Raw genomic sequence first — 116,122 nt, forward strand, 5'->3', positions numbered from 1 at the left:
CAGCTGAAATTTTTATTCTAGTGGAAAGACGCTTAAATAGAAAACATGAGAGGGCGGGTAACAGGGCTGCTGCAGCGGTAACCGCCAATCAGTGTGGTCGTGTCACAAGATGGGAAAAAAAAACACAACAGGGAACAAAAGGAAGTTAAAGCGATAAAAAGACGGTGTAAAGTGCCGCGAAACGGTGGTCAGGCAGGTAATTAACAAAAAACACCAAACAATGAAAAGTATCCAAAAGGGCGGCGAATGCGTAAAAACCATGAAGGACACAGATCTCATCTGTGATGCGACCACACTGATTGCCGGTTAACGCTGCAGCAGCCCTGATAACCATCCTCTCATGTTTTCTATTTAAGCGCCTTTCCACCAGAATAAAAATTTCAGCTCTGAGTCAGCTCTTGTGTGGTTTTCCGGACGCAATAGGAGCATTGTGCATGCCCGTCTACAGAGGGCAATAGGCGGCATTGAATCATCCTTAAGCAAGCGCGGTCTCGCAATGTCGTCAGATTAAAAGCTCAGCAATTGCATTTTCAAGGCGTGATCTTTCGCGCTATGTGCTGAAAGTGGCTGGTACTCCAATACCGTACGTCATAAGCCATAAATTTCCGGGGGTAACGCTTGACAGGTCACTGTCATGGTCCCCACATGTGCAACAGCTGAAAATCAAGCTCTGCTCTTGCGCCTCTATTTTTCGTATGCTCTCCACCAGCAGAAGAGGCTATTCTACACCTTCATTACTACGACTGTATGGAGCGCTCTGTGAAGGCCTTAGTCTCCCAGCTCTTAAGGGTATTTCGCAAACAAACATTAAAATCCTTGAAGCTATGCAAGCTAAAGCCTTGCGAATCTGTCTCGGCCTTCCCAAAAACACCTCCACAATAGGTACTCTAGCTGAGAGCAGACGTTTATCGGCACCAGTGCTCTTAACCCAGGAGCTCCTTCGTGCCCAGGTGCGGTTTGTGGCTCGTGTACCAAACCATCCACTCGCTGAGTACTGCATGGAGGAAGTTTCTAACATTCTCCCGCCACAGTACCAGCGTCCTGTCACAACCTCCACCGCACCTTGGAGGTACGCAGCATGGCATATCAAGATCACAATCCCTGGCATTAAAAGAAAAACAAACACCCCCAACCCTGCACTTAAATACTTTGCGCTTGAGCACATCCACAGTTGCTACAATGCGTACCCCCACATCTACACTGATGACTCTGTCACGTCCTTATCATCAGCGACTGGCGTTTGGATTCCGTCAACGTGCACCACAATTTCAGCGACACTCAGTCACCGCACCTCGACTACTGCTACCGAGCTGGCTGCTTTGCGTGCAGCATTTACTCACATTCTACAACAACCGCCAACAGCGTGGGTTATCTTCAGTGACTCTCGCGCTGCTCTACAATTAATAAAGTAAACAGGAAGCCATCAGGAGCAGATCGTCGATGACTTGAACAGGTTACACACCGAGGCCTGTGAGCTACGTCACCGTGTTGTGCTTCAGTGGTTACCCGGTCACTGCGGCCTCGCAGGCAACGATCGTGCTGACGGTGCAGCAAGGTCGGCGCATGGCGACATCTCCTTGTTCCTACCCATACCCTTTTCTCGTAGGGATGGCGCGAGACTTCTCGCTACTAAATCCTGGCAGATGCAACGCTCTTTGTGGTGTGATCCGCGGCATCAATACAGACCCCTCCTTCGCATCTACCCCACTTGTCAATTCCGCATGCCACGCAGTTTACGTAGACGTGACTGTAATTGCCTGCACCGAATTCGTCTGGACGTTGCCTTCACTAAATTATATCTTTATAAAATTGGTGTATCAGGTAGCCTTCTGTGCCCGACATGGGGTGTGCGCGAGGATCTTCAACACTTGATCTGTCACTGCCAAATCTTTAATACCCATCGCAAAGCACTGTTAAGTGCTTTAGGACTTCGTCAGGACGGCCTCGTGCACCTAGAGCATGTCCTTGGACCCTGGAATAATGCGACTTCGGCTGATCGAGGGACAAAAGCATTCTTAGTTTTTCTAAGCGACACGGGTTTAGTGGACATACTTTGACAATCATGTGTGTTTTTGAGTGCGTGAGTGTTGAGTATGTTTGATGTCACCTTTTTTTCTCTCTCTCTTCTTCACCCTCTTCTTTCACCCTCATCTGGAGTAGCATGCCAGGCCCATACCTAGGCAGACCTCTCCATTATTCATTAAAGTCTCCTCTCCTCCTCCTCTTGTTTGTGTCGTTTCTTCGTGTGTTCGTGTTTTTTTGCGCTGTTTCTTCCTTTTAATTGAACGACTTGCTGAGAGCACTTTCCTTCCGCTTGGGAGGATACGGAGCCTCTGGCTTGAAGAGTCTGACCAGCTTCCAGAAGACAGTGCGGACTGGAGTGGATTTCCTATGGGCGAAAACTATCACCCCGAGTCTGCCTAAACGGGTGGAAAGAAAAGCAAGCCCGGTTCCTGTCACTTTCCTAGGGGAGGCTTCGGTCCCTCCGTCCATTCAGCGAATCTTGGAACGGGGATATCAAAGTTTGCTTTGGAGACATCGGTCGACAATAACGAGTGATTGGCTTCTGTTCGTGGGATTGCAGCAAAGACAAATGATGAAGACAGAGCTTGGTGCCAAGCTGAAGGCGTCGAGAAGGAGCGTCGGTCGACAGAAGGACGGCCAGTGGCTGCGGCGTGACGTCGCAAAACACTTCCGTGAGTCCGACCTTTCCCTTTTGCTCACGGATAAAGAAGGTGGGTTTGCTGTTCTGCCCCAAGACCTTTTTGACCAATAGGCCCAGTCTGCCATTCAGAAAAAAAACTTCAAAGCAACAGCGTTAAAACCAAGAAGGGTCAAGTCCAAGGCTGTTGCACTACTGATTGAGCCAAGTTTGGAAAGGTTCAGCCGGAGTGTTCAGAAGAGCGAAGGCCAAGTTTTGAATGCCTTCCTTAGTGCAAAGACACATAAGCTCCTGTGCCCTTTTAGAGCGATCGTTACAGAGCGAGACTCTTGGAAAGTAGAAGTCAGCAAATTCTTGTTAGATGGGCGGACCAAGTGGTTGAAGTGCTCCGGCAAGATTTGCATGGAGCCAACAGTGGCTTCTCCGCGGACATTGAGGAGCTGTTCAACTCACTGCCACATGATGAACTTCTTGTTGCTGTCCGAGAGGGCATTGACCTGTCCGGTAGTGTGGCCTTCCAAAACGGCTGCGGTCTTAAAGTGGAGGCTTTTTTCAGAATTACTTATGTTTTACCTTAATTCCACCATTATTAGTTTCCAGCACAAATGTTATGTTCAAAAACGAGAGATTTGCATCTGCTCCTGTGTAGCACCTGTTTTGTGCGAAATTTTTCTTGCAAAACTTGACCGCGAGCTAAATCTGAATGTGAGCAATGTACAACTAAGGGATGATAACATTGGTCTTTTTGTTGACGCGGTCCTGTAGCGGTTTTCTGCCGTCTCCAGTTCCATGAATTGTATCTTCTAAGTACCGAAAAATGGCTCGCTCCAGTTTTTAGATCTAAGCTTGTTTTTTTAGCACAAGCCACATATATATGCCACGCACAAAGAAAACCCCTTTGCCTTATCATTCCTCATATTCAAAACTTACGAAGTATGGAATCGTCTCTCTGTCATTCAGATCCGCGCTGTCCAAGTCGTGTGATCACCAAGTGGAATCGAGTTTCGGACATCAGGTCGAATGCCTCAAAGAATGCTGGCTATCCTGTTTCGGTCCTGACGACTGTAACGGAAGGCCTGTTTAAGCAGCTACGTAAGCAAGAAAAGAGAGGACCTGTTTCTAGCACTGCCATGGAACCCAGGCAGAAAAAGAGCTAAGTGATGGTGCCTTACGTTCACCGCGTGTCGCATAACCTAAAGAGCAAGCAAGCAAGTTTGGTGTTGCCGTCGTTTTCACGGCACCTCAAAAACTGTCAAGCCTTTGCGCACTGGCGAGTCGAAGTCACAATCTCTTAAAATATTTTTACTGAAACTGTAAGTTTCCACCGGTTGAGCTGTAAATTCTGTACCCAAATGACTGCAAAATTTGTTAATATTTAAGGTTACTGCGTACAAAGAATGTATGCATGATAACAAATGTATATATTAGCTATGTATGTTGTGATTTTAATATTTTGAAATTATTTATGTGAGAAGTGTTCTCTCCACCTGCCGCATTTTTGCAATTTATCATTGTGTTGGGCCCGACACTAGCCTTGGCTATGGGTCCAGTACCATTGTACATAGTTTGCTGTATTCCTTTCTGTTTTCAAATAAAAAAAAATATCTCCAGAATATCTCCAGAAGTCATAACAAACTGGCTTGCAACATCCAACATGCAACCAAGTTCGTTGCGTGCAATTTTGGTGTTGTTTACGAAGTCCCTCTGAGCTGTGGCCGCGTCTACGTAGGGCAGAACGCCCAAGGGAACACGCTGCCTCTTTTAAATCGTCTCAATCTAATAACCTGCCTAAGCATTGTTTGAGCTGCCAATGTCACCCACTTTTTGTAAAAACGAAAGTTCTAGGCCGTTGTAAAGGGCAACTTGCCAGGGAGCTTCTTGAGGCACCATTTATTCATAGGTTAGGAAGCGATAAGTGCGTGAGTGAAGCGTCTATTGTTCCGTTGCGAAAGTATTCTGTTTCTAAATGCTGCGTAATTTCTTGGGTTTTGCTGCTTGAAGGTGGAAGAGGCGCTTCTGTTACTTTCCGTGCAACTTTATCTCGTCGTTTAGCCCCACATCATCTTGGTTCAGATTGTCTTTATCCTGCCCCCTCGTCTTAATGAGTGGTTAGCTGGCCATTCAGTTCCTCGAGCTCGTAATTCTGCTTCCGTTTCTTTCGGTTGCAAGTCAGCGCTCGTCCTGTGTCCCTCTCTTGTCCTCGTCTGTCACGTGCTAAGCCAGCCTGCAAAGCAGGAACAAAAGCGCTTTTCAGGCGATTTTTTTCCCTAACACCTAAAGTTTTTCGTAACCCATTTTTTTTAGGCTTTTTCATCGCATGGTTATAGGTTCGCCATAGCGTGCAAATGTGGCTCAATTCATTATTCCACATTGGCGCGAAGCTTTGTAGCGTTTATTTGCGTATGATCAAAGCCGCCGGCATGCGGCTTTTATCACTTTACGACATGAGATGTGACCAGATTTATCTCGAACGATCGCAACCGCGCGGAAATGCTTCTAGGTTGCACGACATTATCGTTGACGTAAACGCGAATAGCGTCTACGATAATGAAAGTTCTTTGCCTACTCCAAATTGAGTAGGGCCGAGAGCGGCGGTGACTCTGTTCATCGACGATCGCCGAGCAGGGTTGTTTTTATCACTGCCGCCTATTTGTTCAATTCTTTGCGAGCGCATCAGCCCAATAGAAAGTCCTTTTTAGAAGACTTTCGATACCTTCCTGACTGTCGGACTGCCGTCACCATTACTTGATAATATCTCTGTTAGAAAATGAGTGATAGCCATTTTTTGCAAGCAAAAAATGGCTATCACTATTTATCAGCAAAAAATGACCCTAGACATCAGGACCCACAGTAGGCTACAGCTTATAAAGTTGCTTCGCATTACACGACATGACCAAAGAAACCGCTGGCGGCTTCCACGCCGCCAAAACCTGAGCAGATTTCTTTTTTAAAGTTCTTTCTTTCAAAACATTTTTGGTCAACTCAGACATTTTAATTTATAATATAAATTGGTCTAAGCCCTTTATAGTTTACTGGCGGGGGCTTCGTACAGCGTTTTATTGTTTTTATTTTGTTCGGCTCACCCACGCGCTTAATGCACGGTGTAAACACTGTCGCTTATCGTGTATATGGCGGCCTGAGCTGGGGGTATCACTGCAAAGTTAGCGTGAAATGAACCTGCTTCGGCTCAAGAGGTGGTGCGAATGTTACGGTACTCGACGCGTAACGCAGTTTGCCAGCAGACACTACCCTCAACCGTCTTCGATAGTCATGCAGCATGACGACTACGGGAGTACGTGAAACGACACCGATCATGATCATCATCGTCACCACCATCGTCAGCATGACAAAAGCATGTTTGTTATACCTCTATATAACCCTGTACTGTGTCAGCTGCGGTCACCCTATCCCCGCAAAGCACCCTAATCTCATCCGTCCAACTAACTCTCCGAGGCCCCATGCTGCGCTAGCCATCTCCTCGAGCACTCCATTACCTTAACTGATCATGAGTTATCTTCAATTCGCATCACATGTCCTGTTCATAACCATTCCATCTTCTTTATTTCAGTTATAGGAATATCAGTAACTCGCGTTTGTTCCCTGACCTGCAGTCTGCTCTCTTCCTGTCTCTTAAAGGTGCACCTATCATTTTCCTTTCCATAGCTGGCTGCACTTCTCAATTTACAAGTCCCACCCTTTTCGTCAGCCTCCACATCCCTGCCCACGATATATGTGAGTGCCGGTAAAATACAGGTAGTGTATACGACCCCGATATGTGTATGTAAATTCTGCTGTGTGGCAGAGCTAATGCATCAATTCATGTAGGAAATACGCTGCGATGGCTTCTCACATCGACGCTTGCGCACCTTTGCGTTTTCTTGCACATGCTTCCTTTCACCTTGCCACGTTCAACAGCTTGTCGTCGCTTGTGCTTCCCAGAGGGACTCTGAATGGCCCGTAATCACAGCACGACCAGCCTCATATAGCTCTGAGGAAGCAGCCTTAGCACAGGAGCTTTTTTTTACTCGCCGCGATGGCACACTGGCTATGGCGTTCGGCTTCTGACTTTAACTCTGCGGCGGCGTTTCCGACAGGAAGCGAAATGGAAAAACGCTTGTTTGCTGATATTTCAGTGCACTTTGAAGAAAGACAGATTCTAGAAATTAATCCGAAACTCTCCACTGCGGTGGTCTTCATAGTTCGTAGTGTGCTATCCGCTGAAATCCTTCAAGCAGTCAGTATTGGTGTTTTTATCGACCTAGAGGGGGCGCCTCAAGTAATCCAGTATTACACTCTAAACACTAATGCGCCTATATGGGAGTAAAAATGGAGCAAGTTGTCCTTTAGCGCACTCTCTTTTGGGAGTGCGCTAGAGGTCAGCTTACTCCTTTTTTTAGCCCTTTCTGTTTAGAGTGTAGGGTACCTCGATGCCCGCCGCTGGCCCATCAAAGCACCCTATCCAGTATGGCGGCGTAGGAGGATTCCATATGTAGGCAACCTGCGTGTCACGCTCGTTTTAAAATTTTACAAAAACTCGCTCATGTTTGTCGATGGTGGCAACCTTGTGTGAATTACCCTTTCCTTTCTAGGTGGTGCAAAGAAATAAATGAGAGGCAAGGAAAAAATAGCTTTGTGACGTTTGAAAACTGCCGTCGTGAAATCGGGGTGGTAGACGGTCGACGCGCGCTTTAAAAAATTGCAGATAATTTAAAATCGATGGCGTCGACGATGAACACACTTGCACAAGACGTGAATGACAATAGAAGCACAATATTCTGCATTTAACTCTACTGGTAAGTACGGAATAGCGATTGTCATTCTGATTGAGCAGGGACAAAAAGAATGCTAGCAAAGCTTGCCGGTCAATATCGCTTGAGCTCTAACTGACAACTGCTAATGTTTAACGGATAAATTTTAGCCCTTTTGGGCTCCTTCGTGCTTATAAATTGTTTCAACCACGTTAAACTTCAAATATGAATAGAGACTCCTAATCATGTGTGTATGCAAAAGTTTGCCAGAGCAATGAGGTCGCCTTTTCCACGCTCTGGCATGTAAGGAACGTAAGGACACTGTGATACAATTATTTTCGTTCGATTCCACCCCATTCTTATCATCTGCCCGTCTGACTGACTGACACCAGTGACAGTGAGGGCAGGGGCAACAACGAATGCACGAAATAATCAGAATGAAATGGAACTCGAATAAAGTTATATCATTACTCCCCCATTTCCGACTATAAAAAAGCACCATATAGCCATACACGCATGCCAGTATGAAGCGCATCGTTACAGACACAGGCACAAAATTCTCCGCGCTTGATGTGTACCCTTTAGACATATGTGCTCGGCCATGTTTTTAATACACACGCAAATCATCTTTTTATGCATATACTCTCTGCACCCGAGAAACTGGTCTGTCATTTATTTATTTTGTGTGAGGTGCCCACAAACAGCAATAGGCCTTTTACAGTGGTGCAATCAGAGCAGTGAAAGAGAAAAGAACAATGAAACGAATAACAAAAGAGCAACGAAAGCGATGCATACGATGACAGTGAGTGATAGAAACAACAGTCAAAAGGTGTTCGTACCTAGAAATTCTGGAAAAGCGCATTTTTCAACGGGAAATTGTTTATGAACGCAATTTTTTTTCATATATCGCAAGATTGCACAATAACAATTAGTATATCTGCAGATCTCCCCTCGGCAGGCTTTTTTGCTAGTAACGTTTTCGCTATCGTCAAGAAATTTCCACCTTGGAAGGTTTTCTAGGGCAGTCTTAACTACACGATGCGAGTAATGGAGAAACTTTAAAAGATTTTGCGACACATCTGAAGAATTGAACATTACCTTCAGTATTTCCATAACAGTACCTTACAATATTCCGCAACTGTCTTACAATTCAAATTGACGTCGAATAATTCAGATCCCAATAAGCAGATTTCGCCTGAAAGAGTTAATATCCTGGTGAAATATATCAGGACCAGATCATGCCGTGGTACGCATCCTGTAAGCGTTCTACTACAGAGGAAAATCTTCCTGTCCCTATGCTCTCTCTCCCTCTGTATTGCTGGCACCAAAAAAACTCTCAGCGGTTTTTCTATCTCTTTAGCTGGCAGCTGCTTCCTAAGATTTATTTTTTGTGGCAAAACTGACAAGAACGTCTATATCATGGAATCACAGCGCTTGCATACGAGGACACAGAGAGGGCGCGCGCGCGCCCACACACACACACACACACACACACACACACACACACACACACACACACACACACACACACACACACACACACACACACACACACACACACACACACACACACACACACACACACACACATACACACACACACGCGCGCGCGCGCGCGCGCACGCACGCACGCACGCACAACACACACACACACAACTGCTGTGTGTGATTCCATGATGACTGACAAAAACCAACTAGATCAGCAACATAACCTGCTCAAGACCTTCTAGGAGGGGACGTCCGCACATCAGCTTTCGTGGCTGATGAGTTTACACCGTGCGTCAGTTTCTCAACGTTTGTCGAGGTACGACTGAAGCCTTCTCTCTCGGTACATGCAAAAAAAGAAGAAACGACGCGGCCAGAGGTCCCGTTGGGAGCCACGGTGTAAGTAAACGGGGGTGTGAGAAGGGTGCCTCTTCAAGCGTGTCTAATTCCCGGCCGTCAGCGTCGCGACGAAAGCTGCGGCGCGCAATCGACCGAACATCAGGTGAAGGCTGCCCCCGCCGCCGTCCCGTGTTCTTGCCCGGAAGAGCTGCGGTGCATGACCCCCCATCTGGCGCACGCCAGGCCGCACCAGGACCCACAGGTGACGCGGTCCGGCCGCACCGCCAGACAGCACGCGTCGTTTCCATTATCCTGCTCGTTTCGTCCCTCTTTATTCCAACCCCTCCCCCGTCCCTCCTCCTCCTTCCACCCTCCGTGTAACTGTTGAATGCTCGAAAAGTACGAGACAGGGGGAAAGAGGGAGAGATGGACTGCGTGAGGGTGAAGGGCGGCCGACGCGTTCGGTTGCCCCAGGTAACCATCGGAGACCACGCTGGCTTCGATCGGAAGACTATGCAGCGGCACGAGCTCGAGTTGGGAGCGTAACGAGATGCTTGCCAGACGCCGGCGGACCAACAGGCAGCAGCAGTGCCGTCGTCGATGACCGCTCACGAAGACGTCGGGTGCCGCCGAAGCTGTCTTTCCTGAACGCCGCCCTTGGATTTCGTCGCACCTCCTTCCCCGGTGCCGCGGAAGGAGCATTGCGGGGCATTGCTCGCCGCATCGAAGGCAGGCATTCTGGTCGGGCGGTTATTTATAGAACCTCTCCGGCAGGCAAGCAGTGTGGTGTGCGTGGTGTAAGGGTTGCGCGGTATTACCTCAATCTGGAGCAACTTGACCCCTCGGGCACACGAACGCGCCAGAGGAGGAAGTGTCAACAGTCTGGTGGGCGCTGAAGTGCGTCTAGAGCCGAAGGCGGAGGTTATTGCGCTCGTGAATTCGTGCACTGCCCCCCGCCTCCCAGACAACCTGTGTGATTCGGGCGGCCGAAACGACTTCTTTGTGTCCACGAGCAGAGCCGAGTGAACTGGGAAGGCGGAGTGGATGCGGCCGTTCCTCCCTCGGGACACACGCAGGACATCTTAAGTGAACGCGCCGCTGCATGGGGAAGCCCAAGATGAGTAAGTCGTCGAATGCGCCGCAGAACTTGACAGGCTTTTCTCGGCGGTCCGACAATCCAGGCAGAACGGCGAGCGAGCCTGCGAAGCTGTCGGGGCTTCTGTAACGACTCTCTCTCTGCCCGGCTAGACGCCACCGGCGCGTGGCACTGTACGGGCGGGAATATAAGCGAAGGTGGCACGACGATTGCGTAGCGCGTGAGCAAGGATTTCTTCGTCGGCAAACGCTCCTTTCGCTGTTATTTTGATTTCCCTTTCAAATGACGTATACGCGAGGTAACCGTCACCTCTCCCGTCTGGCGCCGGCGAAGTTGTCGGTCCGCGAGCGCAGATGCCCGCCGCAATCGACTCCGGGCAGCGGCTGCAGACATCCCGCGTGAAAGCCGGCAGAGGAAGCAGTTTGAGTCGGTCCTTCCTGACATGAGCCGCGTCTGCGTCGCCCGGACGCTACCATCCGTGTCCGCACCTCGCGAGTGCCGGCGTTGTGTACGCGGTGGGCACGTGGCCGCCGTTCGACTCGTGGGTCTCGACGCTGCTGCCGGCTCGGACGACGACAGAAGCAGAGGCGCTTCCGCTGGACGATAAGCGAAGATATACCGGCCGCCGCGTCAAACGGCACGCTCGCTCGCGACGCCGGTGAGCTGCTCTCGCTGGAGCGAGGGGCGCCGCGAAACAGGAAAAACCGACGGCCGCTCGCTTTCTCGGCCACAACTCATTCTTTCCTCCCCGCCCGCCGCACTTTCGAGAGGAGTCGTCCGACGCACGTGCGTCTGTACAGGGACGGTGCGCCCCGAGAACGAGTTGAAAAAAACCGCCGCGGGCGCGCGTGCCGCCGCCGAGCCATGCTTGCATGCCGTCTCTCGAACGCTACCGATTAGCCGCCCAGGGCGATCTCGACGGAGCAGCGCGTCCACCGACCGGCACGGAACGGCACCACCGACGGCAACGACTACGGCAAAACAGCTGCGCGGGGTCTCATCCCCCGCGGCGGCGGTGGCGACGAAGACTTGGCCAACCTCGACCCGCGGACGTCAGCAGCCTTGGCGGCGACGACGAAGCTCTCGCTGCATGGACGACGACGCTACCTTAGCACAACCTCCTCCCCCTGCTGCGCCGTGCGGTGGGCGCCGTCAAAGCGCGATGAGGACCGCTGCGTTCACTCTGCTCCTGCACCTCCTGTGCTCTTGTAGCCCGCTGTGGTGGCCGCTCGCCGGCGGCGCGGTGCGCAACCGGACCGAGGACCTGCCCATCGTGTTCCCCGACGACAACGTTGCGACCACCTCGTCGCGGACGGCTCGCAGGCTGCCCGATCCCCGTCCGGTTCGCAATGGGGTGAGTGTAGGCTCTGTACTGTGTCCACTGTTCGCGCAACGGGAGTAAGTTCACGAAAGGGGGCGGTATTGGCGATTGGCGAAGCTGTGCGCGCCCGCGTCTTGAGTGGAAGGAACAAGCGATTACTGCTGCCTCCGGAGAACGCAGAGACAGGGCACCGCGCGGGACTAGTTTCGCACTTCTTTATTATTGTGCAGCCGTTGTCGGCGCCGCGGTCTTGGAAGGAGGCGCTGTCAGGTATACGCGGCGTCGTCAGCGCCCGGCGACGTCCCGCTTGCGTCACTGGGTATATTTGCGCAGGACGGGTTTCCTCGCGATCGCCGGGCGGCGGTGGCGAGGGCGCCAAAAGGAAAACAAGCGGCTGACCAGTCTTGTAACTCGCCGCTTGACACGTGCGCGCCAGCAACGCTCTGTACGAACGGCGCGCTCTTCCTCGTCCGGTGATTGCAATTAGATTAATGAGTAGCGCTGCAAGAAGGCGGTAGTATACACGAACTGTGGAATTCATTTTGTAAACTACGTGCGATTTTGTGAGAAAGATCGACAAACTGTAAAGCCGTGGCTTCGCTATGCACCACATTTTCTTCACTAATACGTTGTTGCAAGCATGGTCGAAGCTCCACCACAGTGGCAATACGCAACACTACAGCGAAAGGGCTGCGTTAGCGCGAGCCTTAGCACAAGCTTTTTTTTTTCTTGAGTTGTGCATTATAAGCTGCCCATGAATTCAAAACTTATTGAAGCCCACACTAGCGACTTTAGCAAGCACAAGTTAAACTCGTAAAATGTCATCGCTAATTCGAAAAACAAGTTCAGTTCACACCTGGTTCGAAAAAATCACGTGCAGTGGCTGCGGTAGTACTAAACGCCTATAGTAATTTAACAAAACTTCTGTTTGGGCTAGATGGTGCATAGCTATAAATGGTGCATAGCGCCTGTCCTGTGTGTATCTCCTCTTGTGTACGTTTTTCGTGTGCGCTTAAATTTCATTTCATTTATGTCTATAGTAAGGCTCTTGTCAAATGAAGCGGGTTCAGTTTGTGCCTTACATGGCCACGTTTATTTGAAACTATAATGCATGCCGACTGCGCTTTTGGTTAACTGGTGAAACTTTCGCTTGCGCGCCGATGCCTTGTTTATCTTCTTACATGTTAGGGTCGCGTAGAAAGCGAAAATTAAAACCGCAGCAGGCATTACAAACGCAGCACTTCACAGGCGTGTGCGGCTCAAGCGGCCTCAGATACAGATGCTAAAATCTTCCCTGTGGAGCGTTCCCGTGAAGAGAAATATCTCTCACCCGCAATTCTGCCCGCTACAATAACTGATGTGCTTAGGCACTCTTTCTAATTCAAGGTCGAAAGTTCGGCATCGGTTTCTGCACATTGACGTGGACAAAGTGTCAAAGCGCGTTTTGTTTACATTATGCATTTATAAGAACAATAATAATCACTTAGAGATTGCAGGTAAAAGCAGCTTGGGAAACAATCGGCTTGATCATTGCAGCCCTGCTACCGAACGCAGGAAGGTAAATGTTCAAAAGATAAAACTTTAACGCAGAAATGGGTTTGAGAGGAAGAACACTTTCCTTTTAGTTAATTTTTCAAACAATAGAGAATGTAAAATGCTTTTTCCACGTCGACCTCCTACCCTGTCCTTAGCCTCCTGCGGCCCTGCGGAACCCCCTCCGTTACCCCAAGTCAACATCGGCTATCTATAGTCTTCGCGTTACATTCCCTCTCCAATTCCATTTAAAACTCTTGATTTCAGCTAGGATATGATTCGCTCGCGTTTGACCTCTTAACGTACGTACGCCAACCATTTTCCCTTCCGTAACTCGCTGCGCTGTCCTCAGTTCGAGCTCAAGCCGCTTTTAGTTGAATAGAAACAGAGTGAACTGAGACTGGGACGATGGAAGACACAATGGAGTACTCAAGGGTTTACCAACTCCCTCAAGCTTTTTTTTTTTAGCTTTTTGTTGGCCTCCGCGTTTATCTCCTATATGTGGGTACTGGAAAAAATGCAACAATTATATAATTTTCTCTTGAGGAGTTCTGGTAAGCTGCTATTCAAACAAGAGTGTACTTGCCAAATGTGCTCCACCCGATTCACATTCTCCGAGTTATTCCACTTTCGAGGTCCGGATCTGCGGTCATTACCTGCCCGAAGTTGATGCATTCTCTTACCACTTGCACTATTTCGCTGCCTATTGTGAACGGTTGCCATCTTCCCGGATTGTTGAAAATTCTTGGTAATAATCTTTAGCAAACAAATACGAAACACCACAGGGGCGAGACGGAATAAGAAAAGACACAAACTAAGCGCTGATTACAACCGTAAGTTTATTGACCGTCCAGGGAGTAGATATAAGCGCAGGGCCGCCAACGGGAAAAAGCATGAAAATACAATCAGCGCCATCATTATATTTTCCTTTGTTTCTTATTTCCATACGTTTCTTCTGTTAACCCTGCGTATACCTGGCATTTCACCTAAGATGTTCTGCAATGTTTTAAAGTAGGCATTTTGAACTAGAAGTGCACTTTTTTTTCGGCATAGCATTGTCGTCGGAGCAGTGCACCATATTGCAGCTAAGACGTGCTATCTAAGCTGGTTAACTAATATGGAGTAGTAAACTTTCTACCAATTACTGTTAGTATCCTTATTTATTCGGAGGCGTGTAGCCCACCGTAACAGGTATTCACATCAGTTTTTAGAAATCGGAAAACGCAGTTACCTTCGGTGCTGTGGCGCAACAAATTTTGGCTACATAAAGCCAAAATACATGCGCTTTCGAAAAGCTTGAAGGCAAAGCAACCCCTCCAGTGTACTCAACTCGTAGAAATAACCAAGGCTTGTTGGGCCATTGCGCCGAGGGTAACTGCGTTTTCGAAATTCGAAAAGCTGATGTGGATATTGCTTACGGTGAGCTACAAGTTGGTAAATAAGGAGGTAGCAGCATTAATTAGTAAATTTAACTAATATTAGTTAACCAGCATACTAGTTAGCACGTCTTTGCTGCGTTTTCGAAGTTCGAAAAGCTGATGTGGATATTACTTACGGTGAGCTACACGTCGGTAAATATGGAAGTAGCAGCGTTAATTAGTTAACCAGCATACTAGTTAGCACGTCTTTGCTGTATTCTGATGCACTACACTGCTGACAATGCTCTGCCTCAAAAAGCCTACTTGAAAAAAGTTATGTAAAGTATTAGGTGAAACACCCTGTATATGCTCGCTTCGGACAGTCAGTAAACATTCGGTTGCTAGTCAACGCATCGTTTAAGTCGGTTCTTCCTTCGGGCCGTCCTGGTACTGTTTCGTACTTGCTTGTTTGCAATGCATCATGTCGCGACGCCGGACGGGGGGCCCGAGTCGAGGGTAGCGAAGACAAGCGAGGCGTCGAGGAACCTCGGAGGCGAGGAGCTCTCGTAGGCGAATTAGAATTTATTTACATCTTTACAGATGGAGATTTCAGAGAAGTCTGCCTTACGAGGCGGAAACACCGGGTTTTAAGCCTTGTAATGTCCCTAGGTCCCTAGGCAGGGAATTTGTTGTCCTTGGGCACGCACCAATCGAAGAGCACAAATTGCCATTCTTTTCACACGGCACCATAAAGGCCCGCCCCCGAATTCCTGCACGTAAGCCACAGCACGTGAGCACACACACCACCAGCCTTCCGCAGGCAACCGCTGTTTCTCAAGCTGCGAACTTGGAAGATCGTGTTCTCGGCGGGTCCGCTCGTCCTCCTGTAGGCTTGCTTCTCGGCGATGTGTACGTTTCTCCAAACGGCGGGTTTCGGTAAACCGACCCCGGCGCGAAGCCAGCGTTGCTTGTGTTATGCCCACGCCGTTGCACCTGGGCGAGGTCGCCGTTCTCGGGTAGCCTTGTATATCTTCTGCCTCATCCGGACACTCGAAACGATGCGAACTTGAGCTCCGTTTACGGCCACGCTCTACGGCAACCCTCGTCGACGAGTGCTTGTTTCCAGGCCATGGTTGCTATCCGCCTTTATGCGCTCCACGGTATACTTGTCATCGATGAGACGCGCCGGCGCCTTCGTAGGCAGTTGAGACATTACAGCTCCTCCGCCGACGGGATGATCTCGGACGGCGAGGAGTGTCGGCTGCTCGACGTAAGAGATCTGCATCATCGTCCGGTTGATGGACACTCCTGAAGGGTAAAGACTAGCGCCACAGAGAAAGCAAGCACCAGCAAAAGCTTCCTGGCAACCAGGCTGTTGCATGATAAGAAAGGTCCTGCCCAATATCGTATTTCGCGGTCATTGTCACACTGTACTGTGGTCTTTTTCTTTAGCAGAACAAGGAAGAAAAAATCACTAGGTTACATGAGCTACCAAAAGAAAGAATCACTGCAACAATACTTAGCATAAACACTTTAAAGAGCGATGAATATTCCCCGTGTTCCTGTAGGCGGTTAAAAGGCACGGCTCAAGCCATCGACATTCGCGTTCGCCTTTCCTCTTTTATACCGCACATGAAAACTCAAATCTTGAAGCGCAAGGCTCCATCTCAGCAATCGGGGGTTTTTGCCTGACATTTGCGATAGCCATGTCAGCGGGCAGTGATCGGTCACAAAGACGAACGGGGTTCCGTAGAGGTAGCATGCCAGTTTTTGGGATGCCCAAACGAGGCATGCACACTCTTTCTCACATGCACTATAGGCCTCCTCTCTCGCTGTTAGCTTCCTGCTTGCGAAGAGCACTGGATGTTCATTCCCGTTTTCGTCTTCTTGACAGAGAATAACGCCTAACCCACGGTTACTTGCGTCGCATTGAACGACAAAGGGTCTGTCATATCTCGGTGCACGCAGTACAGGAGAACTGGACAGGGCTGTTTTCAGCGCCTGAAAAGCACTGTCCATTTCTTTGCTCCACCGTACTCTCTCTGGCGCGTTTTTTCTCAGTGCGTCTGTCAATGGAGCGGCAAGTTCGGAGTAACGGGGTATGTATCTTTGATAATAACCCGTAAGCCCTAGAAACGCTCTTATTCCGGACTTGTTTTGTGGCTGCGGAAATTCAACCACTGCCTCGACTTTCAAATCATCTGGTCTCCTTCTGCCTTGCCCCACGACGTGCCCCAAATACCTCACTTCTGCTCGCGCCATTTGGCACTTTGCGGGCTTCACAGTTAGACCTGCGTTCATCAGACGGTTGAATATGTCTCGCAGGTGACAAAGGTGCTCTTCCCATGTAGCCGAAAATATAGCTATGTCATCCAAATAGGGCAGAGCGTAAGTCTCCGCGCCTTTCAACACTCGGTCCATGAGCCTGGAAAAGCAAAATGGCGCATTCTTTAGACCGAAACTCAAGGCAAGGGGTCTAAAGGTGCCCGTAGGTGTTACAAAAGCGGCGTACTGGCTAGCTCGTTCGGTCATAGGTACCTGCCAGTAGCCCCTGACTAAATCCAAGGTAGATACGTAGTTTGACGAACTCACTTTCTCTACGCGCTCTTCTACGTTCGGAATAGGGTAGATCTGGTCTTTGGTTATTGCATTTAACTTCCGATAATCTACGCAAGGTCGAGGGTCTTTGCCCGGAACTTCCACAAGTATCATAGGAGACGCGTAGGCACTCTCGCACGGTTCAATAACTCCAAGCTCGAGCATGCGTTCTACCTCCTCCTTCAGTATTTCCTGCTGACGTGGAGCCATTCTGTAAGGCCGTAACTTGATCGGTACATCAGACGTCAGCTCGATATCGTGAGCAACAAGCGCTGTTCGCCCTGGTCTCTCGGAGAAGAGACCGTCGTACTCGGAGATTAAACTGCGCAAGTCAGCCCACTGCGTTTCGGTCAGGCCTTCAGCAGGCGCTGCTACTCTCATAACCTCCTCAGCACCAATGCTTTGTTTAGAGCCTTTCAGCTGAGGAATCTCCGTGTTTAGTTCCTCACTGACGTTAAGAGCCATGTTGACTGTCTCTACCTCTGCGACATATCGTTTCATGAGGTTGTGATGATAAATCATGATCTCTCGGCGCCTTCCTTTCCGTTCGATGGCGTAGTTCGTATCGGAAAGCTTTTTCACAACTCTGAACGGTCCTTCCCATTGAACCTCGAGCTTATTCATTCGCGAGGGTCGCAGAACCAGGACTCTGTCTCCTTCTTGATACGACCGAAGTTTCGCGTTTCGGTCATAATAACTTTTCGCCCTAGTCTGCGCCTCTTTCATGTTTGCCTCTGCGATTTCTCGGCATCGGTGAAGCCTACCTAGCAAGTCCAATATATATTCGACCACAGTAGGGTCTGTGCCTTTTTCCTCCCAAGATTCCCTTAGTAGGCGTAATGGTGAACGTAAGGTCCGCCCGTACACTAGCTCTGCTGGACTGAATCCAGTCGCCTCATGAGTGACTGTCCGCAAAGCAAATAGCATAGCGGGGACACATGCATCCCACTGGCGTTTCTTTTCAAAGATAAGTGCCCTCAGTATGCGCTTCATTACTGAGTGGCACCGTTCAACGCTGTTTGACTGCGGGTGATAAACAGAGCTATGAATTAGTTTGACCCCGCACCTCTCCAGAAAACCGGATGTGAGGACACTTGTGAACATCGTACCCTGGTCGCACTGAATCTCTTGAGGAAATCCTATTCTTGAGAATATGGACAGTAGTGCGTTGACTACTTCCACGGAACTCTGTTCTTTAATGGGGATGGCCTCTGGAAACTTTGTGGCTGGACAAACAGCAGTCAGCAAGTATCGATGCCCTGATTTTGTCACTGGGAGCGGTCCCACGATATCTATTACCAACCGATGAAATGGCTCCGAAATCAGGGGTACGAGTTTGAGTGGAGCCTTCGTCTTATCGTGCGGTTTCCCCACTCTTTGGCAAGTGTCGCATGCCCTGACATAGTTTTCGACGTCCTTGAAGCAGCCTGGCCAATAAAATTCCGACAGTAAACGGTTTTTCGTCTTACGGACCCCTAAATGTCCCGACCAACCTGCTCCGTGACAAAGGGACAAAATGTCGGCCCGATACCTGGCCGGCACCACCAGCTGGTCGAACATACGGCCTTTGGCGCAGCTGTAGTGTCGATACAATATTCCATCTTTCACTAGGAAGCGCACATTCTTACGAGCTATTCCTTCCTTAGCCGTTTCCCTCATATCTTTGAGCGTCGGATCTTCTGCCTGCTCCTTAATAAGAGTGTCCCTGGTCACCCTTCCAAGAATTCGGTCTAGTGAATCTGACGATGGAAGCACAAACAATCCCTCACAATCCAGTACTGCGCTTTCTGATTGCCCTGGCCGGTTTGGATTGTCTCCTTCCGCCTCCATCACCGATTCATCCGAAGGTAGTGCGGACGGTTGCTCTTCAGTGTCATTCTGTGTGTCTGACTTCTCACCTTCGCTCTCTTTGTTGCCGCCCATCTGCAATGTTGGAGGCTGTGCACACGTGTCCTGGGTTTTTGTCACATCCTCATCCGAGTTACGCACCGTCGTCTCCAACTTAGCAGCGAGTGCACGCGCTTTAGCTCTTGTCAGAGCCTGAACAGTTCCTTCTGTCAAGGTTATTCCTTCATCTTTCAGAAGTCGGTCAGTTCGGTTAGAAAACAAGTACGGGTACTGTGGGGGTAGCTTGTTTGAAACCGCCGCCTCAGTATGAACTTCACCGAACGGCCCGCTTATGACCACGTCTGCTACTGGAAGACAAACGCTCGATTCTTCTAGTATAGGTTTTATCCAGGCGCATTTGCCGTTGTATTGCGTTTGTTCAACGTAGTCCGGATGTACAAGGTCAATTGTCGCTCCACTGTCTCTGAGCACCCGGCATGTCTTTCCATTCACAGTAAGATTAAACAAGTATGGGCTCAGCAGCTCCTCATTTGAGGCTGAATCGCAAGCGTAAGCAAACGTTACTTTTGGTTTGCGACATCCTGCAGCGATGTGCCCTGTTTCATGACAGTTATAGCACGTGAGCGGCCTGCGCGCCTCAAAAAGTTTTTTCTTTGAGCGGTCATCATCTCCCTTTTTCATTCGCTCACTTTGCGTGTTCTCAACTTTAGTAGGCTTTATCGTAGCCTCTGGTGTCTCAAGCTTCGGCTTTGGTGCCCCTCTCCACTGGCGCTCTGTCCAGCTCTTCCCCCTGTCAGCCGGCCTGGCGGAAGAAAACTCCTCTCGTACCCCTCGGCGGGAGACATACTCGTCCGCCAGTTCGGCCGCTGCCTGCACCGAGCTGACAGTCGCCCTGTCTTGAATCCAAAGTTTCATCGACTCTGGAACTTTCGAAAGAAACTGCTCGATGGCGATAATTTCTAGAGCCTTACTAAACTCATCATTAGCTTTGGCGCCTTTCATCCATTCCACTAGGTTTGCCTTCAACTCATAGGCAAACTCTGCGTAGCTAGCGCCCTGCTTCTTTGTTAGGCTCCGAAACCTATGCCTGAATGCCTCTGGCGATAAGCGAAATCGCTTAAGAAGGCTTTCTTTCACTTTGTCATAATTGTCCGAGTCCTCAGCAGAGAGTCTAGCGATCACATCCGCTGCTTCGCAAGGTAGCAAGCTCAACAACCGTCGCGGCCAAGAGCTGCGACTAAACTGCGCTTTTTCGCAAGCTCTCTGGAAATTAACGAGATAGAGGCCTATGTCTTGCCCAGTCTTGAAGGGCTGCAGCAGTTTCGATAGATCATATAGATCTGGCCGGGCCACTGCCTCTACGCCTTGAACACTGCTCGTCTTTCTGAGATCAACTTCTAGGCGAAGTTTCTCTACTTCCAGCTCTAACTGCTTTTGTTCTGCCGCTTGGCATCTCTGCATCTCTTTCCATGCTTCTTCTACTTGCCCGCTCTCGGCATCCAAACTTTCTATTGCCACGATGATATCAGACTTTGTCATCTCCGGACCGACCTTAATGCCTAGCTCCTCACTCAGACTCACGAGCTGAGTCTTGAGTAGCCGCTTCAAATCCATGACTGACAGCAGTGCGACAATGCCGTGGCCTCCACCCAGAAGTACTTTAATTCACGCTTCTGCGGCTGGCCTCACCAGGGAGAAGATTACACCTCTATCTTATCAGCCTGGCAACCAAAAGCAATGCCGGCACTCACCACTCTGCAACTGCCAGTCTCTGCGATCTCTGCGTGCTGTCCTCCGTCGGTCAGCCAGGCTCGATCCCACCACGCTGCCACCAGTTGTCGCGACGCCGGACGGGGGGCCCGAGTCGAGGGTAGCGAAGACAAGCGAGGCGTCGAGGAACCTCGGAGGCGAGGAGCTCTCGTAGGCGAATTAGAATTTATTTACATCTTTACAGATGGAGATTTCAGAGAAGTCTGCCTTACGAGGCGGAAACACCGGGTTTTAAGCCTTGTAATGTCCCTAGGTCCCTAGGCAGGGAATTTGTTGTCCTTGGGCACGCACCAATCGAAGAGCACAAATTGCCATTCTTTTCACACGGCACCATAAAGGCCCGCCCCCGAATTCCTGCACGTAAGCCACAGCACGTGAGCACACACACCACCAGCCTTCCGCAGGCAACCGCTGTTTCTCAAGCTGCGAACTTGGAAGATCGTGTTCTCGGCGGGTCCGCTCGTCCTCCTGTAGGCTTGCTTCTCGGCGATGTGTACGTTTCTCCAAACGGCGGGTTTCGGTAAACCGACCCCGGCGCGAAGCCAGCGTTGCTTGTGTTATGCCCACGCCGTTGCACCTGGGCGAGGTCGCCGTTCTCGGGTAGCCTTGTATATCTTCTGCCTCATCCGGACACTCGAAACGATGCGAACTTGAGCTCCGTTTACGGCCACGCTCTACGGCAACCCTCGTCGACGAGTGCTTGTTTCCAGGCCATGGTTGCTATCCGCCTTTATGCGCTCCACGGTATACTTGTCATCGATGAGACGCACCGGCGCCTTCGTAGGCAGTTGAGACATTACAATCAGCTGGACAAAATTTCCGCTTAGCTAATCTTTACCCGTCCATTTCTGCTTTGCCTGCTTATATGACCTCAGTCATCGGTGGCAGTTCGACCCCAGAGTTACTTAGCAGGGCGATGTCAACAGTAATCGGAGATTACTAAGGTATTCTTTTTTATCTCTTGTCCTCGAGTCTTCCCAATCCAGTTCTATGAATTCCTCCTGTAATCAGGCAAACAGAAGTGGAGAGATCGTGATTGCCTGCCCGACACCGATCCAAGTTGGGATTTTATCACTTTCCCTGAGAGAAGCATGACCGTTGAGCAGCCGCTGTATTTTCCAGTATACCTTTACATAGGTGCCTATATATGTACAGAGGGCAAAACGCTTGCCTAGAACACCTTCTGAGCGTGTTTAGGGCTGAACACGGGATATCTAGCGATAACATTTGGTTAGAAATGATATGGGTGTAAGCAGGGGCAGTTAAACTCATAGGATTTATTCATAATTTTTTGCCTTCCTGGTCGCGACGGCTTTAATTGGGAGCTGTGGGATACACAGTTCGGTCGTTCTAGACATGTGCTTTGCCCTCTGTACGTACACTCTCAGAAAAAAACCGGCCCAGGGGGGAGTAAAGACAACTTTAGTCCTAAAAAGGGCTCTTTAGTCCCTAAATTTGCACACGACACACTCCTTGCCAAAAATGCGCGCCGTGCGCAAACTCAACGGACTAACTGCCGAGAAAGAGACTAACGGGAGGCGAATCGCAGCACAGCAGCACGCGAAAATTGCGCGAGAAGACCCTGACTGCAATAGTACTCGATTTTTGAAGCGCATGGATGTCGTCTAAGGCCAGTGAGGGCACTGCCGCTGCCTGTGACGAGGCGGATACCCTTTTCCGTGAGAAATAGGCTTCGTGCCACCGAAACGGCTGGCAGCTGTGCAAGTGCATAAACAATTACTACGAACTTCAATACGTGTCAAATGTGAGTTGTAAAAGTTACGGTTGAGCAAGTACACGTAGTTTCATACCGTTGCCGTTGTTTACGAGCTTATGTGATGCTGTGTAAGTATCGGCGACACTTAGCAGTCAATTCCCTGTCACCGCTCTCCGCCGGTAACAAAAAACGAAGTGAACCATCGCCTTCTACCTTTGTTTTCAACAGGCTGTAATGTGCAGCTGCCAATTGCAAGGAAGAAGACCACCTTATACGCAAAAAAAGAAACAAAAAGAAAACCACTGTTGTGGTTGTGAAGTACCGGCCGTAATGTATACACAGTTCAGCACTTCTTTTTTGGCCAAAACGTGATTTAGACCGTTGTGCGTGCGCATTAAAGCTTACCGCAGGTTTTTTCAAAAGCATATGACACCAAAACCACCACACTGTGATAACAATTTGAGCGGTACAGACAGACCGTGTGTGTGTTTCGCATACAAGGCTTTTATTTTCTACTGTGGACTGTCCTCTGTGGTGGCGTAGTCATATCCGCGCTCGGCTCATAATCCAAAGGTTGTCGGTTCGAATCCTGGTGTTTTCATGTATGTTTCTTTCTGTTTCCTTTATCGTTGTTATATGTGTGAAGTTCTGTCGGAAACTATCCCGCTATAAATTAGGCTGGAAATCACGCGTCGTTTGCATTTTTTCATTAAATGTCTGCTCCCGGGGACTAACGGTTGCACCCTTTCGAAGGGGACCAACAGTTACACCCTTTGCAGTTAGTCCCGAAAAGGACGATTGCCAGTGGCAGGTCAGTTAGTCCCCAAAAAGACTAACCTCTCGCCCCCTATTCGCCCCTTTTTTCTAAGAGTGTATATAGCCTATATATGCATATACATGTACGTGTGCTTCACAGTGCCTCATGACGCATAGTTTCCTTGTACCTTTACCAATCTTTGTGAACTGTGATATGTTATTATCTGAACTCACTTGTTTTTGTCTGTTTTGCTTCACTTTTACTATGCTTTTTTATTTCTGACCTATTTTGCACAAACTTATGTATTTGACCGCCCAGTGGCAAAATGCGAATATATTGGCTACTTCCATGAGTTACGTGCACTGGAAGGGTTGCCTTGCCTGCAAGCTTCTCGAAAGCGCATATATTTTACCGCGATGTCTCCAACATTTGTTGGACCACAGCGCCGAGGATAACCACGTTTTCGAAATTCTAGAAACTGATATGGATATTACTCACGGTTGGCTACACTCCTCTCAATAATTCAGGCGCCTAACTGCAATAGTTAAAAAGTTTACTCTTCAATATTAGTTAAGCAGCCTGCTTTTTAGCAGTCTTAGCTCTGTTCTAATGTACTAAACCACTGGCAATGCTATGCTGAAGAAAGCGCTCTTCTAACTCGCAAAGCCTATTTTTAAACATTGTGTAACGTCTTAGGTGAAACATCCTGTATACTATAGTAGGAAACCCAGCAGCGGTCAAAATTACTCCGTAGCCGCGTTTGGCTGTTTCTTGGGAAGGTAAAACATACCTCGTATTCTTGTTATCAGGCTTTCAGATTATTCAGATTTTCCAACACGAAGCGCATGTCGACAGGATACGGGGTGTTCGTCGCGTGGAGTGCGGGGAAACAGACACCCTCTTGCGCGGACTTTTGTATCGCGGGCTGCTACGTCCGAACTTGTGAGAATGAAGCCACATCCTGCGGCGATAGATAAAAACAAGGCGACAGTTCGTTTTTGTCGATGTATCGCGCGCAGATACCAACCGACAAAAAAAGAAAACGCTAGGCTGGCGTATGTGCCTTCCCGGTTGGTTCTATCTCGAGCCAGTGAAATCGGGCATATGCGCTGGCTTGTTTTAAACCTCCAACGCCCCTTGAAAAATTGCACGGGGAAAAGCACTATACAAACGTTTTTTTTATCATTTTATTTCTACCGCACACTCAAGCTGTGCATCCTCGCACTACTGAATAGTAGTAGTAGTAGTAAAAGACCTTTATTCGGCCATAATTTACAGGCCGAGCATGTCGACCGCCTAGGCAACCAGAAGTCGCTGTTCGTCCTCCCCTTCTCAGGGGGGGGGGGGGGTAGGAACCCGACTTCTGAGGCAATAGAAGAGGCAATGGGCCAGGTCCGCATAGATACAGGGGCAGTTGGGACAGGAAGGGTCTGATCGATAGCAATACAGAAAGAGGCGAGACGGGGTGATAACTGCATTGAAGTGAAGTGAAGTGAAGTTTATTTTGACATCGATGCATTCATTCATTCATTCATTCATTCATTCATTCATTCGATGCATTCATTTGGATTTGCCGAAGAAGGCCAGCCTCCGGCACCGTGAGTGATGGATGAGGGGGAGGGTAAAGGCGTTTGTCTAGACGGAGCTCGAGGTAGACCTCTTTTATGGTGCGGCGAAGGGTGAGTCTCCCACCGTCCTCCGAGGGCTTGGGCCAGGGGATCAACGGTGCCCGGAAAAGTGTGTCGCGGGCGAGCTGGTGGGCCAGCTCATTGCCGTGAATCTCTGAGTGCCCAGGGACCCAGCGGAGGAAAACGATGGAAGGCTGCAATGCGGAGACCGCTCGTTCGACCTCCTGTTGGAGAGAAGGGGTTAGGGTGCGTTTCTGTATGTGGTGTATAGCGGCTTGTGAGTCTGAATAGAAATCAGTAGTCAAGAGTAAAAAGAAGGCTACTGAATATGTATCGCATTCAAACATAATTATCAAAGCATCGTCGTCTACTCGGCTACTATGGGCACCGAAGGTGTAGCGCAAGATGTCTTGCTGCGCTACACTCAACACAGCTAAGAGAGCGGTACTCTCTAAACATAAAAGAGTCAAAAGGCAGTAAGCTGTCCTTTAGCAGTGTACCTACAGAAGTGTACCGCGCATGCGCATCTAGTTCCGGTGGGTGCACTAACTCTTTCTTGCTGCGGGAAAACAGGCAGTTTCAGGGTGGTATGCGTAAAGAACTTATTCGCCCATTTGCAGCCATCGTAGTGTAGCTAAAAGCGATTTTTTTTTTTATGCCCGAAAAACGCTCGCCCGACCTGACGCGTTCTACATGCACCTGGCCGAACGAGTTGGTGTTAGACTCCATGGATGAATCCGATCCGTTAACCTTTCCGTGAACCACATCGATTTCAGCCAGACAAGTAGACTCGCTCATGAAAAGGAAATCCTGCAAGTCTCTAGGCTGTATAGGTCTCCTCTGACAGGGGTTGTATACCATGCTGCCCGTGAGTGACGCCGCCAAGTGACTGTAACAGGCCGTGACAACTTTTCCAAACATTTTAGCCCCGGGAGGTTCGAGCACTTGGCCGGGGAACACGCGTGTGCTCATTGGAAAAACCGGCACGCTTTCACCGATGCGAGGATTTGAATCGAGTGCATCGTAGAGATTTTAGAGGCGGCCCAGACCGAGCAAAGTGATCCAGATATTTGCATTACTACGTCGTCTGTACATCTCGTAACAAAATAAATCATGTCTAAGTAGCCTGGAACCGAACGAACTGGGCACTGCTAATACAGCCGGCCAAATCTTTAGCTGGCGTGCGCCACGGCCGCTTTTTCTGCGTTCGTGCGCTTTGTGAAGAAGCAAACTTGGGGAAAGGTCAATATTAAGCAGGGGTTTAGTGAGCCTCTGCTTAAATTTGATATCTTAGCAAGTTTGCGCCGTCGTAAGTTGCAGGAGCACGAGAAACGCCGGCTATACTTCTTTTTTCGTATAGCCAGCTTCACTTCGCACTCTCGTGAGCACATTGCATATTTATCTCTCCGTATCCACTTGAACTACTTCACTGAAGAAGTTCACGCCGAGCCACACAGCTTGTTATCTTTTGATAAGTGTACGTACGTTTTGTGTACATTCTCTGACTTGGTTTGAATGGTACAGAGCAAGCGCATTTCGTCGAGTTAGCGCTCGTGGCATGTTGTCACGGCTCCGAAAGGAGCGCGAGGCACCTTCCCGAACCGAGGCAAAGGGTTGGAGCTTTGACGCCCAGCGGTAGCCGGTTTATGTTCAGCGTCGCGAATGAGGACAGAACCACGAAGTCAGTCTCCGAAAATAAGATGTATTATCAGTATCAACCGCAGGAGACTCAGACGCAAGCATTTACAACAACGTGAAAGTAACAAAGCACAATAAGTAACGGACAGGAAAACTAGCAATTACTAATACAACAGTCAAATTTGAACTAACAGTTTACATGCAGGTTGTACACAGACATCTAAAAGTACAGAATAGGAGTGGAGGGAAAGTTCACAGTCAATTAGGAAACGGTCCAGCGAGCGCGGCGGCAGTCCACTCACAAAGGCGACGCAGAAGGGGAGCTCTCGAAGGTGACGGTCCTTCCGGAGTCCTGTGGCGTTCTTCGGAGTGCGATGCGGCGGCGGCTCGGGGAGTCCGGAGTGCTCGGAGGCGAGAGGCGCACTAATGTTGTGTCCGACTCGGGTTCTTGTCCAGCCGTCGGTTGTCAACGCACAAGACACTCCCTCTCCAATAATTCACTCTAAGGGACAGCCCCCATAAAACAAATACCCATAAGCGCACCAAGCAGTCGATACACAAAGGACGGAGCACGTAGGCTCCGCTCCTTCCACTATGCATGGCCGCCATTTTGAGGGTGAAAAAAAAAGTAGGACAACCAAAAGAATGGTCACGTACGCCAACATCTTCTGTCCTGCAAGGGGGCACCTTGCAGGCGAGGAAAGTTAAAAAGTTGAAAAGGAAGCCCAAAGCTTTGGGCCTGTTAGGGGTGACTTTGAGCTCGAAAACCTAACACATATACACAACAAGCCGGGTGTGCTTCCCCGCTCGCGCACTGCGGGGGGGTCTGCCTAACTGGACGGAAACTAACACGCGAAGACGACGCGCACGTACTCGCGCTCTTGCGACGATCGACCAAGGCACAGACATACAGGATACATTGACATGTGATATCAACAAACTCTAGAACTTACATATGCTTAATTACCCGAAATTGAGAATATACAAATGCGTACCACTTTTGTGACACGGCCCCCCACTTTCAGAATATTATGAAATAATATTCTAAACTAACAAAACGTGGCACGCAGGCCAACACAATGCATGTAGATGCAATATACCATAAGTAGCACATAAAACAAAGTTCACAACACAAAACAAAACGAAGTTCAGACAACACATAGGAGTATAACACGATATTCCACGATGCAAGCAAAATCTCATGAAATCTACAACCGGCTAAGGTAGTCCGCCCCAACGTTCTGACTACCCTTAATATGTTGTACGCGGAAATTATACTCCTGGAGGAGCAAACTCCAGCGAAGAACTCGACTGTTCAATTGTCTACTGTTCTGGATATAGGCCAGCGGCCTTTTGACCAGGAGTACGGGGGAGTTATATGGGGACACGGACTTCTCCACAATTCCCAACCTCTCCATTTCTTGCACTTCGCTCTCGATACCTTGCCGGGTTGCGAACGGCAGAGGGTATACCGCTTGACGTGAACTGGTGTGGTTGTCGTATGTGGGAGATTGCACTTCATCCATTCAGTTTTGCCGGGAACATTAGAGAAAATAGCCGCGTGCTTCTCCATTGTGGACAAAAGGAGCTGTTTCTTCGCGGCATCGAGATGTGGGGATAGTTTCACTTCTGCCACTCCCTCTGTTTTCTCAAACTCTGGAACCGGCAGCTTACTGTCTTCATCCGTTTCAATCATGCCGCTGATCACCAGGCATAGTCTGTTGGCGGGTGCGTCTCCCCTCTCTTCGTACTTTTTTAGCATATTTGCGTGAAAAATCTTTGACCCGCTAGCCGTCTCAATGGCGTAATCTGCGTCTCCTTTCTTGGCGGTGACCTCGAATGGGCCCTTCCACTGCAGCAACAGCTTGTTGCTATCAGTTGGGAGCAGCACTAACACCTTATGGCCAGGTTCGAAGTTCCGGTCCTTCGCCTTACGGTCGTAGAACTTCCTATAACGAGTACCTGCTCTTTCAAGTTCCTCATGCGCCAAACGACACGTCTCTTCCAGTCTGTTTCGAAGGTCGAGTACGTGCTCGTAAGTGGTCTTTGCCTCTTCATCTAGGCTCTCGTTCGTCCACACCTCCTTTAGGATAGCCAGTGGCCCACGCACGTGTCGGCCGTAGAGGAGCTCAAACGGCGAGAAACCCAGGCTGGATTGGGGCACCTCCCGGTAGGCAAAAAGAAGAGGGGATAGGTACCGATCCCAGTCCTTTGGCTTCTCAGCGCACATTCGCTTTAGCATCATCTTCAATGTGCCATTGAACTTCTCCACTAACCCGTTAGCCATGGGGTGGTATGGAGTGGTGTGAAGTTGACGGATGGAAAGCAGCCGTGCCACTTCCTTCATCAATTCTGAGGTGAAGTTTGTGCCACGGTCGCTGAGTACCTCTTTGGGGACACCGAATCGCGAAAACATCGCCACCAGAGCTTCGGCAACACGCTCGGATTCTATGCTTGGCAAAGCCACTGCATCCGGGTAACGGGTGGCATAGTCGACCAGCGTTAAGATGTATTTATTGCCCTATTTGGACGGAGGGTAGATTGGCCCGACGATGTCAATGGCCACCCGTTTGAAGGGGGTGTCAATGATTGGTGCCTTCCCAAGGGGAACGCGTGGCACTTTCCCCTTCGGCGTGGTTCGCTGACAAATGTCGCATGATGCCACGAATCTCTTGACATCCGCCGTGATGCCAGGCCAGAAAAACTCTTCTGAAATACGCTCTTTTGTTTTCTGGGCACCCAGATGTCCTGCCATTACGCTGTCATGAGCCATCTTGAGCACCGTTTCCCGGTGCCGTTCGGGAACGACCAGCTGTCGCACCTGTCGTCCGTCCTTCTCCGTGTAGCATCTGTACAACAGGCCGCCTTCCTTCTTGAACAGAATGCTGCTCTCACCATCCCGACACTTTAATTGCTTGTCGATTTGTGAGAAGCACGATTGCAGCGTTCGATCTTTTTCTTGATCGGCTGCATAGCTTTCGCCATCCTCGAATTGTCCTTCCGCGTCCGGAGTGCCGAGTTTCTTAAATTTCGGGGGCCCCTTTTTTGCCTGAGCGCGAGTTACTACGACGGCGGTGGTTTCGGCGTCTAAATCCATTTCCAAAGTAGCCCCTTCGACTGGTTCAACGGGATCATCGGGAGCCCTGGCACCCTCTATATTACCCAGTATCAGGTCATATATAGGGTCCTGCATGCACAGTGCTACGAGATTTCCGCTGTAGTAGGGGGTCTGGACCTGCACCTGCGCTTCTGGGAGCATCTTCACTGTGCCGTCGACCAAGTACACGGGTTTACTCGTACCCGTTAGCTGGTCATCGGTTACCAAATCCTTCCGGATAATCACGGTGTTACAACCGGTGTCACGCAACACAGTGACTGCCCTCCCGTTCAAACTTCCCGCAACTACGGGTAATCCTTCCACCAAAAACCTCTTCCGCGCTGTTCGCACCGCACTGACAACGGGAATACGGCTACCATCCTTCAACTCTAGATAGCCGTCGCAAATGTTTTTTTCGACCTCCCTCGAGGGGGAGTACACACAGGCTGCCTGGTTCTGCTCAGGCGCGCCTTGTCGACGCGCATTCGCTTTGTGCCCTTTTCGGCCACACTTGAAGCAGTGGGGGAGGTGGTTGGCAGGGACGCGGCTCCGACACTGCGCGGCAGTGTGCCCCGTCCGGCCGCAGAGATAACATCTCGACGCTCCCCTCTCGCCGGGTTTTCTTTCGTCGCCTCCCGCTTTGTTTGCTTCCTCCCGGCTTTCTTTCCTTCCCTTCGCTAGGTTGGCACCTCCTTGTGCGTCCAAAAATTGATCAGCGAGGTTTAGCATGTCTTGCAGTGTTCCTGCCTTCCGTTCCTTTAAGTACAATGACAGGCTCGCGTGACAGCTGCTCAGAAATTGCTCCTTAATGAACAACTCGCGAAGCGTCTTGTATTCGAGGGAGATTTCAGACAGCTCCACCCAGCGGTCTAAGTAATGGCTTAGACGCGCTGCATATTGTGCGGCTGTCTCGCCGTCGGCTGGTTTCCCGCTCCGGAACTTTTCTCGGAACCCGTCGACGGTAAATCGAAATCGCTTCAAGAGCGCCGCCTTGACCTTCTTGTAATCGGAGGCGTCTTCTGGTGTAAGTCGCCCGAAAACATTCAACGCCTCCCCGCTTAGGCATGTGCTCAGTGCCGTCGCCCATTGGTCTTCAGGCCACTTCTGGCTACAGGCTATACCCTCGAACCGCCTGATGTAGGCATCCAGGTCGTCCTTCCTCTCGTCAAAGGAAACAAGCAGCCGGCTGGGGTTCACTCGGAAACTGGGTTCTGCTACCACGTCGCGGCCGTCAGCCCTTACCACGGACTCGTCTCCCGCCGGTCGAAGCGATAATCTTAGCTGAAGAAGCTTGGCTTCGAGCTCACCTGCCTCTTTTGCTGCCGCGCGTTCTTGTTCTGCGGTTTGCCGTGCGAGTGACCTTTCCTCCCTCTGCCGAGCTTGCTCGTCCTCTATCCATTTTCTCAATTCCACTCCTGAGAGACCTAACTGACCACCTATGGATACTAATCTCTCTAGCTCCATGTTCACAAGGGCGTAGGAACTATCAAAAACTGAAAAACCAAGCTACCAAATCTCAAAAACCATCTATCAGCAATGCACACTTCTCAACTAACTCACACTTCGAGATCACTTGTAATTCGAGGCTCGGTCACCATCCACAACGCTTACTCATTACGTCAAGTCCTGTCGCGGACGCCAGAATTTGTCACGGCTCCGAAAGGAGCGCGAGGCACCTTCCCGAACCGAGGCAAAGGGTTGGAGCTTTGACGCCCAGCGGTAGCCGGTTTATGTTCAGCGTCGCGAATGAGGACGGAACCACGAAGTCAGTCTCCGAAAATAAGATGTATTATCAGTATCAACCGCAGGAGACTCAGACGCAAGCATTTACAACAACGTGAAAGTAACAAAGCACAATAAGTAACGGACAGGAAAACTAGCAATTACTAATACAACAGTCAAATTTGAACTAACAGTTTACATGCAGGTTGTACACAGACATCTAAAAGTACAGAATAGGAGTGGAGGGAAAGTTCACAGTCAATTAGGAAACGGTCCAGCGAGCGCGGCGGCAGTCCACTCACAAAGGCGACGCAGAAGGGGAGCTCTCGAAGGTGACGGTCCTTCCGGAGTCCTGTGGCGTTCTTCGGAGTGCGATGCGGCGGCGGCTCGGGGAGTCCGGAGTGCTCGGAGGCGAGAGGCGCACTAATGTTGTGTCCGACTCGGGTTCTTGTCCAGCCGTCGGTTGTCAACGCACAAGACACTCCCTCTCCAATAATTCACTCTAAGGGACAGCCCCCATAAAACAAATACCCATAAGCGCACCAAGCAGTCGATACACAAAGGACGGAGCACGTAGGCTCCGCTCCTTCCACTATGCATGGCCGCCATTTTGAGGGTGAAAAAAAAAGTAGGACAACCAAAAGAATGGTCACGTACGCCAACATCTTCTGTCCTGCAAGGGGGCACCTTGCAGGCGAGGAAAGTTAAAAAGTTGAAAAGGAAGCCCAAAGCTTTGGGCCTGTTAGGGGTGACTTTGAGCTCGAAAACCTAACACATATACACAACAAGCCGGGTGTGCTTCCCCGCTCGCGCACTGCGGGGGGTCTGCCTAACTGGACGGAAACTAACACGCGAAGACGACGCGCACGTACTCGCGCTCTTGCGACGATCGACCAAGGCACAGACATACAGGATACATTGACATGTGATATCAACAAACTCTAGAACTTACATATGCTTAATTACCCGAAATTGAGAATATACAAATGCGTACCACTTTTGTGACACATGTGTATCTGTCTGTGTCCTCCGTATCTGCGTCAAGCTGTTTTCCAAACGGATGCAGTACTTTCACCTTGCGCTTCCCATTGCACCCACCTTTGCAAGAACCGTGTGAAGTTGCAGCATCACGTGACTTCGAGTGGGGTTACCATTCATAGCATTTTACTTGTCTCTTTGTTTTTGCTAGGGCAGCTGGAAAGCTAGCTATGCCCTGATACTTGATACTGATATCATTGTCAAGAAACTGCGTCGCCGCATAGTTGGTCTACGTTGTCTGGGCGGAGCTGAGTCCGGCCCCGATTCCTCCAGTGAACCAACGGTGTGCCTAGCGGAAATAGACAGCCACAGAGACGAAGGACAAGGGAAGAAAAGGTGTTTCGGGGTACAGACTCTAATACCAAGCACTAGCAACATTGGTGCACCGAACTGCATTGTAAGAGCCTTACTGCTGCCCGCGGCAATACAGCATCCCTGATTATCTCGACAGCGGGCGACAAGCAGGTATGTTTCGCGGAACTGCGCGTGGCTTGAGAAAGAGAGAGAGTGTCAAGAGGGGGGTGGAGGCCTTGCGGTTCGCATTTCGATGGGGGCGAAGTGCGAGCAGCTTGCACGAGTGCGCACATTCCGTACTGCTGGTCGAGAGTCTGGAGATGGGAATCTATTATGCGCTAATCCGAAACACTCGACCGAGGCTTTCGAGCGGCACCTTGGAACGCGTGGAAGAGCGCATTCCTGTCATGCTTCTTTATCAATCAGTTTGTTTAGGTGGCTGTAGCTTTTGTTATGGACTTGCGCCTTCTCTTAGTCCGACAGAAAAGGAGAGATGATTCTTCTTTTTTTTTTTTAAACACTCTTTCGAATTTCCAATATATCGATCAGACCAAAGTGCCGACCCTGTCCACAAAAACAGCCTCATTACTTGACGAATGAGTAATTAGAATTAGCATCCACGTCAGAGCAACCGTGTGGTTGCAAAGTGATCTTGATGTGTTGCTGCGGTCAGGTCACTGTTCACACTTGTTTCACCTGGGGCAGTTAGTGGGTTTCCCCTGAGTGCATGTGACGAAGTCGCGCTATAAATTTGGCGCTCAGGTATAGCTACCTGTACTTACCAGACATATTCTCCACGTTTGGAAAGTACAAGCGATATGTGATGGGTAACAGGAGGCCATGGAATAATTTAGGCCCCGCTGGGGCAGAAAGAAACACGATGGTTCGAAGTGCACTTGTGATGAGCATAAAACCCCCGTGAAGTCTACAGCTGCCTAAGGAAGAGTATGCGGCGATGGATATGGCATTCGAACCGCCTGGGAAGGTCGCGCTTTCTGAAATGTGTGCGTGTCTGTGGAGTGGGGGGCGGAGTGAGCTGAAGGGGAGGGTCTCACCCTTACGAATAATCATTCTCGGCAAGGTGAACGCGACTGGTCACGTATACTGTATAGACACTCGCGTGTCTCCGAGCGACAGCCTGCTGTTATTACTGCAGCTATAGAAGGAAGCGCAGCAAGGCACTTGATGCTCGTCTGACATTGAGAGTGGTTCGCTCATTGCAGCGTTGGCACGTGTACTGTGTACCAGGTTCACCTTGACTTCTCTGCACCCTTGGAAGCAACGTGCATGGATTTTCACCTGCGAACGAGGAAGAGCGCGAGGCACGCCGTTCGTCGTGATTCCTACACGTTCTGGGCGCGTTCGCCGGCAGCGTCCGCTTGCGTAATCTTTCTGCGAGCGCGGAATATTTCTGCTTTATTTTTGTTCATATTTTATTCTTTTTTTTTGTTAGCGCATACAATGACATCTCAATCGTAGTGAAACACCAGCTGAAAAGAGCCGAACGTCGCCTTGTTTTAGCCTTTATTGGCGATTTTCACGGATCTGACGCCACGCTGCGGTGGCGCCGCGAACTAGTCTAAGAAGATCGGCGTGCGGAACCGTTTGCTCCATTGCCTGAGTGGTTCGCCGGCGCATTCAGACGTTGTTGTCAGAGTTTTGCTGTGAAAATATTTCTAGGGAGGGCTTTCACACGAATGTCTGCAATCTGGGGAGATCGAAGAGCATCTGAGTGTCACAGCGTGATTTTTCCGGTGCCAGCAATATGGAGAGAGCATGCGAGCAGGAGGCGTCCATGCTGCACTCAAACTTTCGCATGACCATGAAAGCGAAGTTCTTATCAGGCACACCGCCTATGTTTTTATAAAAACATGATTTGCCCGGACTATAAATGTCTATGTAACTGAAAAGGCGGTGTTTGTGCTGAAACATAGCTGAGCAAGCATGACTAACGGGCTCGTTTCAAGCGCGAATAGTACTATGCGTAAGCCTCGGTAACTGCAGGCCTTATTACGCTCTGAACAGGAATGCGCCAGTATGGGAGTTAAAAGAGAGTAAGCTATTTCACTAGAACACTCTTTTATAAAAGAAAGTGCGCTAGAGGGCAGCTTTACTGTCTTTTTACTCCTCCCATACTGGCGCATTCCTGTTTAGAGTGTGTGGCGACATGGTGCTTTCATCCACGGGGTAATTTATTGATATCATTCTAATTGCATACAATTCTGATTAGTTTTTCATATCGAATGCACAGTGCACCGGCTGTCGCTGGAATCAATCAGACAGACGAGCGAATGAAAACAATCGAATAAAACGAAAATAATTGTATCCCAGCGGGCCTTACATCCATTATATGCCACCCATATAACTGCATACGAACAAAGTGAGGGCACCAGGAGCGAGATGACAGTGCGCAGAAAAAGGCGACCTCTTTGGTGCCGCTTTCCACCTGTGTACATACGATTATAAATATATGCACAATTAATGCAGCATGTGCTAAATAAAATTTATGATCGAAAAAAATGTAAAAGGGCGCAGCTTTATCAATTAAAACCCAAGCGAAATTGACTGCCAAATTTTTCTAGCTTGGTTTGTGCCAGGCAGCATGGAAAATCGACAGCCTCTGGCTCTTGCTTACCTGATCTGGTTTTGTCCTTCGCCCGCTCATCGGTGTCATTAATTTTAAGTTTTATCCAAAGTGCGCGTCGAACGTTTACCGCCCCACCTTAGCGCTGGCCGTTTTCAAACGCCACACAGCGATTTCTTGGTCGTTTCAATTTTATTCTTTCACAACCTTGAAAACAGGGGCTGTTTTACTCACACGATCATTGCTTTCATCGGTAAATGAGTTTTTTCGTGAAATTTCAACACAAACGCAATTTCACATAGGTTGCCCACGGAAGCACCTGGAGCAGTCATCCGTGTAGCGCCGATATACTGGATCAGTTCAGGCGCACCGTCCATATCCCTGAAAATCGCCGAAGCGCTCCACTCCACGTGACTGAATCGACGACAATTGTCTTTGTCCTTATGTTGAGACAGACTTGGAAAGTTCCCATCGTAGGCGAAATTATCAGTAGAATGATATTCCTTTCTGTGCCCTTTCGATCAATGATAACAACATTAGAGGGTGTGCGGTGATTGAGCCACCGCTTCAAGCGTGTTCTGAGTGTTGAGCAACCGATAACAGAGCCATTACGGCACTATTAAAGACCTAATGCCCTTTGTATGCTAGCAGAGTGGTTCTTCTTGCGGTAGAGAAGCTTCCCGCTTGACTTGTGCTTTGAATGATCCGCTGCACGGAGCATTCTAGGAACATTCATTTCGCTGCAGCTGAACGCTGCGGCCGTAAGACTTTTTACCAAGACTGTACGTACACCAGTCAGCTGCCGCGAACTTGTCTCCAGCTTTGCAAGACTTGTATCAAGCAGCGCGCCTATAGGGACTCTTGTACAAGAGTGGGGCTGGTTGCAGGCGCACCAGTACATCTAAAGAAAAGGGGGGGGATGCAGCAAGAACCGTTTAGTCAGCGTTGCCATTAAGCTGGCTTTCCATGGCCCCATGACACTTGGCCACGGATGGGAACAATGGCTGGTTGGGAGCCATGTGATAATCATTGGCTTCCTATTTACGAACTACCCGTGATGAGCTTGTAGACTTAGGCTACCATGGCTATCGCCGTCTTGCGGAGATCGCAATTTTGAAATGCGTTTCTGGCCGCGTGGGTTCTCTGCACTGGCATGAATCAAAAGTTATATTCGTCTCCACGCAATTTAACCCTCTTGTAACGTATAAATTGCTTATAAATAGCTTTATGAGGTAAGCGGTGTTACTGCTGTATTATGGCATAACAGGAATCACCTCATTCGCCCACTGACCGGAGAAAGGGCTATCCAGGGGGCTTAAGCCGTAAGCGAGAGGACGCTCTCTGATCACGTGACCTGGGTAGACCAATAGAAGGGGGAAGACGCATCGGGGGAGAAAATGGGGGGGGGGGGGGGGATGCAGTTCAGGTTTCAGTGTTACTGTTTCACGTCGCAGAAGAGCGTTAAGGATGTGAGGTCCTCCTTGATAAGTCTTCTCACGCTGCCCGCTTCTGAGCTCTTAAAGAGAGCTTCCAGAGGGCACCACTTCCTAACTTATGTATGCACCGTGAACAAAGTTTCGGATTCGCGTTGAGATACGGCTACACCTGACAGCTCTGTACGGCGCAGCTTATAAAGAATCTTTTCCCTTTGAAGGAACGCCAGAATTTAGCGAAAGTGGTTAGTTTACTCGGAAAAGGCAAGATCGCCCTACAGAAATGACGTGCGAGCTTGATGCGCGAACGCTTGGGGCGTTAGGCGGCACGTGTACCAGAAAGATGGTTGCTAAGCGTTTGCAATTTACTCACATTATACAAACGATCCAGGGCATTGCACTGTACGAGAATTTGCGTGGGGCACTGCAGAAAATGGATTATCGTCGTTTTGTGGCGACTCCAAAGCATTTTTCCTTTCTTTTTTCAGCTGTCCATCTCACTAGATGCTCTGCGCGCCCATCACCAAATATTTGCTGATAACTATTTTCCTTTGTAACGAACGAGTTCCGCCATGTCAAGTAAATAATATTCATTCTCCTTATACGACACGTAAAGGTGGAGAGAAGACACGAAGATGAGAATCTTGGCACTACAAAACAAAAAAGCAAGGGTTGAGAGGGGGTCTGAGTCTGCTAGCCAACGTTTCGACATCTTCGTCAGGACAAATGTGGTCATTAGAGGGGTTAAAAAGGGCATTCACACCGATGTGGAAGGACGCCTGAGGGGGTGAGGGTGTGGAGCGGAGAGGATGCCAATGTGGCGCAGCTACCATCACGAGGAAGGTAGCATCAAAGACGGTCGGTAGGTAGTACCACGAGAAAGAAGTGCCAGATGAAGCATAATCGTCCTTTTAACTAAGTGCGTTGTATCTTTGTTTATTACCTCCTTTCTGTCTCCATTGAAACATTTGCGACGCGAACGAACCCCGCACGTTTTGCGCACGTGTTAGCTTCCTCGGTGGACGCGTTTCCGGAGTCGCTTCCCAAACCAGGAACAACGTTGTTTTTTGTATTTTTTTTTGCGCATACCTGCCTATCCCCGGAAGCGCATCGCGACAGCGCACTGTTTTTGTCTTTCTGTGATGCGCGCCGGCGAAGAGTACGACAAACTGCGCACGTCACTACCTGCAAGCGGCGAACGCGACATCTCGGCGCCCCCGTTATGCGCTCGCGCTATATCCATATGTCACCATCCACAAATCGACTACCTTGTTTTTGCCGGAAATGCGTAATCGCTTGGCGGATATGCGTCACAAGAGGCGTGAATTCACGGTGTTGCGGAAAGAGCGTCATCGAGTTGCGCGATGCTTTTCTTTTTCTAGTTTGTTTGCGCGCGGTGTTGAATTCCGAGTAGACGATGACTATACAACAACAGGAGCCCATGTCCTTCCTACTGGACACAAACATCCCTCCCCCACTGTTGTCACTAAAGAACTTCAAACCGCGTCGTTTAGAGTGTTTATTTCACCTCGAGGTAAAGATGCCTTTTTGGTTGTTTTTATTTCTTAATGTAGATGAGCACTCAAGGAGAGGCTTTTGCCTGAAAGTGAGCGGCTACTTTTCGAAGAGAGAAAAAACCACACAAGAACTGACAACTTCACGCAACAGCACAGCTACGGAACGGAATACACAATGCAATGGCCAACACAGTAGGGAGGATAGTGCTTCAGAAGAATAAAAAGAGAAAGAAACGATCATAATCACAGTAATATAAACAACATGTGCAAGAAAATAAGGGCGCTCAGAGGCCATCGCGCTCTGTGAACATCAACAGCTATTGACACGTAAAGCAAGTACTGTCTTCGCTGCGATGTTAACCTGCAGCGCGCGTGAATGGAGTGACTCCTTTTTTTTTCTTTGCCTGTTTTTTGGAGAACTAGAAAGTGGAACAGTGATTACCACTCTCCGATACAGAGAGCATATTCCTGTGTGAAAAAGGAACGATAAACTGATACATGTTGCATATAGTATGCTATATATAAAGCAGATGTCGGTGCAGTGCACACAATGATATACCTTTCGGTGCTCTTTCACCGTTTTGATTGCATCCAGTAAGAAATACTTTTTTAATTCCTTTAGCAGGCGTCTTTTCCAGATGCTTTCTTCAGTTCTGTTCACTCTGCATCTCCTATTTGTCTCCGGGTCTCGTAAGTCTACACCTGTGCCTCGGATCGCCTCACACCGCGTACGCGCGTAGAAGCAGCGCTACCGAAGCCTCGTCTGCGACATCGCTGCTCCCCGTAGAGGATTGCGGAAGCGAAGCACTTAATGGATCGCTGCCTTTTTCCTCGTAATTTGGATGCGCAATCAACTGCAATGCGTGACATGCTTCCTTTCTCGTTTATCACCGATGGTTATCCTGGGGATTTTTATTTTTACCGGCTTAAGCACGACGTGCTTACAATGGCCCGGACGGGGGAACTTTTTCGAATGTTTTTTCTTTCATTATTGTTCACTAACAAACAGTGTTTCCAACGTTGAATGCGTACGTAGGCTGCCGCGCCGTGGTGCAGCGAGACAAAAAAAAAAAAAGAGGAAAAACTACAACAACTGCGGCACTGCTTGATACGAACAATTCAACGAATCGCTGTCCCCACGGCGGTGGTCCCGCTGCTGTTAACAGACGAACAGCGAGGTCTTAGCAACTGGTCGACACAGACAGCCTCGGCTGTCCAGGAGAATACGCAACCGGAACTTTGGAAATATAGCCACACAAGCTACAAAGAACGATGCCCATAAGCATCTGTAGTTACCATATGCGCTCTCTCTGATGCCTTTGCAAGAATATCTTGGCTTCTTTAGGCTGCCGAAAGCAGCTTGTATGCGCAACATAAAGAGAACAGCTGCGTGGAGACACCCGCCTGTTCTTTTTTTTTTTTTCGACTGTATTGTAGTGCCCTGTTCTCGACTTTGTGGTTACTTGCTCCTTTGGGAGTGTTGATCGCATCTGTTTGCTCTATTTATATGCGCGTCTTGTACTGGAATGTTACTCGTGCATTTCAGCGGAAGACGCACATTGTATTGTTTCGTGGATGTTCGGAGTATAGTTCAAAGAAAATTATTTTTGTGATTTCTCTGCGGTGTCTTAAAAACGTTTAAAAGAAATGATGTTGAATTCATTTCATTACTATTGACCAAAACACATCGTAAACTTAAGCGTCATAAATCAATGCAGAAATGCATCTCGGGCATAACATGTATACATCTGACAAACTAATAGGATTTTCAGCAATGTAGGACTCATTGCGCCTTAATCATAAACTCGGTGGACACTTTTAAATTGGAATGTGTCACTAACTCAACTCGGACGTCACAAGAAATACCTGATGACTGGGATGTCGAAAATGATTGTACAATAATTCAAAAACTCATCACACGTTTTTGTAACGGAAATAACTAGTTTCATTCGAGGGGGAACTTATTGAACGCCCCTACAATAGTGATAGTAAGCAACTTCATTTCCTACTCTATAGTATTTAGTCGTTAGCATGCTCTCGATGGAACAAAGCGGAGATCTGCTGTGCTCTTTTTGCAGGAAGACCTTGATGGGGAACACACTCACCGCCACTGCCGCCATACATTCTGTCGCAGCAGATGCTTTGGGCTGACTCTTGTTTTCGTTTCCACGGATCTCGCGAGCTATCTCGCATTTTTGCGCGCAAGGCTGCGCCCGATCTGTTCTTTCCGCTTTATTTCTTTTTTTTTTTCTCTGCCCGATCTCAGCCGTGTTCTCTAGAAGCCACGGCGCCCCCGAGCCAAGTTGCTCAACTGTCACGGACAGAGCCGCTCGCTATCAGCAGTGCTTGCGTCTGATCGGGTCCTCAAGGTTGCTTGTAAGTGGTGGCCGGTCTCTTTCACGTATTGAAGCAACCGGTAGAAACCTCCATATATAAACTCGAAGCTGCAGAAATGTATATCCTCCGAATTTTTTTTTCTTGTTTCGCCTCACAACTCGCGAAACGCGCGAGGATATGACCCGCCGCTCGGCGTATCACTGTGCGTTTTACTGCGACAATAACAACGCGAGTTGAGAAAGGGAAGGCTAGAAGAAGCTGCCTGAGCCACAGAAACCATATGGAGAGGAGGGAAGTGGTGAGAGGGATAGAAGGAGACGGGGTTAGCTCCCTGTTTGCAGTCGAACCTCGGTATAACGAAATAATGGATGTAACGAATGACTATTCCCCTTGGACGCTCGGTAAACACGGGCTATAACGAAGTAATCGCCGGGCCTCTCCAACTTCGTTATAAGGAGGTAAAAATAACGCACAGTGAAATCTTAGTTGAGCGGAATCTTCTTGCGCAGCGCTCGTCACGTAGTACGTGTTTTGTTGACACATTCAGAAACCAAAATTCTGGCTTTCGCGTCATTCCAGTGCAGGGACTCTAAGCTGTCTTCTTTTCCCCGGAGTTTCATTGAATCTAGACCCTCTTTTGCCGGGGGGTAAATTTTCCTGGAGTTATTTTTCTTTTTCACTCTTTTTGTTATTCTAAATGCTGCATTTCAACTCTAATGCTTTGAAAATGCTTGCTCAAAAAAATCAAGAAGAAAAAATAATGTTTTCCTGCATTTGGCGTCGGCGCAGCTGACGTCAATACAGCACTAACTCTGGCATACGAACATCGTGCCACGGTGCAGAGTACGTAGGCGCATATAAAGCGGTCGTCCTAATGTTTTCAATCATTTTCGTTTATATACAGGTGTGTTATTGCAAAGTTCGTCCTTCGGCTGAGAACAAAATATTGCCGAGCGAGACGCAAATATGCAGCAGCCGACTCACTTACCCATAGCGTGTCCCGCACGCCAAGCAAGGAAACAAAAGGCGTTGCTTCAATCGGCGGCAAGCCGGCATAATTAAAACGGTCCGGCCGTTCCGCATCGGCTGGGCGCAAGAAAGCAAGGCAGCGAAAGGTCTTCCGCTCTTGATGAAAGCGTTCGCTCGAATTGGCGACGCGGGAACAGCGGCAGGTCGATACCGGGAAGCGTATGCGATAAGCGCGTGTCGCATTGCAATGCTGGTCAATACGGCGTATAGAGTGATGCATCTACTGCCTCGGAAAAACCAGGCAGCGCCGTGAAAGCTATATACAGTTACCTACAAACTGGAGTAAAGTATGCAGCTCGCCCCACAACTAACCTAAACGTATTCGCAATATTTCCAGTGCTCATATCTTTCGGGCGAAGCATTTCCAACATTCTTGAAAAAAAAAAATATTGAATACTAAAATACTGTAAGCGATTGTTATGGAAATATTGAAGGTGATAGTCCATTCTTCCGATGTGTAGCAAAATCTTTTCACTCGCGTCGAGCAGTTAAGACTGCCATAGAGGTCGTGGGTTCGGATCCCACCGGCGGCATGTGGTTGTTTTTTCTTCTGCTTTTCTAATCAATTAACTTTAAGCGATAACATATTCAGTAATATTATAAATTGATCAACACCACAAAAAAAAATTAATTAAAAATCCCCTGTGCCCCTTGGTTTCTGTGGCTGTTGGCTTCTCTCATAGAAAACCAAAGGGGAACGCTTCTGACGATAACAAGAAGGCTAATAGCAAAAAAATTCAAGCCTATAGACGGGAGATCTACTGATATATTGGTTGCTGAAAGCTTACAATATATGTAAAAAATTGCGTTCATAAACTGGTTCCTATTCAAAAATGCTTTTGTGCAGAATTGTTTGGCATGTTTCTGTCTCTGTATCTCTCTCTCTGTGTGTGTGTGTGTGTGTGTGTGTGTGTGTGTGTGTGTGTGTGTGTGTGTGTGTGTGTGTGTGTGTGTGTGTGTGTGTGTGTGTGTGCGCGCGATGTAATTAGTTAACCTGATGTTTAAGTGACCGAACAACCTTTAGTTCTTCCATTTCACTCTTCCAGGGCACAGGAAGTTGCATTTTATTCGATATAGATTTTATAGTAATAATGAAGAAATAGTTTTGAGCTTTTAAGTTGTGGTTATCTGAACAGTCGTATATGCTGTCCAAGCATATTTGGAAATATTACTGGAACAATTAACTTCTGATTCAGTTTCGTTAAATTTAATTGTGTTGAATAAAAAAATACCCCGCGTGTACAGTATAATGCAGTCATCGCGCCGCCCGTGCGTCTTGTCTCTTAGTGCTGCACAATCGTAGGCCAGCCTAACCTAATCTAACCTATACACTCCGCGAAGTCCAACATGCAGATGCCTCATTCATCACGCCGGTGAAAACGCACGTCGACCGGCAATTCGCGTAGATCACCGTGCCTGTGTCCGTAAGGCCTGCCTAATCCGTGACGATCTAACCGCATGCTGTCTAAACACACGGCACGGTTCGATCCGTCGGATCGTCCTGTTCCAGACGGCGACGGGCAGTCGAGACGCGTAATTTGGACCCCACCTGCGCGGGTCCGGCGCAGTCAATACAGCGGCAGTGGAGAAACAGGGCTCGGGCAGTGCACTGTCGATATATAAGTACAACGTGCAAAAGATAAAAAAAGAAAAGAAATATCCCCACGCACAGAGCGCTTACTTCGTGGGCACACTCTTTCTTTTGCGCTAGCTTTCCAGGAAGGGTGGCTGTGTCTCGCTTCGCAGCCGCTATGCATACACACGTATGCGCGTACACTACAACAAGACGCGCGCGTTTTGCCACGAAGCGATCGAAGGAGCCGGAGTCAACAAGCATGCTATAGTATAGCCAACCGCGACGCGCGCTCCGGGAATAGCAGCAGCAGCATGTGACACGCACAGCAGTGCAACTGAGTCACTGCAGCCGTGCCCCGGTTTACGTGTTCACCTCCGCTGCCATGCTTAGACGAAATGCCGCTGCTTGCCGCCGGGGGGCGTGCGACTGCAAAGAACTAGTCCCCTGGTTTGTTCGGACGGCAAAACAAGCGACCGATTGCCCAAGCACCATGCTCGCACGCAAAACGTGTACCATGAGGCTACATCGCCGGCTCGGGCTTTTCGGTTGTTGTTTTGTTTGTTCAGTCTGAATTGTAGCAGAAGTGGAAAAAAAGGGACGCGGTTAGTGCAGTACACCGTTCTATTCAGGTCATGCATGCCTGGGTATGTTCAATCCATTCATGGAGCCTCTTGTTTCGCCGGCGAGCAGAATTTTATTATTTTTTTTTATTGACTGGAACTACTGAACTTAGCGCTATCGGAAATCGACCGACGACAGATCACAGATGTCAAATGGACAGGCTGGTGAAGCTAAGGGAGTTTTTTCGTTTATACACTGTTTATTACTTAATTATCGAGTTTTCGCGAATCGCACGTAGACCATGTGAAAAATTTATCACGCGAATAATTTGGACAAGGAGCGCTAAGTGGCCTATCAGCTCCGTTCGGGAATTTCGGCATTCGCGAAATATTTCGATATTGCGACTTTGCCCGAACTCGTGAAATACTGAGCTCGCGAAAAATAGCTCAAGTAATTTATCGCATTCTCCAATTTTGTCTCCGACTTGCCCCTACTACTACTACTGCTGCTACTACTACTACTACTACTACTACTACTACTACTACTACTACTACTACTACTACTACTACTACTACTACTACTACTACCACTGTTGCTACTACTACTACTACTACTACTACTACTACTACTACTACTACTACTACTACTACTACTACTACTACTACTACTACTACTACCACTGTTGCTACTACTACTACTGCTACTACTGCTACTACTGCTGCTACTACTGCTACTACTACTACTACAACTAATACTGCTGCCCCGCCGAGGTGGCTCAGTGGTTACGGCGCTCGGCGACTGGCCCGAAAGACGCGGGTTCGATCCCGGCCGCGGCGGCCGAGTTTCGATGGAGGCGAAATTCTAGAGTCCCGTGTACTGTGCGATGTCAGTGCACGTTAAAGAACCCCTGGTGGTCGAAATTTCCGGAGCCCTTCAGTACGGAGTCCCTCATAGCCTGAGTTGCTTTGACGACGTTAAGCCCCAATAAACTAAACCAAACTACTACAACTGTACGCGGACATTGTTTGGTGAGAGTTTGAGAAAGCGCGACATGGCAGTAGTGCCTGTAAATTACTTTGAGATAGAGAAAGTACTTTTCTACGTTACACGGATTTCTGTTGGTATAAATTTGTCTTCGATGCATTCTTGTACTTGAGCGTGAAACGAGTGTGCGTGTATACTGTTCAGTACAGAAGTCAGCCGCGTTCTAGTCGCCGGCCTTGGCTATCTATAGTAAAGGAGGCCCTTTATAGAATGAATAGGGGAATACAGCATGCGGAATTGAAAAGAAACAAATGCTTTCCAAGATGACTACCTCGATAAATACCGCCACCAAGGACTGTAAGTGTGAAATACCAAAGGCGGAGCGAACGGCGATTTTGCAAGCACTCTTGATCTCTTGTAAGAACGCGGCCGCATCTAGAATCGATTGCACAAACACGGTGACGCTCGTTTCGAGACGGAGGAAAACATAAACCGCTCGTGTATATAATGATGGTCCGCTCTATACAGCCATGCGCAAACATGGGACTAATTCATGCAAACCAGAAACCTGACGCGTGTTCTTGAAGTTTGTTTGTTTGTTTGTTTTTCTTTGTTTATCTTAAATATTGCTAGGCACGTTTCTCGTACTTTTCCTTTGTGCTCATACGTAAGGATGACAATAACCGGCGCGCGCATGGCTGCCGATAAAATGGAGTGTCGACAGGTGGCGGCAAGCATTCACACAACCAATGGGTGTAGCTGTTCGCGCAGTTTTGCGTTAGCCATTTATTATAGAGATAAAGTTATGGTCACGTCGCAGGCAAACGCTGCCACTCTCAGCTAGCAGCCAATTGACGACAGTGCACTGTACCGTGAGTCAGATTTTTTTTTTGTGATGGTGCTCATAGAAACAACGATGACATCTAATGCATTTATGTGAGAGAGCGCTCTTTTCGGGAAAAGTAGACATTGACCGCAGCTTGTTGGAAATTGATCGCAAATGCACCTAGCATTTTCGCGTTCCCCCTCGGCGCATTGCGCTTGCTGCTGTCCAGCAACCAGCGGGCTTGCGCGATAGGCCGCGACCGTATACACAGCGTTCTTACTTCCTTACTTCGCACTATCCATTTTTAGCTCCGCTTTCCTTTCTCTTCCTCTTTTATATCCCGCATTTCCTTGCCCCAAGTGCTGGGTAGCAAACCGGTACCTTCTCCTGGTTTTAACATGCTCCTCCTCTCTCTCTTTCTGTCTCCCCCACAGCAACTTTGGTCTCCTAAAACCTTGAAACCAATGCTTCGTATGTTGCGAACGTGACGCATGCCTAGGCTTAATTAGACTTAAATGCGCGCGTACGAAGCTAAAACAGGTGCGATGCAAGGTTAGATGGGGGAGGTCAAGGAAGTTTGCCCCTTGACCCGGTTCCGAGGCTTCAACAAGCGGACTCGTGATCGTCGGAACGAACATCGTTTCAGTTAGCGAGATCTCTTGCAATAGAGCTTGCGTAGATTTTTAAAGTTAATTTCGTTATGTTTGCTGCAAGGGCATGGACTGCTTTCTCTCCGTCTTCTTCTTTTTTTTTTTTTTTGCTCGTGTAGCTGTGTAGGAGGTTTCTTTGGCTTAAACGGCGAGGTTGGCTTGTGTGTACATCCTACCAAGAATGCTCCCAGACGTACACCCGTTAAGTAAATGGATATGCAGGCGTTGAGTTTTGATCGTTTCTTCTTTTTAACGCGACAGCGTTAAGGAACTCCTGTCGCAGAAAATCCGACATCGTCGTCGGCGTCTTTGACCGCGAGCGAAATATCCCCGAAAAATCCCCAGAGAAACAACCTAGGAGGCAGGTAGGCCACCTAGGTCACGTGACCTTGCGGTGCATGGGGACCTTGCGGTACAGAACACGGGCCTCTAGAATTTCGCCTCCAAAGAAATTAGACCGCCGCGGCCGGGATCGAACCCGCGTCTTTCGGGTCAGCAGCCGAGTGCCATAACCACTGAGCCACCGCGGCGGCCTCCAGTTCGTAAACTCGACAAGATGTCGATAGAAACTCGCCTCCTGTGGAACGACTTCTGTTTAAAACCTACAGTCTTTTAGTCGACTTTACTACGGAAATTCAGTCCGCGCTGATTCTTTAAACACCGCGCGCCAGCCTAGTCACTGCAGGCGCGCGATGAAAAAACAATGTGTGTGCGGACATTCTCGAACACATTCCCGCGCGTGACAACTTCGCTTTGTGGAATTGCAACCGTGGGCTCACAGCGAAAGTGCACGCCCGCAGTCGGTGTTATCCATTCTGAATAGACTATCACGGCAGGCGTGGCACTATTTTTGTGTACAGTGTTTTTTTTTTTACATATTCCTGCATCCCGTGTCCTTTCTTACTGTCGCTCCCCTCTTTCTTTCCGCCTTATTGCCCTCTCCCTGTTTCTTTTCTTCGCGCTAGCCGCAGCTCAGTTCCTTCCGGTTTCGATGGCAGATACGAAAGCTCCACTCCTGTACAGAGCTGAAGGTCATGTGGCTATGAAATTTACCCCTCTGCTTGGCGAGTCACGTGGTTCGCCGGCGCTCCGGGGCCTCAAGGTCAACCGCGCATCAAGATTGACCTTGGGAGACATTTAGTAATAGAGCTTTCGCTATAAAAATTAATGGCGATTACGCCCGTGGTATTGTGAATGATGAGAGCTAGCTGGTCCGCGTTGTGTTTTTGTAACGATTGTATTTGTTTTGAATGCTAATGTCACGCGTGAGTGTGTGTCAATCGTGTTTCTACCCTACCAGGGTTCATATGCTTTGTGGTATGTGAAATATGTGTTGGCGTCGCGACTTCAACATCTTGTCTTGCGGCGCGTTTGCGGGCAGCGTCTCGATAGCGTACGTCCTCTGTACGGCCCGCCGCCCGTTTGTGGACCTTGCCTTTTGCGTACGTGTAGCGTTCCGAACACATTTGCAAGAAACTTTGCATCCAGGACCATCTCACAATGCGACTGATGTGCCGCGTTGCGGACGCTTAGGGGTCACGACAACGCAAGGCGCTCAGGCCGGGAACCTTCGCTTTGACAGCTAGCGCTGTGGATGGGCCCGAATGAGGAATCTCGCATTGAATGCCGCTTTGCAAAGGCTGACACATGGTGGACTTCCGTTTGCTCGTTTACTTCTTTTTTTTTTTGTGCAACGGCAATTAGCGCACGATGGCTGGCGAAGAACCATGCTTGCATGAGACTCTGCGTGATTCGGCAACAGTGTGTGTTGAAGCCAGGGCTTGCTTCGGCTGCAGGTATTTCACGCCTGGCAGTATATCATGTTTTCACTTTTGCGTCTTCCAGTGTCCGCCATTATTACTACTTTGAAGCGCAACTCTTTTTGCGGGGCCGAAGCTCTTCACCGAACAAAAAGACCAGATAAGCCAGAGAAACCACTCATTGTGAGGGCGTGCGGCTTCCGAGGTGGCACTGATACCGTTGCAGTCCTCACCGCTTCACCGTTGGGCTTCCTTGAGCGGAGTGCCGAGGTCATAACGTATTGTGGGTTTTACCGACGTGTGTGTTTCGCCGATGTGCTTTCTAGCGCGCGCTCGGTGGCAAGGTTCTTTATAGGCTGGCTTGTTTTTAATCCTTGTTGGAATTGTATATATGTAAAAAGGGGAAGTGATAAGCCTTCCAGCCGGCAAAACAAGCACCTCAAACAGTAGTTGTCCCACACGGTGTCGCCTAATAAAGAATAAACTATACTTACTGAAAGCCCCTGCAGCGGCGGTGGCATAGTGAAACCTGCGGTAATTTTTGGCACGTTCGGAATCTTGACAAAAACAAAAGTCTGGAGTGGACTGTCTCAAAGCAGCTTGCCGGGCAGGTTGCTAAGTATACATTCCGGAAATTCAGCGTAAAAGAGGAGACGCTGGTGTAGTTTTAATGGAGCGCTAGACGCTGGTGGTTGTATTCCTGCATATGTTCAACTTCCGAATCGACATACCAGCTCTGTGTTTCCCTGAGTTCTGCGTGCATGCCGGAAGCGTAAATGTACATGTGATAATTTAAGAAGACCTGAGTTAGCGGAATACATGCACACGGACACAGCGCAACTAATAACTGTTTGTTGAAAACATAACAAACGTTTAGAGAAGGGCGCAGGAGAACAAAACAATAACGAAAATGAGAAAGTGCACGGAATATTTCAACATATTCTGGAAAATAAGCGATAAAGTTGCGACATGGCGTAGTCGATGGTCAAGACGTGGTTAGCCTCTCGTAAAGCGTAGGGACAGTTCGCCTGAGGGCTGATCTGGATCGTGAAGAACGCCTACCTTGCCTACCTTTCTGCATTTTTTATTTAAAAAAAATTGACAGCGGTTTAGCTCGTCTATGCCAGGATATACGTAGTGAAAGCGAGCGCAACGACGAGGCGCGCGGTGTGACGTCATGCGAGATGGCGCGGCGAGCGCGCGGCGTCCGCCAGCTGCGGCGGTTGCTAGGCAACGGCTCAAGGTAGGTCTCTGTGCCTCCTCGGAAATCTCAAGTTCGTGGCCAATGTGGTTTTCGTTACAAAACTGCAAATTCTTAGCCACAAAGCGTAGCATCCCCCTTTCTTCGGTTGTGCGGACAGATTTAAAAGCTCTTGGAGGACTTCGACAGTGTACCTGTGTCTTCTTAATCTCTTATCCTAACATCGGCCAGTTCATATACGGTGTAACCTTTATACCACAATGAATTTGCTTTTTGTATACCACCCCTTGTTCGCACTGTCCAACCCAATGCACGCGCCGCGCATTCACACCGTTCACAATCGTGAACACACACACGTACTATATATGATCCCTTAGGCGAAGGTAAGTCTCTTGCCGAAACGTCGGCAAGCACCCTGAGGCTTTCACCTCCCTTTTTCACTTTCTCATTACCTTGAGGAGAAGGCGGCTTGACGTAAGACGCTACCCCTATACCCGCAGGAAAACCTGAACGCATCGTCCATCGATGAATCATTCACTCTACGGCGATCATAAATCCATGTCAAGGATTTATTATGCAATACAAGGCGTTTCTTTTTACATCTTTGCAGATTTTCATTTGAAAAATTGCGAGAAGTACGTCGGTGAGGTCTGTTGAGCTGGACTGTACAGTAAGGGCGGACAGTACGTGCCTCATATGAATCAATAATTAAACGATTATCTAACTAAAATTAACTAATAAGCCTTTTATTTTTTTAGGGGCTTGCGAAATTGATGGCCGTCAACATCGAAGGTTAGCTGCGTTTTTAAATTTTCCTAATTGGCAGTGTGGTTCGAAATATCGAACATCAAAATTACGCATTTGAAAGGTCATTGAGTTGGCTTTCCCCCATTGCATGTTTATAAAATGGCGTATCTCACACTTCTTATGCAGCAAATACAGGCACAGTTGGTGTATTTGATTATGTCGATGAAGTTAACTTGATTTCGGCGTCGATATCGCGCGCAGCAACGCAATCGTATATTCAGGTAGTGAGAGAAAGCCAACTCAACAAGCTTTCCAATAGTTATTTTTGACGTTCGATGTTTTGAACCACATTGCCGAATAAGAAAATTTGAAAACGGGGCTCGCCTTCGATGTTGACGGCCATCAATTTCGCCGTGCCCCGTAAAATAAAAGGTAGGACAGTCTACTTTATTCTGCCATGAAGTCTGTGCTCCAAATTTAAGTCAGGTATTTATGCTGGGTCATGTGTTGTGAGAGTATTGTCTGACTTATTCCTTGCCAATAGAGACAGACATTTCCACTACAGCTTGATAATATTGCCGTAATTAAGTGCTTTATGATTTGTGTAAGATTATCTGCCTGTTTTCCCATGAGGAAAGCAAAGGGAATTGATAGGTATATATCGTAACGCTTATGACGTAGAAGTTTTACTTCTGCGACTGATGTCATTATAACCCAGTAAGGTGCAGATTTGGGCTAATTGGCCGGTAACTCACCTAAGGAAGTTACTAAATAATGATGAATCAGTAATGACAAGAGCACGGATAAATACCTTTAGGTTGCAAGCGCTTATGGTAAAGTATTTCAGCATGAAGGCCTTCAGGTCGAAGACCTTTAGGTCAAATGTCTTTATGTTAAAGGTCTTTAGGTCACAGGATGCTTTCGCGTTAACAGTACGTAAGGACCTTAAGTGCCCACCGTAACTTTTAAACGCATCCATGTGCCGGCATCATACACATGCTGCTGCGCGACAATTTATCATAAGCCCTTCACTATGGCGTCCCTCATAGCCTGAGTTACTTCAGGACGTTAAACCCCAATAAACCAAACCAAATTAGCAGACAGGAACGCGTCATCGCTGTGCCGCCGTCAGCGTAGTCAGCGCAGCCCTCTCTTCGCATTTCGCTGCAAACTGTGACGCGAGGAACCAGCTTTCCGTCGCCGCCGGCACCGAGCAAGCGCAGCTTGAAAACAGGCTGCACGCATCTCTTTTGCGCTGCGAGGCAGAGGACACTAACTCGAGAATAACAAGAAAAAACAAAGAAGTAGAAGAGGTCGGGCTGTTACCCACAAGTGTCAGCGTGTTTTCAGCGGGTGCACCGCAACGATACGAGGAGGAACTCAAACAGTGTTTGTCCTCGCCATGCCCGTGGTTTCTTGCTTTGTGTCGGGGAGCGCAAACAAGGAGCTCGAGAGGGGAGACAACTCGTGGTCAGGAAAACAGGGCAAGGTGTGTCGGGAAAACAACTAAAACGAAGAACGGGGTCGCGCGCAGCGCGGTAGCGCGGGATCAGCCTTTATGGTTCGATCGGATCTCGCATATCGACTGCGGGGCGCGCGAGCGGGGATTATCCCGGCCAGGTACGGGCTAGACGGTGGGGCAAACAGCACGCGAGCGCCTCTCGCCCTCCTCCGGGAAGGAAAGAAAGGGCGATAGCATCTCGCGTGAAAGTCTGACGGCGGCGGCGAAGCGTGTCGACCCAGTGTTGTGAGGAGTGCCACGTGTCGCGTTCCCGGCGGATGACTGCCTCCTGAATACCCCCCCCGCCTTCCGTTAGGAGGAGCATGTCGAGCGTGACGGCGGGTCTACTTCGGTGGCGGGAACGTGGGGTCAAGTTCAGCACCCCCGTGCCGATGACGCCACTGGCGGTCTGGGTCAGGCTGGTCAGGCTCGCCCATCGTCTTTTGGGATCATGTCCAAGTTTCTCGGTCAAAAATTTTGAAAATTGAAAAATTGTAAGATACTGCTATGGAAATATTGAAGGTAGTGTTTCATTCTTCTGATATGTAGCAAAATCTTTTAAAGTGTTTTCATCGATCGCATCGGACAGTTAATGAACCCAATAGAAAACCAAATTGCCATAGAACTGCCATAGAAAACCAAATTGGGGACGCTTTTGCGACAGCAAAAACTTTAATAAAGAAAAAAAATGCAAGACTGCCGCCGGGTGATCTGCAGATATATTGACTTTTATATTGAAATCTTCCATTATATGAAAAAATTGGGTTCATAAACGGTTTCCCGCTGAAAAATGCTTTTGTCCACAATTGCTGTTTATGAGTTGGGCGAAAGTTTCTGTCGACTAAAGATGCGGTTTTAGTGCCGTTGGACAAATCAATAAACGAGAGAGAGCAAATGAATGAATGGAATACTTCACTCGAAATTCCGGCATGAGGCGATGGCGTGCTGACCAATCTAAAAAGGAAGAAAGAAGAAAAAGAAAGTTTTTGGTCGTAATTTCGTCTTCCGTCCCATCTCAGGCCCTTGTGAATCTGTAGCGATCGTGTGTTTAGGGCTCGTAATTGGTTCCAAGAAAACGCTTCCTCTGTGCGCAAGTAGAGTGGAATCCTGATCGAACCAATATTGTATCGCGGACTTTTCCCTTGCAAATGTTATCGAATTATGGGTATAAAAGTATTTTTTTTCTTTCCTTGCTGCCACTCAGAACTGTTCATGGTTCACACAACAGTCAGCTTCACAACGAGGAGCATATATCAAGACCCCAAATAGTGGGAAACTCTCTGGCATCCCATCGGTCTGTTCGTCGTGAATAAAAACTTATTCCTTGAGGCGTAATTTTTTGCTAAAAATTACGCTTCCTTGTTCGCTTTTCAAACTCGCCGCTCAGCTTGGCGCCAGCACATGTGCAAGCAGCTTTGCGCCGCGAATTGTGGAATTAGTTATTCCACGCGGCGAGCAACCGCAAAGTAAAAAGAAAAAAAAGTTCCAAAAACTTCACCTCTGCTAAACAATTCACCGTAGATTTTCTTTACCACAGCTGTTTCATTGGTAGTGTGCCGGAGCCTTTCTTTTTCATTTTTATTCCCATCCATTTTTTGTTTCCGTTTTGCTGCTTCTTACCCTGAGCGCTTATTCAAAACCGAAATGGCCCGTCGCCAGCAGCGGCAGCAGCTCTGGGGTTGAGCTGAAAAGCGCTAGCGGACCCAACGGGATCTCCAGGAGCACCGGTGCGAATCGTAGAGCGTACGTCGTTGCTGGCACACGCGACGCGCACGCTGCCGCGCGCAGCTGCCTGCCTTCAGGATGTTGACTGCAACACCCCCTCCCCCCCCCCCCCCCCTCCCCAAACTCTAGTCCTGACCCCCAACACAGTCGCGGCCAAGAGGCCCTGGCCTCCACCTGCTCAGGCCACGGCTCAAGCAGCCCCGCGTATACATACGGAATCGCGCGGTTCGAAAAATGAGATTCTTCTATTTTTCTATTTTTAGAGAGGGAGGGAACGCGGTCTCCGGTTTCCCATCTGTGTGGCTCGGGCGGGCGCCCTGTGTTTGGGAACTTGCATCCGGTGGAGAATATTTTTCTTCTCTCCGCATTGTTGCGAAGGCGCCCATCATCAGCTCGGGTCCGGCGGCGCGTTGACGTGCTACCCACTGCCCGCGGAGTCGCTCGAGCACGCGTGGGTCGTTTTGGCGGGAACGTATATAGCGCCATGTGCGCTGTGGCGCCCCACGCGCCGCCCTTTATACGCTTCGGGTCCCGCAAACGTCGTCCATATGGCCGGGAGTGGTTTTGAGGGAACCACGGCTTGGCTTTTTATACGATGAGGCGCGTGGTGCCAAACTGAAGAAGGACGGCACTGCCTGCCCCAGAAACCCCAGCAGGGTACGTGAGCAGGTCGGTGGCTTCCGTCAGTTCAGTGTCCTTCTGTACTCCCGCCCTCTCCCTTCCTTTCCTGACCTGTGAAAGGGAGCGACACGAAATAATCGGCACCCTGAAACGACGGCTTCAATGTTCTTTGTCTCGGATCGACACTTAGAACTCGTATGGACGGGTGGTCAAAGACCAATTACGCGAGGTTCCCGGGCCTTATGAGCCCTGCAGTCAGCCCAATCTTTAATGATTTCGCTCGCTGGAGGCATATCGGGGTAGGGGTTTGTCGGAGTTTAATACGATTAGCGGCTGCACCATGATACCGTCGTAAAGATTGCAGATGCCTCGCTCCTGCTTTCTAAGGTGTTTAGCACACTGAGAAGAGTGGAGATGAGTTGTGTCGGATTGTCCGGCAGCTGTGTGCCATTGCGGTTGAAGGCGTTGGGTTCGCGTCAACATCGGCTGTGTATCGTTGGTCGTGCCAATGCACCGTGGGCGCATGGGGCGACAGATGTGCCGAGGTTGCAGGATATGCGGTGCAAGGGCGAACCCTGCAGACCTATAGGCTTGAAATGTGCTTGTCCCGCTAATATTCCGTTCTGGAAGTAGGTCGGATCGGATGGAATGCTGACGCAATGTGCGCGCCTTCTTTGATTGGCGGTGGTTGATGAAATTTGGTTCAGCAGTGCCGCGGTGCGAGTCGTATTGGTCACACGCATCCGACATAGAGAAGAAGGAATAAAAGGTGGTCGTCGCTCAGGTGGGCGCAGCTTCGCGAGATGCCACATGGAATTGGATTGGATTAACGATTAGATTCGATACATACCTCGTGAGCATCGCGCGGATAAATTAAGAAGGGAATTTTTAGGGTTGCATCTGTCTTCATGCTTCGGCTGGTTCGTGGAAATATGTAAAGAAAAAAATTCTTTTTCCCAAGCACTGGTATTCGATTCAAAAACAGGACGATTCGCAAACTCCTGGCTAACTTAACACGTTTTGGCGGGCTAGTTGGTTAAGCATCTTGAATAAACAGCGCGAACGAAGACGAGCACAAAAGACAAGAAAATGGACGACACAGCGCTGCGTCGTCCATTTTCTTGTCTTTTGTGCTCGTCTTCGTTCGCGCTGGCTAACTTACTGTCAACCGCAGAAACATTCGTCGTGTTGCGCAATTCGGAACTGAGAACGGCTGCGTATATGCGTGTTCCAAGCCTGCTTTATACCCAGAACTAAAAGCACCCTACAGTGGTGGGAATATGGATGGAAAGTTTGGTTTTAATAAGAAAAAAATAGGCTCCCGGCACTGAGCTCTGCGGTTGACTTGGCTCGCTTTCCACATGCTGACAGTCTGCGTGCGTCATGCGCCGCTTGCTTATAACGGTCTCAGGCGCAGTTTCACACCAAAGTGCAGCTTTTTCTTTTTCTGTCTCTGTGGCTGTCAGTATAGAATTGCCTAATTGCTCTCTTGCGTGACCCCCTACCCTGAGGACACACCGGCACGCTATAGTGCATAATCGTCAGCGGCAAAATGCCTCCTTCTCTGCATGCCGGTGCGCGCAGCAGGCGGGCGCTTGCGAACGTGTTTGTGTGCGTGCGTGCGTGCGTGCGTGCGTGCGTGCGTCCCATGTTTGGAGCTTACATACTCCCTCGTGTCTCAGACGACCAGCCTGCATGGTAATGACAAATCACACTAATCCTTCTGTGAAGGAAGTTAGCCGTAACCCGAGTGTTCGGCGAAACTGCGAGTGATTTGTTTACACGTTCGCAAATACGAAGTCCCCAGATACGGAGTGCGAAGTCTGTAAGTCTGTCAAAGGTGTCGGCATTTTGCTTCCTTGTCCGCGGCTTGCGAGAGGCTTCGGCCCATGTCTTATCTGTCTAATAGGACACTATTTTCGCAATTAATTTTCTGACCCTTCTTTGCCTCGCTAAATAGGTCACAACGGGGCTTAGGCATGGAACATTTCTTGCTTAAAGGGACTCCGAAGCGGAATACAAAGTACGGCTAGATTGAGTTGTCAGTGTTTGTGCAAGTCGGGTGCTTTTTTGATATGGGTATTGATTTACCATAAAGCAGAAACCTTATTTGGTTCCCATCGGACGCGTTGCAAGCTATATTGAGCGCAGTAGTTCGTGCCACCGCCTATTTTTATGGCTGTAATAGGCACTGTGGCTTTGTGCCAAGCGAATATGTCCTGTCACATCTTGTGCATTGCGGTTCATATTGAGCACTATGCAGTGCGTGTTCTGCAGTGAAGACACAGTTCGGCAGTATCTACCGAGGAGGCTGCTTGAAGACAACGAAAATGTTTTTTTCTCGCTTGAAATAAAATTTCCTTGTATTAGAATTTCTAGATTACAAGCAGCAAAGTTGGTCTGTATTATGAGCGATTTCATATTATTTTTTTTTCTGAAGGGCCTTAATCCTTAATTTAGATTTGAATCTCAGGAAAAAGTAATTTTTTGTAAACTTTGGAAGAATTTTTTTTAAATAACTGCTTTTAACAGCTTTAATTTATTTTTAGTAAAACCTGCAGCAACAGCTGAAAGCAGGAAAAAATTACTGACTGAAACATTAACGAGATTCACGTAAAAAATTTCGTAGAACGTCACAATTTTTGTTTTTTACTGAACCAAGAAAACGCGGAAGGTTATTTATTGCATGGCTTCATTATTGAAGTCAGATAAAAGACCAACGCAAGTTAAATATTCTAAAATAATATTTGTCATTGTACCCTGTTTCACATTTGATTAAAAAAATTTGAACTCCAAAGAACTTTTGCTTCTTTTCGGAAACTTCAAAGATCGCTCAAGAGAGGAAAAAATAAATTCGTGAAAAATTCTTCGTTAAAACTCCATTCACATAATCGCCAACTGGCCCTGTCTTTTTTTTCTTTTTCAAAAGAATAGGCTTTGGTCGCTTTTGCGGTCTGGTACGTTTCGTGAAGAATGACCCATGAGAAAAAAAAGGGGGGGGGGGGGGGGGGGGGGCGTTCCCAGGAGCCTGCCCTACAGTACACCGAAAGGGTCGAAAAGTAACAGCCGTTAATCTCCACAAACTGTGTTCACTCTTTTGGGTATGAACGGATCCGGTTAACCAGTGCCAAATGAACGCCTAATAATTAGAGATTTAAAAGGAACTTATTGTGGGGAGCCTTATCAAACGCTTTAGCAATATCTAGGAGCAGCACGTCTATTTGTCCGGACCTATTTAAAATCTTACTAAGTATGTGAACTGTCCAAACAAGTTGCGCAAGTGTGCAGAATCCTTTTCGCAAACCATGTCAGTGAGGGCTTAGAGAGCTACTCGTGTTTAGAATTTGATGTATACAGTTGTTTACAGCACGTTCAAAAAATTTCCAACAGGAACTAGTTATGTAGATTGAGCGGTAATTGCTGATGCTCGAACGGTCACCCTTTTAATGAACAGAACAACTGTAATAAGGGAGCAATTACTCATTGACATCGACCCAAGCGCAGCCATACGGCTACAAAGGAAAGCTATGCAGCCTTCTCAGAAACTTCGCAGTTAAAGAAAAATTCGTCTTGGTCCGGGGTTCGAACCTGGGACCACCGCTTCACCGGAGCAGTCGCTCTACCAATTGAGCTAACCGGGACGGCAAGCTTGTGGTAGGGCGAGAGCGAATTGATCGATAACTCGATGCGGGAACTGAGTTGGTCAAACTCACTTCGAGTTATTGGTCAATTCGCTCTCGCCCTACCACAAGCTTGCCGTCCCGGTTAGCTCAATTGGTAGAGCGACTGCTCCGGTGAAGCGGTGGTCCCGGGTTCGAACCCCGGACGAAGACGAATTTTTCTTTAACTGCGAAGTTTCTGAGAAGGCTGTATAGCTTTCCTTTGCAACCGTACGGCTGCGCTTGGGTGGGTGTCAATGAGTAATTGCTCCCTTATTACAAATCTACTCCACCTTGGGGGATTCCCCTAAACATTCGACGAATAGAACAACTGTGGCTGTGAGCCAGTAAGGAGGTAAATTTGCAGACACCAAAGATTCTTTTAAAAAATTTCTGACAGAACGAACAAGACAATGCGCGTAATGACGCAAAAATGTATTTTTTATGCCGTCAGGACCTTCAGTGCACTTTGCATCCAGTCTGAGGGACATTTTAAATACTCTCCTGTAAGATACCCTGGCAACGCAGTCGCATGCCTGATGTGAAGTCTGTCGTAAACACAGAGCGAAAATATAAAATTGCATAGCAATAGCTTTCGGACCGGTAACAAAGTCAGTTATGGACGACAATCAGATTAATACTTTCATGCGCACTTCGAATGTGGTTCAATAATTAGCTCGGACTATTTTGTGTGAATGAGCCGGGCTTTCACTAAAGTAGTGTTTTCTGGCTGACCTTACAGGTGGGGACGATTCGGCTGTCAATACTGCAAAAGTACCGTTACTGACAATCTTCTCCAGACGCTTTATTCATCCCTAAGTTTATTATGCGGCGGTTTTACCAAGCGTCAATTTTATTTCAACCGCTTTCTCGTCAGGAATACAAGTTCAGTGAGGCAAAATTGGCATTGATCTCTGAATCAACTGCACAGGTCTGAGATGCTGCCATTCCGGAATTAATCAAAAACCATCTCTAAGTAATCAAGCACTAATTCATCAAAAGCCCTGGAGTAAGTGTGTTTTAGGAAGAAAGGCCGTCCCGCTGTGACCAGAACGTTGAGTTGAATTTCGCGAAGTCTATAAATGACAAAGTGGTTAGAGAAGGTTGCGCAGTGGGAATAGCTTGCCTGTTCTCGCGGAGGTTGTCATGATGGGAGATGTGTTTCCTGTATTGGATGGCCTCCATCCTGGCCTCGCGGTTAATGCTGTTGGAACATGAGACTGCGAAGCCTAGCTCATTTTACATGGCGCTCAGTTGGCCTACATGAAGCCATTGTGAGCTCCAATTTCAGGAGTGCAAACCATACACACCCCTTCAGGGTATTTCGCTTTTGTTCTTGACCATGGAGGCCGGCATAAACTTGGGCTTCATGGACGTATGGATGGCAGGAGCGTCCCCTTTGAAATCGGGTGGTGTCAGAAGCAACCATGCTCGATATTTATTTTTCTTTATCTTTCTCTAGCCCCTCTTTCAAATTTAGCGGTATTATTTACAAAATAACCATTTTCTTTACATATAAATTGTATTGATTACGTTTGATCAGTTTTTAACCCGGAACTTATTCCTTGCGTCACCTTCCTGCTTTCGAGCCACCAATATTCTAGTCGCTTTTTCCTTACGTCTACCGCAGATTCATTCACATCACCTTTGTTATTTCGAAACCCTAGCCCAGCCCATGTCCCTCTGTACCACATCACATGTGGTTTTTTTCGCGGACACCTAGAGCTAACCTACCAACCGCTCTCTCATTAATTTTTAGTCCCGATTCGTGGGTAGAAAACTGCATTTCCAAAAGTAAGCTCTGTCACCATTATTCCTTCCCGAATGCCTCTCAGGGCTTCATACCTGTCGTACCCCCATAATTCCCTATGCTTCATTATCATTAACAGCTAGTCCGGCTGCGCCATCTTCTGATGAAGATTGTAACAAAGGCCCATGTTACCGGCGCGAACAGCGGACAAAACAGCATGTGCGCTGTTTTGTCCGATTCGCCATAGAGATGACGTCTGAAAAATGCGGAGATGTAAGGGAAGAGGAATCGAGGACTCCATTTGCGATTTTCTCTGCATTTGTGCAGAAAACAAAAAAAAGCAGCGGTAGTTTTCCCTGACTGATTTATCCGTCGATTGTGACTTCTTGCTTCTGTTGATTTTCTCTTTAGTGTCTCTGAAATTTAATCGAATTTAAATGAGCACGGATCCACTCTTGATGAACCTAAATAAATATCGAGCATTTAAATGCTTTCTGAGAGCATTTATTTCACATTACTCAAAAGGCCTTGCATGTACAGTGTGCTTAGCACTTAATTCTGATAAAATGATGATTTTTTATTGTTCATAATTACTAGTTAGCTTCGTAAAACGCATGAATTCTTCAACGTTTTATGCACCTTTTTCGGCACAAAACTGCCGAGGCAACAAAGGCTTTCCACTTCTGTATATAAATTATACTCTGCTGCTGAAATTCTCGCATTATTTTCTTCTATGACAAGCTCTTCCTCGTTTTTTTTTTTTTTTTTTTGATGAGACAGAGGGGCACAAGTGCGCTAGCCTGTTTGTCCGGGCACTACCCAGGCTATACTCGTATGTACATGTGCCGAAGTAAGGCAGGTGTGGAAACCCGAAGTTATGCTAGGAAATGTATTATGTTGTAAACCTTCGCAAGAGTGTGCAACTTCATAATTGCAATTTCGGAAGCTTCACGGATGAAAATTTCCGTACATATGCCGAAATTATGCATTCTGACCCGGAAAGAGTAGCTACAAAATGCTTCCCAAATTTTCGGCTGAACCTACGGGGTGTTGAGAGTCGTTCAACGAGTACAATGCAGAGATTTCGTAAATAATTTGTTTAACCAGTCGGTTTGTTCTAGCAGCTTTCACGAAGTGATCGTTCACTATAATGGATCATTTCTGATAAAAATGTTAAGCCAGATTCACAGCAAAGCTGCGGGCTCAAGTAATCGCACAACAGCGAATTTTTCGCGCAGCAAATAGAGACGCAGCTGATGTGCTTTATGGCCTAGATATGTTGACGTAGCTCCTGCGACGATATTGAGCAAAACTGCCACGTCGCTGGCAAGCACCGTCAGAGCTTTCGTCTTCATCCTACTGTCCGCCAGCGACATTTTTTTTTTTTTTTTTCTATGAATGTGCAGCGTGGGAAAGCCAGCTTTAAAGAATCGTCATAAGCGTCTTATGGTAGCCAGGAACACGTGTGGGATAGCGCATATCAATGGCATAAAAAAGACGGTGCGGAAAAGACAAAATAATCTTTCGGCTTCAATCTGCTTGGAACGTGTACGTTTGCAAGCACTTGCCGGAAAGCGCCAACGACGGCAAACCTTCGTAAAGTCCCCCAGTGTGCTCGTCCCGGCCGCAGGGAGACCCCCCCCCCCCCCCCCCTTTCCCCTCCCCCGAAAGCAAAAAATCCCCTCCGCCGCCGCCGCCTTCGAGCGGAAAACACGGGCGTGCGGTCGGCTGGTTTTCCATCCATGCCCTACGCGTTCGGAGATCCCAGATCGATTTCTCCCCTTTTCTGCCGTTCGATGGCCCCTGTTTAAGTGCGGGGCATCAACCAGCGGCGGACGATTGGCTCGCGTGTACCCTCTGCTGTCCCGTGTGTGCACAGCCTAGTCGCTGCTGCTTCCGAGCTTGTTGGCGTGACTTGGCACCGCCAGCCATTCTGCTTTTTTTCTTCTTTTCTTGTTTTTTGAGCGTTTCTGTATTCCTCGAAATACAGCAGCTTTGTGGTCGTAGCTCCTTTGTTTCGTTTTCGTTTTGAAAGAATTACTCTTGTTAGGAGGGTACGAGGCAAATAAAATGGCCAATTTCGTCTAAAGTTTCGATTTCTTAATTTGTTTTTATTTCGGTATCCTGGGGTCCTCATCTGCCACGTGGCGAAAAATTATAGCGAAATGTGCAGTAGAAATTTAGAAAAATAAAATGCTTCCTTTATTCGTGGTTGCCGAAAATTGGGAGCAAAGCGCACTTTTCACGGCGCATCGAGCATTCCGCGTCTTTCCGACAACGGAGCACCGCGCTATACGTATCACCGTGCAGGGGGAAGATCAGGGCTTCCGCTGGTCGAAATGCCGTAGATCTTCGGCCAAAATCAAAAGTAAACGAGGCGATAAACGATGCAGCCAAGGTAATAAATTTTAAGGTTTATTTTCTAAGCTTTCACTTTTTCTGCGACTGCCATTACTCATCCATTTGGCATACACATAACAGCAGAACACCATGCGGTAGAATTCTTGTTTTTTGCCCATGAATTCTTGTTTTTTTTTTTGTACCAAAATTAAGGATTTTTGTTTAACGTGCGCTAGCAACACCGCACAGCACACGGACATCTTTGGCTGAACAGTAGAGCGCCCTAGCCACTGTTCCAAATGTGCACTGCTTTCGCATTTGTGCGAGTCATATGTGATTGGCGCTGGATAAATGCTGGTAGCCTGTCCGTCAACCTGCGTCTGTGCCCTCATTTCCTTGCCACGCGTGAGTTGACTGCTGAAAAGTTTCCGCTGTATATGGCGCCTACAAAATAAGAACGAAAGGGGGAGCTGAGTTGAGCTGAGTTGCTGTAAGCTACAGGTAGGGTGCATACGGAGTGTATATCTAGAGAGCTTATTCTGCGTATGCTGCTTGTATGCGCGCGCTGTGCAACATTCTTAGACACAAATTTTAAATATTGGAATATTGTAAGGTACTGTTATGGAAATATTGAAGGTATTGGTCCATTTTTCTGATGCAGCAAAATCTTTTAAAGTTTTTCCATCGCTCGCATCGAGCAGTTAAGGCTGCCATAGAAAACCAATGGAGAAAATTTTTGACAATAGACACCTTTAGCATACCTTCTACAGTGTTGCCGTTACCGGTACCGGAGTGCCGGAAGCCCGCGCGCAGCCAATGCGCATGCGCAATCGCCTTGAGGACGCCAGTAGGCGCCATGCACGTGGCAGCTGTAGGCAGCTGCGGTGCGCGCCTGCAGCATCCGGACCAATCAGCGCGTGCTCAGCGTCCGTGGGCGGGCTGTCTGCTCTTCGGTAAGGGTAACGGTAACACTAAACACTCAATGCTAAAGGTGTCTTATAGCAAGAACGTCAATATAAAAAAAAACAAGTCTGGCAACGAGAAATATACGAATACATTGATTATTATAGTGAAATCTTACAATATGGGAAAAAATCGCGTATATAAACTCTTTCCCGTTAAAAAAGTATTTGTCCAGAATTGCTGGCTATGAATCCTTTCTGAAACACTAGCTGGCACCTATTGGTGCAGTTTTGTTTGTTTGTTTCAATTTTAGCATTCCCTAAACCGCGCGTTCGCACATACGCGGAGCTCTCGTGGAGGAGCAAGAGGCGAGTACAAGTTTAAAATATTCCCATTAAGCTACGCGGCATTCCGTTTTGACGGCCAATAGATGGCGCTAGTTGTTTGTGTACCATAGAGTTCCTGTATATGCTACCAGAGGCGGGAGCATATACAGGAACTCTAGTGTACCAAGGAAATCTGGGCATTGGCGAGTTCGCGGTCGCAGAGCAGCCGCGCATATGGCTTTACTGCGACCGCCGGCACTCACATGCGCGATGAAGCGAAACGAGGGGCTGGATGCGGTAGACTGCACCGTGCTTCACATTACGCGGTTGTGCTAAGCCTTTCCTGCCCAGCTTATCTCGGAGTAAGCACGGCGTGAGGTCTCTTAACACATGCTTCGGCAGAAAGATAGGTATATTCTGCGGTGGACACTGAGTTCAGACAGGGAGGATGCACTTGGACACTATCGCGTGGCATCAAGTGACTTTGCGGTGTCAAGAAGGCGCATGGTATTTACCATGCACTAGAAGAACGCTTCGCGACCGCTATTGTTGCCGAATGTCTAGATATACCAGCCACTGATAAGAACCAATACAAAGGATGTTTCGCCACATCTCTGTCTCTGTTGGCTCCTTTCAGCAAGCTTTCGCCTACGTAATACCAGCTTATCCTTTGAGCGTGACTGATTGCTTAATGAGGATCGAAACTTTGCGCATCGATCGTTAAAGTATAGGCACATGGATTTGTTTTCCGTGTTCACGTCTTCGTCTTTTTTCCTGTCAGCAGAGTGTTAAAGGACCGATTGCCTTGCGGGCTTCCCCTATGCCCGCCTTTCATGCTTTTGAGAGAAGAAACGCCGAGCTTAATTAACGCTTAGCGCAGTTTTGATCTCTGCTAAAGTGGGGCGTTTCTTTCACCCACGTTTCCACGTGGACGGCATAAGATTTCAAAACCGCGGAAGCGAGAACAGAGGCGTACTTGTCGACAGCGCCGTCGTGACAGCTTTGGACTTCATACAATGGCTACGAAGGCGCATTTCTTGCGTATTTGTTGGCCAAGAAACAGTTTGCGGGCAGAGCTTTTAGTTCTCCGCCTGCAATTTTTTTTCGTTCGCTTTTTTCATCCTGCATAAGCAAAGCTTAGCCAAGAGTCAGACTCCAGTCCACCTCTTCCTGAAACAAATTCGAGGATATGCTCGAAGTGGCGGCCATCATATTGGCGAATCAGCTAGCGAAGATGTAGGCGCTGGAAGAAATGTGGAAGAAGCGCAGTTGCAGACGTCTGTAAACGTGAGGGTTGTAGGAAGGGAATATACAAGCTGGAGAAAACTTTGAAAGGTAGACATAGGCATATAGCCCATAGGATACTGAGGGCCGATACGGGGAAGTCAGCGTCCTTTCCTGGCACCATGACGCAACAAAGGCTGCTCGCCTTCTATGGACGCGTGCGTGCTTGATCCGTTAAAGCTTTTTGGACGGCGAACACATGCAGTAGAAATTTTCCCAGGCAGGAAAACGCAGGAACATAAAGGGCAACGCCAATTCAATCTCTTCAAAGCATCTGTGATTTTATTGCTTCTCCTCGGCGCGGTTACAATGGGCTCTATAGATGACGTTGGAGAAAAAGAAATAAAGAGAACATAATTGTAGACCTCAAGCTTCATTTGTCGCACGCGGGGGGGGGGGGGGGGGGGAGCCGTTTAATTTCGCTACACAAAGACACAAAAGGTACACCGAAAGTCTTCTGTGCTACCGCAGCCTCTTGGATCCGCAACCTAAAATCAGTGTCGACGCACGCATTTTACTTGCGGAATCAGCCGGTGAGGGCGCCACCAGTACCTCTTCTTTTTTTCTTATCTAGCTTTAAAAAGCTCCGCTTTCGATGAGAGTGGTATCTATTTGACTGCGCACTACCGATGCAAACCAGCTTCTATTCGTCCTCAGTGTCCCTTTAATAATATTTTTTTTTTAATTTTCTGTTCTTGCTTTGTTTTGTTTTTGCGAGAATTAATCCTCCTGCCGGTCATTTGCCCAGAGCGCCTCTAGCACAAAATTTCTGCCTGCGCCGCTGTTCACGAGGGAGACGACTCACCTGAGAGCTGTAAAGTTCGTGTCCCTGATGGATTGCGCTGGCCTCCACAGTTATTTGACAAATGAGAATTCGTCTCGCGAGGTGGTCCGCACGGAAGAGAGGAAGCAGCAGGGCATTGATTTCTTCGTGCGTAGCTGTGACGAATGCAGTCGCACGCGTCGTGGGTGTATTTAGTTGTCGTATCGACGTGGTGCCGTTCCGTTTTACGACCGTTTCCGTTTACGGCAAGCCCTGCGTGCCCTGCACGACGACTCACTCTGTTGCGTGACTCGCCGAAGCCGCCGATGCGCTCCGATTCGCACCTCTCAGTCTTGCGCTAATGACATCACGCACAGCAGCGCGCGCGCTATCGCACGCTGATCCAGTTATATATCTCTAAGCAACGGAAAACGAAAACCTAGGACCTCGACTGGAAATCAGCAGTGCCTCCGTAACGCCATGAACCGCTCAAATGAGCGGTTGGTTACGTGCGCTTGGTTTAGTTAAAAAAAAAAAAAACGAACAAGAACTTTCTAACGAGAGGTGGGCAGTCGAGATTTCTACCTGGCTGTGTGGACTTTTTTTTTTGATGATCCGCTGCGCTTCGAAATATCGCGTGAAAAAAAAGCTGAACGCCTCCGTCGCTCGAACTTTCCTATCCTGTGACCTAGATATATAACTGTCTTGCACAGGATATTTGTAGCTTTGAAATTTCACGCTTAGTGTGGCCTGTGGTCTCCTTTCCAAGAGCTAGGACATCTCGGCGCTCAATCTGATCCAGTGATATCTTAATGCAATTTCTGCGGTCGTCCGTAAGCATACCCAAGATATTTCAGTGGATATGGACAAATGAAACTCGTATTCTAGCTTTTCTTTGTGGCAATTTCATTGCTTCCGTATACCGTGCCGTGATGGTTGGCATTCGGCTGAAGGTTTAGTTTGGTTTGGTTTTATGGGGTTTAACGTCCCAAAGCCACTGAGGCTATGAGAGACGCCGTAGTGAAGGGCTCCGGAAATTTCGACCGCCTGGGGTTCTTTAACGTGCACTGACATCACACAATACACGGGCCTCTAGAATTTCGCCTCCATATAAATTCCACCGCCGCGGCCGGGATCGAACCCGCGTCTTTATGGTCAGCAGTCGAGCACCATAACCACTGAGCCAGAAAACTGATTAGAGAGAGTCATAGTCAAGCTTACACCCGGGGCCCCTGACTGTATGTGACGCTGATGGTTTTAAATTATACCTTACAGTAAGTACGGCTGGATTGTCACAAATTGTCGATCGCGGTAAAGAAGAAATAAAACAGCCTGCGCAGCGTTTCTGTTCAAATTACTATAACCACGAACACAAGAAGCCCGATTCAACCCCTGTAACAAGAAATTAAGTGTAAAAAAAATGTCAACTGGCAGCGGTTAATTTAAGGCCTTCAAGTTTTACCGTCATCCCTTTGTCACCTTCTCTCCCCCCCCCCCCCCTTTTTTTTTTTTCATTGAGAGAGATTGAAATGAGTTCGAGCGTGCGTCCACTACACTCTATCTACGCGCCTCGCGTGAGCAATGAGGCGCATTAACTCACACCTCGCAGCGCGTTCCGCTTCTCGTTCTTATCCGGGATCGTTTTTTACGCGCCTCTTTTTCCGGGTAACTCATTGTTGTCGTTAGGGGGGGGGGGGGGGGGGGGCTTTTTTCTTCCGCAACCACGCGAGCACGAAGCACGTGATCCGAACGACCAACATCGCTCCCGTCGAGAAAGCGGACTCCACAAAACCCAAAACAAGCTCACGTTGCAAAGACGGTGAGAGCGGAGAAGGCTATCTCAAAGGCCATCTACTGACACTCGAACTGCCCGGCATGAACACCACTCAAGGCGACAGAGTACCGCTGCAGCCAATTCGTGGCAGCACGCGAAGGCATGCACATCGCGAGAGCAGCTTCATTATGTATACTCTGTCCTGCTAGAAAAAAAAAAAAAGCGTGCATGGGGGTACAAAGTAGAGTTGATCCTCCACAGGCATACGGTGTGACGCACAAAGTGCTCTGCCGTTAATTTGTTTTTTTTTTCTTTTTTTAAGCAACAGATGCGAAGTGTAAGTGATGCTGAAACGAGATCCTGCAGCTTCCGCAATGGTGCACGGCTTTGGGTTGTTCAGTGTGCCTTATCTGCTGCTGCCTTGTGGCTGCCTTCTTTGACGCTCCCATGCACGTCTTGTTGCAGATTCCGGATTCGCTGCTCTTCCGAATGCGGAACGTGCAGAACCTGACCGACTTCGTGAGCCAGTTCCTCGAGGGCTACCGTACGTATCAGGAAACGCTCCAAGACCCGCCGCCCGTCGCTCCGCTGCATATCGCTTATCTCTACGAGGGTCACGGTAACCTAACCTCTTCTCTTCTTCTTCCTCCTTCTCCTCCTCCTCCTCACTACTTCCTCCACTCCTCTCTCCTCCCTTCCTTTCCCTGTCCGCATCTTGAACTCTTCCCTCCTGCGCACCGCCGGTCCGAACCGTGGCTCCCGGCTGCCGCCGCCGCCGCTGCCTGAAACGACACCGCAGCCAGCGACATCTTCTCTGTTGCTGCGATCCATCCCATGAGGGCACTGCGAAGCACGTATTACACGCACGCTGTCGTGCACAATACTCTCTCTCTCTCCTGTCATCCTCTCTCTCACGTCTAACCGCATGCCGCAAGCACTCACGAGCACCCAAGCACCTCCAACCAGTGTGCTGCGTCTCTGTAATTCAGTGCAGAGCTGGCGAAGCTTACAAGGTCTGCGTGCAAGGGCGGGGATAAACGTCTTTCATGATGGAAATAAAAGCTGTTCAATCAACCAATAAATCAATCAATAAATAAATAATTAAATCGATCAATCTTGTGAAAGGTGTTCGATATGCATAAATAAACACCCTTCACAAAGGGTGTTTGACCACAATCGGATGCACTGAAACTACGCCGTTTGGCAGCATGGTATTAGAAGAACTGTTCCGCTCTTTTTCTAAAGTAAAAATTCGGCACCGTGCAAGAGGAGGGACACGTGTTTGCAAACGTGCTCGCTCTCCTCAACGGATTATGCCGCATGCTCCTCGAGCTTTGCGGGGCAATGCACCGAATTATACCGAGATGCAGCACGCGTTCACAACTTCTGGTGGCCAAAAACGGGGGCAGTCGAGAGCGTCAGCCAAGAGGGAAATCGTCACGCTAGGCAAATGTGTTCGCATTGTGCCTCCTGAGTTTATCTTTATCACTGACTTTCGGAACACATCGATCGGCTTCGCACCAGAAAGCGTGGCGCGATTGTTAGGTCGGCATTCGTTGTCCGCTTGTTCTACGTTAGACAGAGGTTCAGTGGATATAGCTACGTTCGTCGACCCGACGACAGATCTTGAGGGCAGGAATGAGAGGCCGTGATAGTTCATTTCGAAACGGCCGAGTTGTCGCACTTCCGCACGCTATCCATGAACGGGCCCCGGCCTGGCTAAGTATTTATTTGTAGACCCCGCGATCATGTCCAAATTGCTGGCACGGTATAGTTAGGTTTACGGGCATTGTTCGTGATTACCACTTCTAATTATTTGCTTGTATAATGCTCGATCTTGTCTCATTTATTTCTGAAAGATAGGAGGGGGATTTTACTCGGGTAGAAATGCAAACATAAACCATACATCGAATTGGCGGAAGAAAATAATTAAAAGCATTCGGAGTTGTAGCAATACCGAGCGCTCGAGTATGAACGACAGAAGTACCAATGCCCGTCGCTCTATAGTGATGATGCACCTTTGCAACCCACTTAACAATATTGTTTCAATACATAGTCGCGCTAGGACCTCCATGGTTTGCGGTGTCCTCCTTGCCAGGCTGGAACTCAAGCAGCGGCAGTAACTTGTCAGTCAGAATCATTTTATTTTTCTGTACTAAGTCGTGACTACAGCCCAAAGCAGGATCTACGTGATGAGCGAAGACTGTGCAGACTCGATGTATACCGGTGTCGTCACATCGTGGAAGATACCACTGAAGCAACCTTGCGCGCATTCCCCGGCTGGGCTATTCCATAGGCTACCGTCATGAACATATGCATTAAAGAAATCGCGCCTCTTTGCGACGTTGCTTTCGTAAGTTCGAGTGCGTTCATGCGCGAGACGTAGGTCACGGACAATTAGGCGCCATACGTGTGGTTGTGCCCGAGAGAAGTATGGGAAAACCCAAAGTGATTAATGGGGAAGACGCAAGCGTATAGTTCAAATGTTTTCTACGCCTGCACGTACCTTACGCGTTACAGCTGTTATGAGTGCGACAAATGAGCGGTGGTTTACCTGAGGTTATATCATCGAGGCAATGCGGCGTACACAGGAAAAATTAAGAACAAGAAAAACTAAAATCCTCAGCCGAATTCGTTCTTAGGACTGACGTCTTCTCACGTCTGTCTTGAAACTTGGAAAAAAACACCTTGGCGCAAATAAATTCACATACACAAAAGAGACGAGGAGACAGGGACAGGCGCCAACTTTCAACTGTTTATTGCACGAGATCTGTTCGTTTTGATTTCTACAAAAAAAGGCAAAAATTGGTAGCTCACATCACGCAGGATTCCATGCCCGAAGTTGAAAGAAAAGTAAGATCAAATTTTGCTTTGACTATCACAGGCAGCTGCGATTCCACACGACAGAATTCTCGCGTTTACGGATGCGCGCGGAGATCTCACATAGAAGAGAAAAAAAAAATTTATTCGTGCTATTTGTTTATAGCTCGCCAGGGGGGTCAATGACACGAATGTGTGGCATAGCAACAGCAGCGTTGGCCCGAGCGCCATTGAAGAGAACATCTCTTTGCTATTACCTGTTGCGAACTTTTTCACTCATTTTGTTGCCAGGCGGCTGTGCGTTTATCAACGATCTCGAAGTTCGCAACATGAACGCAGTTTGCGTTAATGACCATGAGGACCGCCGTTTTTTTTTTTTTCTATACATGGACCCTGCGATAAGTTTGCTGAGGCGACAGGCTTACCATTAGGTCCGTATCGAAAAATCACAAGAGCCGGAGAAATAAATTTGGAAGTAAAAGAAGGAAAAAAATATCTTGTGGTGGCATATGCCTATAGCTTTTATCAGCGCCTTCCAGACCGTGTGGCTATCCGTAAGCACTCGGAAAGTGGCCCCTTGGGCTAGTCACTTTTTGAAGCGGAGTTTCCCAACTGATAGAGCCTAATAAATGTTTTCACGAGTGGCATGTGCTCGGAATTGTGTCTGCATGCTCTCTTCGACCTCGCGATATCGGTTTTCAGCGCCCGGAGTGTCAGAGTTCCTTACTCTGTACTGCTACATTCCGCAACGTGGCTGCTCTACTAAAAAGCTGTTGTGTATATATGAGATTTATTTCGATCCTGGCGACATGCTCTCGACTACCTCCCTAGTCCACTGGGAGTGACCTCTGTATTTTGCATCGCATTGTTGTGTTTTACGGTACACAGCAGTCGGGAGGTAACATAGGCGCTGCACATCACCTTTTCAAAGCGCCTTTTTTTTTTTTTTTGCAGCGTAGAAGCATGCTTCTTGTATTATGCATTGACCATCTAGTGCTTACAAACATGAACGCTGAAAAGCAAACGATTTGCACGTCACTCACAAGCTTTTCCATTTCAGCTGACGCCACAGTCGTGGACGGTTTTGAAGGCTCGCCAAGCATTTTGGGTAAGGCATGCATTTCGTTTATGTATTGGCGCTGCGCTCAAGAGTTAGCCATATTCGCTGTACGATGACGTGAAATCAATGTCAAAAAACAGGAGGGAAATAATTTATTCGCAACCACTGGACGCAGCACGTTAGAGAAGCCTTTAGTGTTTTGTTCAGCAACAATAATCATGAAACACGTGGTGTTTAACGTCCTGGAGCGACCGATGGGCTGTGAGGAGCGCCGTAGTGGAAGGCTCGGGTTTAATTTACACCACCTCGTATTCTTTAACGTGTGCTGACATCGCACAGCTCACGGGAATTTTCGGAATTCGGTCCCGCGCACTTGGGGTCAGCAGCCGAACTCCGAAGTCAGTGAGCCACTGGGGAGGATTTTGTACACCTGATGTAGCACATGTTATTTCTAGAGACAGATGCCTTCCAAAATTTGGCTAAAATACCTTCGTACGCACGAAGCTAATCGTGTGGCCATGCAACAAAGTGACGCAAAAGTTAAAAGGGGTGCCAAGCGTACCTCGCCAGAGTACAGCAGTAAAATGACGCTTTCTGAACATTCTGGAACGAGTGAATGCCTTCCAAACGTTCCATAGAGCAAGGTGGCGCCACGAAGGAAAATGCCCACAGCCTTTTAAATTATTCACTTACACACTCGCCGCCGTCAACCGCCATCAGATGGCGCTATATGTTCGCGCAAGCTGGCGCAAGCAGAAAGTTGAAAGGAGAGAAAGAAATTACCACAAAAGTTTTGTTGATGGTTCACTTTATCATGCCGATTTCACCGTCTAGGTGTAAAGGTGAAGCAAGTTTTAAGTCGATCAGTGGAATCCATTTAAATGTGTTTATACACCCACTCTTAAACTGAGGGAAGCGCAGCGCGAAATTGTCTCAAAGTACGGTTCAGCAATACGAAGAGAAAAAAAAGGATATGTGTGCAGCTGACCTGTTGCTATTCGTATACAAACCACATTAATTCACAGCAGAGAAAAGGAACCAGCTGTTGCGAGGTAAACGGGGAAGGGGAAAGGGGAGCAGGTTATGGAGCTGTGTTGAAGCCAGGAAGAAATAAGCGGAAATTCACAAGGACACCGAAAGACACTATGCCCTGGCAATGCAGTAGCATTAGAAGCTGTTCATGCCTTTTCCGGAAGTGACATCACTTCAGGACTGGTGACGTCACTTGCCTCCGGCCATTGGGTGAATTTTATGAGCAACGAAACATTTTTTTCCCCCGATTAGGCTTTTAATGCTCTCGCATTAAAAGAAAGACTTTCTCTACTTTGACGCAAATTAGGAATGAAGGCGGAGTTTTTAAATGTAAACTTTTTTCGCGTGGATTTCTCGTGCATAACTTGTGGACGTTGCGAAGAACACAATGAACCTGCATTCTTGGACTGCTACGGGAGTAGATGCGGCGCTGTGTTTTGAGATTGTTCAGAAAACACGAGCTTGTAAGCGGTCAAAACTAATCAACAGAGACTGGGGCATTCGTGGAATCGTACGCAGCAAAGGATAATTAATTAAGGACAAAATAATTTATTTTAAGTTAGTGTAATTCAAGAGCTGTAGGTGCTTTCCCGGCACCAAATTTTTTTTAATGAGTACAAGAGCTAGAGTGATAAAAAAAATCCAAACACTACCTTAGAAGGGCACTACATTTCAAGTTGATGTTATTTATTTATTTATTTATTTATTTATTTATTTTTTTTTATTTATTTATTTATTTATTTATTTATTTATTTATTTATTTATTTATTTATTTATTTATTTATTTATTTCATACTGCAGATCATATTACATATTCAGGGGCAACAAGCAAAATGTACAACTAAATAAGAAAGCATGCAGAATCACTCTGCGCTGTCAGTCACTGTGTCGGTGAATTCCGCTGTCTTTTTGTGCGCGGGAAAAAGAAAAATTTTAATGTGTCAGTTCGAGCAAAGTACGGCGTAAGTGAACCGGGATGATGGTTACATATATCTTCAGCAGGAAACAAAGTCATACCCGCCATTTCTGCTTAATTTGGAGCTCTAAAATCGATTTCTGCGCGCGCGCATCAGCCGGTTTTGCTTTCACATGCGAAACACGTATTGAAGTCCATTAAAAGTATGTTATTCCGCACGGATTGTTACCCGGATAATGTTCCGCACGAATAGAAGGGACGCATAATGATCACCGCTGAGAGTTTTTTCTGTTTTTTTTTTTATTGTTATTGGTGGTGAAGCAAATGCCTAACAAAGCAAGCATCAAACAAAATGCGTCGCAGTCCGATCTACGCATGCGGTTGCGTTATCGGCTGCTATTGGTTGGAGCTATCCGAAATTTGGCAAGGCGCCTGACCGCACTACGCCATGACCGATAGCAAACATGTCTCGCGACCGGATGTCGCTGCAGCCTTTCGCTTGTACAGCGCCTTGGGGAGCTAAGAATTGGCTGCCTTATGAGGTTATAGCCATAAAGCGAATCGGCGTGGTAGTTGACGAGCTGGTTTCATGTGCAGCTGGCTAGGTGCGCTCACATTCAAGTCGAGAGTTCGTCGAATGTTGTGTTATTGCTGACCAGGTTCCTTTAAAAGCTTCTGGCTGGTTGCATTGAATTTTTCTTGGAAGCCTTCGTCTCACGTGGAATTTGTTGCTATGGGGGAGCTTTTTAGCATGCTGTTCACCCAATGTGACATCAATGAGTTTGGATAAGAATTTCTCAAAAATACACTGCTAGTGTTATCCATCTATTAATAGAAAGTGGACTTCAGAATTCTGAGGATTATTGAAAGAAACTGGAATCAACGTGAACAAACTGCAAAAAAAAACTGTAGAGAAAAAAGGGAGCCGTTCTCGTTTGCCTCTACCTGCTCTAGTGTTCATCTTGTCCGTTTGTTAGAGTGTAAATGGCGTCAACGTTAAATTCAGCTTTTCTACCGGGCTCTCTTCAAGATAGTTGTAGGAAGCACTGTGTGACGAACGCAGACAAGTAATAACAATACAGAGCACTTCGATCGCGATCAAGTAGGGAGAGAATTGACTAGAGGAAGAACGAGGGTTACAGTGCAATCTGTATGTTATCGCCATTTGGCATTAGAACACGACACCTACGTTTGTTTTTTTTTTTTTTTTGTACTTATCTACTACGAAACTTGACATTGGAACTCTAAAAGACATGCTTGCCTATACCTGTACACTATGTCTGGTCATTGATTAAATGAACAATCGCGCTGTTTTTCCTATTGCTTACGTATTCTGCGGCTGTGCTGATTTGTTGCCGCTTTCTTGCATCATTTGGCCGGATGATCATCATTGTGCGAGTCTAACCGGCTCGTACTTTTCTTTTTTTCTCTCTTTTAGGAAAGAAAGGACCTGTGGGAGGTACGTTGAACCTTTTCCGCCTGTTCATCTTTGGCGTTGAAGTGAATTTGCTCAGCAATTTGCTCAGCTCATTTCGACCACCTGAGGATCTTAAACATGCACTGACATCGCTCACGGAGTACCCGGGTACGAACCCGGCCGCGGCGGCCGCATTCCGATAGAGGCGAAGAGCAAAAGGCGCCCGTGTGCTGTGCGATGTCAGGGCACGTTGAAGATCCCAAGGTGGTGGAAATTATTCCGGAGCCCTCCACTACGGCACCTCTCCCTCTCTTTTTTCTCTCACTCCCTCCGCTATCTCTTCCCTTACGGCGCGGTTCGGGTGTCCACCGAGGTGTGTGAGACAGTTACTGCTTTATTTCCTTTCCTCAAAACCAATGTTCATTTTTTTTTTTTTTCATGGTAAGCTGAAAATAACAGACATGGGCTCTTCACTGAACGGGAACACGAAACAGGACCCGCAGGCATATCCCTAGGCCCGCAACATCTTGCAACCCCCCCCCCCTCAAAAAAAAATTAAAAAATGCAGGCCCTCGTTACTCAGATAAGGAGGAGGACATTGTAAAGGAAGAAAAGGCGCGGTATAACTCCCTCTCTCTTGCTGGTACTGTCTCGCCTCTCCGCTAGTACCTTTGCTGCGACGTGAGTGATGGAATGGGGGAGTGAAACAAGAAAGGAAGAAAGAGGGGCCGAAATGGAGGGCTTCGAATAAATTGTGACCACTTGGGGATCTTTAACGTGCAATGACATCGAGCAGTACACAGGCATTTTGCACTCTGCCCCCATTGAAACGCAGCTGTCGCGTCAGGGTTCGAGCCAGGGCTCACCATCCGAGCGCTGAGAGAATCAAGGGAATAAGGGGAGAAGGGAGAGAAAGATGAAAGTGTAAGTGCCTACTTACCACGCGCGTATAGGCGTCTCTGGGTCTGTCCGTCCCACTTGCAAAGGGTGTGACTATACTGTGTACTCTCTAAGGATTGCTGACAAAGGAATGTGTGATCTTATATTAACAGTCACTGACGCGTTAGTGAGACACGTGCATGCTTGTGCGCGCGATCTCTCTCTCGGACGTTTCTGCCCTTAGCTCAGGACGAAGCATAGTATTCGCACGCAGCTTGACACTGGGACAGAGACCGAAGGTTTCTTCGGGCAGGCTGTCTGCCCAAAAACACTTTGAGAAAGTTCCAATGGGATGTATCAAAATCGGACACTCTGATTGTCTCAAAACTAGGAGGACAGTGTAGTGCAATGCCATTGTGACATTCTTAATTGACTCTTCAGTGACGTTCAAAGCAGGGACGTCGTGAAGAAATGTAAGTTGCCGGATGCCGCTAATAGAGCCCGCCGAGCTCTTAAGCGGCGTAACCACCGCTTAGTTTCCACATACTGGTCGCAGGATATGTGACAGAATGACCAAGCTTACGAGGCGCGTACAGTAGCGCTATTCTTTTGCATACGGTTTCGAAGACAATGTTTTGACGATTTGATATAGTCAGTAATTCGATGTATCCTGGCTTGATAGATCCGTGATGATTGTCTGTATACCTTTAGCTTGACGCGCATGACACTCTGCGAGCATAGTTCGGGCGAGAAAATTAAAATATAGTGGTAAATATAGGAAGATACAGCTCGAAATTTCTCCCCGGTTAGAGGTATCAGGTAGATGGCCGTTTTGTACAAATCGTAGTATTGCGTAAGAAGGTGGCTCGTTAGGAACGCTTCGTCGAGACACCCCTATTGTTTTCCGGCCTTTAAAAACGAGTGAGTGCTAGCATTACAGTCATAGCAGATTTCTAGCCAAAAGAAAGAGGTGCGTTGGTTAAGCGAGGGAAAAAAAACGGTCATGTATGACAGCCAAAGTAGCGGCTACCTACCATATGCGAGCGCATTCTCTACGCGACTAAATGTTGCAGTCTTCTTTTGGGACGCCTGTTCAATCTTTGACCTCGACATATTGTAGCAGTGAGGCAACCGCGTAATGATTTGCTAGGACAGGAAAAATTACATGCTGCGAACCTACGTGATACTGAAAGCACGTGATGTGCTAGGCCATCCCGTTCAACCTAACCAAGAGTGCGCCTTTAAAGTTAGCACGGAAGGAGCTTGCGCGCGCCTCGTGAGAGCGCTGCCTGCATGGGCGCGCAGTTCAGCGCGTGGCATTCAGCGTAGTACCGTGGCGGCCCCTGGCGGCGTCCGTGGTGGTCACTGCAGGTTCGGCGGCCTCACTACCCAACCCGGAGCCTGGCACATGCCTGCCCAGCAAGCAGCTGGTCGAGTTCCCCAAACCGACCGACCCGAGCATCATCCTGTGGCCACTCTGCACGCGGATACCCCGCTGCGGCGGCTGTTGCCCCAGCACCATACTCAAGTGCGTGCCCATCAAGAGCAGCAATGTCACCTTCAAGGTAATCACACGAGTTGGCAAGCCCGTGGCACAGCAGTGATGCGCGAACGGGCCTGTATCGATAGAATACCGTGTGCTATAGTCACGGAGGCCATTCTCACCGAAAGAACTTTTTATAAGCTAGAACAAAACAAGGAACGAAATGCAGGGGTCGCCATCTACGGCCAATTTCGCAACTGATCACAGAGGCTATGCTGCACCGCCATTCACTTCAAAACGGCGCCAACCAGTCCTTCTCGGTGTGGAGGTCACAGTTTTGAATCGAGTGGCGAAAAAGAAAATGAACTGAATTTTCTCAACGGTAAATTGCTTTTTTTTCTCTGCCGAACTAACGTTAACATGCCCAGTTAGAGCCAGATAATTAATTCGTACTGAGAACAATAACTAGATGACGTTGTCCTCAGTGTCCGCTTAAGGTTCCCATACTAACTTTCGCTGTGAAAAGAATAAAAACAAAAGCCTTGGTTTCCGCTTTGTAGAATCCATATTAGTGGAATGTAAAACAAACCCGCCGTGATGGCTGCTGGGCCCAAGGTTGCGGGATCCTCCTCACTGCACACAGCCCACTGCGAGCAAGCGCTACTTCTCTCGTTCCAAGTGCAGTTTAGCTTCCGCTTTCGCAGCGTGTTCAGGTTTATGGTGTTGAATAGCATGGTCGCATGACTATTATTTATTTATTTATTTATTTATTTATTTATTTATTTATTTATTTATTTATTTATTTATTTATTATGTTGCGCCCACTAACAGCCATAGGCCTTTTACAGTGGTGCAGTGAAAGAGAAAAGAGCAATGAAAATAATAAAAAAGAGCAACAAAAAAGAAATTAAAACGGTGGAGACGATGAGAGTGAAAACGAATGAGAGAAACAGTTAGCAGTCAATATGTGAGTCACAGCGAACGCAGCAGATTTCGCCTGAAAGGTTTAAAATCCTGATGAAATGTATCAGGACCACATGGTACCATGACTTTGTATGTACACACCACTCGTACAATGGGGCTTATTTTGAACGACGACAGTGCGCTTGGCGGGCTTGACGGCATCGAGGTCCTGCTGACTTCGCAGGGCCAAGCGGCGGAAAACTCTAAGTAGTAGTAATAAACTTTATTACCGAAATGAGCAGGCGAGATAAACGTGAAACAATTTCTCTTTAGCACTTGGTGGACATCATAAAAGCCTTCTATCTGGGGTACGCATTCTCCGCAAGGCGTTCCTGTGATGCAAAAAAGGCTGAGGCCCGCATGCTCGTGAGACGTGCGGCGAAGCCGACCTAGGCAGCTACTCGCGATGAAATCGCCGCTGCGCGCCCTCTTTTCAGTTCCTGGAAAACGCTTTAGAATTCTCTGAATAGGTCCCTCCTTGTCTTCTACGACACCATTGCCCACCAAGACCCATTTTCTAGGCTCGAAAGCCCATGCGAGCTGCGGAAGAAATAGGCGCGCTTTGGCAGAGCTAGCATATCCAGTTGGTGTACGTATATTCGGCCACGTGGTGGGCGCTCAGTGAGGGTTTGAAAGCTGCTGCGGCACGCGTTAGTAGCACGCTAAACGTTGGCTTTGTTGTCCTCATTGCGCAAAGTGGCAGGTAAGCGCGCTGGCATGCGACAGTTGGAACCAAGGTCACGAGGGGTCCTTTCGACTACATTATATCTAGGGGATGGACTTTTCGGTCTAAACAAAGATTACGGGACGACCAGACATCCGATGCAATTTTACGAAAGTAGTTGGACTTACCCTCTATTGTGCAAAGGTGGAGCCAGCGAGACAGACGGCACACACACAACACCGCTGTTGTTGTGTGATCGAGTGCCTCCTTGTTCTTGTCTTGAGTCTGTTTCGCTGGTTCCACCTTTGCACATTATGAACCAACTAGCCCAGCAATTTACTCTATTACCCTCGATTAATATCAGGTTGATGTTTTTACTGTAATGAATGATTTTACTCTAGGTCGAGGCTTCATGCAGACATGGCTGAATTTTTCTGGAAGGTGAATGAATGAGGGCAGAGATGCGTCGAGAATTGCGGTGGGTGGATGGGCAGCCCCTAACTAGGTAGGGGCGGGGAGGAGAGGGGGGGGGGGGGGAAGTTGCTGCTTCTGTGAGTTGGAGGCTTGACTCTAGGAGGCCACGAGCGGACCGACGCCAGCATTTTCGCACTTTTACACTGGTACTGGTTTCGCGATTTTAAAAAAAGCGATTATATTTAGGTGAACGCAGTTTTAGAAATGCGATTTCAACCAAAAAAGCTCGGCATATTTGGCATGCACACCGCACTTAGCTGGCTATTGACTAGGAGTTATACAGTCAGTAAAATGACAAAATTAATAAAGTGCTGACAGCAGGGGGTACCCTTGGATTATGCAGCGCAGTTATGCGTTTTGAGGTATTGCTGCGCAACATTACACGGGTCTCTAGACTCAGCAGATCCTCCAGCGATAGCTCACTGGATTGCCTCTATAGCACGGCAATTACAAATGTCGTGCGCGACTGTGTGGAGCGTACGTGCATCGCACTTTACGAAACGCTTCGTTCAGCTTCGGTTGTATACCCTCGGCAGGTGATCAAGGCCCAGTACACGGGGCCGAGCGCCGACAGGTTGAACTTCGTCGGCCACGAGGTGGTGACCCTGGAGAAGCACGACAAGTGTAGCTGCGAGTGCAAGGAGCGGCCGAGCGACTGCAACGCGCTGCAGGAGTACCACGAGTGCCGCTGCGTGTGCCGCAACAACCACGAGATGGCGGCGTGCAGCGGAGCCGCCATGGTGTGGGACCACCGGGACTGCCGGTGCAAGTGCCGGGACTACGCCGAGTGCTCCACGGGCTTCTACTTCAACACGCGCTCCTGCAGGTGAAGCTCGCCCTCTCTATGCCTGCCCCGAGCTGCGCGTAAAGGAATGCGTAGGACAAAACAGATGGGGCAACTGGTATGGGGTTATAGTATTTCCGAAGAGTACCAAGACAGAGCACGGGTAGAAGGAAAGGAACGCTAGAGTGTTACAGCAGCGAAATCAAAATGAACTCGCGGAAAAGCTCTCATTTATTAGGAAATTAATTAATGAATACATAGAGCTCTGGTAACCGGTTTGTTCTCATGTAGCACTGTGTCTGCCTCTAGCAAAAAGGTTGTGTAAAACTGCTAGTATATAACCGTCTTGGTCTCTAGCCTTCTATTTGGGTGCCATCTCGGAGCGCTAGAGAAATGGCATGCATGGTTGTAGTCCTGAGAGGCTTTGAAGACACTAGCCGTTATCTGACGTCCAGCCGTTGTGGGCACAGCTCGAATACAGTCTCCGTGACAGCCTTGTGAACGGTATCCACTCAACTGCCCGTTCGTTTTTTTGTGTTTTTTTTGTCTAGATTACACAGATAAAACATTACAAAACATTGGGGACGAGCAGTATAGTGAGTGCAACCGTCCTCGAACTTTCATCGAAAGGTAGACGTCATGTCTGCATCGACTTCACTTTTAGCTCGCTGCTGCTGGCAGTAATAAGGCACCAGACACTATGGCGTTTGCCCTAGGATGAAAGCTTGGCTTAAAAACCCTCACATGCATCCTGCACTAATACTGGTTTCCAGTGGGCGAACAGGAGCACTTCTAACTGCTCTCGAAGTGCTTTCTCGCAAGCTGCGGCGTTCCAGTGGGCGAACAGGAACAGGGGCACTGTGTTCCAGTGGCAGAACAGGAGCAGTTTGGCGACGCCGAGAGCAATCGAAAGCAGTTCGAGCTAGTGCCGCGCGAGAAGCGGAGTGCGGAAGAAATCACGTGACGCAAGCGCGTCATATCCTATTATTGTGGTTGTGTTGTTTTCGTTTCGGCAGCAAAGGCGGCGGCAAAGCGTCGTCAAATCGCGCATTTACTTGCTGAATTGGACGACGACAGCAGTGACAGTTGCTTTTGCTCGTATTCGAGCAGCTCATCGAGCAGCTCTAGCAGTGATGAAAACACCGAAGCGTACGGTGAAATGTTTGAACTGTTATTGCCGCAGGAAAGCCCAGGGCCTCGCCTGCGACAGCAGGAGAAGCGGGCCCATTTATTCTTACCTGCTTAGTATATGGAACCACAGGCAATGAAACTTTGGGCGACACGTATGAAGAAGTAAAGGGAAAGGGAGAAGGGCCTACATGCGCATTAGCCCAGGGCTCCCATTTTTTTAATCCGGCCCTGGGCTGAACACTTTCAATTCTGCTATGTCCTCAACTTTGGTCTCGCATCCACGTTGCTCTATTGTTGCCTTTGAAGTTTACCGCCGCCATTTTAATTTCCTCACTACACTGCAAAATCATTTTCGATCTTTTTCTTAAGCATCGATGTTCCGGCCCCATTGGCAGGTTCTCGCTAGATGGCATATCGGTAAGCTGCGGTCCATAACTTGACAGTGCTTACCAAATGCACTCCAACCTGTTCTTGCTTTCCTCGTAACTTCCGTTTCTCATGGCCCCGATCTACATTCGCTCCTTTGCCTAGTTGCATGCACTTCTTTTAAATTTTCGACAACTCGCTGCCTACCTTATCCTGTTGCTCAACCACACAGCACTCAGCAAAGACAGAGAAAGGAGGCATTTTTTTTTTAATTAAAGTGCCTGCCGTTTTTTGTAGTCCGTAGTTTCTAGTCAGGAATATCGAGCACTTTCTTTGAAGTCAAGCGAAAGGTAGTGATGTACTCGGGGGATCGGGACCAGGGTCTTCACCGCATTAGGGCGAAGCAGGCAGACTACGGAGAGAAGCCTTCAGGAGGAATAGCAAGCTTGAAGGTTTATTTTACATTATGTACAGTAGCAAGGAGACCAAAGTCAGAAAATGGGGGAGGATGATCTGGCACCCCACAGATTGCTGCTTAAATGCAGTTCACATTCCCCAGACCCCCAGCTAGGGAATCTGATCTCTGGTTGAGCGTCCAATGGGCTGCTAGCGTCTTCTTAGGCTCCGCCCTCCCCACGTGACGGCGCACACTGCACAGACAAACACACACGGGCAAGGAGGAACTTGGCGTCTCTGAGTCGCGAACTGTTTGACCAGGCCCAAAGGTCGTTCGCTGCTGAGTGACGATCCTGATCGATGGGGACGCGAGCGCTGACCGCTCACACCGGTGACCTCTTCAGTTCGGTGGAAGGGACAAATCAGCCGTGTCGCCCATCCGCGGCGCCGTCGCCCCGCCGTCGTCGCCACTGGGTCTCGTCCGTCGGTCCACGGCAGTCCGGGAGAAGCGCCGCACTCAGCCTTCCCGGCGAAGGGGATTAGACGCCTTTGTGTACGCCGACGCCGTCGCCAGTAGCTGCCCCACGCAGTGTCTCTTTTGTCTTCCCTGAGCAGCAGCGCTTCGGCAGAAGTGGCCTGATGGCGCCCGACTGGCTCGCCTGTTTCCGCTGCCAGTCCCCAGGAGCGCAGTCCGGCACCAGAGCCGCATTCAGCATCGCCGGCGAAGGGGATAAGAGCCTTTGTCCACGCCAACGCCGTCGCCAGAAGCCGCCCCCAGGCCAGCTTTTCCTTTCGTCTTCTCCGAGAAACAGCAGCGCTTTTGGCCGCATACCTGATGGCGCCTGACTGGCTCGCCGTTCTCCGCTGGCTGGGCCTCCGTTCATTACAGTAGGCTGTTAAGGTTCGACAGCGGTTTCTGGTCTAAAAGTCGTTTAAACGAAGATAATCCAGGGGACAACTTTCTGCGCATAAAGTTCCTAAGCGCCAGTATTTCACCTAAAAGGCAATACTTCAATTTGGATAAATGTTTCGTTTTCTGGCGATTTCAAAGGGTAAATATTTGGAAAGGTTGGAGGACGAAACGGGTTAATTTAGGCTCATTTAGTGGATTTTCAGGGTTCTTAGTGCGAGTTTTGTATTTTGAGTTGGCAGCAGTGTCCCTTGGTTTGTTCCTCTTTTTCGGACCACGTGATCGGCACTTGACGAGAGTTGCACCCGAAGCCTTGGGACTGAGCTGTGGTGAGCGACATGCTTGGAATTTGATCATCGAGATTTCGTTGTGACTCTAGCAGGAAAATGAGCAGAGGTAGCGTTTGTATGCGGCACAGTTTTCTGTGGCAGCTGATGATTCACATTCACGGACTGGAAAAGGTGAAATACCGGTGCCTGAGCAAACAAGTTGCCGCTTCCGTTCGAGGCACGACCTTGTGTACGGCCTTGCGTGTAAGGGATTCTTGCTAAGTGTCCCATCTAAGTCTGTCTGTATACAGGATACAGGAAGCACTCCGGGTGTCTGATAAAAGTGGAAAGCACGAAACATGCGTGTACGGAAAGGCCGCGTCGTTCGACGTCCTCTTTGCTGGGGGCTCAGTAGAGTAACAGATTGGTTTATTGGTTTGGTTTGGTTTATTGGGGTTTAACGTCCCAAAGCAACTGAGGCTATGACAGACGCCGTAGTGAAGGGCTCCAGAAATTTCGACCACCTGGGGTTCTTTTACGTGCACTGACATCGCACAGTACACGGGCCTCTAGAATTTCGCCTTCATCGAAATTCAGCCGCCGCGGCCAGGATCGAACCCGCGTCTTTCGGGACAGCAGCCGAGCGCCGTAACCACTGAGCCACCGCGGCGGGTAGTAGTAGAGTAACAGAGTAGATTGAAAACTGAACATTTTAAGGCAAGAGCCTTTTATGCCTCATCGTTGTCGACAGAAGGTTGTCAGCAGAGGTGTCACGCTTTTCGGTTGGTCGAAATGGTTATGACGTCAGAGTGCGCGGATTCGAAGTAATGAAGTCACCCACCGATGCCTGAAGCCCCCTTTTGGAGCAGACGACAACTAATGAAAAATAGTTGTCGTCCGCTCCGACGGGGGGCGTAAGACCTCCGTGGGTGACCACATTACATACCTCATTACTGCGAACAGAGCCGTGGATACAACCGAACTCATCGCAGCAGAGAGTCGTGCTAAAGAAGCAGTGAAAGTCGGCAGTCAAAGTGTGTAGTCAAATAAAGCACTAGTACAGCACAAACAGTCTCGCAGTCAATGCCAAAAAGTGCGTCAGGAAAGGCTTTCGCCTTGCAGCACTTTTGAGAGCCAAAGTGCCCCCTGAATTTTTACTAGCTACTGCGTCCCCAGTCAACTCTGAAGAAGGAGCCGAGCCGGATCCGAAACGTTGGCTTTGAGATTATAGTCTTTGGTTGGAGATGTGTTAGAATTTAATATAAGTAAAAGCTTAGTGCTAACCGCCCATGAAGCAAATTTTATCCGCAGGCTCGATTTCGCGAGATCTTGTGAGCTTCACAGGGTAATGTATACAGCGTCTGCTAACGGCGTTGAGGAGTATAACAGTAAGATTTGGAGCCATGATGTGTATGTAGCTGGATGATTATGCTTTAAATACAAACAACCGTAAGTTAATCTCATTGCGTAGCACCTTGCCTCCAGCGAAGTGAGATCACTGTATGTAGTTGGGAATCGCGCTCGCAGCCAGTAGCAGAGCTTTGGTTTCTGACCTTGACGTTATTGTTTTCTCTTCTACAGTCATGCTCTGTCGGTCGTCCTTTCCGCACTGACACTTGTCCCTTAGAGCCGTCGTTGAGACTCGTGTGCGGTGCTGTCAAATAAGTAGAACACAAGTGGATCCTCACGACGGCCGCTCATGCTTCTAACTCATCATGCTCCACTTCTGTCTTTCTCTCTCTTTCTCTTTCGCACGCACAACGCTTCGATGTTTTGTCCTCGTTCATAATCGTACATCGCAAATGTAGTTCTATTCACTATACGGAGGGCTGTTCGTTCCCGAGTTTTTTTTTTTTTTTTCAGAAATCGAAGAACATAAACTGAGCGTTGTTTTCTTGCTCAAAAAATCGGATAGAATTCGCTTTTTTTTTTCTTTTTCCGGAAACTATTTCATACTTCGGCTCTTCCCTAGGTAACTCTGCAGTGAGTAAAATTATACTTGAGAACTTGCTGTAGTGCTTGGCATAAAATAGTCTTAGCTGAAAAACAACCTCAGTTGTGCCGTTTTTCCTTTCCTTTAATAACGTATGTCGGCTTCTACTGTCGTATGCATTAGTAGCGCTTCGCATGCGTTCATTTGGGGCCTGTCGGGTGTTTGCATACACTGTATCTATTTAGACAATCGTGGTTGTCGCTGCAGTCTTCCACCAACAACAGCTTTAGGAAATAATGATGATGAATTGCTCTGGTGCAAGGGCGTGAATCTTGGGCCAAAGATCACCATGTCATAAGGTGTATCGGTTTACACAAGGCGAAATCAAAAACCCGTTTTTCCAGCATTTCACTCCTGAGAAGCCGAGCACCAGGCCAGGAGAAAGCTTGTACCTATTGGAAACAAGTGGGTGCCCGGCAACACTGGGGATCGAACCCCGCACCTCCCATATACAAAGCGGATGCTCCAACCACTTGGCAATCGCCTCGATCAGCTATAAGGGAGAGTGGCGACCTAGGTACAGCGCATTTATAACAATGATGACAACTTGCGTTCTGAGGGCCTAGCTCCTCTCTGGTACTGGTCCACCTGGCCCGTAAGTGAAATCTTGTATTAAAAGGGGGATTTAATTAGATGAAGGTGACAAGAAGCACACCGTTGGCAACTCATTGTATATATTATACGTGTATATGGTATGTATAGAGACCATCCCGAAGTGTGTTTAAAGTAGAGCTGCTAGTCATGCGGTACCTCAGTTCAGCTCTCTGCATTTGGACAGGACATTTGGGAAAGGCAACCCTCGGCATAAATTAGGTTTATTCCGTGTTTACGAAAGCTCGCTCGAGATCGCAGAAATCTGAAAAAAAAAAAACTGGTGTCGTAAACGAGGTGCCCTATCTTTACGACAAGCGATATTAACAACCCTTTCCACTGTACAGAATGGAGTATTGCGACACATTTGCGCTGAATCGATTAAAATCACTTTTCGTACATCTATAACACGTCCTGATGCTGCCTCCGTATAGGTTTATAGCGGCACATAGCGGAAGAACGCTGGCAAAGCGTAGTAAATGACGCAAGGCGATTCTCAAGTCGGACAGTTCGTGCTAGGGAAATGGTTACGTCAGTGCAATGCTTCGACTATTTCAGTGTTATTTGAAATGAAACGATGAAGTGCTGTTTCGTTCCATACGTCACTCGTTTCACTATTATAGTGTCTTTTCTTGAGTACTTACACTTCCTCTTTCCGCCTACATTTCACCGTAAGCAGAGTCAAGTATACCCCACTTTTTAAGGCAGTTTGTTGACTTCCGTAGCACACTCATAGATTTCTCATTTCCTCTCCCCTCGAAGAAAGCAAACTTTCGTAACAGCTCTTGGAACGAAGTCCTCGACGAAGCCTCTGTTACGCCTTGACCAATACCTTACACCTTATTGGGCTGATTACCTTTGCTGCTTGGGAAGCTGCTTGAACGGTTTGCTGCCGGGCCCTCACACTATTGCACTTTGAGCTGTTCCGCTGAAGCGGTGCTGATCGAGCGCGCAGGCAACGTCTCCGGAGTCGTGCATTTTTTACCATATGAGTACACTGTGCACTAAAACAAAAGAGGAAGCCTACGCCCGCCGTCAAATTCAAGTGAACACCTTTCCAAACCGTTCAAGATTCCACGAAATCCATCCCACCCAATACCAAAACGCCTTTCCTTGATGCACCGCTAGTCCGACACTCCTTCACGTATCATGGGGGTGCCAGGCTAAACCGCAACACTTGCAGACACCGAACACGTCACCCCAGCAGAGGGAGGTACAACCGACTAACGTCACCTTGGAGAGCCAACAAGCGCTCATCCAACTGGTGCACTCGTCGGCCAAGGCCACGGGGGTCCCGGGCCGAGGACTCCAACCACCAGCTCTGTCAATGCCTTTTCTTTGCTCAATAAATGTTTTTTCTCCTCCTCCTCCAAGAAAAGTACTGAACGGAAGGAAAAGATTGCGACCGCGTGTGCCACATAGGTTCACCTTTTGACGCAGTACTTGCGTCACCAATGTATTGAGTTGAAAGACGGCCCATTTGAAATGCGTATAATAATAGCCCCAGTGAAAAACCTAAAGCATGTATTGGTCTAATACATTGCTGTGTTTGCTGTATAGCTCCCTTATTAGTCTGATACGAGTTTACCTCTTAGAGTTGGTCAAATCAGCTTCGCCCCGCCATGTGCTAATTGTCCTAGTTAGCTTAGTTGGTAAAGTGACTGCCCCGGAGCTGTGGTGCATCAGGGCGAGCTTTTGTTCAACAGCGAAGCTCCTTTAAAAGCTGTACATCTTTCCTTTGTAGCCGTATGGCAGCCCTTGGGTGTATGTTAATGAGTAATTACTCCCTAATTGATGCTAACGCAAGCGTGCTTCAAATGGAGACCTCTGTCACGCTTATGGCCTTGAAAATGCTACTTCCTAGCGTTAGCGAATCCAATAGCTTATTAAATTTTATTTTAGACCCATTACTTATCAGTCTAACTGTTATCAGTTGTCGATAAGCAAACAGGCTGTTAGTTCTGCTATTAGAATTCTCGCTAGGGAGCTGTCTCAACTGTCTCGATGGGAAGTCTCATTGGTTTTTAGAATTGGTTGCTGCACGAAAGAGGCGCGAAGGTGCTGTCGTGCACTTTACTCCGTTAGACGTCACAATCTGCACAGCTCTCTTATTCCAGCACCAATGACTATAGGTGAGCCCTGCAACAGGCGGCTCAGTACTTCGGAAGAGCACACTAAAGCAGATCATGAACAAGGGCCTAAGCTTGCCCTTGATGGCGTCAGCCATGTTCAGGCAAACGAAGCCATGATAACAATAACAACTATTTAGCACTGCGCATTGAAGATTGGTCCCCAGGCAACTCATTTGGAGGTTTTGAGAAGTTGTTTGGCGTTGTACCTTATACGAAGTGAGCTTCAGGCAAAGCAAGCTTACGAACACAGCACACTCATTGACACGCTTGGTTACCTTTTCCGCGAACTCTTGAAGGGATGTCAGTCTCTGTGCATTCTTAAGTAACGTAGTAGATAGCCGAGAAACTGAGAGCCGTGCATGCGTGCAGCCCTTGGCGAATCGTTGGTTGCACTTTGCATGTCGGACTGCGCTCCATAAAGCCGGCCCTATACGAGGCGCCGTTGTCACTTGCAACCTTACTGAAGGACAGCTTCCGGTGTAAATGACGCCAATATGTATTTAACAGCTAACTCTATATTGTCTCTCTTTTATTTCTATTTTCAGATAAACAGTAGACCGGTGCATTTAAACGCGTTGCTATACAAATATGATGCCTTTCCGTTCAGATCTGAATCGATTTTTCCTTTCGTAAGGTCAGTTCCGCTTTTTTATGGACTTTAAGCATTTCGTTTAGCGTTACGGGCAGCATGTATTGCCGCCATTTTCTTCCACGTGCCGCTTTTATGTACGCTATGGTAGGATACTACATAAATCTGCGGTGGAGCTCCGCCCACATTCAGGATCGCGTCACAGAATTCCTCCACGACATAAAAGTAGTCATGTTGTTAAAGTTGTTACCTAGAAAAGGAGCTAGCCTTGAGACGAAATTATAAGCTCAAGAATTTTTATGCCTCTGGCTTGTTTGATATATTCAAACATTAAAAAAGCTGATTTTATTGCGAAAGCAACACTACGCGAGTCGCCGAGCCATTTCGCGGAGCTGAGGCAAGGCCATACTGCGCATGCGCGAGGAGCAGCGACGTCACACGGCGCACAGCTGGCGCGCCGCCGCCGCGCTCGCCATGTTGCGCATGCGCAGTAGCGGCGCATAGCTAGCGTGCGGGGGCCGCCGCCGCTGCCGCGCGCTCTCCATCGCCTCTCTCTCTCTCTCTTTCCTCGTTGCTTTCGCAATCCTCCAGGTTTAACCAGAGCTAAACCACTGCTAAATTTCGTTTATAGCTTTCTGGTTGGTCAGCGGAGTAATACAAGACGCTGCGTACAACGACCCATTTTTAGCGAATGCTTTTCTTTTTTTATTTTATCCCAGAACAGCTGCACTACACAGCGTCATCTCCCGGAGTCTTTCGATTACTGCCTCCGCGAGATATAGTTTTTGCAGCCCTCACGGAGCGGCGCCGCCGCCTCAATTAGGTCGAAAAGAAACGCCTTTCCTTTCTTCCTTGTTGACAGAGGAGGAGGAGCGCGAACTGCTTCATTGCGTCAAGCAGCGGCTTATTTGTATTCAGTGCGAACTGCGTCGATGCAGAGGCTCTAATTTCCTCCTTTTCTTTAGTTTTGCATTTCTCAAGGAATGTTCCGGCATCATTATTTCTTGTCTTCTTTTTTTCTGTTTTTCACTGAAAGAGTTTCCTCGAGGAAACTCTTTGCTAGGGGAAACTTTTGCAATGTGTGAGCAATCCAACTAAGGGTTTTTATTTTCAGGCAGGTTTTGTCGGCAATTGTTCTATTCGTTTTAGTTTTTCTCTTTTTTTTTGTGAGGTCAATGCAGAGTTGTGTTTTTCACTGGGGCCGGTTTTCTTTTCTGATGTGGTTTCAAACACACGCGACGGTATGCACTCAACGCTCGAAGGCCACGTGACCCGATTTCTTCTGGACTCGTCAACAAAACGCGCACGTTTACATAAAGTGCGGCGTCGCGCGCTCTTCAAGGTGACCGAGCAGAGGGGAAAACCCTGCGATCGCGTCAGTGCACGCAAGCCATGTATAGCGCTAAGGGCCAAACAATACAAAAGGTGCGATTGCATACGACGTTCTGTTCCGATATATAGAGCAAGGTCGCACGCGACCGTGTCATTGACACTCGATAAAATAGCACGGCTTCAAGATCGAACTTTTGCCCTGGGGAGACAATGAACTCTCTCCATGTTTATCCCTGTACATTAAAAAAAAGAAAAACAAATGCGGCTCAAGCCGTCGACGAGGTGACGTCACGAAAGCTGTAAACGACCGGACGACCGTTTATTCTGGCGAAGGACGGAAAGCATTGGGAATATCAATTCGTTCGCGATGTAATTCACAGCGAGGAAAGACGTTTTAGAACCGTAAAGAAGTCTGTATCGTAGGCACCAATAAAGTAAATAATGGTAATAATGAGAAAACAAGGAAAGACAGAGCTGGATCTCTGGCTAAGATACGTGTGCTTTCTCGCCGAATTTTTAATGGAAAATTTTTATCACTAATGTAAGCGTACATTGCCATTCAGGACCATGTTTTGCACTTTCGTGGCTCTCCTGATATTTTCTCTTGATAGCGACGAACATAAACACAGGTAACTGCCCAGTGTTGCTGATGTTTAGTCCCTTGCCCCCTGATGTTGCCCTTGAAGTTCGTGCCATTCGTAATCTGTTTCGGCCTGCTTTACGGCGTTGTCGACACTTCGCTGAGAAATTAATGAACAAATCAGTGAACAAATAAATTAACTGGGAAAATTGGTAAACACTTCGTGCCTTTATTTTCACCTTTCTGACGCATGTTTCTTCGGATGGAATTTTATACATTTGTAGGGCTGGCCTGATCGCAACGCCCTTAAGCATTTTATGAATTTGTAATGGGCTTTTCGGGTACAACGCACAAAGCACAGCTCGACACAAAGCACAAAGCGCGGAACGGCGTTCACCGACAGGCACTGGTTCCAACGGCACCAACAGGAAGCGCGCGCTCGCCGAGAGCAGTCCCGCTGCCGCGCGAGCACTTCTTCTTCATCACAATGGCCGCCGCCTTTCAGCAGACCATCCAGGCACAGGTCGCAGACGCCCTGCAGATCGCGGATGCCGTGCCACCAGTCCCCCAGCAGGCAGTGGCTGCCCCGCTTACCTCGCCGCCGTCCTGTCCCGCCCGGCTCCTCATACCACGGGCAATTTCTCCGACGCCACAGCAGCTCCGCCGCCCTTGGCACCACGACCTGTCCGGCCGTATCGGGTTCCCGCCCCACCATCGTTGCCGCACATGGCGTCGGCCCCCCTCCCCTACGGTCGCCCATGGCGCACTCGGGACAACAGGCCCATTTGTTTTGCCTGTGGCATTGCCGGACATGTCGCTCGCTACTGCCGCAATCACTCTTATTATTCGCCTACTGACGTCATGACGCCCTCAGCATACGGACCTCACACGCAGCGGTACCGCATGCAGCCTAGTTCGCCACCATCTGCATTCACCACTGACAACCAGTCCGCAGCGCCGCACCGCTCCCATTCTCCGCGGCGCCGTTCCATCTCTCCGATGCGCCGCCGCGCAAGCCCCAGTGAAGCGGAAAACTAGCGAGCGCAGTTCACGAGGCAAGAGCTGCGCCTTCGGCGAACTTTACAAGGCCTCTGACGTCCCCCGCCAATGTCGTTGATGTAGTAGTAGACGGTGTTGCGACGTGTGCCTTGATAGACACCGGAGCAGCCGTATCAGTTATAGACGCGAAATTTTGCCGCCGCATCAAGAAAGTTTTGACGCCATTCCCTGGTATTTTACTGCGTACTGCTGACGCCCAGCAAATTCAGCCGCTCGCCGCTTGCACTGCACGAGTTGCTATCCAAGACGTCATCTACGCAATTGAGTTTGTGGTACTCTCCTCCTGCTCGCATGACGTCATTCTTGGGTGGGACTTTCTGTCGGACCACTCTGCTGTCGTCGACTGCGCCCGTGCTGAAGTCACACTCTCTGTCCTACCGGACGACTCCACTGCCGAAACCGCTGAGTATCCGGACAAACTTCTCCTTTCCCATGATGTCGAACTTCCTGCTTCCTCGTCCGTTGTAGTCTCCCTGTCCTGTATCTCTCCAGCCGACCCACCTGACACAGCTGTACTCTTTACTCCCTCGGAATTGTTCGTTCGCCGCAGGAACCTACCGCTTCCCTTCGCTGTCCTCACAATGACTTCTGGCACCGCAACCATGCTCATCAGCAATCATCTGCCCACTCCTTTGACTCTGCTTCGTGGTGAATGCATTGGTTACGTAGCATCGGCTGAACTTCTACAAGTCGTTGACGACGCCCAGGTCGCTCCTACACCGTCGCTCGATGCTCTCACTCCGGCTCCCCTGTCACACCGACCACCCTCTGACGTTCTGTACAGTGCTATCGATGGAGACCTTCATTCGGCGTGCCGTGACCAGCTGTTCGCCCTTTTGTGCGAATTTCGTTCGTCTTTTGATGCGTGCCAAACTCCACTCGGCCGTGCTTCCGCTGTCACCCATACCATCGATACTGGCACCCATCCTCCTCTGCGCCAGCGACCATATCGCGTGTCAGCTTCGGAGCGTCGCGTCATCACCGAGCAAGTCGACGACATGCTGGAGCGCGGGATTATACAGCCCTCGAAGAGCCCATGGTCTTCCCCGGTCGTTCTCGTTCGAAAGAAAGACGGCTCTATCCGATTTTGCGTGGATTATCGACGGCTGAACACTGCAACCCGGAAAGACGTTTATCCTCTGCCGCGCGAGCACTTCTTCTTCATCACAAATTAAATTTAATTCAACAATTCTGACTCTCAGAATCGTATTTCGCACGCATCATCACCCGCTGCTGTCATATGCAGGAGAACTGGCCTTGCTAAACAGCTTGCTATAGCACGCCACATCTTCCTCTCTTACCCTAAAAAGCACGACACAAAATTTGACCCAGCTCGCGAACGTTTCCGAGAGTCATAAATAAACGACTGACGTGTGCACAGACAAAAATAAATATTAAACGGCAATAAGTACAGCAAAATGAAACGAGATCGCGTAAAGGAAAAACACGTAAAGCCGTCATTCATGACCCACTCTTGACCTGCTCCTGACCTGACTCACGAGTAGGTCGACAAACACCTCCGCATCGGGGGTCGGAAGTGGGGGCCCGCTTTCAAATTTAGGCCGTGCGTGCTATCTGCACCGGTAATATGAATCCTCAAATTATCCCTACCAAGGCTGACATCATCAGTATGATTTGAGCAGGGTGGCTCACTGTCGTTACTGTGGATATGTCACGAAACCTAATGATGAGATCTATTTGAGTGAGTGAGTGAGTGAGTGAGTGAGTGAGTGAGTGAGTGAGTGAGTGAGTGAGTGAGTGAGTGAGTGAGTGAGTGAGTGAGTGAGTGAGTGAGTGAGTGAGTGAGTGAGTGAGTGAGTGAGTGAGTGAGTGAGTGAGTGAGTGAGTGAGTGAGTGAGTGAGTGAGTGAGTGAGTGAGTGAGTGAGTGAGTGAGTGAGTGAGTGAGTGAGTGAGTGAGTGAGTGAGTGAGTGAGTGAGTGAGTGAGTGAGTGAGTGAGTGAGTGAGTGAGTGAGTGAGTGAGTGAGTGAGTGAGTGACGATGCAAACCATGCAAGGTTTAGTTTGGTTTATAGGGTTTAACGTCCCACCAAAGCGACCCAGGCTATGAGAGACGCCGTAGTGAAGGGCTCCGGAAATTTCGACCACACGGGGCTCTTTAACGTGCACTGACATCGCACAGTACACGGGCCTCTAGAATTTCTCCTCCAAATAAATTCCAGCCGCCGCGGCCGGGATCGAACCCGCGTCTTTCGGGTCAGCAGCCGAGCACCATAACCACTAAGCCACCGCGGCGGCAAACCATGCAAGGAAACAGTTTGTTGACTAAATGATCTTTACATAAGAGGCGTTCTGGGCTAAGTTGCTTTTTTCATAGTAGTCCCACTTAGGCTACGTTTTGACGCTGTGCACCCTTTTCATCTCGAACTTTTCAACGTATTTCCAAGGCTGTAAAAGTTTATTAGCTTTTCTGTACTAATAAATTAGTGTATCAAAACGTGAAAATCTTTCTTCTTGCTCAATACGACCGCCTACTTTACTAATTCAGACTAATTCTTGCAACACGAAGAAGTTTGTTTGCTTTTCTTTTAATCCCTTGGCTCGTTTTACTTTGTTATTATAGAGAACAGATCAACAGCGGTTTTGGTAGTAGTGTCATCAAGGGACTTCACTGTGCCGTATTCCATCATCAGTTAAGGAGTGTAAAAAAACCATAACGTAAAATTAAACCTCGACCAAACCACAACAGAGCTCGAGATAAAATTTTATCCGAGTGCGTATAAAAGCACTCCGCATTTCCTCTTGCCAACCAGTTTAGAGGCTAGGTCGTCAAACAACGCAGGTTAGCTCAACGCATTTCGCGAGGCGTTGAACCTCGTTCTCCTTTGAAGCCCGTTCGTCTTCTGGGCAATCATTACTCACGGGAGTTCCGCGCGGAAGGCAGGCAACCGAGATACGAGCCCAGAAGACGGATGCTCGCACTCTGTCACGCCCTTACGGCGAACGGAAGCAGAGGGGCGTGAGCCTGACGCCAGTCGCGGGGTGTGTGTGTAGGGCAGGGAACGAGCGATAGAGACTGAATCGACGTCGGCCCTGTAATGTCCTGCGTGTCACGTGCAATACAGGCGGCTCAGATGTCGATTGCTTTTCTTTCTGTTCGCGAAAGCGTTCCAAATCGTCACACTTTCGCGCAAACCGAACTTCTCGACATATATACAAAGAAAGCTAAGAGTCACCGAAACCAAGAACTGTTGGCTTTCTTCGTATGTGGGTCTTAACGAGTTCCTTATTTCCCTTTCCTTGTCTACTCAGTTTCTCAACCTGTGGCTTGTTTCAAACTATACTGAAGTGTGGCTGCCGGTGTTGCAGAAGACGTGCTGTTAGATCACTCACGACAACTGCCAACTGTCCCGGCGAAACAGGCTAAAAATTTAAACCGTTGTGCTGCTATCAACAGTGTATGGATGGAAGGATCACATATTTTGCTGGTGATATATTTTACGTTGACGAATTTGCATGCATGTGCAATTTAATTGTTTTTGAACATTGAGAAATTGGCCTAATTGGCTGATTTTAGTTCATTCATAGCAGCAGCAACTGCCTAACTACGTCCACCGCAGGTGGAAGGCCTCTCCCATATCCCTTCAATTAACCCTTACCTGTGCCAGCTGCAGCCACCTTACCCCGACAAAATTTCCTAATGGGATCTTTCTGCTGTACTTTCTGCCACCTCCTGCTGCATTTGCATCTTCTTAAGCCGCTCCGTTATGTTTAATTGACCACTGATATATATTGTCTTCCCATTGCATGCTCTGCCTATGCCCTTTCGTATTCTTGATTTTACCTATGGATATGATTTGCTCTATTTTGTTCACTAACCCGCTTTGATCTCCTCCAGTCTCTTAACGTTACGCCTATCGTATTCCTTTCCACAGCTCGCTGCGCTGTCTGCAATTAAATTCCGAGCCTCGTTATTAGTCTTTCTCCCATAAGACACAACTAATGTATCTATCCCTCTAAAGTACTATTGACAAGCTGCTATTAATGACCTGAGAGTAATTGCCGAATTCACTCCAACCCATTCTTCTTCTTCGAGCTTTTTGACTGTCGTTAATTTACGTACTCTCTTGTATTATTTTATTATCATCTTGGTAAAGCTATCGTCTGTTTATATTTCTGCAATGGGCCTGCAGCGACGAAGCGCCGGAAGTCAGAACTTTCATCTCACATTTTTATTGCCTTGGCACTTCGGGATTAAGACGTCCTTTAACAGCTCACTTACCTTTCACGCCGGTTCTCGCCGGACCGGTGTCCCCCGCCTTTCTTATCTCACCACACGTCAATACGAGCACCTCGTACGTAAAAACTCGCCCACACGTCCAAGGTCGCGATAAAGGAAAATGCTGCGGCTGTGGTGCCTACATGGCTTCAACGGAGCGCGCTGCGAAGCGTTCAGTAAACAAACTATGGCAGCTCAGTGCCCGCAGTGTTGCGATGCGAGAAAGAAATTCGCTAAAACCCTGAAAAGTTTGCGCGAAGCGTTATTCTCTTTCCTTTCTCTTCTCCTCGATGAAGAAGAGGTCTTGGCTGACGCAGTCGACAGAAACAAACGACGATAGTGAGCACGTAGTAAGGGAGGGATTCGCACTGTTATCTCTTTAGTTGAGGTAACGATTCGCAGCGTCCGCCGCGGGGGCTCAGTGGTTATGGTGCTCGGCTGCTGACCCGAAAGACGCGGGTTCGATCCCGGTCGCGGCGGTCGAATTTCGGTGGAGGCGACATTCTAGAGGCCCGTGTGCTGTGCGATGTCAGTGCACGTTAAAGAACCCCAGGTGGTCGAAATATCCGGAGCCCTTCACTGCGGCGTCTCTCATAGCCTTAGTCGCTTTGGGACGTTAAACCCCATAAACCAACCAACCAATTCGCAGCGCACTGAATCGGCTTGTTCCATCATTATGGAGTAGGAGGTAGAGCCTGCCTTTGTCAAAAGTTATCAGGGGAGTTTGCTTCTCAGCCGTATATTGGTACTCTCCTACACTCTGAACACGAATACACCAATATGGGAGTAAAAAGAGAATAAGTTGGCCTTTAGCGCACACCCTTCTTTAAAGGGTGTGCGCTAGAGGACAATTTCACTCCCTTTTCACTCCTTTCTGTTGAGAATGTAGTCTCCATTCAAGTCCTACCCTACAAAATGGGGACTATGATAGTTCCTCTTACGTTCAAAAGAATTGGAGCGCCGGGGATGCATAAGAGTCACACGGCGTGATCCAAAAGCAAAGCCCCCTGGGCCCTAAACTTTTGACAAAGACTGAAGGTAAGGCTTTCTTCGCTCGCGCATTTACAAGCGGCACCAGAAGTAAACGGAACCCAGATCCGACATCGAAGTTCCCTGACTGACGCCTTTGACAGCCTCCGCACTTGACAGTGCTTCAGTGTCATCTTTCTGCGCTGACATTCGGCGGCCCCTCCTAAGTTCCTAAACTGTACCTCGGACGCGAGTACAATTACATCACGAAACCCGAGTTGAGTTTGCGGGCCGCCGGGCAGCGGGCCATCTCCACATCCCCCCCGGGCGCCGCCGACTTGGTCCTTATCTTAAGATGTGTAGCGGCCTTTATTGGCAAGAGATGAGTGGTTGTTAAGGCCGGTTAGAGCGGGCAAGGGCAGGTCCGGTCCCGGAACAGTTGATGCTTTTGCCGCGCGTCGGTTCTGCTGCTTCAGCTGCCGATCGTCTTCTTCTCGCCTCGCGCCGCGAATCGGTTCTGTTGCTCCGTCTGCTAAGCGTCTTCCTCTTTACATTGGCCCCCGGGGAAAAAAGAGCCATCCTGGCGATTTAGGGAGTCAACAGGACGCAGGGGTCGTAATACGGCTTCAAACGCGAAACGTGAACGGTCTCGCGCCCACGTCGTCGGAGATCGGGTGATGGCGTCACGGGCTCAACGATGTAAGTGACGGGAGAAGTGCGCTCAAGGACACGGTAGGGTCCGTGGTATTTTGGCAGCAACTTGGTAGAGAGACCTGGGGCAGCAGAAGGCACACGGAGCCAAACAAGGGATTGCGGCTGAAAAGTGTCTGTGCCATGGGAGTGGTCGAAACGGTATTTCTGGCGCCCTTGGTCGTCAGACGTGAATGACCGGGCGAGCTGGCGGCACTCTTCAGCGTGTCTGGAGGCTTCAGATACGGTTGTGGATTCCGACGAATCAGGATGGTACGGAAGAATAGTGTCGAGCGGCGAGGATGGTTCACGGCCGTATAGAAGGAAGAATGGTGAGAAACCAGTAGTGCTCTGCGTAGCGGTGTTGTAGGCATATGTGACGAAGGGGAGGACGACGTCCCAGTTAGAATGGTCTGCCGCGACGTACATTGACAACATGTCACCTAATGTTCGATTGAAACGTTCTGTCAAGCCGTTCGTCTGGGGATGATAGGCAGTAGTGGTGCGGCGAGTAATGTTGCATTGCTGCAGAAGAGATGAAACTACGTCTGACAGAAACACCCGCCCACGGTCGCTCAACAGTTCACGCGGGGCTCCGTGCCGAAGTATGAAATGGTGCAAGAGGAAGGCTGCAACATCCCGCGCCGTAGCAGCTGGGAGGGCGGCTGTTTCAGCGTACCGTGTCAGGTGGTCTACAGCGACGATGACCCAGCGGTTTCCTGCAGCAGTGTAGGGAAGTGGTCCATACAGGTCAATGCCAACTCGGTCAAATGGCCTGGATGGGCAAGACAAAGGCTGCATAGGGCCGGTCGAATGGTGATGAGCGAGCTTGCGGCGCTGGCAATCGGGGCAGGAACGGACGAATTTTCGGACGTAGTTATACATGCCGCGCCAGTAATAGCGGAGGCGAAGCCGGTTGTAGGTCTTAAAAGCACCGCCGTGACCAGCTTGCGGGTCGCTATGAAAGGCTGCGCATATTTCTGAGCGTAAATGTCCAGGGATCACTAGGAGCCATTTGCGCCCGTCAGAGAGGTAGTTTCGGCGGTACAAAATCCCATCATAAACAGTGAAGTGGGCAGCCTGACGGCGGATTGCGCGCGGTACCGGCACGACAGAACGGTCTGAAAGATAACGTACAAGAGAAGTGATCCAAGGGTCCTTGGACTGCTCGTTGGGCATATCGTCCAATGACAAGGAGGCGCAGTCGATGGCGGGAGGAGAGGCACGTTCATTGGCTAGAGGTGAACGAGAGAGAGCGTCGGCGTCGTTATGCTTCCTGCCAGAGCGATAGATCACACGAATATCGTACTCTTGAAGGCGTAAGGCCCATCGGGCGAGGCGGCCATTTGGGTCTTTTAGGGAGGACAGCCAACATAGGGAATGGTGGTCCGTGACGACCGCGAAAGGCCGGCCGTACACGTAAGGCCGAAATTTCCCGATCGCCCAAACGATCGCCAAGCACTCTTTTTCAGTTACTGAGTAGTTTTGCTCTGGCTTCGTCAGGGTGCGGCTCGCGTATGCAACAACATACTCCGCATACCCCGGTATGCGTTGAGCAAGAACAGCACCGATACCAACGCCACTGGCATCTGTGTGGATTTCAGTTGGAGAAGCAGGGTCAAAGTGGCGCAGTATGGGCGGAGAGGTAAGTAGACGGCGCAACGTGATGAACGCGTCGTCACAGGCAGGACTCCAGCTTGATAGGTCGCTACTGCCACGAAGAAGTGCAGTCAGAGGTGCGATGATACAAGCGAAATTTAGGATAAAGCGCCGGAAGTAAGAACATAAGCCGATGAAACTGCGAAGTTCCTTCATCGTAGAGGGCTTCGGAAACTCAGAGACAGCACGAAGCTTTGCTGGGTCAGGAAGGACACCCTGTTTCGACACGACGTGGCCCAAAATCGTCAACTGACGAGCAGCGAAGCGACATTTCTTTAAATTGAGTTGAAGCCCGGCTGCCGCGAGGCATCCCAAAACTTGCTCCAGGCGAACGAGGTGCGTCTGGAAATCTGGGGAGAAAACAACGATATCGTCCAAGTAACATAAGCATGTTTTCCATTTCAGGCCGCGCAGTATCGTGTCCATCATCCGCTCAAAAGTGGCAGGGGCATTGCATAGTCCGAAGGGCATGACGTTGAATTCATAGAGCCCGTCAGGCGTCACAAAGGCTGTCTTGGAGCGGTCAGCGTCGGCCATCGGGACTTGCCAATAACCCGAACGTAGATCTAAAGAAGAAAAGAATTCAGCTCCCTGCAGGCAGTCAAGTGCGTCATCAATGCGGGGCAGCGGGTAGACGTCTTTGCGGGTAATTTTGTTCAGGCGCCGGTAGTCTACGCAAAAGCGGATAGAGCCATCTTTTTTGGTGACAAGGACGACAGGGGAAGCCCAAGGACTGTGCGATGGTTGTATGACGCCCCTCTGTAGCATGTCATTTACCTGGGCGTCGATAACTTGGCGTTCGGTGGCCGAGACGCGATATGGGCGTTGTCGCAACGGCGTATGGGCGCCAGTGTCGATCTTATGGGTAACAGCTGAGGTGCGGCCCAAACGGTGGTTGGAGAAGTCAAACGATGACCGAAACTTATTTAGCAGGGCCTCAAGCTGGGTCTTCTGCGGTGGCGAAAGATTCGCGTCGATTGGGCGCTCAAATACGGCTTCGGGAGCGGGATCAGGAGACGATGGGGAAGAAGTAAGTGAAGACACTTGCATGCGGCAGGGGTAGTTACTGGCTAGTTACTGTGTCGGTCTGTGCAGAGGGCTGCCGAGTGAAAACGCGCTGTCGGCGGAGCTCGTCGTAGCTTTGGCAGTGGTCGAATATATCGGTGACAGATGTGACGTTTTTGCCCACAAGCATATTGAAAGCGTCGTCTTCGATTCCTTTCAGGACGTGTTTAACTTTTTCGGCCTCCGCCATGGACGCATGCATTGACGCGCTTGCAGAGATTGACGACATCTTCTATGTAGCTGGTGTATGATTCACCACTTTGCTGTGCGCGAACGCGAAGACGCTGCTCGGCGCGAAGTTTGCGGACTGCCGGACGGCCGAAGATGTCGGTGAAGCTGGTTTTAAATTCGGTCCAGGTGGTGAAGTCCGATTCGTGGTTTTGGAACCAAAGGTGGGCGACGCCGGTTAGGTAGAAGATGACGTTGGTGAGTTTCATAGTGTCGTCCCAACGGTTATGAGCGCTCACCCTGTCGTAAGAGGACAACCAATCCTCCACGTCGTGATCGTCCGTGCCGCTGAAGACGGCAGGGTCGCGCTGGCGGAGCGCACCATGGCAAGCAACGGGTGCCGGCGAGGAGCTGGCTGGCTGGTTGGCGTTGGCAGGCATGGGGGTAGTGATGGTACGGTTACGTAGCTCCAGGACGGAATCCCGCACCTCCACCAAGATGTAGCGGCCTTTATTGGCAAGAGATGAGTGGTTGTTAAGGCCGGTTAGAGCGGGCAAGGGCAGGTCCGGTCCCGGAACAGTTGATGCTTTTGCCGCGCGTCGGTTCTGCTGCTTCAGCTGCCGATCGTCTTCTTCTCGCCTCGCGCCGCGAATCGGTTCTGTTGCTCCGTCTGCTAAGCGTCTTCCTCTTTACAGATGTTTTAAACGCTGGGGTCAAAGGGCTGCCGCCCCAAAAGGTAAAAGCAGCAATGGCAGCGAGGGGTGCCGGAAGGGGTCCCGTTCCGCGGACAGTGCGTACGAGTCGCGTACCCCGGCTATTGTCGGGGTTAAATTCAATGGCTTTTCGACGGCGGCGTCGAACAGTGCGAAATGAAGCTTCAGGGACACTTGAGGGGGAAGCTTGCGTGGGAGGCAGCTGAGTGCAGTTACGAATGGTCGTGAGGCCTGGTGGCGGGTAACGAGTGGTGATTACTCTGCGTCTGGCCAGAGGGCTCAGATGCCACCCTGTAGTGTTTGGAGCCACAGCTGATGGAAGTGGTGCTTGCGTGCTTTTGCTGTTTTGTCAGAGTGTTTTTACTGTGGAAAAGCGCAAAAGCGCTATCGGCTTCTTCAAAGGCATGCGGCCCTCGCGAGCAAACCAGCTCGTGGGTACCGGCGTGTCTTTGGTCTGTTGAGTTGCAGAGAAAACGCTCTGATTGGTTGTAAGAAGCCCATCTCTCATTGGTCACTAAGTTGGTCCCCAGAATGCTGGGGAAACTTATTTAAGGAGGCCTTTTGGCGCCAAAGAGGGAGACTTGGGCAGGGACTCTTGGTGGAGAGTCGGAATCGCGAGACGGACAGGGTCTAGCTTTGCGCTGGCCACGTTCCGGAGGACGAGGAGCCGCTACGCGTAGCGCGAGTTCAGTCGGCCAGGCAGGACAGGGTTTCGTAGGGGCGAGCTCTGGCCTGGCGCTCCCGATCGTCCTGAATGCTAGCGACCACCCTGGTCGATGTGTATAAGAGTAAATAGTTGTAAATAAACCCAGATTGTACATTTCCGCAAAGAAGTTCGTCTACGTCTCATCTCCCTCCTGCAACGTGTCGCGCCCAAACGGACCCCCATCTCCACCACCACAAGAGAAAGACCTGAACTCGAGTCTAACTACCCGGTAACTAAAATATCGACTATGCATGTGCGGCATACGAGTAAGAAAAGAAATTCCTCTGCTGGCTGAAATTGTATGTTTTGGTTGACAAGACAGAGACTCCTCGTTGTTTCGCCAAGCTAACGGCGGATTACTTGCGAATAGAAACATGTGTTCCCTCGCCTGACGCCTGCAGTTCTTCTCACAACCACGTCACGCAGACCGGTGTCAAAACGGCCTGCTGCGACAGCGACAACTTTAGTAGTTTCCATACGCGCTCCGCCGTTGGCTTTGCTGCTACAATTTTCTTACTTGTGTTTCGTGTCCGTATACTTTTTTTTTTCTCGCGATTTATTGGATGGCAGCGCGCCTGACAGCAGCAGCCAGCTGTTGCTATGCGTGCGGCTTCACTTCAGGGGCGCAGATGAGTGTCTTCGCTAGCGTTCTGTTTTTCCTGTTATGAAGTTCTTTCAAGTTCTTTTTTTTTTTCTCTCTGCGGCCTGTGCTACGTGTCGGCCTTTATCGTGAGGTTCGAGTGCTTGGTGGAATGTAGAATGATTTCGCAGAACAATGCGGGCCGCGTCCGCGCTTAACGATAAAGGTTGATGTAATTTCTACCCTATCTTGCTTTATCCCGCAGTCTGTGGCGTTTGTTATCAGGATAATGCGCGTACGTCGAATAACTTGCGGCGTTCGCGTCGGAAACGCTTGGCCTCAGAAATATGTGACGGCTGTCTGTACGCACGGATACCACTTCCGAGACGCATGAGGAAGCCTCTCCTCATATTTTTACGTTTCGCCAGTTATTGCAAGGTAGTCGCGCCTTATGCCCTGCTTCCTCTTTCGTGCTGGCATGTAAACGGCCAGCCTGCGTTCAAAGTCTCTTTTAATTCCTCGTTTAAAGTTCCGCTTGTTCCTCTATTCTCGAAGGAGTAAGCGAAAATGTTGGCATTTTCGTTAGTTTTGTTCATTTTGCGAACAAATAAAGGGTGGGTTCGGGGAACAGTTACGATGACCTGGATTGAATGTCAGCACGCGAATATAAAGAAACGCGGGATTGTTAACCTTCTGAGTCATCGGACGAACCTGCGCTGTCGCTTTATTACATAAAGTACGTAGGCAGTGGTCATGCATGTTCTGTATGTGCTCCGTGAAAGGAAAAAAGCACGTATAGCTGTATCTGAGGAGCGTACTATTTTATTAGGCGTAATCAAGTATACACCTCGGAAACGTCACAGTTTGCAGTTCTGCACGTCATATTCCACTGCATACCAGCAGATATTTGTACGTTGCACTGTGTAATGCAAACAGTGATCTGAGAGTATTGTGAACGGATGTATGTGGCTCCCGTAGGCTCCCGTACTGAAGATTTTTGGAAGCAGTCAGTACGTTCAAAACGGGCAACCGCGACTGACACGTAAGCTCCAATTAAAGATGACACAACGGATGCACGGTGAGATAACTTGCACTTCCTGTTTCCCGGGCCCAAACCCCTGATAACGTACATTTCCCGCCTGCTGTGCGCGGTGTTCTGCAGTGACATGCGTTGATCCAGGGCTTGGTAACGCCAAGACTGGTATTTATCCCCACGACATTGATTGATTGATTGATTGATTGATTGATTGATTGATTGATTGATTGATTGATTGATTGATTGATTGATTGATTGATTGATTGTTCAGTTCAATGAAAACCTTGTGTGTAGCTGGACCGCGATTTGTTTCTGTATCATTATCGTTTCTTTTCGGCAACAGCGGCTACTCGCAAGTATATAAATGTGTAGCCTGTAACACTTCCTCTTCGTTCTGTTTCTCTTTATCCTTCAAGGTGCGAGTCGTTTGGAGGGCGCGCTCGCATCGCCTCTCGGATCCGGCAGCCGCTGCCCAGGCTGTACGCGCCCTACACGGACAACCGGGAGAACGTGCAGTCCAGAAGCTACCGGAACCTGGACATTGTGGCCGCCGACGACTACTCGAGGCCGTACACCGAGGTCGAACACGCGGCCCCCGTGCGTCGGGACGTGTCGGCGAAGACAACGACGGCGGCGGCAGAGAGTGACTCGACGACCACCAGCCGAACAGTTCCCCCTTCTTCGTCGTCGACGGTGGGGCCCCGGACGCCCGCTCAGAGACTCAGTACCGCGGCGACCAGTAGTAGTAGCGCATCGACCGCGACCAGCCGAAGCAAAGCGTAGTGCACGCGATTGTGTAGGCTTCTGTACTTAAACTGAATACGCCTCTAAAGACTGCGCTTTTTCTGCTGAGTGTGCCTTCAAGTGCCGGCTGAGTGTGCAGAGCTTTCAGCGAGTTGAGGCTTCACTCTCGTCGCTGTCATCGGCTTCGCCACCTGCCAGACGAACTGTCTTGCGAAGACCTTCTGCGTTTATGACCTTCGAGAGCATGGAGATGTGGGGAAATTCTTGGCTCAGTTGTCCACTCACCCAAACGGGCTCCTTTCTGCAGGTTTCCTGCGATTTCTGTGCCTGGTTTGCCGCGAAAATGAATCTGAAGTTACGTGGGTTAATAAAAGACCGTCACGTTTACGCCGGTAGAAACGACAGGAGGTTGACGTAGTTGGTGATCGTTTACCGAAAGAGTGCAGAAGAGGAGTAAGACAAACCACAGCAGAGCGGGCTCTGCAAACCTCTTCGCAACGTTTTATGTCCGGAACGCGTCGGCATTGCTGAATGTACCAGTAAAGTGGAGGTGGCGAATGGTTTTGCTGGTATGAAAAGCCAGCAAACTTCATTAACGTGAAAGCTTGGCATCAGTAGATTTGAATAAACGCACCTGAGGTGTACCGAACCATTAGATGGTTATCTTTATAGGCTCTGATAATATCTAAGACGTTGTGCGTCAAGCAACGCCTGCGGCATCAGCACCTCACTTCATTCTATCATTAGTGTACAAGTAGGAAGGAATTAACGTGTTGTAGTATGCAACATTTACAAACAACTTCCCAAGCAACTGCGCCTTGGTATAGGCTTCAGCACGAAGGCTGTATTCGCATAGCAACTACATCGCTAAGGCGTTCTGAAGCAAGATGCCCTGAAAGTCGCATTAATAGGCGCAAGCATTCGCGCATCTTCAAATTTTAAGCTTTAGACCGCACGGACATGCATACAAGTGTTCCGTCATCAATCGTTTCGTCAGCACAGCATATTGAGATCGCTATACAGCATCTGCAAAACCTGGTCTCGAGGGTCTGGTCAAGTATCTGACGGCGCTTCGAACGAACAGCTGCATTTCGAAATTTCGAAACAACGCTACAAGACAGCTGAGATGCAACTCGTGACAGATACTCGGCGTTGCACGATGCACAATGGCGAGTCCAGATGCCGTCCGCCTACACTTTGTGTCACATTTTGGTTTCTTTTTTTTTCTTTTTTAACACTGAGCCAGTGCCGGTTTTTAAGGGCCTGACTAATCGTTGTGATGACCTGGAAGAGCGTTGACAGCTTTATTTGGACTCTGACTCTGAGGAAAAATTGAAGTTGGCCTGTATCGATCTATTACCTCGTTTTAATAACAAAGACGCTAGTTTTTTTGTTTTTTTTTTTCAAGACGGAGCTTTTATAAGCTATTAATGCAAAAAAAAAAATGAAATACAGATGTCGCCACACTCTAAGCAGAAAAGACTAAAAAATGAATAAGCTGTACTTCTTATAGGAGGGAGTGCGCTGGAGGACAGATTACTCCCTCTTAACTCCCATGTAGTCGTATTGGTGCCTAGGGTTCACCGTTGGCCGATCTCGCGATTAAACTGCAGTCCGTCAACACAGTTTTTTATTCGCGGATCCCGGATGCTAGGCTGCCCGCTACTCACTCTTAAACGGGGATCACGGAGTCCCTTTCGGTGTAGACGTCACAAGCTGGACTCGATTGGCCGCGAGATTCCTGTAATGCGTTTTTCTCAGCAATAAATGTCAATTTTACTGCACGACGAACATCAGCATATAGCTTGTAAAATCCACGGAACCGATATTTACTGAGAACGATAGAGAGTTGTCCTTAGGACCTCTCTAAGAATACGTATAGGCCCCCGGGTTTGCATAAGCTTCGTCTTCAGTGTCCACCAGTACTGAGGCAAAATAGTAGCTTCAAGCACGCATCGAAAGGGGAGGGAACTGCTCCTCTCTGTGAAGACTGTTGAGTTAAAGGAGCGTTTTTTACTTGTCTCCTGGCATTTAGACACGTTCTTTTTCTGTAAGTTTTTTATTTTTTCCTTGCTCAGAAGAAGTATGTAAATAAACGGATATTCGTTAGAAGCAAGCTGCGTGCGCAATACTTGTAAGCCGGTTGTGAGACTTCGGTTTTTGTAAGGTATACACTTGCGATACACAGGATATGAGCTCGCATGTGAAGGAACCAAGGTGACCTAAGGCCACGCTCATGACAAGCGTTTCTTCTAAGTTTTGGTTTTGTGTGCTTGTGCGTGTGTGCGTAGACACTGCTTCGTCGACTGTTGTGCTTCAGGGTGTTTCGAGTGGGAAAAAAAAAAAATCTATTTTTCTCCTGGCTGGTCGCTCTGTCTGCTTGTGTTACCCGTTTCATCACCTTCGGACACCCTCATACGTAACATGACACGCCACCTTATTTTTTTTTTAATTCTGCAATTAATAAAGACATCGTAGAGCGTGCGACTTCCGGTTATACGCTGCTTCAATTTACCACAGTTTTAATGGGGCCTAGAAGGAGAGAGGTATACAAAAGCATATTGTAACAACAGCTGTTACTTTTAAATGGCCCTTTCAGTAGAAAGATCACGTCTCAGTTTATGAGCGTTCTGTACCAGTCAGAGGAAATGTAACAAACATGCTCTTTTTAGATGTGGATGGGAGCCATTGTGATGCATACGTGTATGCATTGTGTTTTAATAGTCTTTTTTTTTTCGTGCTGCAAAATGCAGGAGTTCTGGCAATTCAGAGTAGACACATGAAATTAAAGGGAATGATCATGAAGCGAGCAGGTGGGCTGAATGAATGAAATCAAACAGAGTGCAATGGGGTGGATCTGTGTTGGCGTTATAGTGTTTGTTGGCATTTCTAATATAAACATAAAAACGATTTTAATTAACCGCTTAAGGTCAGAAGGATATTAGTTAACAATACATATCGGTACTGAAGCAGACGGCTGAACAGTACACAACCTGCAGGTTCACTGTGAGGTGTAGCGTTCTGATGTAGACTCGTATCAGAGTACTTTTTCATTATCATCATCCTCGACATCAATACTTATTGTACTCTTAAAGGCTCCGAATGGGGCATTACATAAGGAAAAGGGGTAGCAAATAACACGAAAAAAGATGGCCAACTTCGGAAAACAGAAACAGTACTATTCTTAAACGGAAGCAGTTTTATATTCAATTTCTTCCTACGTACTAGTATTACATTAGAAAAACGGAAGGGGTATACAAAGCACATTAAACCTGCATTAAGCATACTCTTGAGAGACATCGCAGACAAGCGTCGCAAAAAATGCCCGTGTTTCAACGAAAGTCCTGGATGTCCTGGAGGCCGCCCGGTATTTCACTACACAATCAACTTCAAAAACAGAGGAGTGTCATTGAATAGCAGATGCAACTGCATCTTACAACAGCGCTTTAGCGGAAACCCATTCAAGTAAACGCTAATTTCGACAGGAAACCCCATAAATACGTATGTCCCATCTAGCAATTGTCACGGCAGGATTTGCAGAGGCACTTAAAGCCATTTAACTCACGCGGGACCTTAAAGCACGCACAAATACAGATGCACGATCACCTCTGAGCCATGGGAAGTTTCTACAGGGAGGATTTCAATCAAAAGCTGACCGACATATGCGTTAACGTGGCTTTGTCGATCGGTCCCCGTGGTCCCCGTCTACAGGCCAAACGTGCCAGAGCATTTGTGTCTGGCGCAGGAAAAGGGCTAACTGGAGATGGGAACGGTCTCTGTCCTGCTAAGCTAACCTGACTGATGGGAATTATGTGTTTAATACGCCAACTGCAGTGCAAGCTTACAGGATGAGCAAACGTTACCAAAAGTACAGAAGCGGTGGCCTGATTTCAGAGCATGCCTTTAACTGCTGCTTTGACGCATGTTTTTTGTGCACCGGTCAGGCACAGTGGCGTAGCCAAAAATTTTGTTCGGGATGGGGGGGGGGGGGGGGGGGGGGGGGCTCATGTTGCAGCGTGGCCTCCTCATAGAATTTGTGGAGGAATCAAACAGAAGAATAGCAACTGCATTGCCACTGACAATGCCACTCTGTATTAGATAACGCTACGCACTGTCTAGACAAGTGAAATATGCATTTTTTTTTAAAGGAATATATTCGTATGTCATAAAAATCGCGGCAACATAACTGATACCAATGCTTCCATGTTTTTGCGTATTTAGTAAGCAAAGAAAATATCACACGAAGTCTAGAACTAATATCTCAGTCTGAAACCAGCAAAGCAGTGCATTCCGCTGATATGAAAACGTATTAAAGGCCATGAAATGAGTAAGTAGAGAACAAATATATTAATGAATTTTTATCGTTCAAGAACCTTAACATTTGTGTACATATGCAACGGCCAGGGAAAAATCTCAGTGACTCGCTGTCCTTTGTTTCAGTGTACTGCGCAGCAGCTGCTGTTACCGGTCATGTATTGCGAGTTATTTACCAAAATTTTAGTCGCAACAGCGATCACTTGTATAAACGAGGAGTTAAGCAAAATATACCTTAGAAGTGAGAAGATATAACTTGATGAAGGACAAAAAAGTGTCACTGGAAGCAAAGTCACTGCACGTATATACAAAACCTCGCAACAAGATATTTAAATACACGTATCTCTCCATTAAATCTACGTGTCTAAGCAAAAGTCACTTTATATAATGCGTAAAACAAGGCAAATAAACATCTTGCGCAATCACAGACAGTAAACTTTACACCCGGAAGGACAGACGATCCAGGCAAGAACAAAACTATGATAGCAGAAGTCGCGATGTGTAGTACAGGCGCGTACAAAAGTAAACGCACGCCACTGTCTTCGAATATTTTTCACGCGTCACCTAATTGAAATTTCCAGCAGTGGTGCACGCATGCTGGTAGAGGAGGTTGGTGGGCTTTCTTGTAGACAAACAATGTTTCTCCATTTCCAATGGAGAATGCGTGATTGCACTTCGAACGGAATAGCGTGCCTCCGTTTACTTATGTCCGCGCCTGTACGTGGGCCATGCTGCGGTCGGTGACAGTTCGAAAATATTTCGGGGGGGGATGCTGAAGCCCCATAAGATCCCATCCCCCCCCCCCCCCCCCCCCCCGGCTACGCCCGTGGTCAGGCTGAATTGAATACGATTGATTCAACTAAACCAAACTGGTACGAATTGATTGAAATTCAACGACGTGCGCAAGCACGTCGAAATAGTCTCGCACATCTTGCAACCAGGACAGCAGCTTGGGCATGTTGGTTATTCATTTGTGATGGAACAGCGCAAAACACCGGGACAAGAGACAAGCGCTGCTCTTGCGCTTGTCTCTTGTCCCGGTGTTTTGCGCTGTTCCATCACAAACATCTTGCAAACACCTGCCGCAGATTTCGTCTAGTCGTTTACTGCAGCGGACGACACACTGCGACTTTTATTGCACCTGAGTCGCGGACTATGCCTGTACAGCTGAAATGATACGAATCGCGCAGTATGACTTTAGTGGTAACCGGAAGTTGTTCTACCGTCTCGCACGTCCCCCCGTACTACAGTGGCTGGGATAGGGACTGTACCCGTACCGCACAGCGAACGCGCTCGTCGTTCCAGTGGTGAGAGCGCGCTATCTTGCGTTCGCGAGAGCGGCCATACAACACCGAAGCGAGCGCGGCCGTTCCGCCGGCCTGGATGGAGACCACGCACGAATTCGCCCGAGGCTGCGCGGAAGGCCACGAAGGCGACGCCGCGAGGCATACACAATGTAGCCAGTTCGCTCGTGCGCGCGCGTGTACGTCCGGCAGCAGAGCGCTCTCCCCTTCCAACGAAACAGAGTCGGTTTTCCAGTCTTCCGGAGGCGCGTCCACTACTCGTGCCCTTCCGCATCTGCGAAGCGGTGCGGATTGACACCGGTTTTTCTCTGAGCGTGGTGGCGATTTCGCTAGGACTCCGCGCTCCTTGCCAGCGTCAGGGAGGTGCCGTATTGCTTCACAAGGATATGAACTCTGCGTAGCACAGGAGTATGATTTTTCGGGCTAAGTCAAAAAAGAACGATAATAGTGCGCAGAATTTCTTAACTGCGGGTTTTAACACACAAAAGGTCAGGAGGAGAAGAAGGAAAAAATTTATTCATCGCCAAGGGTTGGGAAATCGTGGGTTGTTGGCGGGATGGAGGGTCGGAGCTAAGCAGCACGGCCTCCCACTGCTCGGAAGTGAGGAGCTGACCCAGGTCCGGTCAGAATCCTTGTCGACCGTCTTAACCGAATTAAATCTGGACGCAACCACACAGACTTGCTTTGACTTGGATGACTATCGAAAATTCGTGCAATGCCGAGAAAGCAGAAGAGGCGGAGGAGTGTTAGCACGACGCGAGTAGCTGGCTATTTAATGAGAATTGCACTTGGCTTGTAGAGAAAGTTAACTAAGCGCGTGTAAGGATTCGGTAGGTCAGCACGAGGCGCGTAGGTCGGTGTGAGGATATGCAGCGCTCCAACGAAGTAGGAAGGGTGGCTGGTAAGAGGCAGACATACGTGGGCGCCAGATTATCGGATAACGCCGAGAGCCATTGGGGAGACAGGCGCCACTATGTGGCTGACGATCAATGGTTCGTCAAAAACGGAAGTGTAATGAAGGGGCCATCGCCTTTGTGCACGCCAGCCGAAAGGCTACCCGCGGGACCCGACACCGTGCCTTGAAGAAACCGCCGGCGACAGCGGGTGACATCCTCTTCGAAGAAAAAGTCGCGCGGGGACGAGCATGTCGTTCCGGGCGCCAACGAGTCGCGCTCATGTTAGACCAGGCAAGGCTGCCTACAACAGAAAGCAGCGCGTGAGAGAGACACGCAGGGACGGGCCCCTTTTTCCCCGCCGCACCGTCATTTAAAAGTAGTCGGCCCGTAAGTTTCGGGAAAAGTGAAAAGCGGCTCCACAGAGACGGAGAGATTGTACGGCAGTGACCCTTGCAGTTTACCCGTAATGACACTAGCGTGGGAACCGGGTCATGACGGAATGTGCGCCGGCTTGACACGTGAGGAAAGCATGGAAGAAAGGGACTTCGGGGTTCATGTAGTTTCTTTTTTTTTATTTACAGGGAGAGAGGGTTTTGTGTGCACTGTCAAAGCTGTAGGGAAGGACGCGCGATTCGGCAGACAATTCGCTTTTGCGGAGGTCACTATGCGCGTGACAATTAGGTTTGATTTGATTTTGATGAACTAACTAATTTCCCTGTTAGCCAGCTCCGTCATTTCAAGTCGTCATTGCACCATCCCCGACGGACAACTGGAGTGCAACAAGCTTCCAAGACTACAAGCCCCGCATCTGACGGGGTACCCTGGTGCATCCTAACTTTACTGCGCGATATCCAACGGCAATAGTGGGATCTTAAGATTACGCAGCGCAGTTTGAGGTATTGCTTCACGAATTCATGCACATGCCGCTGCAGACGGGGGGCCCCACTTCCTAGCTGCTTCGTAGCGGCCTCTGCTCACACTCATCACCTCATCAGGGCCATTACAATGTTAAGTATATTTTTTTTCTGCAGGTAACAAGTAGGACATGATTTCTATCTGCAACAAGCAAACGTCAATCTTAAAACACCCGAAGTGTCACAAAAAAATGACACGTCGTGTTTTCCGCGGCGGTTTGATGGCAGTTCCATCACGTCGACTATGTGACGGCCAACCTTCGGACTCGTGTATTTCGGCTGGGGCTCACCCTGTCTTTGCAATCCGAAACTTCGTTGTTGTAAATCGTTCACTGCTTTCAAAGTTCTTTCCTTGAGCGGAGCAGTGTGCGGCGTTTCGCAAGCAAAAGATTTAAACCTGTGTTTCTTACATCCAGACAAATTTATTCTGACATGAAGGTGGCTATAGTAGAAAGGAATGGCTGTACTTGACCTAAGCGTGGAAAATGCAGGCACACAACCAGGATTTTTTTTGCATCGGAGACGAAGCTGGAGGGGTTCTCCGCCCTCGAATGCATGTCTGGGCAAATGTATATGCGTTTCGCTCACTTTTCGCTTTCGCGTGTTTAACTTTCGTTTATTTGCTTTTCGTGGAACCTGTTTCGTTCAATAACTTCCGCATATATAAGTTGCAGTATTACGGCCCGATCACCTTATTCACGGTTATTTTTTCTCACGGTGACAGCATATCTCCTTGCATGCACAGTCCTAAATACATGTACGACTAGGTGTGTAATAATTACAGTTACAGCAACCGGTTGTGCGAAGAAAGACGGAATTAACTTTAGGTGATTTTGACCCGCAGGAATACCACATCTCCTTGATTTAATGCTTCTTTGTTGATGGCAACAAAAGCTGCTGGTTTGTCGGTTGGAGTCACAGAAAAAGAAAACGCTAGGTCTTTCGTACGAAATAATGTTCGCTGAAGAAAAAATTCTGACATAAACACCGACAAATGTCCACCGAATTTGAAAAAAAAATTTACTCCACCCCTCTTTAGGTAGCAGGAAAAGTAAGTGGAGTAGGGAAGCGGATCTGCAATTTTATTTCTTGGCATGAATGGTTTACTCTGTCGGTAGATGGCTAATCATTTTACACCGTGCTTGTTGCGCTCGTATTTTTGGAGTCTGTATATGTGCAGTGAAACACTTTATCTTAATCCATCACTTCTCCTGTCGATAGTATGCACCTATGTACCTAGCTTCTAAATTTCTGCCCAAAAAATAACTTCCCTGCCTGGCGTCTGTATTGGACGATCCCGTGATCCAGACAAGAGAAAATTCGACCTTTCTAAACAACATCGAGGCGGCGAAAAAAATTGACTCCGTGAAACAATACGATGTAGTCACCACCACTTCACACGGCGAAGCTGCACATCGAGGCATCCTTCCCTTCGTCTTTCCCGCTCTCCCCCTTGCGTCACATCTCCGGACCTGTTTCCAGGGCACGCAGAACAATGTCAACTCGGCCAGCTTGTCCTTGCGAGCCAACTGCCTCTTTCTCGGCTTGCTCTTCCGCTCTCGCGTTTCGCCGCGATCTCGCGTCGCTGTTCTCGTGCCAAGCCGGCCGGATGCAAGATGGCTGCGAGCAGTGCGTCTCGGCTTAACCGCGTGCAGCGCTGTTTCACGTACGCAGCGTTGCATTATCAACAATGATAGACTCTTAAATAAAACTGATAATTTTCTAGCTTACAAGAAGACGTGGAAGGAAGACGAATAATGGGCGGGACGAGAACCCTCCGCGGTCTCTCGGTCAGCGGCTTTGACGGTCGGCTGCTGATCCCGAGCTCGCGGGATCGTATTCCGGCTGCAGCGGCCACACCCATAGGGAGGGGAGATACAAAAGACGCCCACGTGCATGCTCTGTGCTATGTCGGCGCACGTCAGCCCACGCGGTATAAATTATTCCGGAGCCCTCCACTATACGACGTCCCTCATTGCCCATATGTGTCGCTTCAGGCAACCCCATCGATCGATAGGCCTCGACTGATATTCTTTCTTTACTTCACGCGATCTTCTTCAGTCTTGTGACGATTTGATCTTCGCAGCTAAGTTAAAAGAAAAAAGGAAAATATGAAGGGCGATCATACGATGTGATGCAACAAATCTGGGTTAGTAGTATTGGTTTTGCATTCGGCTTTTTCATCTTTGCTATTGCAATTATCGCCTCCCATTGCGCCTTTGAATTATGGTTTCGCCGTCGTTTTTTTTGTTCCGCTGCCATGGGCTTCTGGTGGGTGACGGCCTCTCTCTCTCTCTCTCCCCCCCCCCCCCCCCCCCCACACACACACACACACAAACACAAACAGTGGCTTTTTGGTCGTAAAAGGAGCATACTGCTAACGCAATGAAAACTCTGCTCCAGCTTTCTCCTCCACGGAATGCAGACGTCGCTGGAGGGAGGAGTTGGATGAGAAGGAGACTGTACTGTACCGTACTGAGAGGGGAGGCTAACTGGCCCATTTAGCCTTTACTTTGCTAAGCCCGTGACCCGCGCAGCTTCTAATCTTCACACACGTGCCGCTTCAGCCTATGGACGTGCCCTTGTCCGAGGCACCGATGCAGCCCTTTGCCGTGCCTTTCGAAAGCCTCCCAGTCGTTCCATTTTTGTGTGGCAGAATTGGCCCTGTGGCGTCCCACTCGAGGCTCATCACTGTCGACGACAGCCGTCCTTGTCACTGTCTGAGCAGTCTGATGCGCGGGACGAGCAACAGGCATTCCACTCCGAAAGGTTTGACCCTGTTTCAGCCACACGAGAGCTCCATGACCACGAGTCTTCGCGTGCTCGCGAATGCAAGCAACTATGCTTATTAGATAAAAGTTGGTTGGTTGGTTGGTTTATGGGGTTTAACGTCCCAAAGCGACTAAGGCTATGAGAGACGCCGTAGTGGAGGGCTCCGGGAATTTCGACCACCTGGGGTTCTTTAACGTGCACTGACATCGCACAGTACACGGGCCTCGAATTTCTCCTCCAAAGAAATTCAACCGCCGCGGCCGGGATCGAACCCGCGTCTTTCGGGTCAGCAGCCGAGCACCATAACCACTGAGCCACCGCGGCGGCTATTATTAGATAAAAGTGGCCGTAGGGCGACCCTATCGGTTAAGGGCATAGGGGAATAGCAAGGGGCAAGTGCGCATGCGCGGGACAATAAGCGGAGGGGCGTTATTGTCCTGCGCCTGCGCGCTGTCGCTCCGCTATTCCACTATGCCCTTGACCCATAGCGTCACCCTATTCTAAATGTCTCTATTGATATGGTCCAGCACTTGGGCTGTCGGAATGGTTCGTTCACCTGAAATTGGAAACGCTTCTATCGTTGATCATCGGCTTTCAGCTGCCTGTTCGATTTCACGCAACACGGCAAGGGCAGCGCGGTGGCTCTATGTCCAGCATAGGGTATAACGCGTTTCCCCGCAGGAGGAGGTTCAACAAATATAAATGTTGATCAGCCCTTTAAAATGGCAGCCACCAACCATTACTTATATGTAGAATTTGATTCGTACCAAGAGGCCAGATAGTCGGTGCTACACGGCTCCACTGATGACAGAAAAAGGATGATAAATGTTATAAGCGGAGTTAAAGACAACACTTTTGTGAGAAGTACTTCCGAAGTTCGATCAAGAGGTTTTACGTTTATGGAAGCCGTCCCGGTTAACGCCGCACGGATTAGCAGTTCTGTACACGTTCATCCCAAGGCTGTCCAGCTTGGAATATTTTGTCACATTCGCAGACTTAGGTATCCGGATTATCAATATAGTTCTATGAGCGACTGCCTAGCGTGTTTTACAGATTTGGATGTCTCATCTTCTCTCAGTATTTACCGTTAACCGCTGGGAATGCCTCATCGTTCCACAACCGTCAACAAATAGCGGGCTTGAGAAAAGCAATCTGTCATCGGCTAACCTCTCTGCCTCCCCTGTAGTAGTCATATTTACAGCGTAGCTGTTAAGCGCCCGTTACCTGCATTTCATGGCGTTGTCGTCGGCGTCCCCTGTAAGAAGGTGAGGAGAAAATGCCAAAGGAGGATGGCATGGAGAGAGGAAAGCGCTTCGGAGAAGAAAGGTGAGGAGGATGTCATAATGACATCCTTGTTGAAGTTTGGTGTGATATTTGGCTGTTGTTATATTGCCTACTCTGCTTGGCCCTCGGGCTGCAGTATTTTGTAAATAAATAAATAAATAAATAATAAAATAATAGTCTGAGAGAGGTTCGTGGGTCGCAGCAGGGGGCGCCGAGCGCACTCCATGCTCGGGGATCACGTGACTGTTCGACACATTTAATGGGCTGAACTGTTTGAGTCGAGTAGGCCGCATGATGGAAGACGAAGAATTTGTGTCAGCATTGGTGAAAATCGGTTGTTCGGGTGGAACGGACGCCAGGATGATGCAACACAAGCCACTGCTGCGCTGTTCAAACGCATTAATTGGGAAAGCGAAATTTTCTATTTTTTTCTCTTGGCAAGAGGAAGCTTACGGAAAGAACTCAGTAAAAACACGAACATCCCTGTGCTTTTCTTTTTGCGTGCATGCGCATAAAAGGTCTCGCCACTTCTGTGACCTAATTTACCAAGCGAAGAAACAGCAGGTGACTTGTCATGATGCATGTGTACACTGTTTTAACGTGATAGTGTTGAGGGTAGTGTCATAGAAAACCCAGCGTCGTCTTCATCATCGGCCGAGAGCGAATAATGCACGAAAAATCCCAGAGAAGCAACCTAGGTGGCAGGTGGGCCACCTAGGTCACGTGACCTTATGACATCATCACAACCTGCCCAACGGACTGTGAGCAGACTGCCCACCGCGGCAGGTGGCAGTTACATTAATGATCGGTCGTGAGGTTTGTTCGAGAAGAGCAACCTGGGACTCACAAGCCCCACCGGTGGCAGCCCTGACGCTTAATCCGCAGCATCGCTAACCGCTGCACCACTGCGCCGCAAAAGTGGTATGAGACTCCCAGGGTCTATGAATGTCGAGTAGAGAACGACCAGTTCCACACGTAAGGGCATTAACCCATTAACGCTATCGCTTCGTGCCCTTAAGGCGAATCTTAAGTGTCCCTTCCAGTTTTTTTTTCTATTTTCATTCCCATTGTAAGCAGATAGAAAACAAGAGCCTTGCGATGCCCTCGATCAGCCGCTGTGCTGAATAAAACGTTTAGGGTGGGCGACTGCGCGCAACGCCTTTCTCTGCTTAGCATACGTTTCGAGACTGCCTACGTGACAATTCCTAATGGACTGCAGAAGAGGCCGGGTTTCGAAGTGTTTATGCTCTGTGGAACAAATCGATGACCTGAGACCCTTGCAATTGAAGCTTGATGGCAGTTCGCGCTTCTGCGTGAACATATGCGTTTGACTTTCACGAGTGCGTGCTTAATCAGTCACAGAACTGTCACGAAGCGAGTAATTAAAATGGTCACAATAATCATGCGCCCCCATGTGCGCCCCCTTTTGAGATGGCGAGCTGTTTTTTTGGCAGTGTTGCTGCTGCTAAACTTCAAACGGCTAAACTTAGCGGCACTAGCCGGGGGGGGGGGGGGGGGGGGGGGGGGGTTGGCTCAATGGCTATGGCGTTTAGCAGCGCTTCTCAGTATTCGACTTCGATAGCGTTGTTGTGTTTCTACCCCCCCCCCCCCCCCCCTTAACTCTCTTTGTGTGTTCCCGTCACACCTGTGTCCACTCGGACCACGTGGGCCCGATCATGCAGCTACCGTGAACATTCATCGAGGTCGACACCTCGCGACGACCATGGGAA

General features: G+C 48.7%; 1 protein-coding gene across 4 annotated transcripts; it reads left to right on the forward strand.

The window, feature by feature from the left end:
- Positions 1-10,292: 10,292 nt before the first annotated feature.
- On the forward strand, positions 10,293-103,563 carry LOC149372162 (uncharacterized). Of its 4 annotated transcripts, none has more exons than XM_089566539.1 (8): positions 10,293-11,684; positions 66,966-67,044; positions 67,300-67,350; positions 70,381-70,428; positions 73,767-73,787; positions 75,954-76,189; positions 78,745-79,034; positions 102,581-103,563. In XM_089566539.1, exons 1-8 carry the CDS (start codon positions 11,421-11,423, stop codon positions 102,945-102,947), a joined length of 1,356 nt encoding a protein of 451 aa, XP_089422665.1. In that variant the 5' UTR covers positions 10,293-11,420; the 3' UTR covers positions 102,948-103,563. The 4 variants fall into 4 exon arrangements, with proteins under 4 accessions (XP_089422665.1, XP_089422667.1, XP_089422666.1 ...); XM_089566540.1 differs by having other exon boundaries at positions 10,299-11,684; positions 75,996-76,189; XM_089566541.1 differs by lacking the exon at positions 67,300-67,350 and having other exon boundaries at positions 10,296-11,684.
- Positions 103,564-116,122: the final 12,559 nt, after the last annotated feature.

Source organism: Amblyomma mixtum, chromosome 1 (genome assembly GCF_055824585.1).
Source record: "Amblyomma mixtum isolate Tamu chromosome 1, ASM5582458v1, whole genome shotgun sequence".
In the NCBI taxonomy this organism is placed as follows: domain Eukaryota; kingdom Metazoa; phylum Arthropoda; class Arachnida; order Ixodida; family Ixodidae; genus Amblyomma; species Amblyomma mixtum.

What these genes read in the sequence shown, in the direction of transcription:
- LOC149372162 (XM_089566539.1), top strand. Translation starts at nt 11,421, where the DNA reads ATGGACGACGACGCTACCTTAGCACAACCTCCTCCCCCTGCTGCGCCG. An exon ending in TCCCATGAGGGCACTGCGAA is followed by an intron (nt 67,351 to 70,380) that starts GCACGTATTACA and finishes TTTCCATTTCAG; the next exon opens with CTGACGCCACAGTCGTGGAC. An exon ending in GCAGCAATGTCACCTTCAAG is followed by an intron (nt 76,190 to 78,744) that starts GTAATCACACGA and finishes TACCCTCGGCAG; the next exon opens with GTGATCAAGGCCCAGTACAC.